At 34.3% G+C, this 144,179-nt stretch overlaps 7 protein-coding genes across 14 annotated transcripts in view; all 7 read right to left on the bottom strand.

The window, feature by feature from the left end:
* Positions 1-1,124: 1,124 nt before the first annotated feature.
* Positions 1,125-8,532, bottom strand: LOC133305070 (TMV resistance protein N-like). Of its 2 annotated transcripts, XM_061505195.1 has the most exons (4): positions 8,421-8,532; positions 7,326-7,846; positions 6,163-6,820; positions 1,125-1,425 (listed from the first exon to the last, which is right to left on the bottom strand). In XM_061505195.1, exons 2-4 carry the CDS (start codon positions 7,826-7,828, stop codon positions 1,312-1,314), a joined length of 1,275 nt encoding a protein of 424 aa, XP_061361179.1. In that variant the 5' UTR covers positions 7,829-7,846; positions 8,421-8,532; the 3' UTR covers positions 1,125-1,311. The 2 variants fall into 2 exon arrangements, with proteins under 2 accessions (XP_061361179.1, XP_061361178.1); XM_061505194.1 differs by lacking the exon at positions 1,125-1,425 and having other exon boundaries at positions 5,938-6,820.
* Positions 8,533-18,085: 9,553 nt separating this feature from the next.
* LOC133305079 (disease resistance protein RPV1-like) lies at positions 18,086-37,336 on the bottom strand. Its single transcript, XM_061505209.1, has 10 exons — positions 37,307-37,336; positions 37,113-37,205; positions 36,137-36,208; positions 28,493-28,974; positions 26,780-27,887; positions 26,360-26,656; positions 26,061-26,232; positions 25,386-25,949; positions 19,312-19,665; positions 18,086-18,213 (listed from the first exon to the last, which is right to left on the bottom strand). The coding sequence occupies exons 1-10, from the start codon at positions 37,334-37,336 to the stop codon at positions 18,086-18,088; spliced, it is 3,300 nt and encodes a 1,099-aa protein (XP_061361193.1).
* A 19,056-nt stretch (positions 37,337-56,392) lies between these two features.
* LOC133305072 (uncharacterized) lies at positions 56,393-60,173 on the bottom strand. 7 transcript variants are annotated; one of them, XM_061505197.1, is made up of 11 exons: positions 60,159-60,173; positions 59,989-60,043; positions 59,855-59,885; positions 59,583-59,742; positions 59,461-59,502; positions 59,174-59,295; positions 58,537-58,582; positions 57,637-57,837; positions 57,438-57,486; positions 57,131-57,185; positions 56,393-56,752 (listed from the first exon to the last, which is right to left on the bottom strand). In XM_061505197.1, coding segments are annotated over exons 6-11 (369 nt in total). In that variant the 5' UTR covers positions 59,176-59,295; positions 59,461-59,502; positions 59,583-59,742; positions 59,855-59,885; positions 59,989-60,043; positions 60,159-60,173; the 3' UTR covers positions 56,393-56,736. The 7 variants fall into 7 exon arrangements, 6 of the variants coding, with proteins under 6 accessions (XP_061361181.1, XP_061361184.1, XP_061361180.1 ...); XM_061505200.1 differs by lacking the exon at positions 60,159-60,173 and having other exon boundaries at positions 59,583-59,683; positions 59,778-59,885; positions 59,989-60,049; XM_061505196.1 differs by lacking the exon at positions 60,159-60,173 and having other exon boundaries at positions 59,174-59,263; positions 59,583-59,885; positions 59,989-60,049.
* Positions 60,174-60,524: 351 nt separating this feature from the next.
* Positions 60,525-84,588, bottom strand: LOC133305078 (putative disease resistance protein At4g11170). The gene is made up of 8 exons (XM_061505208.1): positions 84,352-84,588; positions 76,644-76,718; positions 76,451-76,543; positions 75,923-75,994; positions 64,147-64,652; positions 62,385-63,486; positions 61,984-62,280; positions 60,525-61,866 (listed from the first exon to the last, which is right to left on the bottom strand). Exons 1-8 carry the CDS (start codon positions 84,586-84,588, stop codon positions 60,679-60,681), a joined length of 3,570 nt encoding a protein of 1,189 aa, XP_061361192.1. The 3' UTR covers positions 60,525-60,678.
* An 11,028-nt stretch (positions 84,589-95,616) lies between these two features.
* On the bottom strand, positions 95,617-98,920 carry LOC133305076 (receptor protein kinase-like protein ZAR1). Its single transcript, XM_061505207.1, has 2 exons — positions 97,999-98,920; positions 95,617-96,251 (listed from the first exon to the last, which is right to left on the bottom strand). Exons 1-2 carry the CDS (start codon positions 98,918-98,920, stop codon positions 95,617-95,619), a joined length of 1,557 nt encoding a protein of 518 aa, XP_061361191.1.
* Positions 98,921-98,971: 51 nt separating this feature from the next.
* Positions 98,972-103,209, bottom strand: LOC133305083 (uncharacterized). Its single transcript, XM_061505214.1, has 4 exons — positions 103,052-103,209; positions 102,570-102,753; positions 102,320-102,420; positions 98,972-99,232 (listed from the first exon to the last, which is right to left on the bottom strand). The coding sequence occupies exons 2-4, from the start codon at positions 102,729-102,731 to the stop codon at positions 98,986-98,988; spliced, it is 510 nt and encodes a 169-aa protein (XP_061361198.1). The 5' UTR covers positions 102,732-102,753; positions 103,052-103,209; the 3' UTR covers positions 98,972-98,985.
* Positions 103,210-140,837: 37,628 nt separating this feature from the next.
* The window catches only part of LOC133305084 (protein trichome birefringence-like 35), a 4,515-nt gene continuing 1,173 nt past the window's right edge, over positions 140,838-144,179 (bottom strand). The window contains exons 3-6 of the mRNA XM_061505215.1: positions 143,923-144,094; positions 143,550-143,746; positions 143,306-143,458; positions 140,838-141,331 (exon numbers count right to left, since the gene is read on the bottom strand). Of these exons, the coding sequence (XP_061361199.1) occupies positions 141,001-141,331; positions 143,306-143,458; positions 143,550-143,746; positions 143,923-144,094 (853 nt within the window). The 3' untranslated portion in view covers positions 140,838-141,000. The remainder of the gene's footprint in view (positions 141,332-143,305; positions 143,459-143,549; positions 143,747-143,922; positions 144,095-144,179) is intronic.

Genomic DNA, 144,179 nt, shown 5'->3' with positions numbered 1-144,179 from the left:
GCAATTTCATTGACCGTATTACAAAACCTAGAAGCAATTGCACACTTACACTCTCCCAGATAGCACTGGATTTAGATTTATATTAAGGAAATAAAAAAGTCACCTCTATATGAATATAAATTAATTAAAGCGGTGCATAATAAAGGGAAAAGTTAACACGCCAAACGCTGTCCGGGTTGGAATCATTTCCATGAACCTATTGCCAGAATGCCAAATTGACAACTTGCTGCCTTTAATAGAACAATTCAATTCGATGTTAGATAAGAACATCGACGTTAAAAATTAGCGTAAAAACATAAAAATTTGTTCCAAGTAAAAACTAGTGTTAAAAACTTGTTTTTACACTTTTACTGAAGTGATCCATGTTAAAACGCAAATAAAAACTCTTTCCATTAATGGTAGAAACTTAAGTTTTTACGTAAACCAAAAAATTGAACCTCGTCAACTTTTAACCCTGACCTAGTTTTATTTTTATTTTTAAAAAAAAACCTTATTTCTCATTCTCCTAAATCAAAATGCACAATATCCTCTTTTAGCTATATAAAAACAAAAATAACTTACATATATAACTATAATAAGTAAGTACTTTTAAACTTTTTTTGTGTTTTTGAATTTATATCTTATATATTATATAGTTATGTGACTTGTAACATACCGTCTCAAGTCAATTTGTTAACTTACAATATGGTAATAAAAGTGCAACTTACTTAAATTAATTAGCGAAAAAATTTTATCACAATAGCTTATCACAACTACGTGACTTCAACTTTTCTTTCTTTTATGTTCACATTATGTAAATTGTCATTGTAACATCCTCGTCTCGAGCCGGTTTAATTAACATACATATGATATTAACCAGAAACAACGGAAGACTTAACTTACGAAAATACAAGTTAACTTTTTCTTTTTCTTTAATCCTTTTTCATATGATATATCACATTGCATACTTCATCAAGTTTAATTCTTATTTGACGGAGACGAAAATCGGACAAACGAGAATTTGCAAATCTCACTCTCAAGGTATCCTAATAAACAGTTTATACAATATATGATTTCAGAAATACCAGATATCCATATAGGACCTACCCATCCATGGGCACATGCACAACTTGGCTTCGTGCCACTATCTAACAACATGCATATCCAACATGTAATCATATAACTGAATACTATATCATAATATAAACATGCCTGAATACACAATTGTACATGCATCAAAGTGGAAAACATGTACAAAACATATACATGCCATATACAAAGTAACACATCAGATATCATGATCCACCAAAATAAATGGAATACTAATGCAAATCACAATTCTCCAAAATAATAGAAGTAGACTGCTACCCAAAAATTCGGTCCGCGATGCACTTTATCCACGGGTTGTATCCTTGCCCCATGTAGGCTCACTGGCAATCTGTGCACCTGAAATGATGTCTCCAAACGGGGTGAGATAACAAATCTCAATAAGCTCTAGGTTTATAGAGAATTCTCCATATCCCTAGGCCCACTCCTGCATAAAAGTCAGATACAGAGTATACAAAGCATCATATAACAGATATCATAACTGAACAGAACATATATACATTTATCTTGCTCTAAAGGAATCCAAATGCTCACAGTCGCTAGGCACACCTAGAGAAAGAATCAATAACAAAATAAAATGCTACAATGCCATGTAATTACAAGACATACACTTTATTGATTTACTTTCATTTCTTCACATTTATGCCAATCCTATGCCAATTCACAAGTCAAGACCTTACTTTCATAAAATCATTTATTAGACCATTTTAAGGAGGATTACTTGAACCACAAGCACCCACATGGTTTCATACTCATATAGGGTCTTAAAATGACCCAACCAAGCTTCTAAATATCCTTTACCATCCTTTCTTTAATAATTTCTAACCCCAAAAATCATACAATGGCCGAAACCAATAACAAAGGAAACTAGAGATTTTCATCAATTCATTTCATACCATCAAAGGTTCCTAAATTATTTATGCATTCCCTTTAACAATTTACACACAACTTAGGCATATTTTCCTTCACAAGGTCGAGGCATTCATACAAGGAACCAAGATGCCTTTTGTCATTTCTTAAACCCTTTCACTTCAAAATTATACTAAAGTCATGCATTAGAACCTAAATACATCATCAAAGTAATTTTTAACATAATCAATCCCACTTGTACCATAATGGCCGAAATCCACAAGGAGGATTTCCAAGGGATTTTTCACTTTGTATTATCACTTTTACACTTAAATCTCAACATACACCAACATACCAACCTTCACAATTCATGCAATTAAATTTTTGCACACCAATCCCAATTACCCTAACATGGCCGAAATCTAGGGTAGCAAATACAATGGAATTTTTCCAACATTTCACTTGTTCACATACTGATATCACATTCCCACAACTAAAACAACCATGTTCAAAGGATGTGTTATGTTACGTTTTTAGTTCCAGCTATTAGATTCATTGGATTACGATTACCATTTTATTGCGTTTAATATAAATATTTGGGATATCTTATATTTCTTTGCAAAATTGGTGGTTAATAAGTTTAGCTTCATTTTTTTTTTGTTAAACTATTGAATATTAAATATAATATACACTACATAAATTAAAAATATTATTTAATATTAAAACATGTCTTAATGTGTCGAAATCTAATATTTTTTAGAATTAACGTGTCAGAATGTCATGTCGTGTCATATCGCTGTCTCGTATCGGTATCAATGCTATATGGGTTACCACAATATTCAAACTCATTTACACAAGTCTCCTGATATATACACACTTCTAAAGAATCCAACGTGCAAAAACTCGGCTTTCTAATCAGCCTTGCTTGAGTAATCTTGGCGACAGGGGAAAATGTATCAAAAAAATCAATTCCCTCTTGTTGAGTAAAACCTTGAGCAACTAGCCTTGCTTTATACCTTTCTAAAGAGCCATCAGCCTTAAGTTTGACCTTGTAAATCCATTTACAGCCAATGGGGCGTTTGTCAGGAGGTAAAGAAACCAGTGACCAGGTATGATTAGCCTCCAAAGCATCAATTTCAAGCTGCATTGCCGCACGCCAAGCAGGAACCTTAACAGCCTCAGAAAAGGAAGAAGGCTCAGGATGAAGGGTAACGGAATTTACAAAAGCAGCATAAGAAGGTGATAATCGAGAAGTGTTTAAAACAGCAGCCAAAGGGTAGGTGGCGGTGGAAGTGGAAGTAGAACAAATATAGTCTTTGAGGTAAGAAGGAGGTTTGATAGTACGGGTGGATGTTTGTATAGGTAGGGGATCATGAATAGGTAAAACCAGATCAGAAAATATATCAGTGGATGGAGGAGGTAAGTGTTTAAAAGGAAACTCAGTTTCATGGAACACAATATCTCTGGTTATAAAAATTCGATTGGAGGACATATCAAGCACTTTGTAAGCTTTGTAGCCTGGAGGATATCCAATGAAAACAACTGGAATGGCTCTGGCAGAAAACTTGTGACGATCACGAGGCAGTGTTGAAGCAAAACAAAGACATCCAAAAGTTCGGAGATGAGTATAGGAGGGTGGTTTACCCATTAGAACTTCAAAAGGAGTTTTGTTATTCAGCACGGGAGTAGGCAACCTGTTGATCAAATAACATGCAGTAAGCAAACAATCAGTCCAATAAGCTAGTGGAATATTGGATTGAATTTGTAAAGAACGAGCCACATTAAGCAAATGCTGATGTTTCCTCTCAACAACAGCATTTTGTTGAGGTCGATCCACACAGGAATGCTGATGATGAATACCCTTATCCTTGAAGTAGGAGGTGAAATTAAACTCAGGAGCATTGTCTGACCTCACAACCTTAATAGTGCTATGAAACTGATTAGCAACCATATTACAGAATTCAGGGAATATATGTAACACATCTGATTTGGCATGAAGGAAATAAACCCAAGTATGCCTGCTACAATCATCCACAATGGTTAGGAAAAAACGATATCCATCAGCAGAAAGAATAGAGAAAGGACCCCAAACATCCAAGTGAAGTAAATCAAAAGGTAAAGCAGCAATATTATTATTTGATGTAAAAGGCAAACGCCTCTGTTTTGACATGGGACAAACATGACATAAAGGAGACAAAACTGAAATAGAAGATATGCCTAAAACATTTTGCAATATCTGTAAACGAGATACAGATGGGTGACCAAGACGACTATGCCAAAGTGAAGAAAGAGTAGTTGAAGAAGCCAAAGCAGACGAAGGAAGAGGTGAAGCTTCTAAGACATAGAGATTGCCAAATCGATTAGCAGTCCCAATCGTCTGTCCCGTAGAACGATCCTGCAAAGTGCAAGAAGAATCAGTGAAGGACAAAATAAGAGGAAACGAAGATGTCAAAGTACTGACAGACAACAAATTATATTTAAAATCCGGAACAAAAAGAACGGAAGTTAGAGTGAGGTGAGAAGAAATACGAACAGAGCCAATACGACAAACAGGAATGGAAGTACCATTCGGAAGATTGACAGAAAAATTGTGAATGGGAGAAAAAGAAATAAAAAATCGGAGATCACAACAGATATGGTGAGTAGCGCCTGTGTCAAGGAGCCAAGAAGAAGAAGAAATAGTGGAAATCTCACCAGAAACGTGGGCAACGGATGAGACGGATGCGTGTTGATGAGGATCTGACACAGTGGTGGTGGCAGATGGAGGATGAGACACGGATGATGGAGAATGGAGAAGAGCAAGAAGTTGGGATATTTGGTGTGGGCTGAGAGTGGGAGTTGGACTGATAGGCCCAACAGAAGGCAAAAGCCCATTACCCATCAAAGATGCAGTACAGTTTGGGGCTGAAATGGGTGCTCCATTACCCATCAGAGAGGCAGTAGAATTTGGGGCTGAACTGGGTGCTATAGGATATCGTTTTCCCTTCCATCCAGGTGGGTACCCATGGATGCGAAAGCATTTCTCAATCGTATGACCATTCTGATTGCAGTGTGTGCAAATTGGTCGGCGTTTACCCAAAGCCTGAGAAGCCAGGGTAGCATTGTCAGATGAAGCAGGGACGGCATGGATGAGTGGTGCAGCAGAAGGAAAACCACATTGAATGTTACGTTGACGTTCCTCTTGGATTACCAGAGAAAACACTTTTGCAAGGGAAGGCAAAGGCTCCATCAGAAGGATCTGAGCACGGGTTGAAGAAAAAGAATCATTCAAACCCATCAGAAATTGTAAGGCACGTTCCTGTTCACGAAAAAGAATCCAAGATTTCATTCCTCCACAAGTGCAATTAGGAATCGGTTCAAATTCCTTCAACTCATCCCAGAGGATTTTCAGCCGAGTGTAATAGGAATTAACATCAAGAGGACCTTGAACTAATGTCGAAATTTGAGATTTGAGTTGAAAAACACGTGGACCATTCCCTTGTTGAAACCGATCCTTAAGATCAGTCCAGAGGCTAGCTGCGGAAGGTGAATAAAGAAGACTATCAGCAATCTCTCTGACCACCGAATTGAGCAACCAAGAGGTGACCATACTGTTGCATCGAGTCCAAAAAGAAAAAAGCAAATCATCTGGATCTGGGGAAGGAAGGGTGCCATCGATGAATTGAACCTTGTTTTTGGCAGTGAGGGCCATATACATTGCTCTGCTCCAGGTGTGGTAATTGGTCCCATTGAGAAGATGAGTAACAAGAACCAAGCCGGGATGATCGGCACTATGTAAATAATAAGGACTGGATGTGTCCTCAATGGGAGAGGAAGATGGAGCAGTGGATTTGTTGGCTTGACCCTTAGCCATGGCAACGAAAACTTAGAAGAAAAATGAAGAACACAGAGAGCTCTTGATACCATTTTACAAGAAAAAATCATTCTCCTTTATTCAATCTATCTGAATTACAAAAAGAGGAGAGCTATATACAAAATGCTCTCATAACAGAAAAGCCAAAACTAACGCACCTATTGTGCCAATGCCACTCAGCAATAACAAACTTTCCCATGTATGTATCTATGACAGCTACCATCTATGCATCATAACCATCATGCTATGTACACTAAACAAAACATAATAAACAGAAAAACTAAATGCAAAATATATTTATCTTGATATTTTCCACAAAGAAGATGACCAAAAACTTTAATAACTAATGGAATGCATTTGGCATAATTGACCACCTTCTTTGATTGCTCATAGTACTCCATTTCAAGATGATTTCGTTTGAAGGCATTCAAATTGAAAAGCTTAAGTGCTTCTTCAAAATCCAATGCCCCTACCTCATATATATCATCATCATCAACAACTTCATTCATAAGCACTTGTTTATCTCTAGTTGTAATAATGATTCTACTACCTGTTCCAAACCAATCATGATCTCCAACTAAAACTTCTAGTTGATCTGGATCATTAACATCATCAAGAACAATAAGAACCTTCATGCGACCAAGCCTCAACATAACATAATCGGGCAATTCATTTGTTGTGTTAATTTTCACATCTTCTGCTAAAAGTGTTGAAAAAAGTTTTTCTTTTAAGGAATTGGTTCCACCTGCTCTTGCAGATTCTTGCCTTACATTTGCCAAAAAACAACCTCCTTCATATTCAAAACTTAGTTTGTTAAATACTTCTTGTGCAATGGTTGTCTTTCCAATACCGCCCATACCCCAAATTCCAATAACACGAACGTCTTTTGAATCTTGACATAATAAAGATTCTAAATGTAAAATTGGTTTGTCAATTCCAACAAGTCCTTTTGAATGAACTGCGTGCTGTTTCAACCTCTTCAACTCAAGGTTGATGGTCTTGATGATTTCTTCAAGCAGCTCGGCATCATCTCTATACAACAAAAAGAGAGAAAGAGAAAATACATGAAATTCAATAAAATTACTATTATCTCACTTGGTTGTAAGTTTGTGGAGGGCGATTCACCTATGATCGAACATCCCTTCCCTTTCCCTTCCTGCTTAATGGGAATCCCCTAATAGGGTCAGGTACCAAAAAAAGAAAAAGGGACCTTGTCGGACGTATCTGGAAGTCTTGAAAAAATATATCCTTTGGAAATTGGAATTTATTTAATTGTGCAACTTGGGTCTAATTTAACCTCTGACTTTTGAATGAACCAACAAAGCTTAGCTTGTTCGATCTGAATCCTAGCAAGAACCAGTTGTGGCATTGACTAATATTTGCGGATGTAATAACTAATAAGTGTACATTATGGGGAAAAATTGTAAATAAGGTTTCTTTTTTTAAGTAACCAGCTTTTGATAATATGCATAGTGCTATAAAACAAAATAGTAGCGCATAAATATTTTAACATTTAGAAGGGAAAAAAATAACTTACCGAAAATCCAATGACTTAATTCCTGATAAATTTGCAGATTTGTTCAAAGCATCTCTCCATCTTTGCACCTTTGTCAAATTATACTTTTCTTCATGTTTAGCAAGCGCATTTCCATAACTCTCCTTTTGATGTCGTACATTTGTGGGATCTACATTGTAGAAAACAGGTATTACAGTCTGTCCATACTTCTCTCTGCATTTAACTATTTTCACAAGCTCTTCCAAACACCAATGTGAAGAAGCATAGTCTTTAGAGAATATGATCAACGAACAGAATGAGCCTTCAATTGCCGCAATAAGTGATGATGATATTTCATCTCCCCTCTGAAGCTTATCATCTACAAAGGCATATATTTGCTTCCGACGAAAATCCTTAATCAAATGGCTAAGCAAACCTCGGCGAATGTCCTTGCCCCTAAAGCTAACAAAAACATCATATTTCATTTTAGGAGCGTTGTCTGCCATTAACTTTGCCCCTACACCATACTTTATTCTAGGAGCCATTAACTTTGCCCCTACACCCTTCAATTTCGAAAATAAACAAGAGACAAATGAATACAACATACCAAGAAATAAAATAAAAAAAAAAAAATAAAAAGACAGAGAAATACGACAGATTAAATTTTTGGAATAACCAAGTGACAAATAATATGTTTGTTGGATTGGAACAAGCGCACTCTGTAACTTTCTTTGCCTCTAAAACCTTGAATATCAAAATAAGTGAGCCACAAGGTAAATGGAAAGAAGAAGAAAGAGAAAAAACAAATGAAAAGATCAAAGAACTTCAAAGAATAGAACTTTGTCTACATAACAAGTTCAAATTATCTGTTGACCAAAAAAAAAAAATAGAGAGGAAGGAGGAGGATATCATATGACAATACCAGCTCGTTCTCGATTAGCAAACTTTCAAATTAAGCCTTGATCTTAATCCAGTCTGTTAATCACGATCAATAACTGATAGTATTTAAACAAAAGTAAGCAAGCAATTTCTCTGCTTGATCATTTGCAATTTCATTTTTCTTTTCTTTGTTTTCCGCCTTATCTTTCTGGCCAAAAAAGAATAAATGACGGAGAACGATGTAAAGCAAATACTGACCTCAAAATTTTTGCCGAACAGATGTTTTGGTTGATTAGGTATCAGATTCAAGTCTTGCTCATATAAGTGGGACTGTGGGAGCAGCCTCAAGGTGGACCAGCAGTTCAATAGAAGGAAGGAGCAATTTCATTTGACCTTATACAGTTACAGCCTAAAAGGAGCAATTTCATTTTTTTTTTTAAATTTCAATTTTTAAAAATATAATTTCTACATTCAATTTACAATAAAGTTTAAAAAATTAGAATTTAAAAAAATTCAGTTTATAAAAAATCCTGAACAAACCCTTGGTACCAAAGGGCTTCTTAAAAGTGTATCCTAACGCTCACACTCACACCCTCCCGCATAGCACTAGATTTGTATATAGATTTATATTAAAAAAACATTAACATCACCTCTATATGAATAAAAAAATGATTAAAAGAGTGCATAACCAAGGGAAAAAGTTAATGCCCCAAACACGGTATGGGTTCGAATCAATTGAATGAACCAACTGGCATGCACTTTCATATATACGAAAGAGGGACACCGACGACGAAAGTATCACGTTTAGACAAAAAAATTATTAAACTGCCATGTTAATAGTAAATTTTGTCAAAATGTCATGCGGTATAATTCGTTACACAATGTAGCGAATTATACATACAAGTAATTCGCTATACAGTGTAGCGAAATATGCCACGTCAGAACACACATAACCAAAAATGTCACATGTCAAATTTTGCAAAATTTACTACATAGGGTAGCGAATTTCTCAAAATTTGACATGTGTCATTTTTAGTTCTGACGTGACATAATTCGCTATACTGTGTAGCGAATTACTTGCATACATAATTCGCTACACTGTGTAACGAATTATGCCGCGTGATATTTTAACAAAATTTACTGTTGGTGTACCAGTCTGGTAATTTTTTGTCCAAACATTAACAAAATAATATTTCTGTGTATGAAAGACGGTCTTTGAAAATTAGCAACACGCGGTCTTTGAAAGAAAAAAGTCAATTGGATGTTCGGTAACACTACTAGCATTAATTAATGTTCTTGTAGTTAAGAAACTTCTCACTCTTAGTACATACATTTAACAGGCCTTCAATTTCTCCATTTCTTTGCTAAATTTTAATATCTAGCTTTATTTTGTCTTTGACTAAATCTCCTATGAATTATAAGAGTTGATATTTTTATATCAAAAAAATTCACTATCAACCTATTATCTATTTAATTATTATTGGATCAGAAAAAAATCTTCAACTATTTATGAAAAGAAAAAAATACTGATCTAATAATAATTAAATAAGTAATAGAATGGTACTCTTTTTTTGGTAATAAAAATATTTCCCTCAAATTATAATACTCTGACTATCTAGATTTTTTCAATTTACTCCCTTAAGTTCGTCAAAATTATTATATTTAATATTGATTAATATAATATCCCTAACCTGATTAAATAGTAAATTATATATAGTTAAGTAATTAAGCTTGTATTAGTGGGTTGAATTAGATAAAATATCTAATTAAATAAATTAAGGGCACTTTTAAGATAAAAATACAGTCAGAGAAAATTATGGGATAAAAAATGTGTGAAGGAAAAGTACCCAAAATATAAAAGTAAAGTTAAAAACATTACTAGAAAAATATTTTAGACCAAATGGTTAAGTTTGGTGGTGAATGGAGGTGAATAGATAGACAAGCTTATACCCAGTTAAAATAACTTAACCTATGTTAAGTGTTAAAACCACTAAAACACCTCTCATTTGTTCATCTTCTTCGCTAGAAGGGTGAGGGAAGAGAGATGAAGCCATTGATGTTGAGCCAAAACCCTAGCTCCCTCATTCCTCCACCAAATTGATCTGTTCCAAAGTCTAAAGTGTGTCAAATCTCATCGTCTACAAAACTCATAGCTTGGTTCTTGTTGGGGATCATTGTATAGGGAGATATCTCACCATTCCCATTTCGAAAATTTGATAGATTTGAGTGATTGTGGGTGTTTTGTGTGCTTTAGAGCTTGAAGAATCACTCCCCAAGTATTCTAAGGTGATTTGGGGTAAGTTTCCACCATCCAACTCTTGTTTTCATGAAAATTTGAAGAATATAGGTTATGTGAATAGTGCCACACGAAAATTAATTGGTGTGATGTGTTGGGAGTTGATTTGATCATGTAACCTTTGTAAAAGTGGTTAGGAATGATAAATAAACGGTAAAAATGAGTTTATATTGTCATTTTAGCATGCTTTGATGTTTGAGAAAATTATGCTTGAAATTAAGGATGTTCTTGAATGGTAAGCCATTGTTTGATTGTGATCCTTGTATTGATAGGATTGAGGCAAGAGAACCAAGTGAAGTGACCAACCCTTGTGGTTGTGTTCAATTGAGAAAAGCAAAGCTTTGGGAAAATTTCAAGTGCAAGGTAAACCTTTGGACCTTAGGGTTGATCCCCTTGAATGTTCCACCATACTCCGTTCAGGAGGAATGGTTTATGAGGTGTGATATGTAATGATGATAGAAAATGTATGTTCATGTATTGATTCATGCATTGATAAATGTTATGATTGATTAATGATTATTGATTGAAGTTTGATTGTTTAAGAGTAATTGAGGAATGGTTAATAGAGGTAAAAATAATGAATGAGGTAATGGTTGAGGATTATGATTGATAGTATTATGATGAGGATGATTGGTAGAAACTTCCGTTGGAAACAACTCTATGTGGATCTCCATGTGGTCAGAGCCCAAGAGAAACAGCCCTAGATGGATCTCTCTTGGAGGTTCCTAGATTGAGGTTAGGGACTTCCCTTGGAAACAGTCCTATGTGGATCTCCATGTGGTAAGAGCCTAAGAGAAACAGCCCTTGAGGATCTCTCTTGGAAGCCCCTAGTATGAGTCCCTTGGAAACATCCCTATGCGGATCTCCTTGTGGTGAACACCTAAGAGAAACAGCCCTTTGAGGATCTCTCATGGAAGTCCATGTGAAGTGTATGGATAAGAATGTGTTAAGTTGTTATGATTATGTGTATACCGAAAGTGAACCTTAGGGTGGAGTTATCTCCAAGGACCCCTAGTTTACTGTGATATATTCGTATATCTCACCCCGTGTTGTGAGGCATCATTTCAGGTACTGATAGAGGTTAGGCTGAACGAGGCAAGAAGCATGAGTATATTGTACCTGATATAGGACATTTTGAGATTCCTTGCATATAGAAAACCTTATGTAATGGATATTTTGATGCATTAGTTGTATATGAATGCATGTAGGACTTAAAAGTTGATCATTGATGTTGTTTAGCCATTGTGCACCTATTTTGGGACTTTGATCACTTGTTATTTCTAAGTCTTTGATATGTAATCACTTTGAAGAACAATTATGTAATGGTATATTTGAATATGGATGTAATATGAATCATATTTTTATCTTTTAGATTGTAAAAGGATTGTTTAAGGTAGATGATGGAATGTTGAATCATATTTTATATATCCCTTGGGATTGTATAATGAATTATGAAAATGATGCAACTATGAAGCATTAAATGATGTAAGATTGTCAGTTATGGAGAGTGGGAAGTAATTCCCCAAAGAAAATAGGTGAAAACAAGGGAATGCATGTGTTGCCCAGTTAAAAGTGTTAAAACACTTAAATGAGCGTTAAAACACGCTCACTCTGAAGGAAAAAGGGTAAGTCCCCTATTGGAGAGCGTTACAACGTGCTATAGTGTTATTTCCTTCGGGTTCCGAGCGTTTTAGTGCGCTATGGAGCGTTGAAACGCGTAAAAAAATGCAAAGAATACCTGTGGTGGGCGTTAAAGCGCGCTATAGGACGTTACAACGCGCTATAGTGTTATTTTCTTCAGGTCCCAAGCGTTTTAACGCGCTGTTGAGCGTTGTAACGCGCTACCAGAATGAAAAATGGGTTCGATGAGCGCTTCGTAACACTCTGGAGAGCGTTAAAACGTGCTACCTGAAATCAGCACAGACATAGTTTAGTAAAAACTGAATAACTTGAGTTATGGTGCTCCAAATTGAGCACAGTTTGAACCCATGTGAAGATAACGAAGAGATCTATAACATAGCAGGAGATAAGAACTATAAAAAGAATTACATAATTTCTAGAGTAATAAAAGAAATAAAGATATTGGGTAATGAATTGAATAAAATGAGTTTTAAGCCTTGTTGGTCCAAAAGGGACTACTTGACACGTTGTGATAGCAAAGTATAGTTTAATAAAATAAGAATATGATATTAAGCTTAGTTTTATTTATTCTGCAACTTCATTCGGTTGTAGTCACGAAATTGGTTATTATAAATTCGGTTTTTCCAAATGAAGGATAAACAAATTTACAAAAGAAAAATTTATCCGAGTTTTTAATTGAACCAATGTGATTGTAACTGCGTTTAATATCATAAAACAATGTTAACATTTCCGGGTGTACAACGAGGTGTTACAATTAATTATTAACTTAACACAATTCAGTGACTAAAAAACTCACCTATACCAAATTGTGGTACATTAGTTAGTGCATGTGAGCTGAGTAGGGAATGAAAAGACCTAAGTTTGATTCCCACCAATATCACCTTTGGAAGGGACATAAAATTTTAATCCATGTCCCAAACTCGAAATTAGTCTCATAGCCGACTTAAAAGCTTGTGAGAATATGCAGGAGATCCTACTCACCTTAAAGAAATAATTACGTTAGTATAAAAAAAATCACCTATATGTATTAAAAAAAAAACCTCACCAATAATTAATTATTTGATATATTTATATGAAAATAGTTTTTTTAATATCATGTAAGCTGTATATTTTACAAAATAAAGTTGACTTTTTTTTAGTTACCCATCTTTAATTATTTGTTTGAGCCGAGTTGATATTCTTTGGTATTCTCACAAATTTAGCCTCTTTTAGTTGAATATGACACTAATTCAGAATGCGGGACGACGAGGGATAAAGATATTTAACCCCCTTCCAAATGTGACATATAAGGATCGAATCGAAGCTCTTACCTTTCTATTACTCAACATCCTTACTACCAACTCAGCTACAACTACAATTTGAACTTTATGTTTTACAAAAAAAGAGTTGACTTTTAATAGAAGAATAAAATATAGAATTCGAAAAAATTCATAAAGATATAGTATGTATAAAAATGAATTTGTAAGACAACATACATATATATATATATATAGGAAAATATTTGTCCTTTTAAAAGTTATAATTATGTGTCATTTTAGATCCTAAATATTGATTTTCATCACGATTAGGATTTACTGAGTCAAACTTATTAATTAAAACAAAAAACTAATCGTTGATTGACGGAAATTAACAGTTAGGATCTAAAATGATACAAAATTATATCATTTAAAAGGATAATTTTTTTCATATATATATATATTGCGTTTTTATATACAAACTGTAATTTTTATCCTAATCCCATCATTTCTTCTTTATATATATATATATATATATATATATATATATATATATGTGTATATATATATATATATGTATATATATATATATATAGGAAAAATATTTCTCGAGCAACTTGAGATAAGTTTATCTTCGGCCATCTCAAAACTACGTCGTTTTATTTATTTATTTTCTTATATTAATTGATTCACCTTTGAATGGTTATGATTCCCTTTTTCTCTCTCTTCCTTTATCACCATTGATCCATTTTTGTACAGTTATGATTTAGTAGCCGGAGATAAATTTATCTCAAGCAGCTTGAGAAATGATAACCCCTATATGGGAAAAATATTTCTCAAACAGCTTGAGATAAGTTTATCTTCGGCCATCTCAAAACTACGTCGTGTTATTTATTTATTTTCTTATATTAATTGATTCACCTTTGAATGGTTATGATTCCCTTTTTCTCTCTCTTTCTTTATCACCATTGATCCATTTTTGTACGGTTATGATTTAGTAGCCGGAGATAAATTTATCTCAAGCAGCTTGAGAAATGATAACCCCTATATATATATATATATATATATATATATATATATATATATATATATATATGAGGCAGGATCCTTTGACACCGGTGTCAAATTTAAAGTTTGACACCTCATCTGAGAGCCGTTAGATCAAAAAAGATCAACGACTCTGATTTGCAAGTATGTGACACCATTGATCTTTTTTGATCTAACGACTCTCAGCTGAGGTGTCAAACTTCAAATTTGACACCGGTGTCAAAGGATCCTGCCTCTATATATATATATATATATATATACATGTTGTATATTGAATTAACATGGTTTAAATATTTTTTTTTAAAAATAATAGATTATTTTACTTATTTCTATTTTTCGTACCTTTTCCTATTAGTTTCGAACAAAATTAAAATCCAAATAAAAAAGAGAAATAATAAAGATAAGTGAAATTATGAAATAATGATATCTAGAGTAACCTCTCCAAAGATAACTTAAATAGAAAGCTCAGAACTTACTTAGGAAGACCTAAACGAGTTCCCTTTCGAACTGAAAGCTCAAAATAGCCTTTGTCCCCAACAGGCAAGCTCAATTTTATTGAGAACGAAGAGAGTAATTACTCTCATTTTTGAAGGCTGCTGGAAAAGAACACTCAACTTCTAATATTATATTGGGTTTATGAATGTCATGTCACAGAGAGAGCTTTTGCATCATGCATCATAGACCACACAAGTGAGTGTACATCAACATCATCAACATCACAAAGAGAGCTTTTGCATCATGCGGCATAGACCACACAAGTGGGTGTACTAAAAAAAAATTAATGCACTAGTTTCGATCGATCTAAATTCCAAACATAGAAAAAGACTCCTTAAACATAGAGTTTATCTCTTGGAGCTTTACAATTTGCTTACTTGAAGAACAAGCTACTTATCTTTCTCCCCGAGAGACCAAACGTTCACAGTCCCTAGGCACACCTAGAGAAGGAATTCAACACAAAACTCAATAAAATGATATAATGCCATGTAAATATACAAGACACACACTTTATTGTTTAATTTCTTTTTACTTAATCCTATTAGGCCATGAGTGGGCGGTTCTTTGTTCAACAAATCCCCACAAAATTTCACATATTCACTTAGTCTTAGGATAGTCCCAAAAGGCCTTTAGAACACTCATTACTCCTCTTAGCACCTAAAAGCCTATTTTTCCAATTTAAGGCAGAGTGCCCATTACAAAGGAGATATAAGATTTCTCTTTATCTAGTGCCTAAACCCAAACTTAGCCACTTATATAAATTATTTTACGCATAAAAGTGTTCTCACTTGGCGAAACAGCAACTCCAAACGTATACCTCCTTTGAAAATTACCAAAACTCATTTTAAGGCCATACAAAGGAGCTACCTTATTTTCTTTTTTATTTCATCAAAGCGAAGGCTCATACACCTTAGAATATTATTCCACGCATAAGAGTATGCTCGCTTTGCAAAACAGTAACTCTTAGCACATATCTCATTTGAAAATGGCCATAATCACATATAAGGCCCAAAGAAGGAACTATTCATTTTTCTTTTTATCTAACCCAACCAAAGGTTTAAACATTTAATTATATAGTCCTTAGGTCGTATAAGTACTTATTAGCACAAACAAGCACTCTAAAAACATATTTCCTTTGTAAATGGCTAAGAGGCACATAAAGGAAATCATGTCAATTTCATGATTCCAATACTTTAGTCCATCAAATTCAAACTTATCATACAACCATAATCATCATTAGGTAATTGAAGCCTTTTTACACATTAATTCATCCATTTATGCCTCAAAACATAAGACACCACTAAGCGTCATTCAATTAATCCACTCAATTCACAACTTACATATATATATAAACCTTCACAAAGTGTCCAATTATTTTTTGAACATTAAACCCTAATTTTTCACACCATGGCTGAATCTAGTGGGAGGGATTCAAGGGAATTTTTCAAACTTTAAACACATGTTCATACTTATTTAACACTATAACATCATAAATCATACTAACTCATCATCAATTTCAAATTTCCAACTCCAAAATTTTCTATAACATATGCTCATAATATTCAAAACTTGAATCATGACATTTAAACCATTGGAAAGAGGATCTCTTACCTCAAATCATCTATACAAGGCTTGGAGAACAAAACCCAAGCTTGATTCCACCAAAAATCCACTTCTCTCTCTAGGATGAATAGTGACTGAAATCTTGAGAAGGAGAGAGCTCCTTACACAAGCTTTTTCAACCCAAACAAATGGGTGGAATGGATTCATCACAATTTTTACTTAAACATTCATGTATGACACTTTGTGTTTTGGTTATTGTTTGAGTAAGAAATCAAGAAAAGAAAAATGAAAGCCAAGCTCCTTCCATGGAAAAAGTTTGACCAGCAGAGAGAGAAGATGGAAGACAGGGCTAGGACGAAAAGAAATATAAAGGAGTTTACAGTTTCTAAAGTTAAGTTAGTGTAACTGGATAATAACTTATCTATCTACATACCTCCGTTCAATATCAAACTTTACCCAATGAACTAGAATATTTTTTCAGTCATATTTCTAACTTTACTTTTGCATTCTGGGTAATTTTTCCTACACATATTTTTACCGAAAAATCTCACTGACTGTATTTTTTACCTCAAAAGAAATCCTAATTTATTTAATTAGATCTTTTACTTAATTTAATCCATTTATGCATGATTAAATATTTAATCACATGCCTTTTTCTAATTAAATGGGTTAGAGGTATTATAATATCGATTGTCAATGTTTCCAGAATGGAACATATCTTATTTGATTAACCGTTATGCTACAACTAGATAACGCAATTGATGTTAAAAGTTTTTGAATGTTGGATCTGGATCCTCTCATGTGGAAATTCACATGACTATGTCATGTGAAAAATCATAACCATACAAAGGTGGATCAATGGTAACAAAGGAGGAGAGAGAAAAAATGTTAAAATAGGTAGTTATGAAATCATAACCGTTAATTTACCTTTGTATGGTTGTGATCTTCTTACATGATCATATCATATATATTTTTTTTCAACATGAGAGGATCTATTTCCCCGAATGTTACAGAAGTTAAATTAGGAGTGATACTGTGATAGCCATCACATACACATTTCATGTACTAGTTAAAAGCTCCCCTTAAAATAGCACATAATTTTACATTTGAAATTTTCTTTCTTGTGACTGTGGCAATATTTCAGTTATTCATGTAAAAAGAATTATATATCAATAATACATCAACATCAATGAGACATTTATCCCAAACCAGTTGGCCAATTATATACCACTAATACATCATATAAAAGCATCTACATATTTTGTAAGGTTGCTGAAAAAATAATGTCATTTCCAATCATACAACAGAAACAAGTTCATAGGCTCCTAATCGCACCTTTATGAGCCAACGACAAATATTAAGTTCAGAGCATTTAGCTAAAATACTTTCATGAAAACTATATCTCAAATCCCAGAGAAGTTTATAAAGCTTATATGGCATTGTATTCAATATTTAATTTCAGAAAGATTTTTTACATCTAAGCATAAATATTCTTGCCATTATTTTCTATATCTAACACTATACTTTTCCTTTTCTTTTTGTTGGGTGGGGTTGGGGAAGCCAAGGTAAGGGAGCACTTGTCTTCCTGGCCAACTGTACAACTTATAAGAAAGTATGGCATGAAGAAACATACTAAGAACATGAGGTTATGTTTGGATCATATTCATAAGAATGCCAGAACCAAGGGAAAGAGCCACAGCTTCAGCACTTCCAAGTTTTGCAGCAAGTGCTAAAGAAGTTGATAAAGGAAGGAGCTTCTTGCTTCGGTACATCCCTGCAAAAAATCAATATAATACTAGCACCAGCACAAAACTTTCAAAATGTACATCTAAACAAGTAAAGCTACTAGGCTTTTTTACCCTTATAACCCTTTATTATTAATTAATTACCGATTTGACCTTGATTATAAACTATTTCAAAAATTTAACCCCCTCAAAAAACATAACACCAATCTGCCCCTGTTTGACCGTTGACCACCAAGCCTACCCGGGTACACCCCACTTTACCCCGGTATTATTTGAAAAATTTTATCTACCCGGGTAGGGAGGCGTGTACCCGGGTATTGTTCTTCGCACCTGAGAAATTGCTTGAATTATTTACCCGGGTAGAGAGGGGTGTACCCGGGTAAATCTTCAACCACCCGGTATAATTCGTCATTTACCAGTAAAATGAAAAGCTACATGCTCACACTAAATTTCTGTACCATGAACCCTGTCTTTATTTTCTTTCCGTCTCACTCTCCCCAATAGACCCGGTACCACATTTATATATAGGAGCGCGATTTTGATGTACATAAAAGTAGACCCCATCATAATCGATAAATCCAAATCCATTCTCTAAGCTAAAAGCTCTTCAAATTGGTTAGGCATGCTTATAATACTGATCTATCTCATTAGCTACCAAATGGGTGGTCGAAGATAGCACCACCCGGGTAGGCAACAAAACTTTGTTATGTTTTCAGGGGGTTAAATTTTTGTACATAATCAAGGTCAAATCGGTAATTAATTAATAATAAAGGGTTATAAGGGTCAAAAAGCCAAAGCTACTACCCTATAGACTGACAATACTAACGTAGTAATTTTGAAAATTGACATTATCATCACTTGGAATGGGGACATCTTCTTTGCTAATCACTGCCTGCATGGTGCATACTAGTATCTTTTGAGTAAGCGTTGCGTATCTTTGTTTGTTCAATAACTTAGCAGGTTCGTATAACTTGAATGTTGTAACCAATAGGGTTCGAATTACTTCAAATAATACACTTTAAATCAAAATCTTCGTCTTAAACCACAGGGAGGAAATACACAAGATGATACTAAGCACAACCAAATTCCATTTGTTAAATGAAATTGAGATATTTAATTAGAATCACGCGATTCCATTTGTTGCGTGAAATTGTGATATGCCGAGGCATTTATTAGGCTGACCCCAAGTCCTTTCAACAACACTCTATCTTCATGGCCGTTGGTTGCTATGCTTGCTGTAACCTTGGCTACCAGCCTTGTCTGATTTTTGGCTATGCTATTTAGGTAGAGAGAGCATCGTTGGTCGTACATCACACAGACATGATCCAATTTAATAAAGTCGAAACTACGCAAGTACATTTCAACACTATCCTTTTTACCCCTACCCTCACCATCCCGGATAGTGATCTTAAATTTCATAAGATCAAGAAAAAAGCGCTTGCCAACGATGAAGCAGAAAATGAAGCCTAGCTGAGGGGAATGTGTGTTGGGAATGGTATGGGGGAGCCCAAAACCCATTGCAAGGGATACATCCATGGGCCAAGTGATAAACCACAATAAGTGAGCCGACACCACATTTTAACCCAAAACCTTTAGGCTGTAAGTTTATGGGTCTTTTGCACTTATATGGTCATCACTTGGTCTAGGTCTAGCCAATGTGGTACTTCTTTACAACTCATACTTGAATACTTCCAACATCTTCCCCTCAAGTATGAGACCCAACATCATGCTCCTCCTTAAGGGCAACTTCTGCGGAAGTCTTTTTTCTTTAAGTATTGGAGTCACACTAGCCTTCTGCGGAGGCCTTGAAACATCACCATCTCTAAATACCCGGCCCAGCCAAACCTTTGGCTCTGATACCACTGTTGGGAATGGTATGGGGGAGCCCAAAACCCATTGCAAGGGATACATCCATGGGCCAAGTGATAAACCACAATAAGTGGGCCGACACCACATTTTAACCCAAAACCTTTAGGCTGTAAGTTTATGGGTCTTTTGCACTTATATGGTCATCACTTGGTCTAGGTCTAGCCAATGTGGTACTTCTTTACAACTCATACTTGAATACTTCCAACAATGGTCTTTTAATGTTAGAGTCTATTTGTTTTTTGTCCGTTAGAAAATTCAATGGTCTTTTAAGTTTGATGTAACGGCCATGTGCTGCACTAAAGTTGTTTGATGAGTCTTAACGGTATCATAATGAGTCAGTTTTGGGTAGTATAATGAGTCATTAAGTTAGAGTTTATTTGGGTGTAATGTGTCTCTTAATGTATGTTTTTCAGTTTTAGTTTCTGGTTTATATTAAGTTTGAGTCAGTTTATGAAATTTGTATTCCCTCTTCAAACATTGTGAGTTATATTTCTGCATCTTAATTTTTCTCTATCAGTGGTATCAGAGCCGGATTGGGCTCGAGCTAGCCTAGTGATTGGCTAGGAGACGGGTCGAGTACTTTGCGCTTCGGGTACTCGGTTGAGGGGGAGCATACCAATGGTGGGTTTCACACTTGAGGGGGAGATTGTTGAGATATTCAAGTGTGATGAGTCCCACATTGGTTGATAATGAGCTAAGTGAAGAGTATATAAGTGAAAGGACCCATAAACCTGCAGCCTTAAGGTTTTGGGTTGAGACATGGTGTCGAATCCATTTGCTACGGTTGGTGTAGCCTTAGCTCATTGGTGGTGGCTCCCCGCCACGGGCTTCCCCTGGACCCGCTTGACATTGGAGTTTGAGGGAACGAATTTCCCAACAGTGGTATCAGAGCCAGGTTGAGAGTTAAACACGTGAGGGAATTGAGTTGTGAAAAAAAGAGTAAAGTGAAGAGTCATGGCCACAGATTCTAATTTTGTGCAAGTAGCCATTCCACGTTTCGATGGTCATTATGATCATTGGAGCATGTTGATGGAGAATTTCCTTCGATCCAAGGAATATTGGGATGTAGTTACCAATGGTGTTGTTGAACCAGCACTAGCAGAAGGAGCTCAGTTGACAGCAGCACAACGAGCAGCTCATGAAGCAGTAAAGTTGAAGGATTTGAAGGCGAAGAATTATCTCTTCCAGGCCATTGACCGTTCTATCTTGGAAACCATTCTTTCCAAAGAAACTTCCAAGGATATTTGGGACTCCATGAAAAAGAAGTATCAAGGCTCTGCAAGAGCAAAGAGGCAGCAGCTTCAAGCTTTACGCTCGGAATTCGAAACACTTCGAATGAAGTCGGGAGAATCAATTGCAGATTATTTCTCTCGCGTGATGACCATTGTCAATAAAATGCGAATTCATGGAGGCAGGATAGAAGAAATAACTGTCAGAGAAAAAATTCTTCGATCATTAACAACAAAATTTAACTTTGTTGTTTGTGCTATAGAAGAATCTAAAGATATAGATGATTTGTCACTTGATGAATTGCAGAGTTCATTGGTGGTGCATGAACAGAAGTTCAAACAGGAAGACACAGATGAGCAAGCATTAAAGGCTTCTACCGATACTCGTTCCAACAATTTTCAAGGAAGGGGTAGAGGTAGAGGCAGAGGTAGAGACAAAGGCAGAGGCAGAGGAAGGTCCACTAATTTCAGAGCCAATAATGATCAATTTCAAGGCAGAGGCAGAGGAGGAGCCCCTGATAAATCCAAGGTAGAATGTTTCAGGTGTCATAAATTTGGTCATTATCAATCTGAATGTTATACTAAGCTGCCAAATAGCAAAGAAAAAGAAGAAAGTTCAAACTTTGCAGAAAAGGAGGAAGGTGAAACCTTATTGATGGTTGCTAAAGATGAAAAGCAAATTGAGCCAGATGTTTGGTATGTGGATACTGGCTGTAGCAACCACATGAGTGGTAGTAAGTCTTCTTTCTCTCATCTGAATGAAAATTTTCAATCTACTGTGAGTTTTGGTGATCATTCTACTGTGAAAGTAATGGGAAAAGGTGACATTAAAATAAAAACCAAGAATGGTTTTGTGGAAACAATATCTAATGTATTGTATGTTCCTGATTTGAAAAGTAATTTATTGAGTGCTGGCCAATTACAAGAAAAGGGTTATGTGATCACTATTAAAAATGGTGTTTGTGAAATATATGATTCTGTTAGAGGTGCTATTGCTGTTATTCAGATGAGTTCAAACAGATTGTTTCCATTAAAGATTGAAGGAATCCAATCTAGTTTAATGGCTGAAATGAAAGATCCTTCATGGTTGTGGCATTTTCGCTATGGCCATTTGAGCTTTGGTGGGTTGAAAACGCTCCAACAGAAAAATATGGTGACAAGCCTCCCTCAAATCACAATTCCTCATTCCTTAGTATGTGAAGAATGTGTTGTTAGCAAACAACATCGTTCTGAATTTGCAAAAGGGAACTTATGGAGAGCAAAGGGAATTTTGCAATTGGTGCATTCAGACATTTGTGGTCCAATAAATCCAATTTCTAATGGAGGTAAAAAATATTTAATTACCTTCATTGATGATTTTTCTAGAAAAACGTGGGTTTATTTTTTACAGGAAAAGTCAGAAGCTTTCTCTACATTTAAAAATTTCAAAGCTCGTGTGGAGAATGAGACAGGAAGGATGATTCAGACACTTCGCACAGATCGTGGTGGTGAATATTGCTCAAAAGAATTTGAAGCTTTTTGTGAAGAACATGGCATCCGAAAAGAGCTTACAACTGCGTATACACCACAACAAAATGGTGTATCAGAGAGGAAGAATAGAACCATCCTCAACATGGTTAGAAGCTTGTTGGTAAGAGGAAGAGTTCCAAAGACGTTTTGGCCAGAAGCAGTAAACTGGTGCATTCATGTCTTAAACAGAAGTCCAACCTTTGCAGTTCGAAATATGACGCCAGAAGAGGCTTGGAGTGGGAGAAAACCAAATGTGGATCACTTTAGAATTTTTGGATGCATTGCATATGCTCATGTCCCGGAACAGAAAAGAAAAAAACTTGATGACAAGGCTGAAAAATGTGTCTTTCTAGGTGTAAGTGATACATCTAAAGCATATAAATTATTTAATCCACTGACGAAAAAAATTGTGGTTAGCAGGGATGTTGTTTTTGACGAAGAAAACACTTGGGATTGGAATATGCAGCAGCCTACCGAAGTTCTTTGTGATATTGATTCTGAACAAGAGCAAATTTCAGCATCTAGTATGCCTGAAAATTCGTCCATTGCAACTTCTTCAGCTAGTCAATCCTCACCAACAGTAGTTGGAGTTAACGAAGAAGAAACTCAATCTCTTCGTCGTGTTAGAAGAAGGCCTACTTGGATGTAAGATTATGAGGTAACTGGAATTGAAGATCCAATTACTAACTTTGCTTTGTTTTCAGAATGTGATCCCGTGACTTTTGAGAGTGCTGTCAAAGAAGAAAAATGGCGAAAAGCAATGGATGCTGAAATTGATGCAATTGAGAGGAATGATACTTGGGAGTTAACTGATCTTCCAAATGGACACAAAATCATTGGTGTGAAGTGGGTGTTTAAAACAAAGTTAAAGGAAAATGGTGAAATTGACAAGCACAAAGCACGCTTGGTTGTCAAGGGGTACAAGCAACAATATGGGATTGATTATACAGAAGTTTTTTCTCCTGTTGCGAGACATGATACAATCAGGTTGGTGGTTGCATTGGCTGCACAAAATTCTTGGCCTATTTACCAGCTAGATGTCAAATCAGCATTCTTGCATGGGTACTTAGAGGAACAAATATTTATTGAACAACCCCTTGGTTATGAGAAAGTTGGAAATGAGCATAAAGTTTACAAATTGAAAAAGGCACTTTATGGACTAAAACAAGCCCCTCGAGCTTGGTATAGTCGCATTGAGTCTTATTTTCTTAAGGCTGGTTTTATAAAGTGTCCTTATGAACATACACTCTTTGTTAAGATTGGTGATGAAGGAAAAATGCTTATTGTTTGCTTATATGTAGATGATCTTATATTCACTGGAAATTGTGATGTTATGTTTGAAGAATTTAAAAAGTCTATGATGAATGAGTTTGAAATGACTGATCTTGGTATGATGCATTACTTTCTTGGCATAAGTGTAGCACAATCAAGTGATGGAATTTTTATTTCTCAAAATAAATATGTGGAAGATATTCTAGACAGGTTTCAGATGAAGGATTGTAGTCCTGTGCACACTCCAGTTGAATGTGGCTTGAAGTTACATAAAGATCATGGAGGAAAGAAGGTTGACAGCACCTTCTACAAACAAATTGTGGGAAGTTTGATGTATCTCACTGCAACAAGACCAGACATAATGTATTCTGTGAGTTTAATTAGCAGGTATATGGAAAATCCTACAGAAATACATTTGTTGGCTGCCAAGAGAATCCTTCGCTACTTGCAAGGAACAAGAACTTTCGGGATATTTTACAAGAAGGGTGTAAAATCTGATTTAGTGGGATTTACTGACAGTGATTATGCAGGAGATCAAGATGACAGGAAGAGCACATCAGGTTATGTTTTTATGATTGGTACAGGTGCTATTTCTTGGGCATCGAAGAAGCAACCAATTGTCACTTTGTCAAGCACAGAAGCTGAATTTGTTGCTGCTACAGCTTGTGCATGCCAAGCCATTTGGCTAAGGAGAATTCTTGAAGAACTTCACTTCAAGCAAGAAGGAGCGACTTTAATTTATTGTGACAATAATTCTGCAATTAAATTGTCAAAGAATCCAATTTTACATGGGAGAAGCAAGCATATAGATGTGAAGTATCATTTCTTAAGGGATCTTACAAAGGCTGGTATAATTGATCTTATTTTTTGTAGAAGTGAGGATCAAGTTGCTGATTTGTTTACAAAGCCTCTCAAATATGTTGCGTTTCAAAAGCTCAGGGGATTACTTGGCATATGTTCCATGGAGAAAGTCAAAGGATTTGGAGTAAACTGAATTTTTCAAGAACATCAGTTTAAGGGAGGGAATGTTAGAGTCTATTTGTTTTTTGTCCGTTAGAAAATTCAATGGTCTTTTAAGTTTGATGTAACGGCCATGTGCTGCACTAAAGTTGTTTGATGAGTCTTAACGGTATCATAATGAGTCAGTTTTGGGTAGTATAATGAGTCATTAAGTTAGAGTTTATTTGGGTGTAATGTATCTCTTAATGTATGTTTTTCAGTTTTAGTTTCTGGTTTATATTAAGTTTGAGTCAGTTTATGAAATTTGTATTCCCTCTTCAAACATTGTGAGTTATATTTCTGCATCTTAATTTTTCTCTATCAATGTGGAGAAGAGAGATCAATAATAATATGATCATTTGTGGTCTTATACTCAAACCACTCTGGAACACCACTTCCTGGATACGCGTAGACATATGCTGCTTGACAGGGATCACGGTGATCATTGTAATCGTCATAATTTTCAACATTATCATATTCTGGCGCAGATATATGTTGATATGCTAATTTTATCATGTTGATCTGTGCATTTAATGCAATAGCCACAAGAGAATGTTCATCCAAGTTCCCGCAATTCCAGAACATAACCCGTTTCCTATTTTCCTTGAATTGTTCAGCGGCTGTTGAAGGGAACAATACAGTCCTCAGTGATATGCACCTCCCAGCATCTAGTGTTTCAAGGGATGGGGGAAGCTCTGGTAGAGTCCGAAGCTTCTGGCACTTAAATACGTCTACATATTGCAGTCTTGTAAGATTCTTGATGGATGAAGGCAAGCTCTCAATGGGACTTCCTCGAAGACTTAGGATTTTAAGCTTGCTTTGACGTCCAAAATATGAGGGCAATGCACTCAAGCCCGTGAAACATAAATGCAACTCTATCATATTCTCTGATGTTACTGAGAATTCCTCGAGATTTTTGCAGTAGTCAAGGTTGAGATATTTGAGGGAGCTTAAATGGGTATCATCAGTTGCTAGTCTGATAAGGGAAGGGCAGACACTTATATACAATTTCTCAAGCTTTTCGAGTGAGAAAATAGATGGATGTACGTTGGTCAACTTTGCACACCAAGATATTCTCAGCACTTCAAGATTTGGTGCTTTTGAAAAATCTGGTAGCTCCTTCAAGACTTTACAAGAATGAAGGTGAACTCTTTTTAAATTCATAAGATTCTGTAGCAAAATAAAAAAAATAAAACAATCGAAGTAAGTGCAAAATTAAGAGGGTAATTTGAGCTTGAGTTGTTAGTTTTCTATTCCTTGAATTAAGAGCAAAATTATAACAACAAATCACCTTTACCTGCACTCCATCCCAAAGTTTTTCCACAGAAGTAAGTGCCAAGTAGAATAATACAAGTTTTTCTGCAGAAAATTTCTCTGGCAAGGATTTAAGAGGGTATTTCACCCAAAAAAGATATCTTAGTTCAGTTGGCAAAGATTGAAGCCCTTGAGGAAGATAATTCAAGTAGCGTGAATCATGTATGTCATCAATACGCAGAAAATGTAGTTTGCTCATCTTAGCAAATATGTGAGAGCTTAACTTCAACTGATTAAATGCTGACAAGTCCACCTGTATGCTTCTAATGGCCTCAGTCCCCTTCCATCAATGGAGAATACAAATTTTAAACATCATTAAAAGCCATATTTCTCACAAAAAATTCAAATGTTATCTAAAGATATAATTTTTTTGATTTATATTATATTTGAATTTAGTCTTTACCTTGTCATTCAACAATACTTCATGAATCACATCAGTACCCCTCAAGTGACTGCGACTTCCAGGGTCTTCACTAGATTCTTGGCGAACAATCTCCCAAGCCATTTCTTGTAAAATATCATGCATAGATACAAAATTACTTTTAGAAATAGTTATAAGAGCTTTGTCTTTCAGCCTTTCTAACCCAACAGCCACTGAATTATCACTTTCATGATCTTTCAATATAATTTTTAAATCTTCCACATTCCAATTCAACCCACTGAAGAAGCATGCAAGATCTAAAAATATCTTTTGCTCTTTGTGATCTAGATCATCATAACTCAGTTTCATTACATCATAAACTTTCGTACTTGGCATATTTTTAAGCTTGTCCAGCTGACTTTCCCACGCTTCCTTATCTTTTCCACAAAGAAGATGAGCCAAAACTTTAAGAACTAATGGAATGCCTTTGGCATAATTGACCACCCTCTTTGATAACTCAGAGTACTCCATTTCAAGATGATTTTGTTTGAAGGCACGCAAATTGAAAAGCTTAAGTGCTTCATCAAACATCAATGCTCCTACCTCACATATATCACCATCATCAACTTTGTATGCCGTAAGCACTTGCTTATCTCTAGTTGTTACAATGATTCTACTACCTGTTCTAAACCGATCATGACCTCCAACTAAAATTTCTAGTTGATCTGGATCCTTCACATCATCTAGAACAATAAGAACCTTCATACGACCAATCCTTCTCTCAATACTATTGGACAATTCATTTGGTGTGTTAATTTTCACATCTCCCGCTAATAGTGTAGAAAAGAGCTTTTCCTTTAAAAAAATTATTCCATGTCTTCTTGATTCTTCTCTTACATTTGCCAAAAAACAACAACCTTCATATTCAGAACTTAGTTTGTTAAATGTTTCTTCGGCAATAGTTGTCTTACCAATCCCACCCATACCCCAAATTCCAATAACACGGACACCCTTTGACTGTTGATGTAACAATGATTCTACAAGTGCAATTGGTTTATCAATTCCAATAAGTCCCTTTGAGTCAACCGGGTGCTTACTTAACCTGATCAACACAATATTGACAATATCTTCAATCAACTCAGCATCATCCCTATACAACAAAGAAAGAAGTAAGGGAGAATGTATGAAATTCAATGGCATTAATATTAGCTTAACTACATATTTTTTGTATTTATCATTCTCTTTATAAACATTAAATACATGAGACCTTATTAAAATTTGTGAATATTTTCATGAAGAAATACGCATAATATTTTCACAAAACCTTATAATTTGAAATTTTAAAATGTCAGGTTTCATTATCCACATGGATCAACCTCTTCTCTTTTCCTACCTCCATAGTGAAATCTCTTAATAGAGTTTGGTAAAAAAAAAAGGGGAAGTTAATAGATGTATCTATGAGTTTTAAATGTATCATTTATAAGTAATGTTTGAAAATCGGAATACATTTTAATTGAATTACTTCGGTCTAATTAACCACTAAATTCAATAAACCAACAAAGCATGGCTTGTCCAATCTAAGTACTAGCATGAACATGTTGCTGCATTTACTAATAAATGCAGAAGTAATAACTAAAAAGCCCGCATTCCATAAAAAAACTACACAGAAAATAAAGGTTGTCTTTTGTAACTATATAACAATAAATAGTTACAATATATCGAACATTTATTTTGGAAAAAAAATAAAAAGCTTACCGAAAATGTGATGACTTAATTCCTGATAAATTAGCAGATTCATTTAAAGCACGTCTCCAGATTTGCACCCTAGTAGAATTATACTTTTTTTCATGCTCAGCAAGTGCGTTTTCATAACTCCCCTTTTGATGCCGTACATCCGTGGGTTCTGCCTTGTAGAAAACAGGCACTACAATTTGTCCATACTTCTCTCTGCACTCAACTATTTTCACAAGTTCTTCCAAACACCAATGAGAAGAAGCATAGTCTTTTGAAAATATGATCAACGAAATGAATGAGCCTTCAATTGCTCTAAGAAGTGATGATGATATTTCATCTCCTCTCTCAAGTTTATCATCTACAAAGGCAAATATTTGCTTTCGTTGAAAAGCCTCAATCAAATGGCTAAGAAAACCGTGGCGGATGTCCTTGCCCCTAAAGCTTACAAAAACATCATATTTTTGTTGAGGAGCATTGTCCAACGTTAGCGTTGCCGCTACACCCTTCAATTTGTTAAAAATGAATGACTAAATTTGATTATGCATAAAAAATAAGGTGTTATCACTACAACATAATTGAAATATAGCAACATTTTCCATTAACAAAATGTAAAGAGTGTTATATTAAGGCCACGTTACCAAAAAAGGTTATACCTACAGTTTAATATGTTGCTAGTAACAGTTAAAAAACATTACTAATAACATTCAAAAAGCATTGCTATTTTTTTTTTTTGTAACATTTAAAAATATAGTAATTTTCTTTTTTGCAATATTTAAAAATTGTAACTAGTTTACTTTTTTGTAAGATGTGAAAATAATATTACTAATTTATTTGTGGTGAGGGTTTAAAAATATTACTAATTTAAATATCCAACACAAATTAGATCCATTCCAAAAAATCTTGGAGATGTTAACTCACATCATACTAAAAATAAAAGTAAAAAACTAGTAAAAAGTAAAGAACACACGCTTGTGCCATCATGCTCTGCTAGGGTTTCCTAGTATTATAGGGTTTCTTTGAACGTTCTTGTCATGCAGCCGTCAGCTGTTCGAGAGTTAACGTCGGAGGAGGTGGACAACCTTCAAAGAAGTAATAAAAAATATAAGGGAGATGGATCCTATTCTAATGATCAATCGATGGTTCCTAGAGATGAACAATGGATGGATGGTAAGTCAAGTTTTAAGGAAATTCTTATGAGAAGTAATGGTGAATGGAGATCAGAAAACGATTCTGAAGAGGAGGATGAAGCTGAGATGATAGTGCAAGATGGGGTAGAAGAAGCACGAAATAAGGATCTTTCTCAGGAGGATGTCACTTTGGAGTTTTGAAAAGATGGAACTCTGAATTTCAAGCTATCGGATAGATTCAAAAAGAAAGCTTGGAAGCCATTGAAGAAATCACTGATAGTCAAACTACTGGAGAAAAAACTCTCAATTAATTTCATGAGGAAGAGGTTGGAGAATATGTGGGAAAGAGATGGGAAAATCCATGTAACTGATATTGAGAATGATTTCTTCTTAGTTAGGTTTGAAGAAAAGAAAGATATGGAATTTGTTTTGTCTGCCGGGCCTTGGTTAATTTTTGATCATTATTTGTTTATCAGATCATGGGAGCCAAATTTCCAAGCGTTTAGTTCCCCCATCAGTAAGATCACAGCTTGGGTCAGATTACCTGGTTTTCCTGTGGAATATATAAATACTCCCTTGATGAAAAGTGTAGGGAACTGGTTGGGGAAGTTCATTCAATTAGATGCTGCATCGACTAATCTTGCCAGAGGAAAGTTTGCCAGAATGTGTTGAACTGGATATTAGCCAACCACTCAAGTCTGTTTATTACGTAGAAGGAAGGTATAAGCAGGTAGAGTATGAAGGTCTTCATTTAATTTGTTACAAGTGTGGGAAATATGGGCATAGAACTGATCTTTGTCCCACTACACTAAAGGAACCTGAGTCTGAGACTAAGGGAGATAAGATCATGAATAATATAGTTTTGCATAATAATCCGCAGAATAACAGTAATCCGGAGGAGATTAATCAATCTAGCTTCGGTCCATGGATGGTAGTTTCAAGGAAAAAAAAAGGATATCCTGTGGAAAAGAAAACTGATGGTAGAATACCTAGGAGGAAGGAAGAGAAGAATCTAAAAATGGTTACTGAGGTCAATAATTCCAAGTCTTATGAAGATGATCTTAGTACTGGGAAGCTTAGCACAGATGGTCTCAGTGTGGACAATTTACATAGGGCAGGAGATCAAGGTAAGAGTCCACGTAAAAATAATCAATATGGTGATAATGATAGGGTTAAACTAAGAGAGACAGAAACAGCTTTTAAGCTGGTTTGGGATGGTGTCTTGGATACTAAAACGGAGGCAAAGTCTGCACCTACTGAGGAAATGGGGATTCCAAAGAAGATGCAGCACGTTATCAATGAAAATTTGGGCTCGTTGAATACTGAAAGCAATAAGGGTCCTATTCTGTTGAACACTGATAATGTAGGAAATGAGAGCATGCATGACGGACCTGTTGAGGCTCAGCATTCTCGTATGGATCCTTCTCATGGAGTGATTGTGATTTCTCAAGATCCAAAACCTCCGGATCCTTTTCCTAGCAAGGCAGTTTCAGTTTCCAACAGAAGTAAAGCATCTTCTACTCAAAGAGGAGTAGGGAAGTCCATTTCAAGAAAATTGTCGCAGGTGCAATCTCATTCTGCAAAAATTCAAAAATCTTTATAATGTCTTTGTTATCTTGGAATTGTAGGGGTGCGGCTAAATCTAACTTGGGTCGTACTCTCAAAATGATGGTGGAGAAGCATGCTATATGCATGGTGGTGTTAATGGAAACTAGAACTAGTAGTGAAAATAGTTGGAGATTAATGAAAAAACTTAGTTTTGATCATATTTTAGTTGAGGAAGCGGTGGGTTTCTCTGGTGGAATTTGGGCTATTTGGGATTCAAACCGTGTCAAGGTGCAAAGAGTATCTCAATCATCCCAGTTTCTGCGTATGAAGGTGCTGCTGAATGATTCAAAAGAATTTTTATGTACTGCTGTTTATGCAAGTCCCCGGGAAAAAGAAAGACATGTGATGTGGGATGAGATTTCTAATATTAGTAATTCAATTGATGTTCCTTGGATTATGTTAGGTGATTTTAATGACATCAAAAGTGGGAACGAGAAGAAGGGAGGATCCCAACCAGACAGAGCTAAATGCAGTCGGTTTTCTGATTTTCTCAACAAATGTCATATGGAAGATTTAAACACCTCTGGTCCTGTTTTTACTTGGCAAGGCCCCAAGTGGAATCATTTGGATAGAGTTTATAAAAAGCTTGATAGAGTTTGTGCTAATCAGAGAAGAAGATTGTGTTTTGAGGAGGCTGAAGTCTATGTGCTCCCTAGGATTCTGTCGAATCATAGTCCTTTACTTGTGAATTTATGTTTGAAAATTAATGAGTGGCAGAAGAGGCCTTTTCGCTTTATAGCTTCTTGGTTGGATCATCCAAATTTTGAAGAGCTGATGAAAGAGAAGTGGAATAATAGAGAGGATATTGTTCCGATGATTAGTCAATTTGTCCCTCATCTCCAAAGGTGGAATAAAGAAGTTTTTGGTAACATCAATATGAGAAAGATTAATTTAACTCACAGAATAGCAGATGTTCAAGCTCATATGATTGTTAATGATTCTCCTAGTCTACATGATCTTGAGCGTAAGCCTCAGAGGGAGTTAAATATTACTCTGGACCAAGAAGAATCTCTTTGGTATCAAAAATCACGTCATAACTGGATTGTGGATGGTGATAAGAATACCAAATTTTATCATTTGAAAACGGTGATTCGCAGAAGCTTTAATAAAATCACCAGGTTGCGGAATGATGCTAATCGTTAGCTAGATGATCCCTCTCAGCTAAGGAAGCTTGTTTGTAGCTACTATAAAAATTTGTTTACTGAAGATTTGCCCAACCGTAAATGGTTAACATCTCCAAGCTGATGGACAGATATTCCGACGGAATTTAAGGAAGCAATGACCAAAGTTCCAGGGATGGAGGAAATTTCTAGAATATTACGTGAAATGGGATCCTTTAAGGCCTCGGGTGATGATGGTTTTCCAGCTCTATTTTTTCAACGGCAGTGGCATTTTTTAAACTCTCAAGTTCGTGATGCTATCGATAAAATATGGAGTAATCCGGAACTTGTTGCTGAGATCAATTCCACTCTTCTGGTTTTGATTCCAAAAACAAAGTCTCCTGAGTTTATCTCTCAATTTAGACTGATCTCGTTATGCACTGTTATTTACAAGATATTGTCAAAGATCATTGTTGATAGACTCAAACCGGTTATGGAGCTCATTATCTCTCTGTTCCAGGTTAGTTTTGTTCCGAATAGACAAATTCAAGATAATATTATTATTGTCCAAGAGTTGATTCATTCAATGAGTAAGATGAGAGGTAGAAGAACTTTTATGGCGGTAAAAATTGATTTAATCAAGGCATATGACAAAATTAATTGGAAGTTTTTGCATAGAATCTTGGAGGAAATTTCACTTCCTGAGCATACTATCAATCTCATTATGAGCTGTGTGCAATCTTCTAGAATTAATGTTTTATGGAATGGTAAAGTTGAAGAGTTTGTTCCTTCGAGGAGTATCCGTCAAGGGGATCCCTTATCTCCTTATCTTTTCGTTATGGCTATGGAGAAGCTGACACATATTATAAATACTACTGTTAGTGGAGGCATTTGGAAGCCTATGAGGGTTGGCAAAGGTGGACCACAAATCTCCCATTTAGCTTTTGCGGATGATTTGATGATTTTCATGGACGCCAATGAGGAGCAGCTTGATGTCCTTTTAAAATGCCTTTCTTTATTTGAGGAAATATCAGGCGAAAAGCTGAGTGTTGAAAAAACTAGTGTTTTCTTCTCAAGAAATACGACGGAGGATATGCGCCAACGAATTGTTCAGAAAAGTGGATTTAAATATGTGAAGAATGTGGGCAGATACCTTGGGTCTATGATGCAACATGGAAGGGTCTCAAAAAATCTGTACTCAGGAGTTGTTGAGAAAATTAGAGTAAAACTCAATGCTTGGAATCAAAAAAGTTTGTCGCAAGCTGGTCGAATTACTTTGGCTCAATCAGTTATGTCCGTTGTTCCTTATTTTCAGATGCAAAGTTGCAAGCTTCCCTCATCAATTTGCTTGGAGATTGAGAAAATTCAAAGAGGCTTTATTTGGGGTGATAGGGAGGATCATAGAAAACATCACTTGATTAGCTGGAACACTATTACTCTTCCTAAGATGTGTGGCGGTCTTGGATTTAAGAAGTTGGAAATTATGAATGATTCATTTCTTGCCAAATTAGTTTGGAACTATTTGAATAAATCTAACCATCTCTTGTCTCAGGTACTCCAAGCCAAGTATGGTGCAAGTAGAAATCGTGGTAGCCCTTTGTAGTGCGTGGTGGTGATTCTAATCTTTGGAGAAATATCTACAGAATTTGGAACATCATGGAGGATTGACTCGTTTGGGAAGTTGGGGATGGCAAGAGCATTAGTTTCTGGCATGATAGATGGTTATTTCAATCATCTAGTGTTCTAGATCATGCCACGAGGAGGATCTCCAGTATGGATAGAAATGTAAAGGTAGCTGATATGGTTATTCATGATGGTGATTGGGATTATGCTAACCTGTCCGAGTTACTTCCGGTTGATATCGTAGAATCTTTTCGAAGTGTCCTTCCTCCTTGTGATTCAGGTGAACCGGATAAACAAGTTTGGAATCTTAATGGTGCTAATATTGTTTCGGTGAAAGCAATTTATGATATGTTAACCAGCCAAGATAGAAGTGAGGTTGATGATAGTTTTATTTGGTCTTCATTATGGAAGTGGAAGGGTCCTCCAAAGATCAAAATTCTGATGTGGAAAATTTTGCATGGAAGACTTCTTACTAAATGCAGAATTATGGAATGGGGTAATAGTGATGATGTGTGTTCTGTGTGTAAAGTGGATAAGGAGTCTGTTCTACATGCTCTTAGGGATTGTAAAGAAGTTAAACCCTTGTGGTCTTCTTTTGTTCCTAGTTCCCAGCATGATGAGTTCTTCTCTGGCAATCTGGAGCAGTGGTTGTTACTAAACTTTTCAAATCAGAATTATAGTAGGTTTCGAAAGAATTGGCTATCTTTATTTTTCATTTCGTGTTGGAGAATTTGGCTTTGGAGAAATTATGTTACTCATGGGGCCAATGCAATTCCACTCACTGCTAAAGTTCATCTGATTCAGCACCTTCTTAAAGATGTGTTAGATTCTTTTAATCAAACGAGGAATAATTTTGATGATAGGAGAACCATGGTTTTTAATATTGCTTGGCAATTTCCTATTTCGGAGTTTATTAAGGTGAATACGAATGGTGCGGCGCGTGGCAATCCTGGTCCTGCTGCTTGTGGGGGAGTTATTCGTGATACTCAAGGAAGATGGTTGGGTGGTTTTGCTTTCAAATTAGGCACCTGTTCTTCTTTTAAGGCTGAATTGTGGGGAGTTTTGCGAGGTCTTGAGATGGCATGGAATGTTGGTTTCCGCAAGGTTGTGATTGAAAGTGACTCATCTAGTGTGGTCACTGTGCTCACCAGGCGTGGTGTAGCAGTCCGTGAAAATCAGTTGATTTCTCGCATACGGACATGGTTGGGAAAAAGTTGGTCTGTTATTGTCAGCATACTTTAAGGGAAGCAAATTCTTGTGCAGATTGGTTAGCATATTTTATTATTGACCATGGTAATTATGAAGATCGGTTGGTGTGGGGGGATCGCCCTCCTGGTATAATTCCGCTTCTTAATGCAGATATGGCTGGTGTGGGAAGACCTCGTGTCTTAGTTTGTAATTGGTAGTTTTATTCTGTTTTTCCTTTCTTTGTTTGTCTTGGGGGCTTAGTCCTCCTTTTCTTTACCAAAAAAATAAATAAATAAATAAAAGAAAAAAGCCTCTACAAGTTCATTATGAAATTTCAAGTCAATATATTATTAACATGGAATTCAAGAGAGAGAGAGAGAGAGAACAAATTTAAAATGTATATTTCTAGTTCTTCAGGAAAATAAAATAAAATTTAGAAGGTATGAAGCAGGTGCATGATCAAAAAGCATGGACATGATGGTGATCACAGAGAAGAACAATTGTATAATTTGCCAATACAGGATACGTAAAGGTTCATAGAAACTAAAAGAATCCTAAAATAAGAGTGGTAGCCATTAGCTGTAATTTATAATTGGGGTTAAAGGTGTCCCCTTCACAAAACTTTCCTGTTCTATTTACCCATTTAGGTACTTTTGTGAGTACAGCTTTTAAACATGACAAGTCCAGGTTCTCTTAAGTCAGTTTCATACAAAATCGAATGTAATAACATCTCTACTAAATTGCAATATATATACCCATCAGGAACAAAGAAATAAAACATTAGAGAGAATAGGAAAAAAGTAAACCCATAAATTCTTCCATGTATGGCACCTTGATAGCAGACAAATGTATCTCACGATTACTCCAAGCTAAATTCTTCCATCCATTCACAAAAACATCATAATGAAAGAACATCACAAAAAAATTATTTGAAGGGAACTACCATCAGCAATATGAGTCAGCGTAAATTATATAAGCTTTAGATTAAAGTTAAATTGTACAAGTGAAGCAACAATCACCTTTTTGACAATTTCTTTCTTCTTAACTCCTGCTGCAATAGACAACAACTTCAACGGGTTCTTTGGAACTCTCTGAAGCAAACAAATTGTAAAAATAGCATTAAAAAGAATTATAGAAGAAAAGTAAAGAACATAATGAAAGCTGATAAAGTGGATGTCAGTCATCAACCTATAAAATTAGCAGAATTTTAACTAAAATATATCTAGATTTTAAGTTGATTTGTTTCAAAAAGTACTAAGTTCCTTTTATTTCATTGTGCTACTAATGCTCTTGTAAACAAAAAGATTTTCTAAGAGCAAGATATATATATTATAAGGCGCTTAACAAACTATTCTAACTAATGTTACAAGTTATTGTTACCCTCCAGTCTGATCTGTATGTTCTGTCAATTTGTAGCATCCAATTAACAAAATAAATATAATGTTTACATTTTACAAGTCATCTTTTCTTCCAGCGAGGTAATCATTGTGGGAACTCCCACTCCCCCAGAACAGGAACATGCATTGAAAATACATAAAAGAAAATAATTAAGTATAGTGTTCATTGTTAAAAGTAACATTCTTGACGATGGGCAAGAGCCAACAAGTGGACATAAAAACATATGAACTTCCAACTTGCCATCCTTTACTCAATGTAAACTAAGATTGAATTTGAAAAGAAAAAATCGAGAGCCAAACTTATTTTAATAAGCTTGTTCTGACAGGTCCCGTGCCAATTCTTATAATATTAGTATATACAAATAGAAGTCAATATATAAAATTGAAATATTAATTATACACATCAGTTTCCTGGATCAAGATCAAACTCAAACAAACAAACTCTAAGTAGAAACAAAATTTTGCACCAGACAAGATTATACAGTTGATTAATTAGCAACATTTTACTACGTGAGGCTTAAGACTAACATCACAAGAGTCTTAACTGACTGTCTACAATATAAATGAATGACTAGAACTTGGCACCCATTTCACATACATTATTTATGTATAAGGGCCGCATTTCCAAATTAGATGTTCTAGCAACAATTCCTTGAGGCAATACCTCCCTTCTAGAACGCCAGCATTGTCTCTAGGGAAATGGAAATAGGAACAAGATTAGAGGTAATTTTAAGCAGTTACAATTTATATTAGTCATATAAAAAGGGCCTTTTTACCCCCAAAAAGACTAACCTTGCATGGATCCAATTTTGTCTCTGGCATTGTACAAATTGGTCCTGATCTTGCTAATCTCAGCATGTATGATGGCTAAAAATATTTTCAAGTAATCAAAGCTCAAATTTCAAACTAACTGTTTCGTAAAGTATTATAGAATAAAATATAAGATGAATTAAAATTCAACACATAATTAAGGTAAAAACTATCAAAGCCTAAAATAAAACTGAGAACCATTTGTTCAAGCAAAAACATATGCAATTGACAGCAATCAAAATTATGTGGGAGGGGAAGGGGAATTGTTTAAATCCAATTCTTGACCTAGAATTCCAAACCAACATATATGTCAATATCAAAATATAATTTCTATCAGGTAATTCTTTAGCATTAGACAACAGTTTCTGCAGAAAACCAAAGGCGTGAATGGCATACGATCTTAGGAAGGAGATGAAAAGAAACTTATTATTTTTTCTTGCTTTACAACTCTTAAAACACCTAATTATATAGATAGAGCTTCTAGGAAAGTTCAAGAGTTGCAACATACTTTGAATCATAAAATAAAAGACATAGTGCCTTTATGGAATAAAAACATGCATAATGATTCTTGAAATATCAGAACTAGTTTCTAACACAATTTTGAAATAAGCAAGAGAAGACAAAGAAATACAACATATTTTATTGGAGAAGATCCATAAGAAAAATATGCGATTGGATTTGAAAAAGTGAGGTCTGGATATTTCTTTGTCTCTACTCCCTTGAATATCAAAATAAGGGAGCCCCAGTGCATAATGTTCCCTGACTTACGAGGGTTGATTGTACACAGTCTACTCTTACATTTTTCTGCAAAAAGACTGTTTTCCAGGTTCAAACCCATGATCTTCCGATCACATGAAACAACCTTACCGTTACTTCCAGGTTCGCCCTCATCAAAATAAGGAGCCACAAGAAAAAAAAAAACAGAGAGAAAAGAAGTGAAAAGATCAAATAACTTAAAGAAAAGAACTTCATATCTACAGGTCCAATTAGTGATTAGCCAAAAGGAGAGGAAGGAGGGGAATATCATATGAAAATATCAGTTCCTTTTGGATTAGCAAGCTTTCAAATTAAGCCTTCATCTTGATTCAATCTGTTAATCACGACCTATAATTAATAGTCTTTATACGCAAGCAAGCAATTTCTTCTTCTTTTCTTAGTTTGTTTTCCACATTATATTTGGCCAGAAATGAGTGAATGATGGAGATCACTGTAAAGCAAATACTGACCTCAAACTTTTTACAGAATTGGTGCTTTGGCTGATTAGTGACCAGATACAACACTTGCTCGTATCAGTTGAAGCAAAATACAAGTGGACAAGCAGCTTAATAGAAGGAAGAAGTGTTGAGATGTTCAAGTGTGATGAGTCCCACATTGGTTGGTAATGAGCTAAGTGAAGAGTATATAAGTGAAAGGACCCATGAATCCAATGCCTTAAGGTTTTGGGTTGAGACATGGTGTCGGATCCACTTGCTACGGTTGGTGTAGCCTTAGCTCATTGGTGGTGGCCCCCGCCACGGGCTTTCCCTGGACCCGCTTGACATTGGAGTTTGAGGGAACGAATTTCCCAACAGTGGTATCAGAGCCGGATTGGGCTCGAGCTAGCCTAGTGATTGGCTAGGAGGCGGGTCGAGTACTTTGCGCTTTGGGTACTCAGTTGAGGGGGAGCATACCAATGGTGGGTTTCACACTTGAGGGGGAGATTGTTGAGATGTTCAAGTGTGATGAGGTCCCACATTGGTTGGTAATGAGCTAAGTGAAGAGTATATAAGTGAAAGGACCCATGAACCCAATGCCTTAAGGTTTTGGGTTGAGACATGGTGTCGGATCCACTTGCTACGGTTGGTGTAGCCTTAGCTCATTGGTGGTGGCCCCCGCCACGGGCTTTCCCTGGACCCGCTTGACATTGGAGTTTGAGGGAACGAATTTCCCAACAAGAAGCAATTTCATTTGACCTTACAGATACAGCCTAGCTCAGAGTTTTCTTTCGTTTAGTTCTTGCTTGTAAAGAACCTTGGGATACACCACCCCAAAAGCTAGCTCAAAGGATGAGAGTGCCCAAGGCCTTATAAACTCCACATTAGTTGCTCTTCAACCAATAATGTGGGACTATATATCTCAACATTGCTTTTGTTTTTGTTTTTTTTTTTATCTCCTTTGTACTAAAAAAAAAAAAAAGTGTGTCCTCAAGCTCACCCTCTCCCACACAGCATGGGATATGTATATAGTAATATAGATTTCTATTAAAAGATATTACAACACAACTATATAAATAAAAAATAATAATTAAAGGAATGCATAACCAAGGGAGAAGTTAACGCATATCGGTAGGAACTAGGGGTGCTAAACGAGCCAGGGGCCTTTGGCTCGGCTCGTGAAGGCCTGAGCTTACATGTCTAAAATTGATTGTTGGACCCAGGCTTGGACTTGTATAAAAGCTCGTTTAATAAAAAGGCCTCAGGCTCCAATTCAAAAGCTCGGCCCTAGAGCCTCTCAGGCTTGCCTAATATATTTTTTTTTTATTTTTTATACTACTTGTGATAGCACTCTCTCTTCTCAATTCATTTCATCCTATTTTATTAATTAAACAGACTTTTTGAATGATTTTATTTTATATTATGCTATTTGGATATACATTAAATTTATGAATATTTATGAAATTACTAGTGTTGTTGATTGTAGATTTTGTTTGGGTAAATTTTTGTTGTCTTATTTTTTTTAAACAGGCTAAACCAGGTTTTTATTTTTTGTAAATGAGTCAGGTCATAGGCTGATATTATATTCGTAACAGGTAACAGGCTAAGACCAGTCTGACACATTTGAACACAGGCTCAGTCCGTTAAAACCAAAGTTCGGCTCGGTTCGTTAACACCTAGTAGGAACCATGTCAACGAACCATGTGATATGCACTTTCCTGCCATGAAAGACGGACCTTGCACATTGGCAACACGCGGTCTTTGAAAGATCAATTCAATTGGGTGTCAGGTAACACTAAAATCATTAATTAATGTTCTCCTAGTTAAGATACTTCTCATAACTTACATTTCACTGGCCCTTTCTTTCTCCATTTCTTTGCTAGATTATTCGATTATCTGGCTTGGACCAATTTTGCTTTATTTTGTCTGACTATTAGGGATCCTATTAGGGGCGTTTGACTATGTAATAAGAGATATAATATAACCCATCCCTTAATAGCCTGAGCTGTTGCATATAAAAATGAAAAAAAATTATGAAAAAAGAAAAATATTGACTTGACATGGTTTAAATGACTTTAAAAAAATAAAAGAACTAAGAGCTTACCCAGGAAGACCCAAACTCTCGAACAGAAAGCTCAAAAGTCAAAACAGCTTTCAGCCCACACAGGCAAGCTCAATTTTACTTCAACCATGGTATGATACATGCAAGGACACTGATGACTCAGAAACGACATCAGCGCTGGAAATGATTGCAATTTCGGAGAGGGAAATCGGTTCAAGTTCAAAAGGAGAGCGAATAAGAGCTATATGCCACGTTTTTTTCTGATCGGGGAGAAAAAAACAACGAAGACAATAAAGAGCGGTGAAATAAAAAATCTGATTATGAAAAGGGAGAAGCATTATAAGTTGTGTCTTCAAATTTGAAATAAAAGAAACAGATACATCATAGAAAAAAAGAGAGGACTAAAAAAATTAAATAAAAGTATCTCTTTATAAGAATAAAATGATATAAGATATGTAATTAAAAGGATAAATATTTTTCTTTTATGAAAATATATGAAGTTAGGAATAGCGAATCGTCCTTAGTCAATTTTTTTAAATTCCTAAATTTTTTTATTTTTTTTGGAGTTACCCAACCCTAATTATATCTTTGAGACGAGTTGGCTCCCTCCGGTATCCCCACGAGCTTCGACTCTTTGAGCCGGTTATGGGACTAATCCGGAGTGCGGAGGAACAGTGATGGCTAAAGGTTCAGCTCTCTCCCCAAGAATGCATTCAGCGGGAATTCCTAAATTTTTTAATCTGATCCTTCTATTAAAAAAATTGACATAATCATATAAAAAATCATAATCATATAAAGGTAAATTAATAATAAAAAAATAAAGAGAAACAATATTAAATATATAATTAAAAAATTATAATCGTTGATTCACTTATATATAATTGTAATTTTTTCACATTACCATATCATTTTTTGTTTCACATGATAAAATACATTTCTATTTTATTTACTCCTCTTGAGCACTGCTGCATCATAATCTTAAGAAGAAATTAAGAGTAAATATTACTTGAGATTCTAATTAAAAAAAATATGCATAATATCTATCTCATAAAACTAAAGTAAACAAGAAAAAATAAAAAAAATATGAATATACATGGAGAAAAATATTTCTCGTGTGTGACGTCAGATAAAATTATTTTTAATAATTCAAAATGACTTTAATTTAAAGTTTACGGGGGAAAATACAGGTATTTTAGTAAGAAAAAAAAAATTGTATCAATAATTTTATTAAAATGCGTTGGTTTTTTTTTTTTTAAACCCAAAATGACATTCATTTAAAATTACAATAGATTACTTTATCTTCAGTTGTTTGAGAAGCCTTAGTCTCTTTCCTTATAAGGTTGGGAAAAATTTATAAACTCCGATTTGGTTTACTCTTTTATTATCTACATCCTTATATTTTTTTTCTCATCAATTACATTCTATGCTTTTCTTTATCTAAGTTTATCTTTAACACGTTTGTAATTAAATTAATTTATCTATTTTATTCTTATTTTATATTTAGAGTTTTATTTATCAAAAATAAAATCTGACCCTAAAAATAAAATTGTGAAAAAGTCTATTTGATTATCACTAGAAAAATTAACGCATAACAGATGGAAGAACAATAGTTGTTGAAAGTGGGGTCTCAAAAAATTTCACAGCAATTTATAGCTGGATGTGACAAAATAAAAGAAATCACATGAACTATATATATATATGAGCATTGGCTTATCACTATGCAAATTAAGGACTTTTTATATTTCTCCTCTTATTTATACAATTCAATATTAATATTATATTTTAAGAAACGATTTATATACACCATATTTTTTATATGATTTGTTATACTTTTTATATTCAAAAATAAAAAAACTGTTGAAATAAATAAAACTGTGGTATAAAATTATAAGAAAATAAAAATAAATGTCGTGTAAATAATATTGTTGTGATAGAATAAAATGGTAGCTGGGGATTGGTTTAGGAATAATAAAAGAAATATCTCCTTGTTTAAATTTAAGTGATTACATTCAGAATTTAGAAAGTTAACCTTTTTTGTGATTTTTTTAGGAATCTGTCCATTTTGTGAAACTTTTAAAAAAGACATGACACATGATTATTCTTCATTTCGCTATAATGAACCCAAACTTTGCTTATTTAATGCTGGTGCTGAAGATTTTTATATCTAATTAATTAATAAGTAAAATAGGGATAAAATGAGTAAATTAGTTCAATTACTAATGGTGTTACGTGAAACCTTTGAAAGGGACATAACACATAATTATTCTTCATTTCTTTATAATGAACCTAACCTTCGTTTATTTAGTGCTAGTGCCTAAATTTTTTATATCAGATTAATTAACAAGTAAAATAGGGAGTAAAATGAATAAGTTAGTTCAATTACTAATAGTATTAAGGCATTTTTGGAGTGATGTATAAGACCTAATAGTATAAGCTTATGCTATACTTTATGACATTTTATGTGATTATCGTATAGTATAAGCTTATACAATAAAATCCATTAACACATCAAAATGATGTATAAATTAATCAAGCATCAGGCCTAATGGGGTGTGATTAGACCTGATAAGGGGTTGATTTATCAACATCACTTACCAGTGCAATTTTCAAGAATTAATATATTATTTTAATATTAATATATTAAAATCAAATAAATTTCAATATATTAATTATAATAAACCTCACTAGTGATTGTGAATTTAATATTGAAGAATAATTAGAAGTAAAAGAAATAAAGTCATCTTTGGTGAAAAAGGAGTTAAAATAGCAGTTAAGGGGTAAAAATGCGGGTAAACAAAGTTACCTAAAAAGTGAAAGTAAAGTTAGAAATATGACTAGAAAAATATTCTAGTCCATTGGGTAAAGTTTGATAATGAATGGAGGTGTGTAGATAGATAAATGGTTACCCAATTAAAATAACTTAACATATTTAACCGTGAGCTTCCTAATTTCTTTTTCCTCCTCCCGTGCGTCTCTGTCTCCATTTCTTCCATGGAAAGCTTAGGTTTCCTTTTCTTTTTCTTTGATTTCTCATCACACAATCATCCAAATGTAAAAGTCCATTACACGAAATTGATAGGAAATCATCCAATTAATCTGTTCCACCCCTTATTTTAGGCTGAAAATGCTTGTGTAAAAATTTCTCCTCTTCCCCTTGTGCGAGTTACTATTCATCAAGTGTGGAAATTGGAGTTTTTGATGGAGCCTTGCTTGGGTTTAGTTCTCTAGGCTTGGTATAAGGGATTAAGGTGAGAAATCTTTATTTCCATGGTTTGATTTTTATGATTTAAGTTTTGAATATTATGAGCATGTGTTATGGGAGATTTTTGAGTTAGAAATTTGAGATTGATGATGAGTTAGTATGGTTTATGATGTTATAGTGTGAAATAAATATGAATATGTGTTGAAAGTTGGAAAAAGTCTCTTGCACCTCCTCCCACTATGTTCAAGCCATAGTGTAAAAATTAGGGTTTAATGTTCAAAAAATAATTGAACACTTTGTGAAGGTTTATATGTATGATAAGCTTGAATTTGATGGACTAAAACATTGAAATCATGAAATTGACATGATTTCCTTTATGTGCCTCTTAGCCATTTACAAATGAAGTATATTTCTAGAGTGCTTGTTTGTGCTAATGAGTACTTATACGGCCTAAGGACTATATAATTAGATGTTTAAACATTTGGTTGGGATAGATAAAAAGAAAAATGAGTAAGTTCCTTCTTTAGGCCTTATATGTGATTATAGCCATTTTCAAAGGAGATATGTGCTAGGAGTTACTGTTTTGCAAAGCGAGCATATTTTTATGTGTGAAATAATATTCTAAGATGTATGAACCTTCGCGTTGGTGAAATAAAAAAGAAAATAAGGTAGCTCCTTTGTATGGCTTTAAAATGAGTTTTGGCCATTTTCAAAGGAGGTATACGTTTGGATTTACTGCTTCACCAAGTGAGAGCACTTTTGTGCATAAAATAAATTATATAGGTGGCTAAGTTTGGGTTTAGGCACTAAACAAAGAGAAATCTTATAGCTCCTTTGTAATGGGCACTTAATCTTAAATTGGGAAAAATAAGCTTTTAGGTGCTAAAAGGAGTAATGAGTGTTCTAAAGGCCTTTTGGGACTATCCTAAGACTAAGTAAATATGTGGAATTTTGTGGGGATTTGTTGAACAAAGAACCACTCACTCATGACTTAATATGATTAAGTAAAAAGAAAATAAACAATAAAGTGCGTGTCTTGTATATTTACATGGCATTATATCATTTTATTGAGTTTTGCGTTGAATTCCTTCTCTAGGTGTGCCTAGGGACTGTGAACGTTCGAATTCTCGTGGAGCAAGATAAGTAGATTGTTCTTCAAGTAAACAAATTGTAAAGCTCCAAGAGGTAAGCTCTATGTTTATGGGGTTCGCTCCTACTTTGTGTTCTGTCATAGTGTACGGACTGTGGTCAGGTTGTATGATATGTATTAGATATATGATATAGATGCATTCATATAAAGCTATATGATGATGTGATATGATATGTTTTGATGTGTTTAATTTGATATGTTTTGATGTGTTTAATTCGATATGTTTTGATGTGTTTACTTTGATGTCTTTTCATGTGTTTACTTTGATATGTTTCGATATGATTTCTGTAATGATTTATGGACATTGATTTGTTTATGCACTGATGTCCGCTTGGGGTCCTCCCTTAGGACTGACTGTGTATATATCTGTTATATGTTGAGTTCCGCTTGGGGTCCTCCCTTGGGAACATGTGCACTGATTTTAGCTTGGGGTCATCCCTTGGGATTGATTGTGTACACTCTGTTATGTGATGATCTTTGGCCATTGATCCTATATGCACTAATGTCTGCTTGGGGTCATCCCTCAGGACTGATAGTGTACATCTCTGATATGTTTTTGGTTCCGCTTGGGGTCCTCTTTTGGGAACATATACGTTGATTTCTGCTTGCGGTCATCCCTTGGGAATAACTACGTACATCTCTGATATGATATGCTTTGTTCTGATGTGATTATTGTGATGATTTTTGTATATGATATTTGTTACATGCATTGATTTCCGCTTGGGGTCATCCCTTGGGAATGACTGCGTACGTCTTTAATAAGATTTTTGTATATGCTTTGTTTAATTATGATATTTGATTATATGATATGTTATACGAGATATGTTCAGTATAGTATGATATATGATGTTTTGTATATTATGTATCTGACTGTCATGCAGGAAGTGAGCCCAGGGTATGGAAAGTTCTCTATAAACCTGGAGCTTACTAGAGATTCGTCTCTAACACCGTTTGGGAATATGATTTCAGAAACACAGTTAATTGAAGAGCCCTCATGGGACAAGGACACTACCCGTGGCTAGAGGTACTAGTATGAGAATATGGAGTTCTGGGTAGCCGGAGGCTACTATTTATTATAGATGTTATTTTTGGAGAACATGTACTGATGTATAGTGTTCTATTCATTTGGTGATCATGATGTCTGATCTTTTATTTTGTATATGGCATGCATATGTTTTGTACATGTCTTTCAGTTGGATGCATGTACATTTAAGTATTTAGGCATGTTGATATGATGATGTAGTATTCAGTTTATGTGTTGGATTGCATGCTGTTAGACATAGTGGCACGGAGCCAAGTTATGCATGCGCCCATGGATGGGTATATGATCCTATATGGATATCTGGTATGTCTGAAAGTATATACTGTATAAATTGTCTATCAGGGTACCTTGAGAGTGGGATTTGTAAATCCCCAGTTGTCCGATTTACAGAGGTTACTCTGTTCGATTTTCGTCTCCGTCAAATAAGAATTAAATTAGAAGAAGTATGTTATCAAAAAAAAAAAAAATTAGAAGAAGTATGCAATGTGATATGTCATGTGAAAAAGGATTAAAGAAAAAGAAAAAGTTAGCTCTTATTTTCATAAGTTAAGTCTTCCGCTGTTTCTGTTTGTATCATATGTATGTTAATTGAACCGGCTCGAGACAGGGATGTTTCGTTAATTTTTAAAGTATTGGTGATTTTTATTTTTATAAAAATTAATATAATTTTTGGACACTGATCAATAGATTTTTACAACTCTATCCCTTACGTGTTTGAACCTCAACCTGGTTTTGATACCACTTATAGAAGATAAGACTCTAAAGCTGCATGTTTAAGATACTGTAAGGGGAATGCTTTTTATTTCTTCAATACACTAAGCCTATTAATAGGCAACACAAAAAGTAAAAGTAGCAATGAAAAGACTCGTTACAAAGCTAATCAAAAGTTTCATAACACCACTAATTAAACTACTCATAACATCAGTCATTATATCCTTAATAAATATCATAACAATTTAACTTCATAGCTCACATAATAAAATCAAGAGACAACTGACTCTTCAATATTATAACTGACATAAGAAACTAAAAAAATTCTTCAACGCATTTATCCCAAACAATTGAGATCGGCCAATTATATACCACTAATACATCATATAAAATATCTATAGTATTATGTGCTATTTAGTAAGGTTGCTCATAAAATAATTTCATTTCCAATCATACAACAGAAACAAGTTCATAGACTCCAATCACATCTTTATTAGGGGTGTTCAAAATATCCAAAAGAATCAAATCAATTCATAACCAAACTATTTCACATTTTAAAAACTGGTTATTTTTAAAAGCAGGTTTCATATGAAACTGCATTTTATTTTATAAACTGGTTATTTATCAAACCATAAAAATAATTGGTTATCCATGGTTATCCGTAACCAAACTGCTTTACAATTGAAAAACAAATAGTTTACCCAAAAAAAGGAAAAAATAAGTATTATCTTTTATCATGCCTATTATATTAGTCAATTGACTTAAACTTCCAAACAATAAACTAACAGCTCAAGTAGAAAACATTTATTTTAAAAAAAAAGTACACATAAATCGAAAGGTCGGATCCTAAGAAAGCACTTCTTATGTAACGTAACAACCTTTTTTCCCAAAAAAAAAAAAAACATAAAAACCTCCGGGTAAATTGAAAACTTGACAAGGCGAAGACTTTGAATTAATAAAGATGAAGTTAAAAAATTATAATAGAAAGGGCAACGAAATTAATCAATTGGCTTAATGTCTTTCATATGTTGAAGATGATGAAACAGCTTTAAAAGGACAACTCATAAGGATTTACTTATTTGTTCTTTAATTGTAGCGCAGTTTGGTTATGGAAAAACAATTATTTTTATGGTTTGATAAATAACCAATTTATAAAATAAAATACAGTTTCATATGAAATCGGTTTTTAAAAATAATCGGTTTTTACAATTGTTATATGTATTTCATAAACATAGATGTTTTTCTCTCTATTTACCTATTGGGCTATTCCAAATATCAGTTGTATGTTTCTTATCATTATTTACCTATTGGGCCAAGTGAAGTGGTTAAGGCCCATTTTTAGCAACACAAGCAAAACGCTTTCGTTTTGCTTTGTGAAGGCTAATGGTTTACTTAACCCTTCAATTGAGCTCTCTTTGATACAGAACATGTGATATTTTGTTTTAGCTACCATCTTAAGAACTCTCTCAAAAAAGGCTGTTCGTTAGGGTTTGTGTGAGTGCATATCATTCTGTAAATAGTGAGTGATATACTGAGAATCAGTCAATGGTGCTTTGGAGAAACTTGTTCAGCTCAACAAGACGGTTCTATTGATCGGTATACTTTTCGGATTAGTGCTCAAAGAGTTGGAAGTTCAATCTTGTGAGGAAAATCGGTGAAGCTGATGTTGATCAGCTTGTAGATCGTGTGAAAGGAACGACGATTCCTTTGCTGGCTCAAAGATTGGGAAGTTCACTCTAACTTTACGGTTCTGATTCATAGATCTTGATGTTTTGTAACAAGATTGTATTTCTTGTTGATCTGTTTACCTGTTATAGTTTCTTCATATGCTTTAATTCTTGTATACCTGAAATTGTATACAGTAAACTCTAATTCTGAATCTTGATTTGAATAAAGAGTAATATCAGAGGGCGTTTAACCCTCTTTAGGCCCCAGGACGTAGGAAACTCACTAATACTGAGTTTCTGAACCTGTAAAATGCTTGTGTCCTCTCTCTTTATGTGCTCTTTAATTTTTCTTGATATGTTCTGCATGTTATTGTTTGTGAAAAGTCTTCCCAAAATTACAACAATTGGTATCAGGAGCTTAGGTTCCATTTCTCTTTCTGTTCTTTTCTTTTGTCTGACATTCCTTTCCCCCCTCTACCATTCGGTTTGCTTGCTTGGCTGTGGAGGTTCAGCAAGAGGGCATCTCTAAGCTGGAGGTGGAGAAATTTGATGGGAGAAGTGATTTTAATATGTGGAAAATTAAGACGAAAGCTGTTTTGGTCCAGCAAAAATGTGAGGATGCAATTGGAGCTGAAAAGGACCTGCCTGAAAACTTGACACCAAAAGAAAGGAAAGACCTGCTATCTTTAGCCCATAGTCTTATAGTTGTTAATATCTCTGATAGTGTACTGCGTAGGGTTAGCAAGATCACTGACCCTCATGAGCTCTGGGTGAAGTTAGAGAGTCTGTATCAAACCAAGTCAGCCCCAAACTGAATGTTCTTGAAGTAAATATTTTTTTCTTTCAAGATGGACCCTAGTAAGTGTCTAGAGGACAACCTAGATGAGTTTAATAGGTTAACTCTACAACTTGAGAATGCAAGGGTTGTTGTCTCTGATGAGGATCAAATTCTGATCCTCTTGAATTCTCTTTCTGACTCCTACAGAGGGGTTAAAGATGCTATAAAATACAGTAAGGGAGATATGACTCTTGATGAAATTACTAAGGCCTTGAGGGCTAGAGAAGTTGAAATAATTTCTCACAAAAAGCCCACTGCTGAAGGCCTCTATGTTAAAGGGAATGGAAATAAAAGGGAAAGTCAAACAATAAAAGGAAAGGGAACAACAATAGTGTTCCCCAAGGTAATCAAAGTGTCCAGGGAAACCAAGATAAAAGTAAGGGTCAACCACAAGCCGAAGTTGTGTGATGGCACTATCATAAAGAGGGCCACCTGAAAAGGAATTGCCCTGAAAACCCAAGGAGTGTCCCCAAACAGCAAAGTAAAACTGACTATGCAAATATACTCATTGAGTTTGACAGTGTTGAGGAACTTGTTCTGTCTGATAAAACTTTTGAAACTGAATGGATGATGGATTCTGGGTGTACATACCAAATGACACCCAGAAAAGAATGGCTTAGTGGGCTGGAGTTTCAAAGGGTTGGCAAAATCTTAATGGGAAATGACCAAGTGTGTGAGATAAAAGGTGTGGGGTCTGTTATGTTCAAGATGGGTGATGAGAGCTGTAAAATTCTAAAGGAAGTTAGATTTGTTCCCACATTAAGGAGAAACCTGATCTCCTTAGGGATGCTTGACTCTAGTGGCCTTGAGTTTAGAAGTAAACAAGGGTCACTTGACATTGTCAAGGGATCACAAGTCCTTATGAGAGGAAAGCTTGTGAATGGCCTCTATATTTTAGAAGGCCAAGTTGTCACACAAAAAGCTTGTGTGGCAGCTGCTGACACTGATGAATCCATTCTCTGGCATAAGAGACTTGGACACGTCAACAATTAGGGACTGTCTGAGCTGTATAAGCAAGGTATTATTAGCTCAAAAGGGGCAACTAGTGTGGAATTATGTGAAAATTGTGTTTTGGGAAAAACTCACAAACTCTCCTTTTTTGCTGCTAGTAATACCTCTAAGGCAGTGTTGGAGTATGTCCATTCAGACCTGTGGGGGTCTCCAAATGTCCCCAGTTCTTTATCTGGATGTCACTATTTTATTTCAATAGTTGGCTCGTATTCCAGAAGGGTCTGGACTTATTTTCTAAAACATAAAGATCAAGCTTTTGCTAGTTTTAAGGATTGGAAAATCCTAGTTGAAAACAAAACTGAAAAAAAGGTTAAAGTTCTTAGGACTGACAATGGATTAGAGTTTTGCAACAATCAGTTTGCTGATTTTTGCAAGGAGCATGGGATCCAAAGACATAGGACCTGTGCTGAATGGGGTGGCTGAGAGGAAGAATAGGACAATTTTAAATAAGGTAAGGTGCATGCTTACTGAATCTGGTCTTAGCAAGGTATTTTGGGCAGAGGCTGTTTCTACAGCCACCTATGTTATAAATAGGTGTCTTTCCTCCACCATAGACTTTAAGACCCCAATGGAACTTTGGTCAAATAAGCCACCCAATTTAAGTCACCTAAAACCTTTCAGGTGTCTTGCCTATATGCATATTAGGCAAGATAAATTGAGTCCTAGAGCCTTAAAGTCTGTCTTTATAGGTTATCCCCTTGTGTAAAAGGCTACAAGCTTTGGCTTATAGCTGAAAAGAAGTGTGTGGTCAGTAGGGATGTTATTTTCAAAGAAAATACTTTCTACAAGGATATTATGAGTAATCCCAGCTCTTCCCAACCACCTGGAACTCTTCAGTTTGAGGTGGAGCAATCTGCCATACCTGGGCAGCATGCTGATGGTGAAGAACTGAGGGAACAACCAGCTATTCTTGATCAACCAGAGCTTGAAACTGATCCCCTTGATGAAGGAGGACAGGTTGAAGAGGGAAATGGTGGTCTTGATGACTACTTGCTGTCACGAGACAGAGTTAGGAGGAATATTAGACCTCCAAGCAGGTTTGCACACGCTGATGTGGTTGCATATGCCTTACAAGCTGGGGATGTGCTTGAGTTGGATGTGCTTGAGTTGGATGAACCTGCTACATTTAAAGAGGCTATGAGGCTGGAATCCAAGAATAGTTGGGTGAAAGCTATGGATGAGGAAATGGACTCTTTAAAGAGAAATAATACCTGGGTTTTGGTGGAGAGACCAAAGAAAAAGAGAGTAATTGGCTGTAAATGGATTTTTAAAAGAAAACCAGAGATACCAAGAGTGGAACCAGCAAAGTTTAAGGCTCGGGTAGTGGCTAAAGGGTACTCCCAGGTTGAAGGAATTGACTACAATGAGATTTTCTCACCTGTGGTCAAACATGTATTAATAAGGTTGATGTTGTCTGCTGTTGCTATCTATGATTTAGAGCTGGAGCAGCTTCATGTCAAGACTGCCTTCCTCCGTGGCAATCTTGATGAGCAAATCTATATGGAACAGCCTAAAGGCTTTGTAAAGAGGGGGACAGAAAACATGGTGTGCCTGCTGAAGAGATCATTATATAGTCTCAAAAAGGCCCCCAGACAATGGTATAAACGTTTTGCTGATTTTGTTTTATCAAAAGGTTTTGCTAGAAGTAGTTTTGATCATTGTGTTTATTTTAAAAATTTGCATGATGACTGTTATATTTATCTGTTGATATATGTGGATGATATGTTGATTGCATCTAAAATTTAAGTGAAATAAATTCTGTTAAGAATATGCTGAAAAAGGAATTTGAAATAAAATTCCTTGGACCAGCCAAGAGAATTCTTGGCATGGAAATTACAAGGACAAGGGAAGATAGACATCTGTCACTATCCCAGTCTGAGTATGTCAAAAAGGTTCTAAGAATCTTTGAGATGCATCTGTCCAAGCCTGTTAGCACTCCATTAGGTGCTCAATTTAGGCTCAAATCTGTTTCTGGAGAATCATTTCCTGAAGAAACACAATATATGTCATATGTTCCGTATTCTAATGTCGTTGGCTGTCTAATGTATGCTATGATTGGCACAAGGCCAGACATAGCATATGGAGTTAGCATGATAAGCAGGTTTATGAGTAAACCTTGCAAAGAGCACTGTAGTGCAGTTAAATGGTTGCTTAGATACTTAAATGGATCTATCAATTGCTGTTTAAATTTTTCTGCATTTGATTCTAATGATTTTAATATTGTTGGATATTGTGACTCTGATTATGCTGCTGATCTTGATAAACGTAGATCACTAACTGTTTTGTGTTTACTGTGGGAGGTAATGTGGTGAGCTGGAAATGTAATCTTCAGCACATAGTAGCATTATCAACAACAGAGCTGAATATGTGGCATTGACTGAAGCTGTCAAGGAAGCCATATGGTTAAAAGGTATAGTAGGTGAGTTGGGTTAGGTAAGAACCCACCAAAGGTAAATTATGACTCACAAAGTGCTATCCATCTTTCAAAAAATTCTACATTCATGAAAGAAAAAAACATATAGATGTTAGGCTTCATTTTATTAGGGAAATAATAGCTAGTGAACAAGTAATTGTTGAAAAAATTTCTGGCATTATTAACCCTGCTGATATTTTTACAAAATCTGTACCTGTTGGCAAACTTAGAGATGCTCTAGGTTTGCTAAAAATTGAACCACCATGATCATGCATTGCATATGGGCCTATGGGTTAAATGCCTACACCAAATCTGGATTGCTCTTATTCTGTTGTATGTTTAGAAATAGGTGAAGTTTTGTTATATGTATTTCATAAACATAGATGTTTTTCTCTCTATTTACCTATTGGGCTATTCCAATTATCAGCTGTATGTTTCTTATCATTATTTACCTATTGGGCCAAGTGAAGTGGCTGAGGCCCATTTTTAGCAACACAAGCAAAACGCTTTCGTTTTGCTTTGTGAAGGCTAATGGTTTACTTAACCCTTCAGCTGAGCTCTCTTTGATACAGAACACGTGATATTTTGTTTTAGCTACCATCTTAAGAACTCTCTCGAAAAAGGCTGTACGTTAGGGTTTGTGTGAGTGCATATCATTCTGTAAATAGTGAGTGATATATTGAGAATCAGTCAATGGTGCTTTGGAGAAACTTGTTCAGCTCAACAAGACGGTTCTATTGATTGGTGTACTTTTCGGATTACTGCTCAAAGAGTTGGAAGTTCAATCTTGTGAGGAAGATCGGTGAAGCTGATGTTGATCAACTTGTAGATCGTGTGAAAGGAACGACGATTCCTTTGCTGGCTCAAAGATTGGGAAGTTCACTCTAACTTTACGGTTCTAATTCATAGATCTTGATGTTTTGTATCAAGATTGTATTTCTTGTTGATCTGTTTACCTGTTATAGTTTCTTCATATGCTTTAATTCTTGTATACCTGAAATTGTATACTGTAAACTATGCTTCTGAATCTTGATTTGAATAAAGAGTAATATCAGAGGGCGTTTAACCCTCTTTAGGCCCTAGGACGTAGGAAACTCACTAATACTGAGTTTCTGAACCTGTAAAATACTTGTGTCTTCTCTCTTTATGTGCTCTTTAATTTTTCTTGCTATGTTCTGCATGTTATTGTTTGTTGAAAGTCTTCCCAAAATTACAACAAATATGTGGAGCAATTTGGTTATAGATTGGTTTGATTCTTTTGGACATTTTGAACACCCCTACCCATACCTTCCTCCGTCGGTTCAAATGAAACTCTTAGTAACATAAATCTTGAGAGAACGAAGAACAATTTTTTTATAATTTAAAATAATTAAACTGTTCTTCTATCAATCACTCTCAAAACAACGTGAAACAATTTCTATAAGAATCATTTCGTCCGGAGAGTTCCAAAACAATGAAGATTCTTGCAAGAAAAAATTGGCCAACTACCTATAACCGAGAGAAACAAACGACTTATAAAAATAGCACAATTCATCAAAAACTGATTTAGTATTTGTTATAAAACCGGTTTTGAACTTGATAATCGATTTATAGTTCGCAACCGGTTTTGATTTAAAACTGGTTTTAAATTAAAATCGGTTATGAACCATAAATCAGTTTAGGAACCAGTTTCAAACCAGTTTAGAAAATTAAAAACCGGTTTAAAAAAAACCGGTTCAGTTTGAAAACCAAACCGTTTAAAATAGGTTCGGTTCGATTTTTCTTAAAACCGATTATGAATCGCTCCATGCACATCCCTAATCTTTATGAGCCAACGATAAATATTAAATTCAGAGCATTTAGCTAAAATACTTTTATAAAAACTATGTCTCAAATCCCAGAGAAGTTGTATATAGCATATATGGCATTATATTCTATATTTATTTTCAGAAAGAATTTTTACATCTAAGCGTAAATATTCTTGCCATTATTTTCTATATCTAGCACTTTATTTTTTCTTTTCTTTTTGTTGGGAGGGGTTGGGGAAGCCAAGGTAACAGAGCACTTGTCTTCCTGGCCAACTGTACAACTTTTAAGAAAGTATTACCTGAAGAAACATATTAAGAACATGGGGTTATGTTTGGATCAATATTCACCCATTATATTCATAAGAATGCCAGAATCAAGGGAAAGAAAGGGTGGGAGTGCCCAAGGCCTTATAAACTCCATATTAGTTGCTCATACAACCAATGTGGGACTATATATCTCAACACGCCCCCTCACACGAGAGTCCACTGGGCTTGAAGGGTGGACAATGCACAGACCCACCTACCCGTGGGAACAAAGAAATTCCACTTGAAAGAAAGTGGGGGGCGGCAAGGATCGAACCCGGGACACGAGGCTCTGATACCATGTTAAGAACCTTGAGATAAATGTCAAGCGGGTCTAGGGGGAAGCCCGTGGTAGGGGCCACCACCAATAAGCTAAGGCTACACTAACCGTAGCAAGTGGATCCGATACCATGTCTCAACCCAAAACCTTAAGGCATTGAGTTCATGGGTCCTTCCACTTATATACTCTTCACTTAGCTCATTACCAATCAATGTGGGACTCATCACACTTAAATATCTCAGCAATCTCCCCGTCAAGTGTGAAACCCACCATTGGTATGCTCGCCTCAACCGAGTACCCCAAGTGCAAAGTACTCGACCCGCCTCCTAGCCAATCACCAGGCTAGCTCAAGCCCAATCCAGCTCTGATACCAATGTCAGGCGGGTCCGGGGGAAAACCCGTGGCGGGGGCCACCGCCAATGAGTTAAGGCTACACCAACCGTAGCAAGTGGATCTAATACCATGTCTCCACCCAAAACCTCAAAGCATTGAGTTCATGGGTCCTTCTGGTATCAGAATCAAGGGAAAGAGCTACAACTTCAGCAATTCCAAGTGTTGCAGCAAGTGTTAAAGTAGTTGATAAAGGAAGGAGCTTCTTGCTTTGGTACATCCATGCAAAAAATTAATGTAATACTAGCTCCAGCACAAAACTTTCAAAATGTACATCTAAACAACTAAAGCTACTACCTATAGACTGACAATACTAACTGCGGTAATTTTGAAAATTACCATTATCATCATCACTTGGACTGGGGTATGCTAATCAGTACCTGTATAGTGCATACTATTATCTTTCGCGGTAGTTTTGAGTATTCTAGCATATTAGTATCTTTTGAGTAATCGTTGCTTATCGTTGTTTGTTCAAATTCAAGTTTTTTGTGGGGTCATATTTGCAAATTGTGGAAGTCTTTGACCCCCACAAAAGACATTAGTGGCATCCCCAACCCAACAACCTCCAGTATTACATGCGCTACAACTCATTTTGTGGGGTCTTTATGTATAATGCCACAATTTGTTGGAATATTTTCTGGAAATTTCAAACCCCCCACAAATGTTGTACTTTCTGAAAGTTTCAGACCTCCACAAATATATTTGACTTTCTGTCACTCATAGACCCCCATAACATTTATCACTTCCTAGAGGGTATAAACCTCCTTAATTTGTTTATTATTTTGACAGATTTAATCTCCACAATTTATCACTTTCTATTTCTCATATTTTGTAATGGCTTTAGACTGTCAATATCCAAGAGTTTAAAGGTTTATATATTATAATTTGGGAATTGGGCCCATCACTTAATTTGAGTAAAATAAGAAAAGAAGAAAGGAAAGGCCTAAAAATGACAGAGCATAACTAAGTAACAAGATAAGCTTAGCTAACTAAAATTATGCACGTGCGCAAAGCGCTGGAATGATACTTGTGTAATTCTTATTAATCCAAATTTCGTTCGACAACTATTCTCAAAACTTAAAAGAAAACATTATTTGGCAAAACCTAAAAGCACATTATCCTTCTGCCAATGCAGAAAAGGGGTGAAAAAAAAGAATAGAATAAAAACAAAGAAAACCAAGAGACTATTCCCTCCAAAATTAATAGCCAGCAACCCCACGAAAATCATGTTGGAATCCCATAAAAAGATTACATGCCCCCTTGATCAGGTTCGACACATCATCCTCTTTGGGAAGGGCAGGGATTGCTCCTTTTTTGGTAGTTATAATTGCTCCGCATGCATTTGCAAACTTGAGTACTTCTCTTAACCCTGGTTCATCCTGCAATCAATGAGTGGAAATAAAACAATCATCAATTATAAATTTTATAAGGATATTTATAACTAACCATTTTAATTTTTGCCAAGACATTTAGATAAGAGTAGAAAAAATCACAAACAAATCATAAAAGTTTGTCTGTGGGAGCAGATAAATTATCAAGTAGTCCAAATTTTTTTTTGTCCAAACCTAAGTTTGTTATGGCCTCATGTCAAACTAAAACCACATCTGCGTCTTATAGCACCATTTGGCATCAATTATAGAGGAGTTATTTATGATTAACAGCAAATCTATCGAGTATAGTTAAGAATTCATATAACAGTCAAATAAATGCTAATGAAACAATGCCTAGGAAGCAGAACATAAAACTGTTACACGTACTTTCCAAGAACTGTCAACGGCAGGGGGAATACGTTTGTATCACTTTGAGGACCACCTAAAAGCCAAAAAGAACAATTAGTAAAATCTTTAGCAATAGTATGCATAGAACTTGTTTCACAAGATTGCAGCGGCACATTGATGGAATCTCAGACTTGGCAGAAAAGTCAAATACCACCATTTGGCCTCCCTACTCACCAAAACAGAAACTACTGTCTCTCTAACATACACACGGGCATAAAACATATGAATATCTTCAATCTTTCAACAATAACAGCAAAAACTTTTGTATTCATGATGTCAATGGTACCTGATATCGAATCAATTGCTAACAAGTCAAAATCTGAAACGACCCCAACCTGCAGCAGCAAAAAATAAAATAAAATAAATAAATAATCCAATGGAATAAAAAATTAAAGCAATAAACCCAAAATGTAAAAACACACACACACATAGCATTAGAATTACATAATAAAGCAAAAGAAATGTGAAGGGAATTAAACACTTACCAGAGCCTCCAGAGCTGCAACCAAAAAGATGCAGGGTGCACATATTTGACCAATTTTATGAGCTGCCTTTTCCAAGAAGTAAAAACAATCTATATTTGTTACCTCGACTTTGGTCCGAAGTTCCAATATGCATTCACACACATGACAATTTGCTCTTTGGGGTGAGTTATTAGCCTTGTCCATTCTCACAAATGCAAATACCTGAAAGAAAATGAATCCAACTCAGAGAGGATGATTTAAGTGAAGTTAGACATTAAATATGTACTTGTCTAGCTAGACAGATAGGAACACAGGTTGAGGAATAAGATGGAAAAGAAACCAGAGACAGATAGGAACCTAATGAGTAAAAGAGTACCATAGAGTCTAAATTAAATCAGAAGACCTCCCCAACCAGGATCATCCTTTTTGTCAATGGGTGCTATTTGGTTGTACCTCCAGTGATAATAATTGAATTGCTGACAATAACTCATGCACACACTTATATGGGAGTTTGGTTTTGGCATAGGAGGAAAAACTTTCCATTTAATTTCTTTATCCATCATATAAGCATCTTCATTGACCACCTTATTGGTTCTACCTCCTCTTTTTTATGAAGAGAATGAATCTTTTTATCGAAGGATCATAAAAAAATGGGTTGAAACGTAAGAAAATATGGCTACAAGTCACCACAAGGCTTCACAAGAAAAGATAATATTGAGAATGCAATATATTTTGAGTCTCAACATATTAGGCATTAAGAAATGGGTGTAATTGTGCAAAAGATTATTTGCAGCATAATAATAAATTCTATTCCCCATGTCATATCTTTAAAAATCAACTATCAAATTATGATATGTAACAGTAAAGCATTCTTGCGTGAACACTTGAATATAGGAGAACCTAGTTTGGCCATAAAATCACCCTCTTGTCCACCAATAACAAAAAGTCGATCATTGACATGCAAGCCCTGCACCAAATAAGGTATAGTAAGAAGAAAGCCAACCATCTTTCTTCAAAAAGACAATGAATATGGCACCACTTTTCAAGTATTCCTTCAAAAGCTTTTTAGGTTTTAGAGACACAGGTTTGGCTTTCTTGAAACATGGATTTCTAATAAAAACAAGGAGATCATACTATCCATCAGGGGTTTATATATATGTTTATTGGGTTTAAGCCCAATTGTTTATTGTAGTGAATTACGGTATAGGGTCAATTAACCTACACCATGATGGGTGGAACTAGATTCTCTTTTCACTCTTGACACTCTTAACTGTATATTCTTCCCATCAAGATCTCAGTTATAGAGAGGAACAAGGAGAGGAAAATTATTGATTAAAGTTTCATAAAAATTGAAGAAAATACCCAAAATCAAGTCACGTTCACAAGCAAAAACAACACATAGGGTTATAATTCCAAGAAACTATTTTATTAAATACCCAAAAAAATACCCAAAATCTGTAAAGAGAACATATTTACAGATTGTTAAATAGACTCAAACCAAATACCAAGAAACAAGTAAGCTTATAATTCCACTAAACTATAGGCTGGCTTCACTCACATTCCCTATTGTCTTCTGAACAGTGGCAATTCGTTGGAATGCCCTCTCAGATTCCAAAGTTCAGACTCGGAGCTTCAGATCACCTTGCTCCTGTGGAAAAATGTAGTGTAGCGAGCTGTGATCTAGAATACCAAAAATCCAAAACAAACAAATGATACAAATCAAATAAAAAACTCAAATTATATCAATGAAAATCCAATTACTTAGTTTACTCAATACGAACAATAACTGTAGACAAAAATATAAGGTGTTACACAATATCATGAAAAATATGAAACCAGGAACACCTTGAATATAAAAATCATCAGCACCAAGAAAGCTTGTTCTCCCTGCCACCAAATAAGAAACAAATAAAAAAATATATAAAAATCATTTTTCAAGTGTTTGCTTAAGATAAAGGAAATAATACCTGTATTTGCGATTCGTTTATCGTATACGTCACCGACCTCGGCGACAATAGCACCGCCTCCCTGTACGCCTTCAAGGCTCCGTCAATGGCGGTGCCCCTAACTGGATGCGAAATTCATGCGATGCGAAATGAATTCCCCAATTGGAATTGAAAACGAAATCTAAATCAAACAATTAAAGAGTTGAAAGCCCAAACTTAATCACGATTGGTAAAAAAACCACAAATGGCGGAGAAGAGAATCGAGAGAAAGAGAGATAACGAGGCATGGTCACCATTTTGGCAAACGAAACACAGATCCAAACCCTAGTAAGAAAAGAGAAATGAAGAAATTAGAACCTAACAGTAAAAAAGAGATGAAGAAATCAAAATTAAAAAAGGCTAGTGTGTTATGAGTAGAGTACGATACCGAGAATTTGAGAATAAAGAAAGAGGGCTAAGAATTGGGATCTGCATCCTCTGATCTGAAAAATCACGTCATCATATAATGTGAAAAATTATAATTATATAAAGATAGATTAACGGTAATAAAGAAGAAGAGAGAAAATATATTAAAATAAGTAGTTACAAAATTATAACCGTTGATTTATCTTTATATGATTGTGATCTTCTCACGTGATCATGTCATGTTTTTTTTTACTTGAGAGAATCTATTTCCAAAAATTGGATAAAAGAAAGAGCTAGAGAAAAGGTGTTCTGGCATCTGGAGATGTACTCATTTTTTATTGCATAATAAAATTTAGTATTTAAAAAAAAAATTAGAGTATATTAATTGACGATAACACACGACCATGAAGGTTTGTTAAATGGAGATAAAGCAATATAAAGTAGAAAAGCAATAATAAATTATGGAGGTCGAAAGCCTCCCAAAAATTATATTATCTAACGGAGGTTTTTTTAACCTACACTGAATAACCTTCGCTAATCACTTATTTTTTTGTAGTGATATAACTTGAATGTTGTAACCTATTGGGTTCGAATTACTTCAAATAATAAACTTTATTCTAAATCAAAATTCTCGTCTTAAACCACAGGAAGGAAATACACAAGATGATACTAATCACAACCCAATTCCATTTGTTAAATGAAATTGAGATATTTAATTAGAATCACGCAATTCCATTTGTTGCTTGAAATTGTGATATGCCGAGGTGTTAATTAGGCTGACCCCGAGTCCTTTCAACAACACTCTATCTTCATGGTCGTTGGTTGCAATGCTTACTGTAACCTTGACTTTCAACCTTGTCTGATTTTTGGCTAAGCTGTTTAGGTAGAGAGAACATCCTTTGTCGTACCTCACACAGACATGATCCAATAACATTGAGTCGTCAGTATCCAAGTACATTTCGACACTATCCTTTTTACCTTCACCCTCACCATCCTGGATAGTGATTTTAAATTTCACACGATCACGAAAAAATTGCTTGCCAATGATGAAGCAGAAAATGAAGCCCAGCTGAAGGGAATGTGGAGGAGAGAGATCAATAATAATATGATCATTTATGGTCTTATACTCAAACCACTCTGGAACACTGCTTCCCGGATATGTGTAGGCATATATTGCTTGATAAGAATCATGGTGCTCATTGTAATCATCATAATTTTCAACATGTTGATATGCTAATTTCATCATATTGATCTGCGCATTCAATGCAATAGCCACAAGAGAATTTTCATCCAATTTCAAGCAATTCCAGAACGTAACCCATTTCTTATTTTCCTTAAATTGTTCAGCGGCTGTTGAAGGGAACAATACAGTCATCAGTGATGTGCACCATCCAGCATCTAGATTTTCAAGAGATGGGGGAAGCTCTGGTAGAGTCCGAAGGTTCCTGCACTTACCTACATCTACATATCGCAGTCTTGTAAGATTCTTGATGGATGAAGGCAAGCTCTCAATGCAACTTCCTCGTAGGCGTAGGATTTCAAGCTTGCTTTGAGGTCCAAAAGATGAGCATTGCAATGCACTCAAACCCGTGAATCTTAAATCCAGTTCTATCATATTCTCTGCTGTTAGTGAGAATTCCTTGAGACTTGTGCAGCCTTCGAGGTTGAGATATTTGAGGGAGCTTAAATGGGTATCAGTTTCAAGTCTTATAAGGGAAAGGCAGGAACTTAGATCCAATGTCTCAAGCTTGTCGAGCGAGAAAATAGATGGATGCATGCTGGTCAACTGAACACACGAAAAGATAATCAGTACTTCAAGATTTGAGGCTTTTGAAAAGTCTGGCAGCTCCTTCAAGTCTCCACACGAAATAAGTTGAACACATTTTAAATTCGTAAGATTCTGTAACAAAATAAAAAATAAATAAAACAATCGAATACATCACTTATGAGCTTGAGTTGTTAGTTTTCTATTCCTTGAATTAAGAGCAAAATAATAACTACAACAAATCACCTTTACCTGATCTTCATCCCAAAGTTTTTCCACAGAACTATGTGACAAGTACAATAGAACAAGTTTTTCAGCAGAAAATTTCTCTGGCAAGGATTTCAGAGGGTAATTCATCCAATTAAGATATCTTAGTTCAGTTGGCAAAGACTGAAGCCCTTCAGGGAGATAATTCAAGTAGTCTGAAGTAACTATGCCATCAATTTGCAGAAAATGTAGTTTGCTCATCTTAGCAAATATGTGAGGGTTTAACTTCAACGGCTTAAATGCAAACAAGTTCACCTGTATGCTTCTAATGGCCTCAGTCCCCTTCAATCAATGAAGAATACAAATTTTAAACATCATTAAAAGTCATATTTCTCACAAAAAATTCAAATGTTATCTAAAGACATTATATTTGATTTAGGCTTTACCTTGTCATTCAACAATACTTCATGAACATCAGCATCCCTCAAGTGACTGCGGCCTCCAGGGTCTTCACTAGATTCTTGGCGAACAATCTCCCAAGCCATTTCTTGTAACTTTTCATGCATAGATACAACATTATTTTCAGAAATAGTTATAAGAGCCTTGTCTTCCAGCCTTTTTAAACCAACAGCCACTGAATTATCACTTTCATGATCTTTCAACATATCTTTTATAACATACACTTTCAACCCACAGAGGAAGCATGCAAGATCTAAAAATATCTTTTTCTCTTTGTGATCTAGATCATTATAACTCAGTATCATTACATCATAAACTTCCTTAATTGGCATATTTTTAAGTTTGTGCAGCTGACTTTCCCACACTTCTTTATCTTTTCCACAAAGAAGACGACCCAAAACTTTAAGAACTAATGGAATGCCTTTGGCATAATTGACCGCCCCCTTTGATAGCGTAGAGTACTCCATTTCAAGATGATTTTGTTTGAAGGCATGCAAATTGAAAAGCACAAGTGCTTCACTATTACTCAATGCCCCAACCTGGTATATATCATCAACTTTGTTAGCTAACACCTGCTTATCTCTAGTTGTTACAATGATTCTACTACCAGTTCCAAACCAATCATGATCTCCAACTAAAACTTCTAGTTGATTTGGATCATTTACATCATCAAGAACAATAAGAACCTTCATACTATCAAGCCTCCTTATAACATATTCGGACAATCCATTTGGTGTGTTAATTTCCACATCATCATCTCGTAAAAGTTTAGAAAACAATTTTTCTTTCAAAGACATTATCCCAGGTCTTCTTGATTCTTCCGTTACGCTTGCCAAAAAACGACAACGATGATATTCAGACCTTAGCTTGTTAAATACTTCTTGTGCAATGGTAGTCTTACCAATACCGCCCATACCCCAAATTCCAATAATACGCACATCTTTTGACTCTTGATGTAACAATGACTCTAAATGTTCCATTGGATTGCATATTCCTACGAGTCCTTTTGAGTGAATTGGGTTCTTATCCAACTTCTTCAACTCAAGATTGACGGTTTTGATAATTTCTTTTACCAGCTCTGCATCAGTCCTATACAAAAGAGAGAGAGAGAGTGAGGAAGAATGTATGAAATTCAATGGCATTAATATTAGCTTAACTACAAATTTTTGTATTTATCTCTCTCTTTGTAAACATTAAATACATGAGAACTTATTAAAATTTGTGAATATATATATTTTCATGAAGAAATAGACATAATATTTTCACAAAACCTTATAATTTGAAATTTTAAAATATCAGGCTTCGTTATCCACAATGGAACATCCTCTTCTCTTTTCCTACCTCCATCGTGAAATCACTTAAAAGAGTTTGGTAAAGGAAAATAATAATAATAATAATAAATAGAGGTTAATAAATGTATCTACAAGTTTTAAATGTGTCATTTACAAATAACATTTGGAAATCGGAATACATTTTAATTGAATGACTTTGGTCTAATTAACAACTAAATTCAATAAACCAACAAATTAAGTATGGCTTGTCCAACCTAACTACTGGCATGAACATGTGCCGCATTTACTAATAGATGCAGAAGTAATAACTAAAAAGCGCGCATTCCATAAAAAACTAAACAGAAAATAAAGGTTATCTTTTTGCTATTTATGGAACTAGTTTGCATATTGCTATATAACAATAAATAGTTACAATATAGTGAACATTTATTGTGGGAAAAGAAATTAAAAAGCTTACCGAAATTTTGATGACGTAATTCCTGATAAATTAGCAGATTCGGTTAACGCATGTCTCCAGTTTTGCACCCTAGTAGAATTATACTTTTTCCACCAAAAAAAAGGGAAATTATACTTTTTTTCATGTTCAGCAAGTGTCTTTCCATAACTCCCCGTTTGATGTCGTACATCCGTGGGTTCTACATTGTAGAAAACAGGCACTACAATCTGTCCATATTTTTCTCCGCGCTCAACTATTTCCACAAGTTCGTCCAAACACCAACTAGAAGAAGCATAGTCTTTTGAGAATATGATCAACGAAATGAATGAGTCTTTAATTGCTCCAACAAGTGATGGCCATACTTTATATCCTCGCTCAAGTTTATCATCTACAAAGGCATTTATTGGCTCTTTTTGAAAAGCCACAATCAAATGGCCAAGAAAACCGGGGCGGATGTCCTTGCCCCTAAAGTTTACAAAAACATCATATCGAGGAGCACTGTCTGACGTTAGATTTGCCGCTACACCCTTCAATTTGTTAAAAATGAATGAATAAATTTGATTATGAATTATGATCACTACAACATACTTGAAATATAGCAACATTTTCCATTAATAAAATGTAAAGAGTGTTATATTAAGGCCACCTTACCAAATAGGTTATACCTACAGTTTGACATGTTACTAGTAGCCTAGTAACAGTTAAAAAATATGTTACTAATAACATTCAAAAAGGTATTGCTAATTACTTTTTTTTTTTTTTGTAACATATAAAAATATAGTAATTTTCTTTTTTGCAATATTTAAAAATTGTATCTAGTCTACTTTTTTGTAACATGTGAAAATAATATTACTAATTTATTTTTTGGTGAGGGTTAAAAAATATTAATAATTTAAATATCCAACACAAACTAGATCCATTCCAAAAACTCTTGGAGATGTTAACTCAAATCATACTAAAAATAAAAGAAAAAAGAAAAGAATCCTCTAAAAGTTCATTGTGAAATTTCAAGTCAATATATTATTAACAAGGAATTCAAGAGAGAGAGAACAAATTTAAAATGTAAATTTCTAATTCTTCTGAAAAAAAAAATTAGAAGGTATGATCAAAAAGCATGGACATGATGGTGATCACAGAGAAGAACAATTGTATAATTGGAGTTAAAGGTGTCCCCTGCACAAAACTTTCCTGTTCTATTTACCCATTTAGGTACCTTTGTGACTTGTGAGTACAGCTTTTAAACATGACAAGTCCAGTATAATAGTCTTAGCCTAATTAATTAGTAAATTATATGTAATTAAAGAATTAAGCAAGTATTAGTGAGTAAAATTAAGTATAGAACTTAATTAAGTGAATTGGGGTCACTTTTGAGGTAAAAAGGGTACTATGTGAAAATTAAGGGGTACAAATAGATGTAGGCAAAAGTACCCAAAATATAAAAATAAAAGCAGAAATATTCTTAGAATAACATTCCAGACTTTTGGGTAAAGTTTGGTAATTAATGGAGTTGAATAGATAGATGAATCAATACCCACTCGATCTCACTTAACTAATGTTAAGTGACCATATAAAAAAAAAAAAAAAAAGAACCCAAACCCCTCCCCATTCCTGTCGAGCCCAGAAAGAAGAAAGAGAGAAAGGAAGAGAAAGAGAAGGAGAGAAGGAGGAGAGGAGAAAGAGGGGAAAAACCCTATAGGTTGCAAACCTTGACCAAAATCATCCATTCCAAAGCTTAAATCACTCTAAATCCTCCCCTCTTCTTGAATCCAACCTAGGTTTGTTGTGGGGAGCCTTGTGTTGTGAGATTTTCTCTCTAAAAAATCCGCCCCTTTGTAGGTTGAAGGGTTGTGGGGAGCATTTGGCTCCATGGAAGCTTGAGGAGCAACTTTGCCTTGTTGTGTGATCCATTGGTGGTAAGTTTCCACTCTCTTTCACATAATCCTTTGATATTTTCATGAGTTAGGGTTTTGAGGAATAGTGTTTTGTAGGTTGTATGTGTTGGAGATTGATTTAAGCTTAGGTCCTTTGTAAATGTGGTTACTAATGAGAGATAAACGGTAGGAATGAGATTAGATAACCATTTAGTTATTGTCCATGTATTAGAAAAATTATGTTAAGTGTTGATTTTCTAGTATTGTAATACATGGTTTGGTTGGTTGTTGATTATGCCTTTGTGATGTTAGGATTGAGGCATTGGGACCAACATTGAGTGACCAACTGTTGGAGCAAGCTATGGAGCTTGATTAGCTCTTTGGAATAGGTAAGTTCATATCTCGTTGTAGTATGAATTGGATAGCTTGGTTGATGATTATGTGATAATCTTGAATGCAATATGTTGATTGCATTACATGTTGTGTAGGTGGTTGTTTATAAAAGTGAGAATTGTAATTGGTGAAGAACAAAGGTTGAACGGAAGCTTTAAGGTAAGCCTTCGGACCTTGGGTGTAATTCCCTTGATTGTTCCACCAAGCCCTGATTGGGTAGTGGTTGTGATAGTGTATATAAATGCAATGAAATAGTTTAATGCTTTGTTGTACGTATGTGTATGCTTTGGTGTGGCATAGGATGGTGTTTCCCTATGTTGGTATGTTGCATGACGATGCGTAAATCATACTTGGTAGTTTAGCTGGCCAGTAGGACTATTTGCATCTGAGTATCCTTAGGACAGCTTGAGAGCTCGAGAGATTTCTCCTGGAGATGTTGTTTACACACTGCATGGATATGTATTTATTGCATTATTATAGTTATTGCTATTACAATGTGATTGAACTATGGGGTGGAGAGATGCTCCAAGGACCCCTGATTTACTGTGATATATTCGTATATCTCACCCCGTGTTGTGAGGACCCCCTTTCAGGAAAAGATGCTGCAGGGGCCTCCGGTGACAAGTGGCCATATTTGGATTAGTAGATGCATGAAGATGTTGCATTCTTTTGGATTATACATGACATGTAGTAGTACCATGTATAGGATTTGCATTTGAAAGCCAATTGCTATATGTATGTCATCTTCTATTTTGATGGACTTAGCCTATGCTCACCTCTTTTGGTACCTCTTTTGTTGATGAAAGTCAAGGGGTTGATCATAGAGTTTTGTAACTAAGTCCCATGAATTGTAATTAAGCCATGTGGAAAGGTTGTAATTAATGGAGATACATGTATGATAAAATGGTATGCATGTTTCTCTTGTGTTTGAGTACTTTGAAAGACTAGAATTCATGTATTAAAAGAATCATATGATGGTCAATTAGGTGAAAGGAGGCCTTTAAGTGGAAAATCCAAGTAGAAGTAAAGATATCCCGTCTTATTGTCCAATTTTCGTATTTTATATGATAGATTTGGACCCTTTTGTCTTAATGGAAGTTGTAGATATTTCTCTTAGTTTTCCATAGAGACCAAGATTGGGTAATTTAGATGAGTACAACTCAAGTTATGGGTAGAATACCACAGGAGGTCAGATTGTCTTGTTTTGGGTGCTTGCTCCAGAATTGCCACGCTCTAAGCGTCAACCTTTCTGTTTGTCCACGCTATGGGCGTGGGGGTCCTGGGAATTTTGCACTCTTTTCTTAGAAAATGCGTAACTTAGACTACGGTGCTCCGATTTGAGCGCGGTTTGAACCCACGCGTAACTAATGAAAAATCCTATAATATGTTGAACAAATGGAGACCATAAGAGTATAATAGGAATTTCTTAAATAAATAAAGGGTGGACGCGTTTAGATTCTAAAAGCAATAAAAGTGAGACCTACAGTAATAATTCCACATGTAGTTAAGTTACATTCACCTTATGGGAATTGTTTTAAGTACGGAATTGATTTAATCAAAAGCGTTTATAAATAAAAAGGAAAAAATTTATCCGGATTTTAATTCAATTTGATGTTTGTAACTGCGTTTAATGCCGTACGTAATGATAACAAACCGGTTTTAGAACAGGGTGTTACATCGAGGTTCTCTTAATGTCAGTTGTTGGGTTTGCTCTTTTACTAAAGCCCAAATGGGTTATTAGTATGAGAAGAGCCCAAGGAACCTAGAGCCCAATGAGCTAGGGTTTCTTGGAACCCATATAAATAGTACCTCTTAAGTCATCAGCCTCCAAGGTCTTTTTTGTGAGAAAGAGGCAAGCTCTGAATCTAATCAGTGCCCACACACTTCCCCTTCCTCCTCGAGAGATAGTTTGGAAGATCTGCCACAGTCCAGCTTCAAGGAGGTTGTTCGTGCTGCGGCGCTGAGGTGAGTTGTTCGTGAAGAGTACACGAGACCTGCGCACCGAGAGGTAATTGTGAAACAAGGATGATTCGGTAAGCATACCAATGTACTAGGTCCTAAACCGCTTCCGCATAAATCTAAGTTTTCCTACAATTGGCATCAGAGCCTTGGCTGTATATTGGTATGTGAATCTAGTTTCACTATTCATGTAATTAGTTTTGCTTCTTGAAATGTGGCACCTAGGGTTCTAGGATTATGGTATGAATCTAGCATGTGTATTTTATAATTCATTTTCATAAAAGTTTAAATTTTAATCGGTAAAAATGCTTTAATCCATGGTTAGGGTCTCTCGTGTATTTCTCGATTTGTAACAAGGAGGCTAATCCCATATGATTAGGTTTCCTCCTTGCTGTTTTTATTTATTTTCGAAATTTCTGTGTATTTTTCCAATATTTTGTAAAAGTTCAAGATCGAGAAACCGCGAGTAAGATGCGCAGTCAGTACTGTCGAAGAATTTTCGAGGTCTTCCCGATCTCGGAATCAGGAGATCTATATATGGTTGGAAAGAGGACGGAAAGACGAACGCAACGGTGGGTGGATCACCACCATCGGAGACTCCACGCTTCACCACGCGCCTCCACAAGGGGCTGAGAGTGGCCGCCACTCTCCAGAAAATAATGGGAGAGTGAGGGAGCGTCCGGCCACCTTTTTGGGTGGTTCCGGCGGCGGTGCACTCGTCTCTACGTGGCGGTCCTTCCCCTGGAGTTTCAGCCTGATTTGACTTCGGGTGACGGCGCGGCAGACCTGACGGCTAGGGTTCCTCTTTCGCGTCCTAGGGTTTCTCGCCAAAGGATTGGGTCTTTGGGCTTTTGGGCCCATGAAACCCTAAAGGGGCTTGAGACAGATACTATGGGCTAGGCGAAAGTCGAATTCCAAAGTTGTATTATTTAATTTTATTTTATTTTATTTTCTTTAAAATAGGAAGGTCATGGATTAAAGTAATTATGATTTATGATTTAATGCTTTTATTGATTGGTATAAATTATATGATTGATAAGATGCTTTATTGCGATAACATGCCATATAGAATAGGTGGTGCCATATTGTTGCATAACTTGTATGATTGCATGAGCATAATAGCTATTATGTCTTCAGCGACTAGTATGATAGTTATTATGGGATTATTTTGATTTTAAATCATCCTAAGAAATTAATTAATAATTATTATGATTTTTATTAAAAATCTAGATTAATAATTGAATTAATTAATTTTGGATAATTAACATCAAGACAAATAATCGTTATGGAAATTATTTTGATTTCAAATTATCCTCATAAATGATAATTATTATGATTGTTGCAATCTAGATTAATAATTAAGTCAGCTATTTGGATGATTTAAATCTAGAAAAATAATTAGAGAAAATTTCCTAAGAGAGTTCTTTTATTTTGCGAGTAATTTGTGGGTTTTTCTGAAATGGTCATGGAATAACACACGCTGCATACAACATTCATGTATCATGATTGTTTGGAGCACACGCTGACGTAATGTGACCGGATTTCAGGACCTTAATGCTTTCAAAATTATGTTAAGCTTAGTGCACGTTTATCGGCGCTCTTACTTATATAGTTTTTGAAATCGAACAAAGGATACTCTCAATTAAATAATTCTTGGAAATTAGAAAATGTTGCTTATGTTGAATGGAAGGAGATTTAAATTAAGAGATTAATTTAACCTTCAAGCGCATTATAGGACCATTAATAAAATAATCATGTGAAGTCCCATCGAATAAGCATGATTGGATTTTATTAGATTGGACTTAAATATCTATGGGAGGAGATTTAAATTAAGAAATTAATTTAACCTCCAGGCGCATTGTGGGCCTATCAATAAAATAATCATGTGAGGCCCCAACGGATAAGCATGATTGGATTTTATTGGGCCTTAATAATTTCAAAATTTTAATAAAGTATTGTACGGCCCATCGTCGATAATACTAAGTTATTAAAGATAATTTTGAAATTAAACAATGAATTCGACTGACCTTATGAAAATTCTCAAACAAAAATGTTGAATGGGTGAAGGTTTTAAAATTTAATTAATTTTAAAACCTGCGGGCTCCATTTGTGGGTTTATTAGTGAAATGATTATCGCTGAAGCCCCATCGGATAAGGATAATCAGATTTCACTAGATTAAATCTTAATAATTTCAAAATTTTAGTAAAGTATTGTACGGCCCATCGTCGGCAATGCTTAGACACTAAGGATAATTTTGAAATTAAACAATGGTTAATTACATTCAACTTTGGTAAAATTGTTAACCCTCCCATCGAGGCTCTGGCAATGGCACTGAAGGCCCAAATAACAATTTTGATTTTTACAAGTGACTTGCCCATCGTAAGCCTTGTAAAGATAAACTGAAGGATTGTTAACAATAAACAAGAGTAGTTATGAGAATCTACTTGCACTTCGTTTGTTTATTGCATTATTTGTTTGTAATTGTGTGCTTTATATGTTTTTCAGAAAATATCTTAGAAATGATTTTGAGTCGAAAACCTCTAGATGGTACCAACTATGAATAAGTGAAAAGCAAATTTTTTGATATTGTTCTAAAACATGGAAGCTAAAACTTGTTCTGACAATGCGAGGGCCATAGCATCTGCAGAGGATGCGTCTTAGGAAACTAAGATGCATTTCTCAGATTGGGAAATGGCAGATATGGTAGTTCGCTGCTATGTTCTTGTCAGTCTTTCCAAATACTTGCAGAAGCAAGTCTACATGATTAAGAGTGGAGTAGAAATGCTTCAGACTCTTAATGACATGTTTGCTGCGTCTAGCAGTTCTGCTAGACAGAATGCAGTCGGTGCAGGCTTTGCAAAGAGTCTTGTTAAATCCAAAGGGAAACCCAAGGGTGGTAACAAGAACAAAATAACTTGGTTATCAGTTGTCAAACCAGTTGCTATGAAGAAGCCGCAAGGCAAGTTCTTCAAGTGCAGAGTGAAGGGACACTGAAAGAAAAATTGCCCAGAGGTGATGAAAAGAACCAGACATGGGTATATTGAGGCCTGATCAGTGAATGAATCATTGATTCAGGAATCACTGATTATGTTTGTTACTCTTTGTAGTAGTTCAAACATGGCATACATGTCAGCAATGGACATAGATATTTTAAGCTTGAAAATGGGAACTTGTGTCTGCATTTGCAGTAAGACAAGTTATTTATAAGCTATGGTTTTGGGTGACTGTTTATTTGTTCCAGATTTCAAGAGGAATTCAATTTTTGTTAGTTGTTTTGGTTAAAACATGGGTTGACAATGCAATTGATTCCTCAGTTACATTTCGAAGTTCATCTTCGTCTTGTTTGTTCTGGTACATAGTTTAAATAGTCTTTATTACCTATGTCCTATACCCTTTTTAAATTTGTTATGTTGAATGGAAAGGATGATGAACAAGAACTTTCACTGAAGAAATAGAAGTTTCAAATGAAACATAACTTTGGCCTTTGTGATTGAGTCATATTATCTCAAGTAGGAAACATGTTTTAGTTAAAAGAGGGACTGAAAGTTCAAGAATCTTTTAACTAACAGCTACATGTTAGTCCTATTTGGAAGGTAAAATGGCCAAGCAATCCTACAAGGGCCAAAAAGGTTTGCGCAACTATTCAACTGGAACTGGTACATACTAATGTATGTGGACCAATTAGTGTTCAGACCAGAAGAGGTGATGAGTACTTCATTATATGAATGTTTACTCTGGATTTGGACAGATGAACCAAGTGCGCCATAAGTCTAAAGCTTTTGGAAATTCCAAGAGGTTTAGTCTGAGGCAGAAAAGCATGTAGGTGTTCAAATCAAAAACATTTTGGTCTGACTAAAGTGTTGGCTACCTGTCTGGTAAGTTCAGGTCTTACCTGATTTAAGAGGGGATAGTTTTTGTAACTGTCAACTCTAAGAATGCATTAGTTGAATGAAGTTGCAGTATGCAAAAATCAAACATTTCTAGACTTGGTGAAGATCATGTTCAGTTATTCATCTTTGTCAATGTTGTTCAAGGGAGATGCCTAAGAGAAGGAAATGTACCTTCTTAACGTGATTCTGTCAAAGTTTGTTGTAAAGACACCTAAAGAATTATGGAAAGGGTGCAAGCCCAGATCAAACCATATTCAGATTTAGGGTGCTACGGCACACGTCCTACAACAGCAGTCAAATAAGATGGAATCTTGTATGGAGAAGTGCATATCTTTTGGCTACCCTAAGAGAACTAGAGATGATTTCTTATTTAGTCTTAAGGACAAGATAATCTAAGTGAGCACTCACATGATTTTCTTAAAGGAGGACTAGATAAGAAATTATAAGCTCTTAAGTTAGGTTATTCTTGATGAGATTTATCTCAGATCAAGAATTTCCAGAATCTCTAGAAGCTTCATCCACTGTTCCCTTGATTGTTCAAGAGGGGATAGATATATCTCTAAGTGAACAAACAAGAGAACCATGATTGGAAATTCAACATGATAATATATAAGTGAAACTAGTAGAAATATTAGTATCACATGTAAATGAACAATATCAAGGATAAGCGGATCCTCAAGAAATTGAAGATCCATCATTTGACCCACTCTTTGTTTTACCTATAAATACACAAGGTCTAGTGCAATACATTCGTAGTGGGAGAGAACCTTGTTAAGTCTCAAGTTGTTTCTTGTTGAGTGATATTGATCCTACTAGTTACGATAATGCACTAGAAGATGTTGTTGATCAAGTGTTGCTCAAGCTATGAACAATGAGATGAAATACTTGTATTTCAACTCTGTTTGGTCCTAGTAAAGACACCAAGAGGGGTAAAACCCACAAGGTGCATGTGGACATAAAAGGCAAAGAGAGGATGGACAGAAAGGTGAAAACCTTCAAAGCTAGCTTGGAGGCAATTTTTGCCAGACGCCATGCTTGAGTCTATCCAGATTCTCTTAGTTGCTATAAGTCTCAATTATGAGATTTCATTTTGGGAGTTGGATGTCAGGATATCTACATACAACAATCAAAAGGGTTTATAGCAAATGGGTATAAACACATGGTATGCAAGTTGTGAAAGTCTATTTCATAGACTTAAACAAGCATCCAGGTCTTGGAACATCAGTTTTGATCAGGTTATCAAAATTTTGATTTTGAGAGAACCTTGATGAATGATGTGTATTTGTATGTAAAGGATCCAACGGAAGACAGTAGTTTTTCTAGTACTTTATGTAGATGATATGCTCCTTATTAGAAACAATGTGGAGGTAATATCAAGCATAAAGAGTTGGCTAAGTTAGTGTTTTGGTATGAAAGCACTGGGGAAGCCAATTATATTCTTGGTATAAAACTCTTATGAGACCGGAAGAATAAGTTGTTGGCATCACCTCAGGCTACTTACATTGACAAAACCCAAAATTCAACATGAGAATTCTAAGAAAAGAATTATAATTCTCAGATGTGGAATTTATCTTTCTAAGGAGTGACCAAAGACTTCTAAGAAGGATGAATGCATGAGCAAGATATCTTATGCTTTGGCAAAGGTAGACTCACGCATATCATGTTGGGCGTTAAACCAGACATCTGTCACGCAGTGGGAGTAGTGAGATAGTACCATTTTGAACCTAGAGGAATACTAGATTATTGTTAAGCATGTACTCAAGTATCTTTGGAGAACGAGAGATTATATGCTGGTATATTCTAGTGGGAGTCTTGAAAAGCTGAGTTTTTAAATATTCAGTTATTTCAAGTCGATATTGACTCAAGAAAATTAACCTCGAGCTATGAGTTTTTCACTAAACTCAGATAGCATTAGAGGTGGATCTTGCAGACCCAGTTACTAAGAGTTTGCCTGAACTTGTGTTCGAGAGGCATGTTACTTCTTTGGGTCTTAAGAGGATCCCAGACTTGCATTAAGCAAGTGGGAGTTATTGGTTTCATTGTGCTCTTGGAGTAAGACTATGAAACAATAAAATAATTTTCTGAATTTCATAAATAAGGTTTTATTTATTTATTTTGCGCACTATTTACAAACATAAAGGTCCAGATCAAATTGTGGAGTATATGATCATATGGATACGTTCATGGAGGACATGATCATAGGTTCTCACAATTGATGAATGGATTCACAGCTGTTAAATAAAGTTGGGCACTTTATTTAGGCTGCAATATTTTATGAAATAGTTTTGTCCGAATCATTGGAAAATATTGGTGTGAATTAACATTCACATTGAAAGGATCAAGGAGAGATTTGATTAAGGTTGTTTTTCTGTCATAAGGTATCAAATCTCCAGTTAACTATAGTTATGTGATTGCTCTTAATCCTGAGTTTATTATAAATAGGTAATCAAATAGTTTTCATTCTTTGATTTACCAACGGGTGAGGTTCGATCTATTGACGGCCAATAACTCGGTATTTTGGGAGTGAGATTATTTGATTATCGGTATTTATGAGATAAACAACATGGAATTTGTAGGATATGTCCCCTTGATATGTTTCGGTACTTGGATATTAAAGACACTGGCCAGTGCATGTAATCCATTAAAGAAACTATCATAGTCAAGGGAATAAATAATTGATTGAGTTACAGAAAACTTGTCAATCAATTATAGACATTCTACAAAGGGGCGATGCATATTCATGTTATAAGTGTTGTTAATCTTGGAGTTCAAGTTCGGGCTTTTAGTGGAGTAGCACCGAATTAGATAATCATTCGTTGATTATCAGGAGTCTTGATTAATAACAGATGGTAGATCCCCAAGCTAGCTTGAGACAAGGGATGGGGTATTTTTCGGATAGATGATGACTTATGGGTTACATGATCTTGGGTTTTACGACTCAAGTTTGTATCCAAAAGAGCAAGTGGGAGATTGTTGGGTTTGCTCTTTTACTAAAGCCCAAATGGGTTATTAGTATGAGAAGAGCCCAAGGAACCTAGAGCCCAATGAGCTAGGGTTTCTTGGAACCCATATAAATAGTACCTCTTAAGTCATCAGCCTCCAAGGTCTTTTTTGTGAGAAAGAGGCAAGCTCTGAATCTAATCAGTGCCCACACACTTCCCCTTCCTCCTCGAGAGATAGTTTGGAAGATCTGCCACAGTCCAGCTTCAAGGAGGTTGTTCGTGCTGCGGCGCTGAGGTGAGCTGTTCGTGAAGAGTACACGAGACCTGCGCACCGAGAGGTAATTGTGAAACAAGGATGATTCGGTAAGCATACCAATGTACTAGGTCCTAAACCGCTTCCGCATAAATCTAAGTTTTCCTACAAGTTTCATACAAAATAAAATGTAATAACATCTCTACTAAATTGCAATATATATTCATCAAGAACAAAGAAATAACTTATTAGAGAGGATAGGAAAAAAGTAAACCCATAAATTCTTCCTTGTATGACACCCTGATAGCAGACGAATGTATCTCACGATTACTCCGAGCTAAATTCTTCCATCCATCCACAAAACCATCATAATTAAAGAACATCACAACAAAATTACTTGAAGGGAATACTACCATCAGCAATATGAGCAGCATACATAATATGAGCTTTAGATTAAAGTGAAATTGTACAAGTGAAGCAACAATCACCTTTTTGACAAATGCTTTTTTCTTAACTCCTGCTGCAATAGACAACAAGTTCAATGGGTTCTTTGAAATTCTCTGAAGCAAAACGAATTGTAGAAATATCATTAAAAAGAATTAGAGAAGAAAAGTAAAGTACAGAATGAAAGCAGATAAAGTAGATGTCAGTCATCAACCTATAAAATTAGCAGAATTTTAACTAAAATATATCTAGATTTTAAGTTGATTTGTTTCATAAAGTACTAAGTTCCTTTGATTTCATTGTGCTACTTAATTATGCTCTTGTAAATAAAAAGATTTTCTAAGAGCAAGATATATATATTTTGCAAATAGAAGTCAATATATAAAGTTGAAATACTATTTCTACATATCAGTTTCCTGGATCAAGATCAAACTCCAACAAACAAACTCTATGTAGAAACAAAATTTTTTGCAAGGGGACAAGATTAATATACAGTTGATTAGCAACATTTTATTACGTGAAGCTTAAGACTAACATCATAAGAGTCTTAACTGAGTTTCCATTTCACATACATTACTCATATATAAGGGCCGCATTTCCAAGTTAGATGTTGTAGCAACAATTCCTTGAGGCAATGCCTCCCTTCTAGAACGCCAGCATTGTCTCTAGGGAAATGGAAATAGGAACAAAATTAGAGGTAATTCTAAGCAGTTACAATTTATATAAGTCATATAAAAGGGCCATTTTACGCCCAAAAAGACAAACCTTGCATGGATCAAATCTTGTGTCTGGCATTGTATAAATTGGTCCCGATCGTGCTACTCTCAGCATGTATGATGCCTAAAAATAATTTCAAGCAATCAAAGCTCAAATTTAAAACTAACTGTTTCGTAAAGTATTACAGAAAATATATGAGATGAATTAAAATTCAACACATAAATAAGGTAAAAACTATCAAAGCCTAAAATAAAACTGAAAACCTTTTGTTCAAAAAGATATGCAACTGACAGCAATCAAAATTATGTAGGAGGGGAAGGGGAATTGTTTAAATCCAGTTCTTTACCTAGAATTCCAAGCCAACATATATGTTAATAACTCAATATCTAATATAATTTCTATCAAGTAATTCTTTTTTTCCTTTTTCTTTTTTGATACAAGGTAATTCTTTAGTATTATACAATAATTTCTGCAGAAAACCGAAGGTGTGACAAGCATACGATCTTAGGAAGGAGATGAAAAGAAACTTCTCATTAATTTTTTTGTCTTACTTTACAATTCTTATAACACCTAATTATATAGAACTTCTGGGAAATTTCAAGAGTTGTTTCATACTTTGAACCATAAAATACATAGTGCCTTTATGGAATAAAAACGTGCATAATGATTCTTGAAATTTCAGAATTGGTTTCTAACAGAATTTGGAAATAAGCAAGAGACAAAGAAATACAACATATTTTATTGGAGAAGCTCCATAATTAAGAAGAATATGATTGGATTCGAAAAAGTGAGCACTGGATTTTTTTTTGGGTCTCTAGTCCCTTGAATATCAAAATAAGGGAGCCCTCGATCCATAAGATTCTTCAACTTGCAAGGGTCAGTTTTAATTGCACACAACCTTACTCTTGTATCTTTTGTAAAGAGACTATTTTTCAGACTCACACCTAGTGACTTTCCGATCACACGGGGCAACATTACTTACTCTAAGACTCACCTTCACCAATATAAGGAAGCCACAAGAAAAAGAAAAAGAAGAAATAAAAAAGATCAAATAACTTGAAGAAAAGAACTTTATATCTTTAAACAAGTTCAAATTAGCGGTTAGCCAAAAGGAGAGGAAGGAGGAGGATATCATATGACAATATCAGTTCCTTTTGAATTAGCAAGCTTTCAAATTAAGCCTTAATCTTGATTCAATCTGTTAATAACGACCTATAATTAATAGTCTTTATACACAAGCAAGCAAGCAATTTCTCAGCTTGATCTTTTGCAATTTCATTCTTCGATAATTTCTTTGTTTTTCACCTTATCATTATTAACCAAAAATGAATAAATGATGGAGATCACTGTAAAGCAAATACTGACCTCAAACATTTTATCGAATTGGTGCTTTGGCTGATTAGGGATCACATACAACACTTGCTCCTATAAGTTGGAGCAAAACCCAACTGGACCAGCAGTTTTATAGAAGGAAGAAGCAATTTCATTTGACCTTACTCACACCCTCACACATAGCATTGGATATGTATATAGATTTCTATTAAAATATATTAGAACACGCCACTCTTATAATCAAATCTTAACCGTTAATTTTCGTTAATCTGATGGTTATAATTTGTTAGATCACACTTATTAATTAATTATTAATTCTTAATAAATTATAACTATCAGATTAGAAAAAATCAACAGTCAAGATTTAGTTATAAGAGTTTGTAAACAAAGAAAATTTATAAATATAACATTTCTTAAATTATATATATAAATATGGAAAAACATTTCTGCCTTTGTGGCAGAAGTTTTTATCTAACACATCTATATACTACTGATAGTATATAGTATAATTTTTTGACAAACTCATTTTTTATGGGACCTACTCCTTTTTTGTGAGAGTAGTAATTTTGTCTCAATTGTAGAAAATTTGGACCCATATAAATATGGGATAATCGTTTGTCATGTAACATGACACCATTTGTGTCATATTACATACACAAAAATACCGTGGGCCCCATTGTATAGAAAAAAAAAAGCAAAACAAAAGTTAAAGTGAATAGTATCACGCTATATTGAGTCAGTAGGAAAGTGAACAATTTTCCCATTACATAACACTTGTATTTCTCTATAAATAAATAACAAAATTTAAAGGAATGCATAACCAAGGGAGAAGTTAACGCGCCAAACTATATATAGGTTAGAATCATGTGAAAGAACCACGTCACATGAAAGACGAACTTGGCACATTGGCACATTGGCAAATGGCAACACGCTATCTTTGAAAGAACAAATCATTTGGGGGTTAGGTAACACTAAAATCATTAATTAATGTTCTCGTAGTTAAGAAACTTCTCAGAACTTAACATTTCACTTGGCCCTTTATTTCTCCATTTCTTTGCTAGATTCGAATATCCGGCTTGGACCAATTTTGATTTATTTTGTCTGACTATGTATCCAATTATTAGGAGTGTTTGACTACCTCATTTTTTCAATTCGTTACCTATTTAATGTTGATTGATCATTAACTTAACACCATTACGTGACTTAAAAAAAAAACTCATCTATTATTATATATTTGATGTATTTATGTTAAAATTGTTTTTAAAAATCTTCTAAGCTTTATGCTTTACAAAATAAAATTGAATTTGAATAGAAGAATACAATAGAGTCCTATACAGATATATTAGAAAAAATTCCATCACTTAGAATTGTTAAATTGCGAATTTCATCCTTACCGCCCACTTCCTAATAAGGTAAAATAAAAAAAAATGGATAATATAACAATCAAATGGTAGTAGCTCAGTTCTCACATGGGAGTTGAGCAAGTGGGGGTAAGAGCATGTGTTCGATCCTCTCCAGTATCACCTTTGGGAGGAATTTAAAGCTTTAACCCTAGAACCGCCCCGAATCAGATTAGTCGCGAAATGATGAACCGGTAGAATATTTCTAAAAAAGAAAAGATACATAATATAACTCATCGGAGCTTGAGCTGTTCAGTATAAAAAAAAAAGTATTGATTTGACAAGGTTTAAATGACTTTAAAAAAATAAAATAAAAAACTCAGAGCTTACCCAGGAAAACCCAAACTCTCAAACAGAAAGCTCAAAAGTCAAAATAGCATTTAGCCCAGACAGGCAAGCTCAATTTTACTTCAACCATGGTATGATACACGCAAGGACACTGTGTTGAAAAAATTGGATCAACAGAAGCGACTTTGGACCTAATATTTGTATGCTTATGAATCATCAATGTCTCGCAACCACAAAAATCATACATCTCAAAGCGTAGATCTGCGAGAAACCTCCCATATGTAGGTGTGGTATTCCTTCTTGCCTCTGTTGCCATAGAATCTCCTCTGCACGAACTTCCCTCCTCAACGCCACAGCACAAACATACTTCCTCAGTGTCACAGTACGATCTGATCTCCTTGTCCAAGATTACTTCTAGGTAATCTTGAAGATTATCTTCAAGGGAGAGGGGGAAGTGTGTAGGCACTATTACTTTTTCAGATTTGATCTTACCTCACCAAAAGCAACTTGGAGGTTGATGACCAAATATATATATATATATATATATATATATATATATATATATATATATATATAAGTACCAAGAAATTCTAGTCCTAAGCTTCTTAGACTTTAGACTTCTTGGGCTCTACTGATACATTGAGCCCAATTGGGCTTTGCTAAAAGAGCATAAACCCAACATTATCCTACATGCTCGAGTACAAACTTGAGCCCAAAGCCCAAGACCATATAACTCACTAGTCATCGTCAACTGAAATTACCTCATCCCTTATCTCAAGCTAGCCTGGGGATCTACCATCTATTATTAATTTAGGCTCCTGATAATCGATAAATGATTATCTAATCCAGTGTTACTCCACTAAAAATTCGAACTGGAACTCCAAGATTAATAATATTTATAACACAAATATGTGTCGTCCCTTTGTATAATGTCGATAACTGACTGATAAGCTTTTTGATACTTAATCAATTATTTATTCTCTTAACTGTGATAGTTTCTCTAATGGATTACATGTATTGGCCAATATCTTCAATATCCAAATATAGAACCATATCAAGGGAACATTTCCTACAAATTTCATATTGTTTATCTCAAAAATACTAATAATCAAATAGTCTAACTTCCAAAATACTGAGTCATTGGTCGTCAATAGATCGGACATCACCCGTTGGTAAATAAAATAATGAAAACTATTTAATTATCTATTTATAATAACTCAAGATTCAGAGCAATCACATAACTATAGTTAACTAAATATTTGATACCTTATGACAGAAAAATAACCTTAATCAAATCTCTCCTTAATCCTTTTAATGAGAATATTAATTCACATCAATATTTTACAATGATTCGAACAAGTCCACTTTATAAAATATTACAGCTTAAATATAGTGCCCAACTTTATTTAACAACTATGAACCTATTCATCAATTGTGAGAACCTATGATAATGTCCTCCATGAACGTATCCAAATGACCATATACTTCACAATTGATCCGGACCTTAATGTTTGTAAATTGTGTGCATAAGATAATGAACAATACATCATTTGTAAAACTCAGAAAAAAGATTACATTGTTTCATTGTCTTACTCCAAAAGCATAATGAACACATTATCTCTCACTCACCTAGTGCAAGTCTGGGATCCTCCTAAGACCCAAAAAAGTAAACCTCTCAAATACAAGTTCAAGCAACCTCTTGGTAACAAAGTCTGCCAAATTCACCTCTAATGTTATCTTGGTTTAGTGTAAACCTCACAACTCGAGGTTAATTTTCTTGAGTCAATATCCACTTGGAAAGCTGAGTTTGTGTAATCTAAGGTTTTCAAGACTCCCTCTAGAATATACCAGCATATAATTTCTCGTTCTCTGAAGATACTTGAGTACATGCTTAACAACAATATAGTGTTCTTGTAGGATCAGATTGATATTGTCTCACTACTCCCACTGTGTGGAAGATGTCTAGTTTGATGCATAATATGGAATACATTAGACTACATATTGCCAAAGCATAAGATATATCACTCATGTATTCTTCCTTCTAAGGAGTCTTTAGAGGTTACTCCTTATGAAGATGAATTCCACGTCTGAAGGATATAATTCCCCTCTAAGAATTCCCTATGTTCAATTTTGGCAGAGTTTTGTCAATGTAAGTAGCCTAAGATGATGCCAGCAACTTATTCTTCCAGTATCGTAAAAGTTTTATACCGAGAATATAATTGCCTTCCCAGATCTTCCATATCAAAATGCTTACTTAGCCAACTCTTTATGCCTAACAATACATCCCATGTTATTTCCAATAAAGAGCATATCATCTACATAAAGTACAAGAAAAGCTATTGCCTCCCTTTGGATCCTTTTACACACATACACACATCGTTCATTAAGATTTTCTCAAAATTAAAATTTTTGATAACCTGATCAAACCTGATGTTCCATGACCTAGATGTTTGCTTAAGTCCACAAAATGAACTTTCACAACTTATATACTGTGTGTTCCTACTCTTTGCCTATAAACCCTTTTTGGTTGTTCCATGTAGATATCATCTTCTAAATTTTCATTGAGAAAAGTTATTCTGACATCCATCTTCTAAATTTTCATTGAGAAAAGTTATTCTGACATCCATCTACCAAATCTCAATTAAATCTCATAATTGATACTTGTAGCAGCAACTAAGAAAATCTGGATAGACTTAAGCATGGGGTTTGGCAAAAGATTTTTGCATAAGGAACACCCTTTATTGGGTATGATCTTTTGCCTCCAATCTAGCTTTGAAGGTTTTCACCTACTCATCTATTCTTTCTTTTCCTTGTATGTCCACATACACCTATTAGGTATTACCCTTCTTGGTGCCTTTAGCAGAGACAGAACAGAGTTGAAATAAAAGTATTCCACCTCATGGTTCATAGATTTAAGCCACACTTGATTAACAACATCTTCTATTGTATTATCGTAACTAGTTGGATTGTTATCACCCAACAAAAGATAACTTGAGGGTTGACAAGGTTCTTTCCCACAACAGACATATCGCACTAGACATTGTGTATTTACTAATAGATCCAAGTTTAGGTCAGGTAGTGGTTCTCCAATTTGTTGAGGATCCAATATAATGTGTTAACAACTCCTTGATATTATTCTTCTACATTTGATACTAATATTTCTATTAGTTTTACCTGTATATTATCAAGTTGAATTTTCAAATACGGTTCCTGTATTTGTTTACCAAAAGGTATATTTTTCCCTCTTTGATCAACCAAAGGAACATAGGATGAAACTTCTAGAGATTCTAGAAATTCTTTAACTGAGATAAGTCTCATCAAGAATAACCTTAATTATGCATAGGCATATAATTTTCCGCACAGTCCACCTTTAAGAATGTCACGTGAGTTCTCACTAAGAGCTTTTATCCTTTGGATTATAGAAGATCCGACCCTGGGTTCTCTTAGGGTAGCCAATAAGCATGCACACTTCAATACAAAATTTTATCTTATTTGACTTCTGTTTAAGACGTATGTCGGAGCACCCTAAATCTGAATATAGTTTGAACTGGGCTTGCACCCTTTCCATAATTCTATAGGTGTCTTTATATTAAATTTTGATGGAACCAAGTTAAGAAGGTTCATTGCCTTCTCCTAAGCATCTCCCCAAACAATATTGGCAAAGATGAATAACTGAACATGGACTTCTCCATGTCATCAATTAAGGCATTTCTATGGTTGACAGTTATGAAACTATCCACTCTTGAATCAGGTAAGACCTAAATTTTCCAAACAAATACTCACCACCTCAGATAGACCGAAGTGTTTTGATTTATATATCTAGATTTTTTTCTGCCTCGAACCTAAAACTCTTGGATTTTTTCAAAAGCTTCAAGGTTATGGCACACTAGGTTCACATATCTAAATCCAAAGTAATAATTGATATAATGCAGAACTCATAACCTCTTTTGGCTTGAACACTTATCGATCTACTTACATCAGTATCTACAAATTATAATTGAGCAGTTGTGCAAATTCCTTTGTCCTTGAAAAATTGATTGGTCATTTTACCTTTCAAACATGACTCACATGTAGGTTTTAGTTCAAAGTCTATGTAACTTTGAGTCCCTCTTTTAACTAAACCATGTTTTCTATTAGACCCAATGAGACCCAATCGCAAGGGTGAAATATATGCTTCATTTGAAACTTTTCTTTCTTTCATTAATAAGGTTATTGTTCATCATCCAACATTATTAATTTGATTGGTTATAGGACACATGTAATAAACACCATTTAAACAATGCACCGAAACAAACAAAATGAGGATGAACTTCAAAATGAAAATGAGGAATTAAATTGCATTGTCAAACCACGTTTTAACCAAACAACTAACAATAAGTAAATTCTTCTTGAAGTCCTGAACAAAAAAACAGTTATCCAAAATTAAAGTCCTTCAATTTATCAATAACTTATCCTACTGCTCCTATAGACACAAGCTCATCATCTTCAAGTTTAAAATTTCTTTGTACACTGCTGACAAGCACGTTATGTTTGAACCACTACAAAGAGTAGCAAACACAAGCAATGGTTCATGAATCATTGATTCATCCACTAAACAAAGCCTTAATTTACTCATGCTTGGTTCTTTTCATAATCTCTGGGTAATTTTTCTTTCAGTGTCACTTTAGTCTACACTTGAAGCACTTCTCTTTTAGCTTCTTCATTGCAACTGGTTTGACAACTTATAACCCTATCACTATGTTCTTGTTACCACCCTTGGATTTCCTATTAACAAAACTCTCAGCAAAACCTGTTGCACTTAGTACATTCTGTTCAGCGGAACTGCTGGACATAGCATATAGGTCATCAAGAGTCTGAAGCATCTCTGCTCTACTCTCAACCATGTTTACTTGCTCCAACAAGTGTTTAGGAAGACTATTAAGAATATAGCAGTGAACTACAATATTTTCCTTATCCCAATTTGAGTGTTGCATCTTTATTGTCTCATACACATCCTTTGTAGTTTACTGTGGCTTTAGGATTGTCAGGACAAATTTGAGCTTTTCATGTTTTAGAACAACATCAAGGTTCATCTTTCATTGTTCATTGTTGGTATCATCCAGAGGTTTTTGACTCAAAATCGTTTCTAAATGATTGGAGGAAGACATTTTCTGAAGATCATAAAAGCACACAATTACAAACAAGTAATACATAAATAGGCCAAGTACAAGTAGATTCTCTTAACTACTATTGTTTATTGTTAACAATCTTTTAGTTTCCCGCACAAGGCTTACATTGGGCAAGTCATTTGTGATAAAATAAAATTGTTATTTAGGTCTTCAGTACAAATTATCATAGCCTCGATGGGAGGTTTAATAATTTTACCAAAGTTGAATACGTTTAACCATTGTTTAATTTCAAAATTATCCTTTGTAGTCATGCATTGTCAACGTTGAGCCGTATAACACTTTACTAAAACTTTGAAATTATTAAGGTTTAATCTAGTGAAATCTGATTATGCTTATTCGTTGGAGTTTCAGCCATAACCATTTCACTAATAAACTCACAAATGGAGCTTGTAGGTTCAACATTAATTAATTAATTCAAAACCTTCACACATAAAATATTATTTAATGAGAATTTTCATATGTTTTATCAAATCTAAAATTCACTGTTTAATTTCAAAAATTACATTGAATAACTTAGTATTGTCGAGCTATAGGTCTTAAAATACTTTATTAAAATTTAAAATTATTTTTGCCCAATAAAATTTAATCATGTTTATTCGGTGGTGTTTCATATGATTATTTTATTAATAAGCCCACAATACGCCTGGAGGTTAAATTAATTTCTTAATTTGAATCTCCTCCCATTATTATTTAGGCTCAATCTAATAAAATTCAATCATGTTTATCCCGTGGGGTTCAAATGATTATTTTATTAATATGCCCATAAAAAACCTAGAGGTTAAATTAATTTCTTACTTTAAATCTTTTCTTATTCAACATAACTAATTTTCCAATTTCCTAGAATTGTGCATTCAAGCATAACCTTTGTTTGATTTGAAAATTGTCTAAGTAAGCAGTAGCCAATGAACGTGCATCACATGACTTATCAATATTTTGAAATTATTAAGGTCCATCCTAAAATCCAGTCATAATAGGTCACGTGTGTGACACACGATCATGATATGTAACCTGTATGACACATGACTGTGATATGTGTATCTTTAGACATAACAATTTTAAAGGATCCATAATTTAGTCACAAAATTTCTTAAACAACTCTCTTAGGAAATATTCTCAATTCTTTATCTTGATTTGAATGATTCAAAATAATTGACTTAATTATTAATCTAAATTTTAGGAATAATAATAATTGTTATTTGTTAGGATAATTCGAAATCAAAATAATTGTCATATATGTACACATTTTGAAAATTAAAATTAATGTCAAAATGAATATTAATCTAGCCTATAAAACGTAACAACCGTTACCCATATATTTCGGAATGTAAATGAATTACCATAGTAAGTATTAATCTAGTCATTCAAAAATAACAGTCATCATGCTCATGTAATTAATAATTTATGCAACAATATGACACCACTTATTTTATATGATATGTTATCATATGAAGCATGTTATCAAATCATATAATTAATCCATTCGTAAAAGTAAAGCAATTTTAAAATAAATTTTAGCTCATGGTTTCCTAGAGAAAAATAAAATAAATAAATTTACAAGCCGATATTTTATGGCCAAAATATTATCTGACTTGTACTCTTATTTTCCTCCTTCTTTCTAGGTCCAAAAGGTTCTGGTCCAAGCCTTTTTCGGAAACCATGGGCTTACAGGCCCAAAATACCAAAAAACTAGCAAGAAACTATAGCCCTTTTCTTGGAAACCCTAGTTGTCACATGCACTGTGGCATCACATAAAGTTGTCTTAGCACGACAACATGGGGGCAAGACCATCATGAAGATAAGGACACACCGCCGCAAGAGCCATCCTTACACGCCGAATTTGTATCGACTCGTGAAGCCTATACGCGCATGTGGGTGCGTGGAACACCTTCTGGGGAAGCTCCTATTGCCATCTCCACCGTCCTTTTATCCTCTTTCGTGCCATGTATTTGGTCTCTTCAATCGGCCACGGATAGATCATAAACACGTCAAAAAGGCTTCAGGTGTCCTACTTTTGGCTTCTTTTCATAACAATTTTACAAAATATTAAAAAATATACAAAAATTGAAATAAAATTCAAGGAGGAAACCTAATCATAAAGGATTAGCCCCGTTGTTACAATCGCAAAAGAATACATAGAAATATCTACCATGGACTAAAGCAAAAATCAAAATAAAAGTATCGATTTTTATGTAAATAATTATAAAAGATACACATACAAATCATATGACCAACAATTATAGAATCCTAGGTGCCATATTTTATGAAGAAAACTAATTACATGAATAATGAGACTAAATTCACATACAAATGCACAACCAAGGCTCTGATACTAATTGTTGAAAAAATGGGATCAGAGAAAGCGATTTGGGGCCTAATACATTTATGTGCTTACGAATCACCATTGTCTTGCAACCACAAAGATCATATCTCTTGAAGCGTAGATCCACAAGAAACCTCCCTTGTGCAGGTGAGGTGTTCCTTCTCTCCTCTCCTGCTATGGAATCTCCTCGATCTGCACGAACTTGCCTCCTCAAAGTCACAACATGAATAGACTTCCTCAGTGTCACAATACAATTTAATATCCTTGTCCAATATCGCTTCTGTGTAATCTTCCAAACTATCCTCAAGGGAAGAAGGGGAAGTGTATAGGAACTCTTAGTTTTTTAGATCTGATCTTATCTCAGCAACAGTAGCTTGAGGCACTCTTAGTGAGGATATATATATATATATATATATATATATATATATATATATATATATATATAGGGATTTGAATCCATCATGCGACAGGAAAATAAGAGAGTTTTCTATAGATACAACATATATGGGGTACCAAGAAATCTTAGCCCTAAGCTATTTGGGCTCTAGACTTCTTAGACTCTTCTCATACTGAGCTCAATTGGACTTTGGTAAAAGAGCGTAAATCCAACACACTGATGACTAAAATAATGAGAATCCAACTTTTAATCTACTTAAGTGTCAAGCTTTACAGTAATATAGAATGTGATAAAGAATAAGTGAAAAATTATAAGTAACAAGAAGGAGTTTACATGATTTCCAGAATAAAACGTACAAAACAAGGGCAACAAAGCACGGAGGAATTTGGCGAGGGGACAATATAGTTCTAAGTTCTATTTCCAACAACTCCGTATTTATTTGCAAAATGAATTGAAAAATAAAAAATAGAAATAAATATTTTTTTTTCAAATATGCTATTAATCATGTTTGGAAAAATTGTTTTCTTCCTCATGACTCCATTAACTTTGTATAAGCAAGAAACATTCAACCCACACTTCATTAGAATTTAGCTCCACCTATGGTTAAACCCAAAAGCTTCCAAAATTCTTTGCAGGAAACCTCATTCCAAGTTATCATACCTTTTGGTCATATTCAATTTTATAGCCATTCCATAATCTAAGCCTCTTAGGGTGTGCATGACAACCATTCTGTTCTCTGGCATTGTTTCTGAAAAGAAACAATTCTTTTCTATTTCTTTGCTTTGGAACAGTTTCTGAGAAAAAAATGTGTTTGATAACATGTTTTATTTTTATTCTAAAAATGAGAATTGTGTTTGATAACACAACAAATAATAGAATAAAAAATCATTCCTACTAAGCATAAAAAAATTTCGGATCATCACTTTCCTTTTCATATGATGTGGTGGTGGCGGCGGCAGCGGTAATGGTGGCGATGGTGATGGTTGTAGTAGTGGCGTCGTGGTCGTGGTGGTGGTTGTGGAGGTGATGGTATGGTGGCGGCAGCAGTGGCAATGGTGATGGCATGGTAGCGACGGTGGTGGTGGTGACGGTAGTGGCTACGGTGATGGTGGCGGTAGTGGTAGTGATTATAATAACCTTCACTAGTAGTTGTAGATTTAATATTGAAGAATAATTAGAAGTAAAAGAAATAAAGTTACCTTAGGTTAAAAAAGAATTAAAATGACAGTTAAGGGATAAAAATACGGGTAAATAAAGTTATCCAAAAAGTGAAAGTAAAAATAAAATCGTGACTAGAAAAATATTCTAGTCTATGGGGTAAAGTTTGGTAATGATTGGAGGTAAGTAGATAGATGAGTTTATACCCGCTGGTATAGTGAATTGATTTAAGTGACTAAGGAGTCACTATTCCTTATTTTTCCTCGCGTTTTCTTCCACGGCTGCGACAAAGAAGAAATGGAAGATAGAAAATTTTGATGGAAAATCTTCCTCAATTCATAACTTGAGCTAGAGACCTCCAAATCACTTCGTTCCAAAGCCAAACTTGTGAGAAATTTCGAGAGGAATCCATTGGCACCAGTATTTCTGGGTGGGGTTCACTGTAGAGAGAGATCTTCTCCCCCAAAGATTTCTAATTTCATGGAAAAGATGGATTTTGATGGAGCTTGAGGCGATGGGAGCTTAGAAACTCATCTCTCATTTGTTCTAGAGTGCATTGTGATAAGAAATTCCCTTCATTTTCATGTTTTTTATGAAGATTGAATTTAGGTTTTCGTTTTGAAAATTTGGTTTGATTGAGCATGTTAGAGCTTGATTCAGGTTTAGCTCATGTTGAGAAAAGTGTTTAGATGAGAATTTTAACAGTGAAAATGTTTTTGGAAAATGAAAGATACCTTATTTTTGAATAGTGTCATATACGTGAATAGTGACGTATACATGAATTGTATTGCAAAGATGGACAGTACCGTATATATATGAATTAATGAATCTTGGATTAGAGGTGTGTGATAAGCTTGAATTTGATGGACTAAAGCATTGGAATCATGAAGTTGGCATGATTTTCTTTATGTGATTCTTAGCCATTTTCAAAGGAAGTATGTGCTATGAGTTACTATTTTACAAAGCGAGCATACTTTTATGCGTAGAACAATATTCTAAGGTGTATGAACCTTCGCTTTGGTGAAATAAAAAAGAAAATAAGGTAGCTCCTTTGTATGGCCTTAAAATGAGTTTTGGCCATTTTCAAAGGAGGTATATGTTCGAAGATATTGTTTCACAAAGTGAGAACACTTATATGCGTAAAATATTTTATATAGGTGGGTAAGCTTGGGTTTAGGCACTAGACAAAGAGAAATCTTATAGCCTCTTTGTAATGGGCATTCTGCCTTAAATTGGGAAAAATAAGCTTTTAGGTGCTAAGAGGATTAATGAGTGTTCTAAAGGCCTTTTGGGACTATCCTAAGACTAAGTGAATATGTGGAATTTTGTGGGGATTTGTTGAACAAAGAACCACCCACTCATGACTTAATATGATTAAGTAAAAAGAAAATAAACAATAAAGTGTGTGTCTTGTATATTTACATGGCATTATATCATTTTATTGAGTTTTGTGTTGAATTCCTTCTCTAGGTGTGCCTAGGGACTGTGAACGTTTGGATTCTCGTGGAGCAAGATAAGTAGCTTGTTCTTCAAGTAAGCAAATTGTGAAGCTCCAAGAGGTAAGCTCTATGTTTATGGGGTTCGCTCCTACTTTGTGTTCCGCCATAGTGTACGGACTGTGGTCAGGTTGTATAATATGTATGAGATATATGATATAGATGCATTCATATAGAGCTATATGATGATGTGATATGATATGTTTTGATGTGTTTTCTTTGATATGATTTAATGTGTTTACTTTGATATGTTTTGATGTTATTCCTGTAATGATATCTGGCTATTGATTTGTTTATGCACTGATGTCCGTTTGGGGTCTTCCCTTGGGACTAACTGTGTATATATCTATTATATGTTGAGTTCCGCTTGGGGTCCTTCCTTGGGAACATGTGCACTGGTTTCCGCTTGGGGCCTCTCTTGGGATTGATTGCGTACACCTCTGTTATGTGATGATCTTTGGCCATTGATCCTATGTGCACTGATGTCTGCTTGGGGTCATCCCTCGGGACTGATTGTGTATGTATCTGATATGCTTTGGTTCTGCTTGGGGTCCTCCCTTGGGAACATGTACATTCATTTCTGCTTGGGGTCATCCCTTGGGAATGACTACGTACATCTCTGATATGATATGCTTTATTCTGATGTGATTATTATAATATTTTTTGTAAAGGATATTTGTTACGTGCATTGATTTCCGCTTGTGGTCATCCCTTGGGAATGATTGCGTACATCTCTGAGATAACATGCTTTGTTCTGATATGAGTATTGTGATGATTTTTGTAAATCATATTTGTTACGTGCGTTGATTTTTGCTTGGGGTCATCCCTTGGAATGACTGCGTGCATCTTTGATAAGATATGTGTATATGTTTGTTCAGCTATGATATTTACTTATATGATGTTTTATATATTATGTATCTGACTGTCATGCAGGAAGTGAGCCCAGGGTATGGAGAGTTTTCCATAAACCTAGAGCTTACTAGAGATTCGTCTCTAACCCCGTTTGGGGATATGATTTCAGGAACACAATTAATTGAAGAGCCTTCACGGGACAAGGACACTACCCGTGGCTAGAGGTACTAGTATGAGGATATGAAGTTCTGGGTGGTCGGAGGCTACTATTTATTATAGATGTTATTTTTGGAGAATATGTATTGTTGCATAGTGTTCTATTCATTTTGGGATCATGATGTTTGATCCATTATACAGTATATGTTTTGTATATGTTTTGTACATGTGTTCATATTTGATGCATGTACATTTGTGTATTTAGATATGTGGATGTGCTGAAATATGTATACTGGTAGACATAGTGGCACGGAGCCAGTTATGCATGCACCCATGAATGGGTATATAGTCCTATATAGATATCTGGTATTTCTGAAATCATATATGGTATAAACTATTTATCAGGAACCTTGAGAGTGAGATTTGCAAATCCCCAGTTGTCCGATTTATAGAGGTTACTCTGTCCGATTTTTGTCTCCGTCCAATAAGAATTAAATTAGAAGAAGTATGCAATGTGATATGTCATGTGAATTAAGATTAACGAAAAAGAAAAAAAAAAGTTAGCTCGTATTTTCGTAAGTTAAGTCTTCTATTGTTTCTGTTTGTATCATATGTATGTAAATTGAACCGGCTCGAGACGGGGATGTTATAGTAATAATGGTGGTGTCGGTGATGGTGGCAGTGACGTAGAGGTGGTGGTGGTGGTGATAGCAGTGGCCGCAACGATGGAGGTGATAATGATGGCATAGTGGTGGTGGCAGTAGTGGTGGTGATGGTGATGACATGGTGGTGGCGGTGACGATGGTGTAGTGATGGTAACAGTGGCATAGTGGCGGTGGCGACGGTTATAGTGGTGGTGGTGACGGCAGTGGCTGCGACAATGGTGATGATGATGACATGGGGGTGGCGGTGGTGGTGGTAATGATGGTGGTGGCAGCGACGATGGTTGTGGTGGTGGTGGTGGCGATCGTAGTGGCTGCGACGATGATGATGTTGATGACATGGTGACAGCGGTGGCAATGGTGTAGTGGTGGCGGCATGGTGGTGGTGGCAGTGGCTACGATGATGATGGTGGTGGTTGGTGATGGTGGTAGTGATAATGGTGATAGTAGTGGTGATGGTGGTTGTGACGTAGAGGTGGCGGTGGTGATAGCAGTGGTCGTAGCGATGGTGATGATAATGGTGGCGATGGTGGTGGTGACAGTAGTGGTGGTGATGGTGATGACATGGCGATGGCGATGGCGATGGCGATGGTGTAGTGGTGGTAACGGTGGCATAGCGACGGCGACGATGGCGGTAGTGGTGATGGCAGTGGCTGCGACAATGGTGATGATGATGACATGGTGGTGGCAGCGATGGTAATGGTGGTGGTGGTGAGCAGTGGCTGCGACGATAGTAATGGTGATGACATGGTGGCGGCAGCGGCGATGGCGGTAATAGTGGTGGCGTCGTGGTGGTGTTGGCAGTGACTACGATGATGGTGGTGGTGGTTGGTGATGGTGGTAGTGATAATGGTGATGACAGTGGTGGTGGTGGTGGAAATGATTATGGTGGTAACATGGAGGTGGTGGTGGTACGACGATGATGACGGTGGTGACGTGGAGGTGGTGGTGGTACGACGATGATGGCAGTGGTGGTGGTGATGGTAGTGGTGAAGAGTAATTGAGAGAGATAAGTGTTTCTCATTTTGTGCCCGAAAACAAAAAAATAAACCGATTTTACCACACGAGTTTTCTATCCATTTCTGTTCCCGAGAGCAGAAATTAAAAAAAAAATTGATTCCGGAAATATTGTCATGTGCACCCTTAATCTATTATTTTGATCATAATAAAAAAAACGCCTACTCATTGTCAGGCTCAGACAATCAGTGCTTGGACTAAGCTACCTAAACCCGCAACCAAATGCCGAAGCCAGTGTTATTAAAACCGGCCCGGACCGGCCGGTTTGACCCGGAAACCGGTCAAGGAACCAAGCCGAGTAGCACATCCGATCGGTCGTGCAAATAAACCATTGTGAACCGGTTAACTCGGCCGGGTTTTAGAAAAACCAGTGATCCGAACCATTATTAAAACCCGTCCATCTTATAAGGAGACACTACCGAACATAAGTTATCACGTGTCTGTGTCCGAAGGGTTATAAAGCGCTAGCTTTTTCACGTTTTGGTCGATGTGGGAGTTCAAACGCTGAATACATCTTCTGAGACAAACCACCAAGAAAAACTGCAACTTTCCACCTTCCTTTTCTGGTATGGAATTTGTGAAAATTATCAGCGTATTGTATTCAATTTGGCAATGGCTTTTCAGAATCTTGTCCTTGCCATTCATCATCAAGCGCCGACACAAGTTGGAGGAGAGGTTGGATTTGAGTTGGGTGTGGTTTTGCTTTGAAATTTGGGGCTGAGACTTTCATTTCTGGTTGTTGATTGATGGTTGTGCAGTGGCGGTGTGGAAATGTGAGTTGTTGGAAAGGAAATCCAGACTAACACATGTTGGAGGGGGAATTTGTCTTCTGTTTTGGTTATGGATTGTTGATTGTGGGTCGCCATTGCAGAAAGCTCTTCTCCAACCGGTGCCCATAATTTTCAGAGACCCAATGCAAAACGTGAGAATAGTTTGGAGAGATGAGAAGGATGGAGGCGGGGTCGCTGTCGAGGAAAGAGACGATGTCGCCATCGTCACCGTTGAGGAAGGAAGGAGGCGGTGCTCTTCTCCAACCGGTGTCGTGTTAATGAACATGGAGGGCCCTTTAGAAAAAGGGTTAATTTTTTCCTTATCCTGTTTTATTCCCCTCTTAACCCAAGGCACCCTTGGATTTAGATATTACACGGTGACTAGCATAAAAGAAGCTAATAGGATAATTGTTCATCAAATAATAGATAAGAACTTGATACAATAGTCTATCTTATCCTATTCTTCTTATTAGGTGTATCAAACGGATCCTACAATTTAATATAAATTATAGATTTATATATATTTACCGGGTCATGCAATTGATCCAGTAACTCACTGGTTGAACCAATGACTCAGTGACCCAGTACCTTGACCGGGTCAAAGACCGGGGCCGAATTTAATAACATTGGCCGAAGCAAAAGATCCATCTAATAGTATCAAAAGATCCCCTCCGATATCATTTTTGAGAGGGATTTAAATCCTTAATCCTGGACCCACCCCGATCAAGATTGTCTCCTGTAGAAGATACCTATAATTTATCCCCAAAAAAAAGTTCATTCGACATTTTTTTAAAAAAAAAGTGAAAATATAATTTTTTAAATTTTTATAGAAATATATAAAATAAAAAAAAATAATTTAAAAATTGGAATATAATAGCTATAGAGTTTATATATTAAATTTTAGTTTTTAAAATAACACTGATATCTTTAAATTTAAAAAATATACATATAAATGGTTAGAAATATGAACTGCTATTATATTTGATTACTATATAGTATACACATAATCGCCAAAGTACACATTTTTCACAAGCACACTTTCTCTATAAAAAAAGTAATTTCTAAGAATATAGATATTAATTTTTTATTTCTTCAATTAATCATTGTTTGATAAGTTATTCTTAATTAGACCACAGCAGTTCTTGGCAAAATAATAATAATTTCAATCTTTTATGAAGAAAAAAAAACCCAAAAACTATAAAAAGGTGAAAGAGAAAGAGGGAAGGGGGGGGGGGGGGTTCTTATTATGTCATGTTGTAATCTGACCCTTGTGCTGTTTCTCGATTTTATGTCATATTCTAATTTTAAAAAATGTATTTTTTCTGTATTTTATTCCAAATTTCAAAAATTGCATTTTTCTTTTTGTCAATTGTGATTCTTTTCGCTCATAATATTACGAGTCATGACTCTTGATTATGGAACTAGGCTTGTGGCACAATATCTTTTCTATGACTAACTAATGTCAAGCATATTATATGTACACAGATTTCTGTTCATGTGGCATCCAAGTATTATAATATATATAAATAGGGTTCTTTACTCCTCATCTCCATCTATCCTCAACCAAAACAATTCCCTTTCCCAAACCGGAAACGGCTAAAAGGATCAATCATACATGCACAATATGACAATGGTACTGAATTAATATGTTAACTCAAATAATAATGCAAGGCATTGTGATATTGCAAAAGGATTTTGGAGGAAATGAGAACAGAACAAATTTTAAATAATATGTAGCTACTTTCCTGATGTTTCTCCAAAAAGAATAAAATGAGAAAGGGATGAAGTAAGACCGTGATAGTTACAGCTCTCCAAAAATGGCTTGGTCTCCGAACAAAAGTTATAGGGGTTAATCCAAGATGGAAATAAATGATTTGCAGCAACATATCGATGCCCTGAATGAAATCTTCTGAGTGCTACCATAAGCATGCATCATGAGATTGAAGTGTATCTTTCGTTGTGTGTATCAGGGTAATTCCTGTCATAGATAGCACACATTGGAATATTATGTTCCAATCCTTTCAAGATTTTCAGAGACAGTTTTCATTTTAGGCCGGATTTCAGGGTCTCCTTCAGTGCATGCTAGTGCAACATGAAACACAGCAAGTACCTCTTTCTTAACACGCACTTCTTGAAGCAGTGATGGATCGACCATTTCAGATAATGGACTTTCTTGTTCAAACCCTTTTCTTACCCACCTTACTAAGTCAGGGACTTCCATAGAAGTTGATGTGGTGGGAGATGAATCTGGTGACTTCCCAGTTAGCAATTCAAGCAAAACAACACCAAATGAATACACGTCCCATTTCTGGGTGGGTCTGCACCCAGGGACAGAAGCCTCAGGGGCTTTGTAATTGTTGGTTCTCTCTCTTTGTGATGACTTCATGTAAGGAAGAGCTCCACCCATTAAGCCACCTGTGGAGGGGTTGTTACCGGTGATGCTGATCAGCCTGTTAAGACCAAAATCAGAAATGTAGGGCTGGAAGTCGTTGTCAAGTAGGATATTGGAGGGTTTGATGTCACCATGGACGAATTTTCTTGGACTGCATTCATGAAGATAACCCAAGCCCCTGGCTGTTCCTTTGGCGATTCTCAATCTGGTGGACCATGAAAGGTTCTGAAATGGTTGGCCACTTCTCCCTGTTCATAGTCAAAGAGGATTAAGTAAAGCATTAGCTGAAAGTTTTTACTAGTAGGATTATAACATCTAGTCCAGAATGCAGATGCACATGATGAGTTATTTTTTAGTGCAACTGCAGATTTATGCTGCCTTTAATATTTTCTTCTAATAATAACAGTGAGACATAGGTGCAGTGGAAGCAAGGAAAGAGTACAAAAACAATTCTGGTAGGGCCCTGGTTAAATGAAGAGGTTACCTGAATGAAAAGCACAAAAGTGGCACTAACATGCCCCTTCTTTTCGGCCTACAAACACAAGATAATTTAAAGGAGCTAGTTTTAAAACATCCGGTTACGGTGTGTAAACTGAAATTGCTAGGTATAAAAGGACACCAAGTACTCGAAAGTGTTTGCAAAGAAGGAAAACAAAGATTAAAAAGTCAAACGACATTGCACTTGAGAAGAAAAATGGCTTGGAAGAGTGAAACTGTAACTTTTATGTGCAAGTTTTATCTTGTTAGTGATCGAAGCTCTAGAAGACTAGAAGTGGTCCCCCACAAGAGAGTGTGTCTTGCCACTTCATCTCCCAGGCACATGCTGAACCACCAGCGTTTTCTTTCGTTCTAGCAAGTGGCATGTCTCCCAACGTCATCAGTGACAGAACACAGAACCACCAGATCAAATTTCCCTCTTTATTTCTATGCAAGGAAACCTCATATATTTGTACAATATCTTTTCTCTATAATTGATATAAGTTTCTTCTCACTTTTTGTTACGATCTAATTTCAAAGTACGAGACTTGAGTCCTATATGGGAAACATAAAGGTCTGATGAGGAATTTATATAGCCTTTGAGTTCTCCTAGCTTACGAGCTAGTTTTTGGGACGAGGTTCTCCGTATCATTTTCTTTTGGTAATTATAAGAAGAACATTGGAACAAGCACAAATATTCTACCTGGGATAGTGAAAATGCCTTCTTATATCATGAGAAATAAATAAGCATTTATATTCAAGGATTGATATTTTTGTGCACTTATTTTGCTTCTAAATTTGTATTCTAAAATTAGAACATAGAAATGTAAAACCCACAAGAAAAGTAAGGTTTTTTTTCCTCCTCGCGTAAGGTTTTTCAAAAGAGATTATCTTTGTTGCTACAAATCCTTTTTAAAAATTATATACAAACTGCAAAACATAAAATTACCCATATATGCCATCAGACGAAATGCAGAAGGTACCATGGGACTGGACAAAGTCAATTCACGGATCACAATAGATTGTGTGTATATACTATATACAAATGTAAGCCATTTCAAAAAAAAAAAAAACAAAAAAAAAAAACTGACATAGAATTCGTCTTATTTAAAAAGTCACAGAATACGAGCTCAGGCATACTCCAAGTCACTAAATAAATATTCCTATTTAGGCAAAGGAATAAAAACTAATTTGTATGTCACATGTGTAATTGAGTCCAAAATTACTATATAAGTGTTTGATGCTTCTATTTATTAATTCATGTATGAACGATTAGTCATTTTCAACTCGTCCATGGCATGTATCAAGTTCAAAACATCCACCTATTATTAATTCATTCTTATTCTTTTACGCTTATTAATATTGCATATCAATACCATTAGTAGTCAGCAGTAGCATTTACACCCTTGGCCCGTATTCCGTTTGATTAGGTGGCCATGTCTTTCCACTTCTGATTCAATGCAACACAACACAACAACTGAAAGCAATAAAAAAAAAGTGAAATTTGAAAGAACTAACCTCTAAGGGCATTGGCCAAATTGCCATTGGAGATGAAATCACTGATGATAAGCTTCTCATCATGAGCCCAATAATAAGCTCTTAACCTCACAATGTTAGGGTGCTTAACCTTCCCAATGGCATGCACCTCTGCAGCAAACTCCTTGTACCTATGTTCTCCACCCTCCCCTAATCTCCTAACAGCCACAGGCACCCCATTTGCAAGCACCACCTTATACACAATCCCCAACCCACTCTTCCCCAACACATATGCAGAAGACCTTAAAAGCTCATCAAGCTCAAAACTCAAACCTTTATCAATGTTCACCAATTCCCCTTCACCTTTCCCTTCCCCATCTACCTCTACCTCATACTCATCATCCTCATTCTTCAACCCATTGATACATGGGAACGCACTCGCACACGCACACACATTTTCTTTCTCATCATCATTCCCACCAAACTTGCTCTTCCCAGTGCAGCTACACGCATTTGAATCATCCTTCTTCTTCCAATAAACATACACAATAACAAGCCCAACTAAAGCAACCCCAGCTGCATCACCCGCTGAGATTAAAATTATCAAACCGGGACTCAGACCTTTCGAACCGGGTAACTTACCCGGTTCGCGGGAGGATGAACCGGGACCAACCCGGTCTGAACCGGTGCATTGTTTTCGAAGAGGAAACCCGCAAAGGTTCGGGTTACCGAGGAATGCTGTTGGACCCTGGTTTGAAAACGACCCCGTTTGGGGAATCTCGCCGGTTAGGTTGTTGTTCCGGAGGTCGAAGCTCACCATCGCCGGTAATTTCCCCAGAGACTTCGGAATTCTGCCGGAAAAGTGATTGAACGAGAGGTTAAGCGTGCCGGAGAGTGACACGAGGTCGCCGGTGTCCTCTGGGATTGAACCTTCGAATTCGTTATCGGAGAGGTCGAGCTGCATGAGATTCTTTAATTCCGGCCACACGCCTGTCGGAACCTCGCCGGAGAATTTGTTCCCGGCGAGGATCAGTTTCTGGAGCTGCTTGCAGTTCTTGAGGTCGTCGGGGATGTGGCCGGAGAAGGAGTTGTCGGAGAGGTCGAGGTTTTGGAGGCGGGGGATGTTGCAGACGGAGGGGGGCAAGGGGCCGGAGAGGTTGTTGCGGTGGAGGAAGATGCTGTGGAGTGCGGTGGCGTTGAAGAGCTGGACGGGGAGGACGCCGGAGAAGTCGTTGTCGTGGAGGTTGAGGCGGCGGAGGTAACGGAGAGTGCCGAGCTCCGACGGAATGTAGCCGCGGAGAGATTTTCCGGCGAGTGCAATCCCGACGACGCGGGGCTCAGTGACACCGGAGATGTTGGCGCAGGAGATTCCCGACCAGCCGCATGGGGTGGGGTCTCCGTCGTTCCAGTCGGAGAATGCGGCAGCGCCGGCAGGTTGGTCGACGGCGGATTTTAGAGTGAGAAGGGCGAGGCCGTCGGAGGAGAGAGAAAGTGCGAAGCCGAAGAAAAACTGAAAGAAAAAAAGAAGAAAGGGACAAAGTGTCATTGAGGATTTTTTGTTTAATTCTTTTTAACGGAACGACACCGTTTTGGGGAAGATGAAGAGGAACTGATTCTGTTACTGTGCAGTTGCAGTGTGGTGGTAGTGTTATGAGATAATGGGGTATAGAAAAAATGGTGATGGGGGGTTTTCGGTTGGAACAGAGAGTGAGTGAGGGGAAGTAAAAATAGGTTGTTGAATTTATGAGAGACATGGTTTGGTTGGTTTGTTTTTAATTTGGTGGGGTCCATTTCCCGCCAAAAATACTGAGATACTTGCCAGTTGCCAACCCAAAGAGTGAAAGAGACAATGAGTGAAGTGTAATGTAAGACAAAAAGTAAAACAAAAGAGAATGCTTCATCTTTACTTGTTTGCACACTTAAAGCCTCAAATTATATCATTAGATTTATTTATTTTATTCAATGGTGGCAATTAAATTTTAACTTATGACATGCAAATTATACAAATTTCTCTCCACCAAACCAATTCTAATGATTGGAGAAATTAAAAGATGCAATATCTTCACAAAAAAAATGGCTCATTATAATTTCAGAGAATGATGATGTGAACCTTGAAGTAAATTATTTAATTTCATTTTGGAATTTGGGGGGAAAAATACAAGGTAGAGCATACAAAAAATAGTTAGAAACAACCAAATTCAGTGATGCTACAAAGCCTAAACTTAAAGAAACATTTTGGTAGAGCATACGAAAATAAGATTTGAATATTTGAGCGCCCTAGACTAGTATAAATTCAAGGACATTATATTATATTTTCGGTTACCATGGGCCTTATCGCCACTACATTTTGCACTACGGCACTAAAGACTAATAGTGAGTGACTAGTGCTATCCCTTTCTACAACCAACCACCACTTTCTCACTCATAATTGCAAGGTAATACCATCATCAACACTTCTTCTATACCTTACTTCTCACAGCAATTACGGTCAATTGTTTCTTTCCGTATTATGTAATGCAGATGGACCCATTCTCTTCTGCAATTTTATGCAATCGTTGAGCAGAACAATAAACTACAATTACGTCTCCATCAAGCAAATCAAACTTAGAAGCTAACAAAGCCACATGAACTATTACATATTAACACAACTTGTTTTCAGTATTTCTGGTGCAAATAATTTCAGTAATGATTTCTATCAGCGAAAGATAAAAAGAACTTTAGATATGCCCATGATATCTTCCCTCGTGTTTCAAAATAAGACACCTTAAATCCTTCCCGACGAATAATTACATACAACTCCAAGAGACAAAATGAATTAACAGTTCTTTGCTTTGTACTCAAGGGATATAATTGATTGGTGCCAAATGAATCCAACTGTTACATTAAATAAATAAAAAGAAGATGAATTCTAACCAATGTTTTAAAAATAATTACCACACCAGCCGATCAAACAGGTGTGATTCAAATCCAATTACTTCTTATTAAATTGTCAAGTACGACCCTAATAGAACCATTAACTTTAGCCACATGAATCCATCGAACAATGACCCAACGGTTCGATCATCTGTTCAATTTTTGAAACATTAATTCCAACTGCACCCAAAACAAACAAACAAAAAAAGTAACCCTGCTTGCTGTAACACTTGAGGAGCCATTCTATAGTGGAATAGGAAAACCACCTCTAAGTTTGTATATGGCAATATTTTTTTTATCAAACTCAAATTGAAGAGATCCAGAGAGAAAGATAGGGGTAGAGGAAGTCTCCTTATTATTGCCATATTATGAAAATAACCAAGCTTACCTGAAGAGTAAGACATTACTGTCTTCAGGATGTTAACGTGCCATGCATTCAGCATCTGTATCAACAGTTCACTAAGGTTAGTATTCATCATTATTCAAAACTCTATTACCCACCTCAGTTTGCATCTTCCAAATTGTGCCTTCATTGCTTTAGGATCTCTTGCCTACACCCCATTATTAATTCTATCCATGATGGTTTCCAAGCTTTAAACCTTCAATGCCATGTTATCAATCTCTCATCCTACTAGAGTCCTCAATTATTATTTACAGGGGCCTTTTCTTCTGCATTATTTCTCAGTCCAGAGAGAGAGTTGAGGCTTTTCCCTTTTAATGAGAACTGGAGGTAAATATAATACAGATAATGCATTTAAAGATGTTATTACTAAGGAAATGAGAAATCTGCCAAAAAAAAAATATGTAACATAATCATAAGAATAATTGCCCCCTTTTTATCATGCTACATTGCAATCCATTTGCACAGATGACAATAAGGATCATACAACATGGCAACCTCAAAATCTAATAAGACTTCTAGTGAAATTGCAGCACACTGATTTTAACCCATCTAAATATTGTCAACCTAGAACACACCACATTGAAATTTCTCCTGCCATAAAAATTTAGAAATAAACGATCTCAGAATGGAGAATAAAGGAGGGTTCAAATTTCTTCTGAGATGATAACAGCAGCAGAGGTTCAAGTTTCATTATATTCGCTATTTTACCGACACAACAAAATGGGCAAATTCAAGTTGCAAAAGCATGAAAACTTACAACTAGAATTTACTAGAAACATACAGTTTCGAATTCTACACTGTCAATAAATGCATTAGACTACAGTGCACAAGCTGCAACATAAGTTCAATTTCTTGACATAGCTGTCTTTAAATGTGTGACTTGAATATGGTTGCAAACTATCAACTCATTCCACTAAACTTTATTTCCAGTTTCATTTCCATACCAACAGCTAAAACTTGTGTAGACCTTGCACCCAAGATACTCCGTAATACCTTCAGCCAATTTAAGAAGCAGATGCTTCAGAGCTGGAGCTCACATTCTGAGACACGGGCGTGGAGGGTGGAACATATATTCGCGCTTTCTTGAGAACTTCAGCAACCATCCAATGTTTACGCTTGCTCAAAGGCCTAGAAGGATCCAACCGAACCTAAAAACGACAATGGAAAAAAGCAATTGCTTATTGAATTTTCTTGCAAAACCAAGATTAGAACCAATCAAGTGACAAGAACGATACACAAAAGAATTGAATTTGACAAATGAATCAACCAATAAGATGGGTAAGTTCATGTTACTAACTCTGTCACCAATGTTACAAACATTGTGCTCATCGTGAGCCATGAATTTAGAGGTGCGCTTGACATATCGGTTGCACAATTTGTGGAAGAATAATCTATCCACTGCCACCACCACTGACTTCTGCATCTTATTGGAAACCACCATTCCTACCACTTGCTTCATCTTCACTCCGAACCCAAAATCCCTAAATCAGATTCACATGTTCAACGTCATAGTAACAAATAAAATCATTAATGTCATAAAATAAATAATAAAGATTATCCAATAAAACTATGATATCTAGAAGCCCTTGTATCTTTCTTTTTCCCAAATTCCACATAAATATTGCACTCACCTACATCATTTATTTTAATTAGCAAGCTTTCACATGTTACAGATGACTGACACATTTTCACAGACATTCTACAGGCATCGTAGTAAACTACATTGAATTCCACTAAAAACCTTAAATAAAACGAAAGAAACCAAGAAGGAAATCAAACCTTAGAAAATCACCCGAAGGATGCTTCAATTTTCTTCGCAGTATCTAGCCGTAAAAGCGAGCCGATGCCGGTGTGGCGTGGCGCTTCAATTCAATGAGAAGAGTGAATGAAAGTCTGGACCTTAAACCCTATCGCACTCTTTTTCAGTGATTTTGTTTTTATTTTTTGTTATTTTTTCAAAGGGGTTTTTCACATATTCGATAAATTCTTATTAACGGGCAGTACGGCACTTCTCTTCTCTTTACAAAAGAAATAATATTTTCATTATGAAATATTTATTTTCTTAGGGAAATGATATTGTGACAATCAAGTTGTGTTTCTACCAAGTGACTACCAATCAATCTCACTGTTAGATCGATTATGTTGATTCAACGGTTATATTTATTTTCACCTTTGTATGGTTATGATTTCTCATATTTAATGCTAAAAGCTGGGATCAACATAACCACTGCATTAAATATGAGAAATCATAACCATACAAAGGTGAAAATAAATATAAAGTATTAAATTTGAAAAATTATGACCATACAAAGATAGAAATAAATATAACCGTTGGATCAACATAATCGATCTAACGGTGAGATTGATTGGTAGTCACTTGGTAGTAACACAACTTGGTTGTCACAATATCCTTCCCCATTTTCTTATCATAAATATTTTCATAAAAATAATTATACTTTTATTATAAATGTTATGGGAAAAATATTTATGTTTTTATTATAAAAAAAATTTCTCGTCACACTCATATAAAAGTAAATAAATTTTATTATAAAAAAAAAATATTAATAAAATTCACTTACTTTTATATGACTGACAATAAAAAAAATTATGCAAAAAAGATAAAAATATTAAATCCAAAAATTATATAGACAACTTTTTTTTAGTACATCAATGGGGCAGAGTCCAAAACAAAAGAGTTTTATTACAACAACAAAAGGAGTTTTTTTGTCAGTACAACAACTTAGTCACTTCTCTTCCCTTACAATTTTACCCGTAAAAGAGTTTTTGTAGGGATAAAAATTGTATATGTATGTGAAATATTAAAAAAAAAAAAAAAAAAAGTTTGCCTAATGAAAAACTGATGTGCATGTTAAATGTTAAATGAAGAAGATTTGTAATATCTCTGATTCTATTTGTTCTCTACTCAAGAAGAGAAAAAAGTTAGCCGAGCATTAATTAAGAAAGTGAGTCCATTTGTTTAAATCAAGTTCAACTTATTATTCTTATATATTCTTTTATCTTAATGAGTTAGGTTCACGCCTTATATTTAATAATTTTCCATTTAATTTTTTTAATTAAAAATTCATTAAGCATAAAAAAAAAACTTTAAAAAAAAATATAGATATATATGCACAGTAAAATAAATAAAAAAAACATAAAATAATTAAGAAATTAACCAATTGACAACTCGCAACCTATGTTATAAAAGTAAGGTACCTTCAACGAGTTAACAAATTATTAACTCCATAACAAGTACCAAGAGGGATTTGATTAAACATAGATTATGACTGCATGTGTAAGCCTAAGGGCACCACTCCGATGAAGTATGGGTGTCAAGAATGGGGAAATATTTAATATGCTTCAGGATCATCCAATGATTTGGTGCTCTTTCTCATGACATTAATTTTTTCTTTTCTTTTTTATCCTTACTGTTTTTCTTCTTTTCAATTTTATCCTTCCACTTATATTAAGGAACCACCTAAAAAATGGTGGTCCCGGATCACAATAAATTCTCTTCAAGAATGGGCAAGCTGCTTTAGATCATTCTATTTTTAGCTTGTGTTGAATTGGGCATAAGGTATTTTGGGTCAATATTTTATCAGGTAGTTCTTTTCTCCTCTCTTTTTTAGGAGACAGCCTAGTTCAATTTAATGTAAGCTAATGTATTCATTTAAAAAAAATTATATTAAAAAATTTGCATTAATAAAATTTAAGAAATTTGAAAAACTTGGTTTTGGGATGATAATAAACAAATTACGGAACTAGCCCATTCACTAATTGGGCCTCAATTCTTGGAATAAAATAAGTTTTTAAGTAGCAGGATATAAGGTAAAGGAAAAATAAGGTTATGTTTGATTTTGCAGAACAGTTTTTTAATTTTAAAAAATTAAAAAAATTATTTGGTAAGAGTATTTTGTAAATTCAGTTTTAAAATTTTTTTAGTTCTTAAAACTAAAAGCAAAACAATTTATTTTCAAAAGTTATTTTTTGTTATTTTTTGTTTTGGAGGTGGTATTTTTGTAAATATGAGAATTCATTAATGGTATTTTGGTAAATAAATTTATTTTCAACTTTAAATTACTTTACCTCGATGTATACACAAAGATCATGATAACCAGGATCGATTTCCCAAGAATCCAGAAAACCTTCAGGGCCCGTATGGTACGTGGATATATAATTTTTGGGTTTTATAAGAGTTATGTTGTAGGAAAAGTGATTGTGTAATGTTATAGAGATTCGTTTTGCGTGACTTAATTTTTTATTTATTTTTTTGTTTTAAAAAGTGTGGGCCCCACAAAATGTTGTGAGTGTAAAAAAGTTTGTTGTGTTATGTTAAAGGATAAAACGAAAACCCATAATTTTTCCCTAGGAAAGTTATACTGCCATTCTTTCTTTACCATGTTTGGTACACAGACATGTAAAATAATGATTGACAAAAACATTTCCCAGTATTTGATATAACACATAAGAATCCGGATGGAGAATGCAATCGAAAATATGGAATTTGAGGAATCCAGCTTTGTTGGATTATGGAATGTGAAATTTCAAACAAATCTGCCCTTCATCATATCGCGCCCTAGGTTTCGTCCATTGTTGAAACATAATCCATTTGTTAGACATGAAGCCATAGTTTATCATGTGATACACAAAAGGGATTTGCCTGAAACTTGGCTACCAGATTTGGTCCTAGACGTTCGCCGGTGTGTTTGACGACGGATTGGAGTAGTCTTCCTCGGGTCCCATCACTAGTACGAGCTGAAGGTTCATTTTCCTTCCACTATTTGTCTTCTCTTCACTTATTCTCTTTGTTTCACAATAATATTCACTAGCAAAATTGATTATCCCTACCTTTTCTTTTTCAAAACAAGAAGACGTCATAGCGTACGTCTAAAATCACGGTGCGTCTGTTATTTTTCTCTCTAGTTCCCCCCCCCCCCCAATTTATTGGTTGGATAAGTAATATGTTCTGAAATTTTGTTTTTTTTTGTTTTTTTGTTTTTTATGCCGACAGAACTATGTTTGTGTCACTTTAGAGAAATGTCTGTGTGTCAATTTTCTTTCTTTTTCTCTGGATGGTGATTGTATGTTTTGATTATATGTTTAAACCCCAAGCATGGCTCGGTGTTTGAGATTAATGTTAGGTGTGGCAGCTGCAAACTCTTGACCAGTTACATCATGAGGCAATATGTTATGGTGTGGCAAATGCATTAAGTTAGACCATAAGCTATCATAAAAACGGTTTACTGTAAATTATGTTGAGTTTTGAGGCTAAGTGGTATGCAGGTTGACACACCATGTAAAGAAAAAACAAAAAGTGAGTAAAAAGAAAATGGAAGAGTGCTACTTTTGATTATAAGTTGAAGGCATGTAGTAAACACATGAAATTCTGATAATGTTTTGATTAATATTCTTTTTTTGTGGTCGGTTTCTAGTCCATAGAACTCCCACAAATCTCATCAGTTTCCAACCTAACACACTTATCCGATGTCATATTTATCTAAAAAATCAAATTTTATTAACAATATTTTTTCATCCTAGGCCAGTTCTGTTCATAATACATACACACTTTTATACACCACCTGTGTATTCTCATTTCCGTTATTTCAATATCCATTTAGAAAGTTTCTTGTTGGTTGTTGAGGCAGGGAATGAGAAGTTCAAATAACTACTTGAGATTTCATTGACATGTTTTATTTTTGGTTTGAATTATCTTCTCACATATGAGAAGCTTTCTTTTCATTTCTATTGCTTCCTCAGCGATCAGAGGGACATTAGTTTTTTGATATCTAATTTTCTTTCTTCACTCTCTCTGTTATTGTTTTTCATGCATGATGATGATTTTTTGTATAGGCACTGAGTGTTAATCTTGTGTTGTTTGGACTTGTTTAATGATTTTAAATGCATGTTATTGTCTGTCTTTCTTGCTATTTAGGTCTTATGGGGTTCATTATGTTTGCATTTAGAGTTGTTTGTTGCATGTAATAATGCTACATATTGAGGAAACATCTGGGATTTTTAATGCTAACTTCTGAAAGAAATGGATGAAAATGTTGCTTCTTTTTCTCTATGTTGAATGATGATATTATTTTCTTGTGTGATTTAGCCTCAGACAATCAAGATTAACCAACCAGACCAAGCTTCCAGTGGGGGTCAAGCTGCTCAAAAGTCGGCTTGCTGTGGCTCATGAACAGAATCACACCTACAGTAAGAGGGTGCAGATTCAACATTTGCCCTCATCTGGGTGCTAAAGTTATTTTGATGACATTAGAAGTGGGTGCATGTATTTGTCCCTACACTTCCCAACTGCAAAGGTTATGTTTTGAAGATACTATTTCGAATTTTTTTTTCTCACCTTGTGTTTGGATGTCCGCGTGATTAGTTCATTTTCTCCCCCACTCTCCTCTTTCATTTGTACTTTGACTAATTAAAAACATCTCACTTGACTAGATACAAATAGATCATAAGAAAAACTTTTATCTCTTGGAAATAGTATCTCAAAAGTTCTTATTTTGATGGTTGGCTTAGGAATCTAGACAACCATAAGTTATGGTGGGGAAAAGAAAAAATCCAGTGCTATTTCCCAGGAAAGGTCGTATGCCATGCTTACTAAAATGGCACTTAGCTTTTAGGATTATTTGGGTGTGATGTTGATTTGAGAAGCTTGATCTTCAACAGAGACGTTTCCCTCTATCCCATACCTAATGATTGCATGTGTTTGATCTTTCAATAACAAAGTGAATAACTGAATATAGTTCAAATATTCATAATGGCCTCATATTTGCAAATAATTGAATTACATTATGAGGAGTAACCATCTAAGCTATAGTACAAGTGATGTTGAGAACTTTTTGTTGACAAGTGGTCTTCTGTGTTTACTACTCTTGATTCTTTTCCCTTGTTGTACTGCAGGAACATTTGTTTCTGAACTACTTCATTTACATTTATCATAGGTAAATGAAATTTACTTTATTACAACAACCGATCAATTCATACTAACACTTCAAATCATTTAGTTTTTTTTATATAACCTATTTGTCTCATACTGTGTTACAGGTAAATTATAAGTTATTGGTCATTCTTTGAACCTTGCAGCAGTACGTAATTTTTTTTTTTGGAAGATTACTATGACTAATATCTGCTACAGGGTATGACATCATAAAGGATTGTGCAATAGTTAGATGTTGCCTGGCCCCATAATGTATTGAAGTCATTTTGTTAGTGTTGACACTCAAATTTACACACCAGGCTTGTAAGACATAACACAATGTGTATTGTTGTATGATATTGGTTTAGGATCATAATTTCATTCCCTACCAATTGTCTTCTTTCAGTCCCGAACAGGTCATAAAATACACAAGCATTGGTTTAACATGTATTGAATGGGCAAAGATGAAATATACACGTTTTATTCTTTTTCCTAAGGACCTATTTACGAAATATGTTAGTCATATGATAACATATTGATATTTTATTGTTGGTCATGTTAAGAATTTACAATCTTACGCTTTTTATTATACTGGAAGGAAAGAACCAAACATCAGGAGAAAGTGGAAGGATTTTTTTAACTCACAAAATAAAGGAACAGTACGACATGTATACATATGCATAACGCAAAAAGATTTCAAACTACATATAAGTGTACGTTTTATTTGTAATATAAATATGTCCCTTCCACCAATCTTATTCATGTCTGACCATTTGACATTTTTATTATATTTATGTATTTGGTGCATCAACTTGTCCAGATCTAATTCTTAAACAAAACAATACCAATAACGGAAATAAAATTTAACTTATGAATGAAATAAAAGTATATAGAGAGACCGTAAATGTGAGCTGCTTTGTTATATCAAGACCATCAATCTGTTGGGTATCTATACGGCACAAAATGTCTGTACACTTTTAGTTGCTCTGTTAATACAAAAAATGATATTAAGTAAATAAACCATTACAAGAACAAAAATGAAGTATCGAATTGAATCATAACTCTCTAATCACGATCTGTACTTTGTCATGTTCTCATTTATTCCTTAACAATCTCCAAAGTTGGAATTGGACTGTATGGATATGGTTGTGTCATTTCATTAAATAATATTGGTGTCCTACCCAAGATCCACCAATTCTTCCTTTGTTTCTTTTTTCTTTGCCTCTGGCTTATTTTCATACTGTAGGTCTGTGTTTCTTTTCATCTTGCGGTGGATTGATTATGAGCTGTAGGACTGGCCCCTGTGCATTAAGATAAGCAAAGCATTAAGCAAGGTTCATGGTGGAAAGACAATATATCTCCTCTTTTTTATTTATATTTCTGGTCCAAAGAGTGCATTTTCCACATCTTGTATATACCCTTACTTGCTCTAGTGTATGTTGAGCCAGATGAGTGGTTGCAATCATCACTTCTGCAGCAAAAGAACCCAGTTCTATACTTAGTTCCAACTTATCAATACTACACTGAATATATAAAAGACAATTAGATACAAAAGGTTGTGTTTGACATGGAATAATAAGGTTATCAAGGTTAGAAAAAGCATAGTTGTACCAAATATTTTGCTTCCACCATAAGACTCCAGACCACTTCTCTACAAGCACATATTATGGTTTATTTGGAAGATGCATTCATTGAATCCTTCAAAAGCATCTCAGTATCCATGCACAGTTGATAATGTAGAAAGATGCTAGTAACATCCAAATTGTCAAAAAGATGCAATAGACAAGTGAAAATATACAGTCTTTTTCTAGAGATATGTATAAGCATGGTTTGTCAGGGGTCGTAACAATGTGCCTGTGTAAGTTATAACCACAAGAATCTTTATTAAAATTCCATCAAGCAAATATGGGAGTAATATGCATACTTGTCAGAGCATGCTCTCTCCCTCCAAGACCATCACCACAATCACTCTCAGGCCATCTCTTCATGCTTTCAACATAAGGTGGCCTTATTGAGTACCACTGGAACACATGGTATGGATGGAATTGGGTAGAACATGGAACACTATATAAAGGTGTAACACTAGTTGCTTCACCTGGTCTTAGCTTTGAAGGTAATCAACTACTTTTGATTGGTTCACATGGAAAAGTATACCTGAGATACATGGACAACAATACAAGAAAGTGGAAGGATTGTGGTTTCCCTTCTATGGGAAATAAAATGGTTGATGCACATAGACAAGGAGGATTCAACGAGGAGAAAGAAACTGGGATTGATGAAGATTCTGTGACTGGCTTGAAAAAAGACCAAGAGAACTTTAAATGTGACCCAAAGGTATATACTAGTCTACATTGCTGGTTGATTATAAATGACATATGGTTGTATTTTGAAATATAAAATAATGACATAGAATTGATTTTGGATCTTATACAACACAGGTGGCTTCTACAAGACCAATTCAATTTTCTAAATGTTCTCTTATATTTGAGCTCAGAGATAGCAGGGTAAGAACCTTTGTTCCCTAAGATTTGCAATTATCTGAAGGAAAATGATATTATAACCACATAATCTGTTCCATAAAAAATAACAAGCAATCATTATTTAGAAGAAAAACTTCAAGTGTAGTTGTGGTCATGTAAATCTACTAAATATCAAATATTAATCTTCTACTTAATCTCAAGTGAGCTTAATTTTAATCAAGTTTTTTGACTGAATCCTTTTATTGTCCAATGCTATAAACATTCAGGTACATGCATTTTAAATTAACACTTGTCAATCTTCTTTAAATTCTACAGCTAGTTTGAAAACTTCATACAATATAATTGGACTCCTAGAATTTCACCTCTTCTTAAATTGCCTTTTTCTAATTCAAACTCTACCAAAAGAAAAGATATACTGAAAAGGTATTGTGAACTTATCACAGTTGGAAGAAATACAACTTGTAGAGGAGAAAAAATGGGTTAAGTGACAGATCATTGGCACTCCTGCCAGTTCATGCTTACAAAATTATTGGATTACAATATCATCATCATAAGATTGTCTACAATCTTTAGATCAGCCAAAAGCACTTCATATACAAACAGACAATGACATTATACTGCTAACAATGAAGAAAGAAAAATCCAAGATAGCTACTGTAGGCAGAACTACTTACCTCCTCCAGAAGCTGAAATAGGTAGTGTTCAAGTAAATGACCATATTTTATGTAAGCACTTACACCAAAGCATAATGAAGTCCAACTTTAAGGAAGTCTAGAGCATAATTAGCTAGAAATATGGCAAATAAAATGCAAATAATGTAAAAGACAAATTTTACGTGTTTGAGGGTGTAAACCATATATCTTACTTCTGCATAAAATTATTTTTTCAAAAGCAAGTATGATTACTCTCTTGACCATATATCATTCACTCGGTGAAACATACATGTTTCAAAAAATTCTACAATTATTTTAATGTAGAAAAATGAAATTAGTAATCTCAAAATTACTATAAACAGGGGATATTTATGTAGGGTTACCACAAAGACAAATTCCAACTGTGGAATATCTAAAAGCAAGAAAAATACCAAGTTGTCAAGTTGAGGTTTGGAGCGTTGTTCGTCGTTCACAATACTGGCTGCAAAACGACAATCGTTGAGGTTTGGAGTTGGTGGGTTTCGATAGCAACCACGAAGAAGGAGTCCAAGAAGGTGTGGATAGCGGATAGAGAGGCCTGGCAGGCGCGTTTGGCGGTGTGTACGATCTATCTGGAAGCCCTGACCGTGGATAAAGGAAAAGAGGTGAAGAAATTGTTCGGATAAAAAGAAACGGGTCTACATAGAGGGAGACAAATGTTGTCCTAAAATGAACGTTTTTTTTATGTCAGAGAAGATATTCAAGATTCAAAATTAAAGGGTATATTTGTCATTTTACTTCATAATCCCATCAATATTTTATCACCAACCAAATATAGTATCAGTAAATTAACCCAACTTCACCAATAAAATTTTGGTCTACCAAACACTTTTTTGTAACTTACGTGGGCAAAAATATTTTCCACCATATTCCTAGAAATCTTTTTTCCCAGTAAAAAAAAAATATCTCCTGTACCAAATGCCCCCTCAAAGGAACCCGGACAGATGCAAAACTATATTTTCACCCCGGCAGCCCGGACACCCAAACTGTTTGGCTAAGGGGCAACTGTTATGAAGTCATATATGAGGCATATCTATTGATAAGCCCAACAAAAGGCAATCCAAATATAAATCGGATATAATTAAGAAAAAATATACATCAAGGATATCAATCCTAATACGACTGCATAATATATGGGCTTGAGCTGTTATCAGAAGCACTGAAGGTTCAGAATTCAATACCCACAGATAAACTCTATAAATAAGGGGTAAAGCATATAAATATGTTACGCTCTCTTTTACTATTATGTTGTCACTGTGCACACATATCCCTTTGACAAAGCTATTTATTGTTCTTCTGTGTACAATGTTCTGCTTGACTGAAGGGCATCTAACTCATATATACCTTAGAGAGGGCATCTAGATCCAAAAACAACAAACTAGTTCATTGGGTTAGAATATCTGTCTCTAAGATAGAACAGAAAGAAAAAAAGAAAATGTTGTGGAGATGAAAAAAAAGTAAAAGACTACCAAAATAGAATAACTTTACTTAAAATGATACAAACACTTTTTTCATATATATATATTTTTTTTGTAGATCACTTTTTCCATATTTTAAAGGGTAAATAAAGTGGACGATGGATGGTTATTGGAAGAGACTTGGTGGCAAATTCGAACTTTAAATGACAAGAATGACGCTATGAAAAAGGGAAAATACTTAATTACTTCGAGAGTAATATTGTTAAGGATTCAGAACTAATCTAAAAATTTAGTAGAAAATATACTATATCCAATTTGACGACATGTATTTATGTTTTATATAAAATATTATATTTTTAGTGAACTAGCATAATATTTTCATAATATGTAAGAAATTCTCAAAAAAGAAAGAGGAAATTGTATTGACGTTGAATATGCTATGCTAATTAAGTGTATGGTATTCGAAGCATAATTAAGTATATAAGTTGAGAGTGATACACTGACAGATGTTCATACCTAAAAAAAGAAGCAAAACCCTTATGTAGACATGCGTAAATTGAAGGGACTAAGTTGGGCCATAACCCAACAAAATTGGTGGAATACAAATGGGTTATACTTTACGCGCGCGCGGTTGATATTTGTTGAATTATATTTACCATTATTTTAGATTTATTATTTTTATTATTTATTTAATTATCATTAGATTAATTTAAAATTAATGATTAAAAAAGAGAAAAAAAAAACTGTCGTTTATTTTAAATTAATCAAACCATAACCAAATAAATAATAAATGGTGGTAAGCCTAAAATGATGATAACCCTATTAATTGTTAAATTGCTTCATTATTCTCAATCCTAGAGGAGTTGCTTAACGTTGGTACTCTCGCAGTTAAAGAAAAAATAGAGTAAATTAAGTAAACAAAACATGTAAAATATTGTGTATTTGGTTTAAATTTAAACCTACCCAAGCGAGTTGAAACTTGAAAGTACCTTTTAATTAGGCTTTCACTGTTTTGGATAACAGTTTCAAAAAAAGAAATTTATTTGTGTTTTTTTAAATTTATAATTGATATATTTTTATTAATAATTACAATAATCACACATTATTTTATTTTATGTAATATTTTCAAGACTTTACAAAGAAAATAGTAAAAATCAATTGTTTTGAAACAAAATAAGAACAAGCCCATATATTGTTTGCATGTCTTATCGCCAGTTCAATATGAAAAATGGGTCAAATTGAAATCAAAACTTTAGAAACGACAAAAATAAAATCAAATTATTTGAATAATATTATGTCATAAAAGTTTGACATATGACATTATTAACTAGGCATTCAGTATTTTATTTATAACATTATATAAATTGTTATGGGAGTAACATTACTCTTTTTAAGATTTCAATGACAAGAAATCGAATCAAAAGTATGTGTTGCCATTGTTCCCCTTGAGAACATTGTTCAAATTTGATTTCTACATGATTCCCAAATAAAACACGTGCAATGTCGCGGAGTGTGAAAAAAAAATTAAATCAGCCTAATTGAATTTTGAATCGATCCAAACCGAGTTAAAATTAAATATTGGATTGATTTAAAAACTGAATTATTTTTTAATTCGGTTTTTTTTTTTTGGAATATATTTTTTAATTCGGTTTGGTTCTATTATGGACTCATATAAGGGGGCTCATTGATTGATAGGCCCAATAAAGGGCAATCTAAGATTTAAATCGAGCATAATTATGAAAAGATATCCATCAAGAATATCAATCCTAACATCATGGCATGACAGATGGACTTGGGCCCTTATCAGAGGCCTACTACCCACATGGTAAAACCTAAAGGTATGGTACGCTCTCTCTTTTACTGTTATGTTGTCATTCTGTGCATACACACCCATTTGACAAAGCCTTCATTATCTTACCGTGCACAGTGATCTGCTGGACTCAAGGATATCTCTTTCATAGATATCTTGGAGAGGGCACTAGATCCAAGATCAATGTATTAGACCATTGGGCTAGACATCTCTGTCTCCAAGACAGAACAAGTTCAAAATAAAAATGATTAGTCTCATAATCAGTTCAAAGAGCTAAAGATTGTGGTCTTGTGGGAATATTCAGATGGCCGACTTGCATTAAAAAAATAATTAGGGTTGGTATATAAACACAAAATAAATAAAAATCAAATCAAATCAAACCATACACATTTAAAAAAATTAAAAACTTAAATTGATTGAAACAAATCAAACCACATCATAAATTTTCAAATCGATTTAAGAACCAAATTATTTTCTTTGAACCGGTTAAAAAACTGAATTATTTTTAAGACCGATTCGTTTTGTTCTGATCAAATTGCTTTTCTGATTCGGTTCAATTTTCTACCGAACCGAATTATGCGCATCGGCAATGGACAAAAATCACATATCTCCTTCTCTGCGAATTGGAAGTAGGAACAACATTTTTTCATTATACACAAAACGGTCTATGTATTCATGAACTGCAAGCCAAAATGAAAGGCCCTTGATCACTGTTGCACTATCATTTTAATATGTCATGTCTCTGGCAGTGTGGCACAATGAGCGAATCTTGTTTTTGCTTTTTATTTAAAATGTATTTTTGAGCAGGCGATTTAATCTCAACTTTCATAAAAATGACCTTTTAGCTGTAGAATTTGTTACTACAGCTGCATACATAAGCACTGCTTCATTTTGTTGAAGCTTGGCAATATTGTGCTTCCAATAAGTAGGATATAAAGAGTGAATCCCTAAGTATAAATATATTAGCGATCCGTAATTTATAAATTCAATTATAGTGAAGAGAAAAGCTGAGATTTCAAAGAAGTGAAGCACACTTAACAACACATAGCCATGTAACTTTGCAATAATATCATGCTTATAAATATATAAATTCTAATATTCACATTGGAAAATAGACCAAATCAATATAATCATGTGCAAACAAGTAATGTATTGCAACTTCTATTTTAGCACTGAGAGTAACTAAAAACAATTTTTAAAATCAAACACGAGAGCATATTAGCAAACGCACGAGGTGGAGTATTACTTATGGCTCAAAATTAGCAATATGATAATGTACTGATCCAACTCAATTTCGCCCTCGATAATGTTTTTATAACCTTCATTATTTTTTATAATGTTTTTATTTTCTAATCTTATTTGGACATCTCATTGATGACATATTGTCTGGAGCATCCATCAAGAAACATGCTGATAATTAAGCCCGTGAAGCCATTTGAACCGAAACAATTCTTGTAATGTTCTGAGTTATGTCAAATATTAATTTTTTTTCATATCAACATAATCATTTTAATTTAAAATTTGTTATTTTTTACACAAATTATGGAATGTTTGACCAGTCAGGCAATGCTAAAGAATATGCAAATTAGGATATAGATAAAAAAAAAAACAACCCACGTGTAATTTTTAATGGGAGACACACAAAGAAAGGATAAGTGAGGGGCACAAAGAGGGACAAGTGATATCACTCCCTAGACAAAAACTATCTCAATTTAAATGAGAAACTATATACATCACAAGACTAAGGAGTGGAACCAGACAGATAGAATTGCACAAACCTTAGCTTCAACGTTAGGCAATCCAAATCATGGGAATTTGAACTGAGAACGTAACGTACACGAAGTTGGGAATAGTCAACATCTTTAGTCTATCATCCCACGTGAGAGTGCCTAAGCTTGGTTTAATTATATTATATCGTTTTTTTCATCTTTTTTGTGTGTATACTACTCCTCCTATCCTTGCGCTATTTGAGGATCGTGCTGAGTTCTATCAAAAGTGAAGGGTCACACAAAGAATGGAAAATAAGTACTAGTCTTAATTCAAAACTATCCTTTCCTTTAAGAGCTCTTGGTTATTTTTTTTAACAAATCAAATGAACCATTTTTCAACCTCAACACAAAAAGGTTACGGTTATGAACTGTCTCTCAAAGTTTAACGATTGATCGTTGGATATCTACTTTACTTTAATAGCGAAGCATTTACTTTTGATTGGGAACGAGTGAAGGAAATTTTTTACCCAAACATAGTGTCATGATCTAAGCATCGTGATTATAAGCTAGCTAGAAAAGAATTCAAGGTTTACAAAGAGAATCATATATTTGATTACTTACTTGAACGTAGTAGCATGGTGTTAAATAACAGATCAAAATTAGATAAGTCAATTATTTCAAATAATATTCTTTAAAAAGGGGGAAACTTTGAGGTAAGTAAAAGAGAAAGAAAGTGGCAATAAACTTGATAATAATCTCCAAGGCTTGACACAAGCTTCAACTTTGTTTCCACCAAGGCACTCTTTGATTTCTCCAAGAAAAAAGAAAACAAAGAAAACAAGATGTTAGTCATTAAAATTGCCATAACAAACAAAAATGAAAGAAGCAAAAATGACAAAAAGTAGTAATAAAAGAACCTTGCATAGTGCATGATGATGAGGACCAACAATTGTGTTTTGCATCTTCCAAGAGCTCAGATTCAACCAAATAGCCAAAAACGAAAGAGAGAAGCTTCCATAGTGATTAATAGGGTGGAGCAAGAGAGTATGAAAAACCCATGAAACTCAGGATGGATAGCGCAAGAGAAGATCAAAATGCAATTAAACCCCACAAAAAAGGAGGAAGAGAAAGACCATCCATGGCGCTATCCCTCCTGAGCTTTACAGATTCTTCCACACTAAAAAACAAAGAGAAGAAAAGCAGTATAAGATGCAGCTAATAATCCCTTTTAAAAAACAAAAGAAGCTAGCTTGCTAGCTAGCTACCATTATGTAACATTAAATGCTTCTGATACATGGTGGGGAGGGACGTAGCAGAGGTATTTATAGAAGCAGAGAAGGGGACGTGGGAAAATTCAGAAAAAAAAAAAAAATTAATTAAAAAAAAATAAAAAAACTTCACCATCTTTTATGGAGCCATGTAAAAAGGTTCACTATTAAATAATAAATAGTTTTAACTAGTACCAATTTGACATTTTTTTTTATCATATGGTTGCTTGCGTAAATGGGTGGGTCTTAGTTTTTCCAATTTCACTATTTATCTTGCTTTTGTCCTTTGAATGCCCTTGCCGACTACGATAGAGTCCATACTTTCCTTTCTATTGAAAAATACGTACGGTTTTGAAACTTTGAATTAAATTATAATTATGAACTCTTTGCAACTCCCAAATCATTTCATTATGAGGAATCGATTGTATATCAATTTTGGGTAAAGAAGATGGTTTCTATCAATTCTTCGCCTTCTTCATGTCATTAGCTTGTCCCCTCTTTTTCATGAATGAAATCTTATCATCACTACTTACTAAAATAAAGAATAAAAAGATATTATCATTACATTTTTTTTCTAACTACTTTGCTTTTGAGATATGTAATTAAATTATTGTCCCCACTTTTTCTTCTTCTTCTTTTTGTAAATAAAGGGGGCTAAAGCCCCTATTGTCCCCTTTTTCTTCTTTTCAGTACATGGATAAAACGTTCCTTTTTCCAAACGTGCATTTCTCAATTGCATAATTTAGGTTGGGAGATTATTTTAACCATCTTGGTTTCACAAATCAAATAACATGTGGTGAAAATTACACTAGATCTCCTAATCCCGTGCTGAAAACTATATATTGGGCTAATTAATTTATCAACTTTGTTATTTGATTCTGGGGCCATATATATACACGCACTTATTGTTTCTTAATCTCTAAGTTAAACAATATGAAAATTGTGCTATATATAATGAAAAAAATATAGAAACAAAAACAAGGTGGAAGTCCCTTAATTTTACAGATTAAAAATTAAATAGAATATTATATTTATCTAAAGGGGAATGTTATATTTACAAATTTTTTATTTACAAACTACACTATGTCAGACTGTTCATACTTTAATCAAGAGTGTATGACTGGTCAGACTTAGTGTAATTTGTAAAAAAATATTTGTAAACGGATCATTCCTCTAAAATTCAAAGAACAAAGTCCAATTCATATTTTTATATTTTCTTGTGCTTGATTTTATTTTTTGGTAAACTCTTGTGCGTAATATTTAATAGCATGATACTAAGTTTTACAAAAAATAATATTTTTTTCTCTACTTAAGCCTTAAAATCTTTCTTAAAGACTTATAATACATAAGGGGACGTTTGGTTGAAGATAAATTTTAAGAATACTAGAGAAATATAATTACTAGGTATCCATAGGGAAAGTTGAATAGATGGAGAAGTTAAAAAAAAGTAGTTTGGTTTGACAAAATTTTACCAGAAAAATATATGACAAAAAATGTGTCAACAGTGCTTTACCCGAGTTTTCTCAAAAAACCACCTTCAAATCGGGTTTCTAAACAGTGCAAATTACTATCTTTCTCAAAAAAAACCAGGCATTCCACATAGATGGGTTTTGGTCAAAACCTGTTGAACCAAATATAGTCAAGTGGAAATCCACATGAAAGTTGCCTGCGTTTCTTCAACAAAACCCCCAACCAAACACCACTAAAAGTCTTCAAATAAATTAAGAAACTTAAAAATTTTAACTTTAAAACATTTAATTTTTTTTTTGTATAAAACATTGCTATATTAATACTTAGTAAAAAAATTATAAATTAACATAATATTCTAAAAGCAGAAGTCCTTATCTTCATAATTAAATAAAATTTTCAAAAAATTTAAAGACAACTACTTATTATATAAATTACTCCAATATAAGTTAAAAATAATCTAGGTTGTAGGCCATAATAGACTATTTAGCCCATTCCAGTTCCTGTAATGTTAACCATTGCTCCATCAAACTCACAATTTTACATAATAAAAATACAAGTGATATCTCTTAAACTAATTCATGTAAATTGAGGCTGGGATTAATATTTATTTCATTATTATATTGCAAATGATTGATTAAGTTTTATTTTTATTTATTGATATCGTGTAACATATTTCAATGATAAAGGAAGAGTACCACTAGATTCTTTAGCTCCCATGATTACTTTTTTTTTTTTTTTTGTAAATTACTCCCATGATTACTTTGAGGACCACTTTTTACTACTAATCTTCGGTTTAATGATTAAGAATGTATCTAATAATATTTCTAATGAGTTAAACTTGCACTATGTAAAGCATTAACGCGAGTTTAACGGAAAACAAATATATCAAAATCGAAGCCTAACTTTAATTTCCAAAATAATCAGACATTGTTGAGATATGTTCCCCTTCAACTACATATCCTGGAGTCCAAGTACTCAACCTGCCTCCTAGCCAATATTCAGGCTAGTTCGAGCTCAACCCGGTTCTAATATCACTGTAAAGAATCAATTCAACCCAAAAATTTAATCTGTTGAGTGAGACTATATTAATGATTTTATATATTTCAACGGACATGCTTCTCACTAATTCGAATTTTCTATCATTGTCTCCTTAATTACTCCGTGCAAGAACTGTAGTTAATTGTCTCCACGATAGGCCCCGTTTGGCAAGGATAAAAGAGGCGGTTGAAAAGAAATGGGAAAAGAGTTGACGAGTATTTCCATCCCCTGTTCGGTATTAGCTTATCGATGGAGAGGAAAAATGTTGAAAAGGAAAGTGTTTATATGCGGTCCACTGTTTTTTGATATCTACCTTGGTCTATTTGGTATTATGAAGGAAAAAACTACTCTTATGTTACAGGTGATAAGTTTCTCTCCTACACACTTTTCGATAATTGTGCCACCTTTTTTTTTTAATTTTCAAGTGGTGGAGCCCACAAGTTTGTCTCTATGACATGATATAACTTATTTCCTTTAACATGAGATTAATAAAACCCTATTATGAAAGAAAAATGAGATTCAGGAATATCTAATCGAAAGTTAATATTTGTTTTTTGGATCAGTACGCTCGCGGGAGCATGTGGAAGAGACACCACAAGGTTAATAGATCAATGCACAATAACAATGACGTATAGCGCAAGGCATGTTGTATGTGTATAGTTCTGAGATGTTTAATTGTTTATTTATAGAAGAGTTGATTTACCTATAAATGTGAAGTCTTAGTACATTGGAGTCAGATTGTTTGGGGATATGATAAGTAGTCTTATCAGTTATCCGTTAGGCATAATATAAAGAATCATATCTCTTATCTCTTTAACTTGTCACTTATATTTAGTTATTGTTTCTAGAAACTATGAACTATATGAAGGGTCGAAAATAAAATGTGAGTTAATTATTTATTTATTTCTTAAATATATTTCATCGTTTCATCATTTTGTGACTAATTCAATTCTGAGCGGGTCCACTATTAAAGCCTTAAACTCTTCCTAAATGTGATACTGAAAAGAATTGACTACATGCTTTCATCCCACCTGCTCAGCTCTTATGCACCAACTGAGCTACCATCATTTGATGAATGTGAATTAATTATTACTTACACATCCTCGGTCTTTATTTTGAATTTCATGCCTCTTTAGTTATTTGTTTGGTTATTTGAAGACTAACAAGTGCTGAGTTTGGGAAGGTTTGATAACCTATTGGTTTATTTATTAAAATTGAGTAAAAAGCTTCCAAAGTTGTCCCAATCGAGTCAAATAGAGTAAAGTTAAAAATCTAGGAAGCATCATTTTGAATCATGCATTTTTTTCTCTTTGATTTTATGATTTTTGTGTAGTTTTAAGCTAGGTTTAAGGATTTCGTGCTTTGCGTGATGAAACACAATTATGAGAGAACGATCAAACATTGGAGATTCAATGAAGGAATATTGCTTTTGGACAGCACGCAATCAAGCGGATCCTCTTGCTCCCGATCGTGCACGCAGTTACTTGCAGAATCAAAGTCATATTTCTCGCACGAAGTAATAGGTCAAGTGAAAAAAATATGGAATCTTATATTTTCTTTAGATCATTGACCCTTCTAGAATTTTTTATGTATAAATAAAGGAGTTTTAAGTTAAACAAAGAGAAAGAGGTTACGAAGAAAATATAGCAAGGGTTTTCACCCCTTTTATTCTTCATGGGGTGTTTCTTTTCTTCTATATATGTTATTTTCATTTTTGATATGTTGTTTTAAGCTTGTATTGGTTAGGGATTGATCAACCCTTTTTGACTTTTTTATGAATTGACTCAATTTAATATTTCATGTTGATCTTTCTATTGAATATATTTTGTTCTTTTCTTAATGCTTTTAATTTTTTGTTGGGTTATTCATGAATGATTGTAGTATTTTATTTTAAATACCACCAAATAGGAGGATCAATTGGTTTGAGATTGTTTCAATTTAGGGAAAAACTACTCTCCAGCTATAGGAGTGTAGTGTGTTTTCTTACAAGAGACATTAATTTTTTTTGTTTTTTGTCTTTGTTTTTTTTATTTTATAATTATGTGGGTCCCACTATATGATTGTCAGAGTGATTGATGTAGATTAGTAAACCCCTTCAATTTAACCATTAATTTTGAGTTCAAGCTTTAGATAAGTAGTTGTGTTAAAAATTTACTAAAACAAAAAAATCTTTATCGCCCTTGTGATTCTTCCTAACTCAGTCGGATTAGTCCTGGGTATATATGTTAAATTGCCCTTGACATCACTTCAATCCGTTTAGGGTGTTTGCTAGTAGACTATTTGGATCAATGTTATTAAAATCGGCCCAGTCATTGACCCGGTCGAGGTACCGGGTCACTAGGTCACTGGTTCAATCGCATGACCCGGTAATTATATGCAATTTTATAATTTATATTAAAAAATTATAAACATACTCAAATATCTAAAATAATAATAAATATTTCAAATATTTTAATACAAAAAATAATAAATCACATATTATTATCAAATAAAAAATCAAACAAAAATATAATGATCGTGATACGAGGCTTTAGGTTCCGAAAACGACATCTCTAACTATAAATTAATTCAAAATTTTATGCATAGTACATAATTGAGATAATATTAGTGTTGTAGGTACATAACTTATATAAGTCAATAAGCAAAAAAATATTCAAATATGGCTATTATGATTTTTTTTTTGAAAAAAATAAAATTTGGATTTTTTTTTTGGACCGGTCCGGGTCACCGGTTTTTATAAAAATCGACTGAGTCGGACCGGGTCACACCGGTTCTGATGCATGGCCAGTCCGTTGCTTCAACCGGATCGGTTATATGATCGATTTACCGATTCCTGAGTCGATCCGGCCGAGTCAATCCGGGTTTAATAAGTATGATTTGGATATATGCTGAGCATATGACATGTATGCCCTTATTGTACTCTTGAACTTATATTAGAATAAAAGCTCAAATTAGACTTAACTAATGTGAGAAAAATGCAAAGAAAAACTAAGGTTCTCTTTTCTCCTTTATAGATATCTTTAGCCTCCATAGCCTCAAAGACACAGATTTTTTATGGTCATCAAGAGAGCCAAAGAGAAAAACAAAAGTTCCCACACACTAGTCCCACTATCTTGAGAAGGTTCATACAACCAAGAGGACTTATATACAGCGGAGGATAAAAACTTAAAGGAGGAGCCTCTTGCCCATCTTTAGCTCATAAAAAGGTACGCCTTATGTGTTTATTATGGACAATGAGGATTCAGCCGCACATTTAATTTACATGTGATCCTTACGTTTTTGTTGCATTGATATCGTAGACTATATTAGGTCCAAACTCTTATTTTAAATTCTACCCCAACTTGAATATTAGTATTATTTGAATACTATTTGAATTGAATGAATAATCAATGAATAAATAAATAAATAAATACAATATAAATTTTTTACTTTATATTATAAATTCATTTTGGTACAACCTAGAATTTGAGAATATTTTAGTTTTACCATTTGATTTGAGCACAATTTTTATACCATGATACCAAATTACACTTGTAATATTTTTTATTATTTGCTCGTCGAGTTACAAAGTCATCCAAATTATAGTTTTATGTTTTTGGGAAAAAGATTTGTTCTTTAAAGGATACAAGTTGTGTCATTTTAGTTTTTAACATTATGTAGTTCAGCTGACGTGGAGAAAGAATTTTTTTTTTCAAATTATAATTATATACTATCCGTAATACATAATGTTAAAAAATAAAATAACACAAGTCTGATCCATTTTCTATGTGGGAGAAGTTAGACTTTAAATTATTTATTGTAAACTTTGTTTGAAAATCCTATAAGCTATTAATATAGAATTGCTTTATTATTTTTACAAGTTGATTTAGTTATAAATTTTGAAAAATCTAAAATATAATATTTTGATTTATTAATTGGTACATGCATCATTGTGATAATTAGGTTGTCTAATTGATGTTTAGATCGATTTAGCTTTTGTGCTAATCATGACTCAAAAATAGATCACTCTAATCAGTTTTTACACCAAATTGTGATGTCATAGGGGTGGCAATTTGGGTTGACTCGCCTCGACCCGCCCCGCCACCAATCCGCCAAAAACGGAGCAGGGCGGGTTGATCCGTCAAAAAATATGGGTTGAAAAAATGAACTCACCCCGTTTTATGGTGGGTTGGCGGGTCAACTCACCAACCCGCCAATTCAAAAAAATTAAGTAAAATTCAAAAATAAATTATATTTTATGAAATTTTTAATGTTATTTTATTTTATTTCACACTTCTCTATATATTTTTAGTTTCGATCTTAAATGTATACTAATATTTGTCAAACATTCTTTAGGAACTTATACATAGATAACATTTGTAATAAATAAAATTGTTATTCTTTATTTTTTTTAGGAAGTACTAAGATAAAAAAATGGATATCACAAAAATTTAAGGACTAATAAAAATACTACCTAATTGTAAAAAAAAAAAAAAAAAAATTTATAACCCGACGGGTTGAACCCGTTTTGATCCACTTCTAGGCGGGGCGGGTTGAGGTGAATTGGTGGGTTGAAAACCTCAACCCAACCCGCTCTGTTTTGGCGGGTTGACAAGTTGACCCGCCGAACTCAATCCATATTGTCACTTCTATGTGATGATATGTCACTACATTAAAATCAAAAATAGCAAAAAATTAAGAAAATGTTATTTCAAGTAAAATGTTGCGACGAAGTACTGTGAAATCTATGTAGTATGCGTTTGATTTTGATTATTTTTACTTTAAATAGGGTTTTAATAAAGTATTCCTTTAAATATTTTGATTATAATTATTTTGACAATAAACAAAATTAATTAAGGAAAAATATTTTCTCATGTTGCATGAAAATTCAATTCTCATGCTGTGATCCTTCGATTTGCGTGTAAAATTTTCTTTTTTTTTTCTTTTTCTAATAAATGTGGAGCCCACAATAGTTGAGTTACACCAACAGAATTGAATTTTTATGCAACGTGAGAAAATTAAACCCCGTTAATTAAATACGCACCTATACCTTTAATCTATAAACTCTTGATATAATAAGAATTATTTAGGAAAGTCCTTCCAAAATCTAATTCTCTCAATTACTTAAGAATATTAAATAATTTTCAAATTCCTGAATATGAAATGTTTCTAATTTTTTTATTTTAAATAATTCAGAAAATATTAAAAAAATTATGAAATATGACATTGTTAAAACTTCTCACTGATTCAGAGGGTCGCCTCGGAAATGTGGAGCGTGACTTTTGTTCTTAGCATTTGTAGGCTTCCTGCAGTACATGTTCTGATGTTTGAGACTAGACTTCACGTTGCCCGAGTCACATTCTTCAACATTTCTCTTGAAAACGACCCTTCCTACAATATTTCTACGTATACACGTTGTATAATTTGGTGTATAAAACGCCAAAAAATATACATGTCCAACAAAGTATTAATACGAAGGGTATTCTCGTCCAATCACAATAAACATGCCACCATAGCTGAATTTATGACACCACCTTTGTGGTGGTGTTAGGTGACTCGCTTTATAAAGGCCGCATAGTGATAGCTAGTGAGTTCCTGTCCTTCCGATTAAAGTGGGGGAGGGTCAATCCAACGGTGCCCAAAACCGCTAATGCTTCTTAAGGTTTTACCGTCATGGACTAGTTGCTAATTTTGGATTATGAAAGCTTAACTAGAATGGCATTTGTTGACTTTGCAATTGAGGTAGCTGAAATGATATCCATCGATAGGATTTGCTTGATTCTCCACTTACCGTTTTTGTCCAATGACTTAATTTATTCAAACTTATATTGACTTCTTCCGAATAGTTATTATATATATATCATATTAATTAAGATTTACTCAACTGATAAAAATAATAAATATTAACAATAAGGTCTTAATTTTGTTTTTTTTAATAAACTTTCATTCATAAATTATTTGTAAGTATTAATATATATATATAACCTTTTAATATATAAGACTTGTTATATATTTTCACTTTTTAGCTTAATTTTAATTTTTTTGTTAACATTAAACTTTTTTAGTATATAGCCGCATTGTAAGGCATATGTGTCTCTTACAGTAGCGGAGCCACGTTGGTGCTTACAGGTGTCTTGGCACTGACTAATTTAGCCACGATTCTTTAGTTACGTTTGAAACGTAGCAAATCATGTTTTAAGTTTTTTGAAAACTAGCCACGTTTTGGTCGTAGTTATATAATTGTGGCACCAGCTGAATTTTTTGGCACTGACTTAAATGTCTTGCCGGCTTCGCCACTGTTCTCCTATCCAACCTTTCGGTCTTTCGCTTCATTTCCATTCCTCCAAAGCAATAGAGTTTGAGTCGGTATAAAACGAATTTGACAAGTTTATATATGAGTGATATATAAATTTTAAATGACGTGATCATATTATAAAATGTGTCTATTTTTATTATAAGTATTAAATAAGTGGATCATATTATTATTTATAAATACTTGTAAAAAAAAGGTATTGGTATAAAATTTACACGTGATTAAATTATATAAAGTATATACACGAAAGAATTCATTTTGGGATTTTGATATTACATGAAGTATTTTGGGCACATGCAGTTATGATAGGCTGAGGGAACTTTGCATGTGGCTGCAGACATCCGAAAGAAATGTTTCACCTTCCCTTTCTCACCTTCCCTTTCTCAAATGGACAAAATTGAAAGAATCCATTCTCCCTTTCCTCTGTCTTCTCATCAATGCAAAGAATCATTTTAAATCTTCCGAAATAATTCTTTTTATAATAATCTTATTAACTAAGGAAAAATATTTTTTTAATATTTTCTAAATATTATATATCTACTTTCACTTAATATTTTTATTATTGAGTATTAGAAGGATTATTAGAGGGCATAATGAAACTCTTAAATTTGATTCTATATAAGTGATTTTGTAACAAAAATATATTTGTCATGAAATAATCTATGTTATTTAAATATTGTCAGTGGACAATTAGGTTTCTATTAACTCCAGTGACGTGCGTCGGACTCATTACCCGCACCACCATGTCCCATCCATGTAACGATTGCCATCTCATCAACTACACCACGACCGTAATTGATAACAAAAAAAAAATGTAACTTTTCAAAAAAGGTTACTTTACATATTTGATTTTGATTTACATAGTGTTGTATTTACAAATTTTTAATTTATAAATTATACTATGTAGTATAAGTAATATATATTATTTGAGCATATATTACCTGCAGTATATAATATCATTTGTAAGAGTTATAAATAAAAAATTTATAAATATAATTTGTTTTGATTTTATTATAATAAACAACTATTTACAATAAATCACATTTTTTAGAAGTAATGTTAATATAAATTTGAGTTTACAATAAATCATGTACATCTTAATTTATTTGTTGATTATGACTTATATTTCATATTTAAGTGAGGACTCTTATTCGCGTAACGTAGAAAAAGCCAATGAGAGTTCCATTATTGTTCTGGGACTCGAGTTTATTTATTTTATTTCCGTTTTAATAGTTTAGAATTTGTCTCAAGAATAGTTATTGTTGTTTTGATTTTTTAAGTTTATTTATATTCGCCTTATAAATGTAGTGTTTTTTAGTAAGTATGGCAATGAGAATATAATATATATTGTTGAACGTAACTCACAGTAGGTGAAATAGGATAAATCTGTGTCTATGCTTTTCTTCTCGTTCTCTTTTTTTGACTTGCAATTGTGTGTGTGATTATTCTATGCCAATAATATCCACCATTCAAAATATAATTTAAAATTATAAATATGTACACATTATTGAATATGTTTGTGTATATGGTCTTTATGTATAATATTCACTATGCACACTTGAATCTTTAATTTATTAACACTTTTTTTTAGTTATCTTGCCAAAAAAATAAAAACACTTTTTTTAGTTGTTCTAATATAGACTATAGTTTACCGTAAACTTTGTATATCATGGTATATATTCATCATTCAAAAATATCAATCAATCACAGATTAAGAATATTTAATTTTGGCCATGACTAGGTACATGTTCGAATTAATTAGTGTATTTAGAAAAAAGTTATAATCAAAATGATATGGATAGATTTTTTTTTCTAATAAATTAAGATGTAAAAATTAAGTAAAATCAAATTAGTTATGACGTTACCTTTTTGTACTGGTGCCAGTGGTGCATGATCACTTGCACTAATTTCACTGTCCTTCACAAAAACCATGTGTACTTTAATTGGAGCTTCTTGCAAAATTTTGTGTACATCACATATATTAAATTAAGTACTTTTTTTTTTCAAAAGGAGAAAAATTTTCAATGTGATGGAATTTTTTTTTTCTTAAAATGATGAAAATTTTATTAAATATGAGAAAACTGTAATACCAAAGTTTTACTCGAGTTTCTCATAAATTAAAACCATGAAAATACAAATACTGAGGATTACACAAAAGAAAAAGGATAGGATAGGAGTACGGAAGAGACAAAATCCAATACTTACTTTTCTAGATTTTGACATTGTGCCTTTTAATTAGTTAAAATTATCACTTCGTCTTCATACCAAAATATTTAACCCATTTGCCCATATTTCACCGTTGACCCAGTTACTTACTCGAGTATATGGACTTATACTCGAGTATTCTACGTAAAAAATGCTATACTCAAGAACACTAGTGGACTATCTCGGTATTATTCATATTCTGGGCATTTCTTTGAATTATTTACTCCAGTATCTAGGGGAATATTCGAGTGTATGTCGCAAGTTGGGTTTTTTTTAAAAAAAAACCCCATTTCATACTTTCCCTCACTCACATACCAGGGTATCACGCGAATAGGGGAGAAATTCATTCGTGCAATCACCCAAACCAGCTTCTACAATCGATCGGTAGTACTTCTACCACCATCATCCCGTCATTATTCATCTGATTGTCCTTCGTGTAAGATATGTATTTCGGTTTAGGGTCTTTCGATGAACCCTAACCTAATTTTTTTTTCAATCGGTAGTATACCATGTTCTGCTTTCTTGTTCATTAGTGATTTGCATCTCTAATTATTCTATTATATTTCAAATTTATATGTCTGCTTCACTTTTCTCATTGAGATTCAAAGAGATAGTTTTTCAATTAACATTTTTTTTAGAGCTCGTTGTACTTTATGTTTTTCATCTCTTGTTCCGTTTGCATTATGCTTTTTAATATATTTTTTGTTCTATTTTCTTCTTAGTTTGAATTGTTTGTTGAAATTTTGAAATAAATTTTTTGAAATATATTGATTATATGTTGTTCACATCTTGTGGTTTTTGTTTTTTCTTCTGATTGGTAATGATTTTGGGCGTTTGTGTTCAGATTTGTCTGCATTTGCTTCTTTTATACCTGGTTTCTATTGGCTATTGTTTTGTGTTTCTATGTATGGGCATTGGTTGCTTTTGGAGAAAGTGAGAAACCTGGTGTTGCAATCTTACACATGATAAGGTCAACATTGGCTAATAGTGAGAGATGTCCTATTGAAGATCTTCTGTCTTAAAATTAATTCGGGTTTGATTTTCTCACATATGATTTGGCAGGGAGCACGTCACTAATTGAAGAGCAACTGATGTAATCTAAGCCATTAATCAATCAAAGGACGTGTTCAGCTTAAAAAGGACATTTCAACTATAAATACTGAAGTAAAGCTACATTCATGGTCTTATCTTTTCATTTATTCTTCTCTTTTGGCCTTCTTAGGGGGGCATATCGTCCTCCCCTAGAATTTACTTCTACTCAGGTTTTTCTTCTATTTTTATGTTTTTATTTTCTCTTTGTAATTAGGTTTTCAGTATGCTCCTTAGTATGATAGAAATATTTTTTTAGGCAAAGGTGAAGTAGAATTACCCCTCGTTGTCTTAGGTTGATCTTATCATGTAAATTTGTCTTCCATTACTGAATATATGTTGTTCCTTGGTTGAATAGTTCTGATGGTGTGAAACCCCTTGTTTCTGAAAGTCATCCTAGGCCAAACCCCTAGTTGATGAAACCCCCCTTAAGGTAGTGTGGAATATCAATGGATGATCTTAGGATAGTCGAACTCAGAGAGACGATTAATATCCCGAAATAAGGACGCCTCTTGTAGTTTGATGTGAAGGCCTTACTTCAGGTTACCTCAGGTAGTGGTGAGAAAGGAATTTGTCCCTCCAATCCTTACAGGATATTGGGACTTATTTCATTTTTGGGAGCAAATGGAGTTTTAGGAATGACAAAAGGCTGAAAATACCAACCAGAGCCTAAGTTATTTTATTTCTTTATTTTTATTACCTATTTGATGACTTTAAGGATTTTTCAACCACATTTCTCTTTAGCTCTTTGTTTTTGTTACTCTTATCACTATTACTGATTTCCAACTGTTGTTTTTGATTTCTTTTACTTTTTGTTCACTGCTCTCAACTTTTCTCATCTTTTACAATTTCCTTCAAGGCAGGGTTAAATAAAACTTAAGGGAGAAACTCAACTCTTAGTCATTTACATTCTTTGACTCTATTCAATCAGCTAGTGACAAGTGCTTTCTGGCTAACCTTGGTTTAAGAATAATTTGGTTCCTTGAAGCGAATTGTTCTTTACTTTCTGTGTGCTCTTAATTTATCTTTTCTTATTTACAATTCTTTTAACACAACTTTTACACCTGTTCCTTAAGGACGATAGTCTAGAGCTCACATGAAATCTTATATTATTTGATGCGTACACTTGCGTAGTTTGGATAGATTTGCTCTTAAGCGATTACTTGCTCCATGAAAATGCAAGTGTTTCTCAGTACTTTTGCTCCCACATTTCCATAAGCACATCTCGGCCCAACAACATGCTTTTAATAATTCTCTACTATTTCATCAAGCTTCAATATGTGCTTGATAAACTGCTGCAACCACCAAGTTTCCAGGCACTTGGTAACCTTACAACCTCCACCAAATCTGTAGGTATTTGGGAAACTTCACAAATCTTTCCAAAATTTCCTAGGTGAGATAGGCTACCTCTCAATCATTAAGGGTCTCATCACCCTTTAATTCAAGAATACAATGAGGAATGAGTTTGGAATTCAATATACACTCTCAAAGTATAGATAATATAAATTGAAGCAATATAAATATATGATTTCTCACAAATAGATGAGTTTAAAGACTTTAAATGATCAAGAATGAGTTATGCTAGAGTAGAAGAAATATAATCTATCGAGAAAGGCACAAATAATGATTTAATATTGTTAATGTAACACCTTGTTTGCAGCCGGTGTATTATCATCTATATGGTACTAGGCGCATCATATTTAATTAAATAAACGTCAAAGCTCAACTTATGGAATCATAAGTTGTCTTATGCTAAAACGTGGATAAATTTTTTCTTTACTTGCTATATGATTTAGATGTCTTGGGATTTCCGGAAAGGTATCACTTTAACTAGTTGGTTAAGTATAGCCTGAGTTATGAAACCCGCAAGGTAACTACTTTTATCGTATTTCTGAAAATAAAGCATCAACTTTAAATCTAAACTGAGACTTATATACTTACCCAGTAATTCTAATCTTTTACTATATTATAGATCTTTAAGTTGGCTTCGCATAGGTCCAAACTGCACTCGATTTGGAGCTCTTTAGTTGGAGTTATGAAATTTTTACCAAAAAGTGCTGAAATCAACAGTAGGCTAGCGTTGGTAGAGCCAACCCAGCACTGGGAGAGCCACCTTTGGCGCCAAGGGCACCACAGGCTGAATCACTACTGTTTGGTGGCACCTGAAGCCCTACCACGATGCTTGGAGCGCCAACCTTGGCGCCAAAAGTGCCACCATGGTGTTAGGGGCGCCACGAAATATGGGACTAAACATACTTCTGTTTTCTATAACTTGAGTTATATTTATCTGATTGATACAATCTTGGTCTCGTTGGAATGATAAGAGAAAGATATACAACTTCCTTGAAGAACAAGATATCCAAATATATCATATAGGATATGAAAAATGGACCATAAGACTGATGTATTCTAAGATTTGAATTAATTCCCAATCAAATTACTTCTGTTTGGTGGCACCTGAAGCCCTACCACGATGCTTGGAGCGCCAACCTTGGCGCCAAAAGTGCCACCATGGTGTTAGGGGCGCCACAAAATATGGGACTAAACATACTTCTGTTTTCTATAACTTGAGTTATATTTATCCGATTGATACAATCTTGGTCTCGTTGGAATGATAAGAGAAAGATATACAACTTCCTTGAAGAACAAGATATCCAAATCTATCATATAGGATATGAAAAATGGACCATAAGACTGATGTATTCTAAGATTTGAATTAATTCCCAATCAAATTACTTCTTTTCACCTAATTGACATTTAACAATATTACCATACTTGATTCTTTCCATTTCAAGGCTATCATTCAATGATCCATACATGGATCTTTCTAATATCGTAATCATACATTTCATATATCAAATGGAATCTCAACATTGTTTCGTCCATGAGCCAAAACATGTACCAAGGGATAATCCAATTCATTATATAATCCATTTGTAAACAACTTAGGCATTTTGTTCTAATACATGCATCCTTCGGATTCATGTTATTAATTACCAACATACATGGCATAATTCAACATCAGCTAGCAATTCATTGCTTGGCCATTTTAAACATGTCACATCTCGAAATAAATACAAACATGATGATTACATGATTACATCAATTAACAAAAGAGATGTAAAAACATAAGTGGTATAAACCTATGCATATGTCTCTAACAAATGTATATAGGATATCCAAAATGACATAGACACTCCCTATGCTCTCCATGCTATCATCATGTCATATATATATATATATATAAAAGATAGTCTAAAGTCTCATGTCATGCAACATCTCTACTTTGACCTCTTGCCACAAGATGCACTAACAACATCAGTCTTTGTACCTGAAACATGTCCCCATATAGGGTGGGAAAAATATCTCAGTAAACTAGGGGCCCTTAGAGGATTCCTCCACCCCTTAGTTCATTTCAGGTGTAAAATAAATAAACAAAGATAATATATCATATATATGTATATATATATATATATATATATATATATATATATATATATATATATATATATATCCATGCAATGTATATCAATCTCAATCAAGACATCCTTCCGGTCAACACACCATCATTGGAATGCTCATGCAACAATCAATTATACTGGCCAGAGAACCTATAATGTATGTATTATGCAAGGAAACACGGTCTTATGCCTCACATAGCTCGTCTTGTGTGTCACACACAGTATACACATACACATATCAATGTATTATGTTACAAATTCAGTGCAATTACAAACACCATATATAAACCACAACTCCCTCGGAGTTTGGTGGAACAGACAAGGGATTAACCCTAAGGATCGAAAGATTACCTCAGTAGCTTCCTTTTCAAGTTTCCCTTGTAATCCAAGTGTGCAACACACAATCCACAAGATCAACACCACTAGATAACACTAGTATCACCTATCCAAAGGCATGTATGATCAACAATACCTTTCATAGAAGATATATCAAGCTAACAACCATCATTATACAAAGAACATAAGGTTGTAAACTTACCTCAAATTCTTGAATTTAGTCAAGAATCAGGACTTTGTTCCATAGGTTGGCCCAAATTCTTGGTTTTCCACTTGAACACCAATGGAATCAAACTACTAAATCCACCAAGCATAGACTTCCATAAAACTCCATACATATAACTTGCAATGCAAGAAATCAAAAAAATTTCCTATGTTAAAATTTCGAAAATGAACAAGGTGTTCCAAATGGCTATTTTAACACTTTTCCACCGTTTATTTATCCTCCTCATTATACTTTTCAACATGACTTACATCTATAAACATGCTCAAGTACTCACAACATACCACATTTTTCTCAAAAATCTAGGCATTATTAACATCGTAAAACTTAAGAGACAAGGTGGGTTCTTACCATGAAATCACTTGGAATAATCCAAGGAATGCTTCCCAATCTTCAAAGCAAGCAAACACCTCTCCTAGCTCCAAGACACCAAAAGAAGCGCCAATTTTATGATGAAGTTTCTCTTAGAATAAAGCCTTTCCATAGTATATAATTAGTATGTTTTGCTTTAGATAACCAATTTTCATGACCACACTTAGGTGTTTCCAAGCCTATAACTCAAAGTAGTTTTTCTTGACGTACAACAATGGTGGGGCGGTCATGAAGAGAGGAGCCAACGAAAAAGATGAAGAAGACTTAACAAATATCTTGTTTTATGCTGTATTCAACATAGTAAAAGTCATAGTAACAATTATATTAATTCCCTCTACATCCCTTCATCAATTTTAATTCTAATTAATAATTTAAATAACATAACATTAATTTTAACATTCATCAAAGTGATTAAAAAGTTTCTCAATCATTCATCTTCAAGTTTTAGGTAAATTTCGCATAATTGCATTTTTACGCCAAAACTTTCTCTATTTGTACTTTTGCCCAAAGTGATTTTATTTCATAAAATTAGACTTCTCATCTAATTAAACTATTTTTTTTCATTATTAAAATCTTATTAATCTCCCAAATTCATAATTTACAAGTTAGAGTTATTATATCTATGATAGTTTAAAGTCATTGGGGATGAGTATTTATACGTTTCTAAGAAAATATAGTTGTTTGTAACCATTTTCTGGAAAGGGCTTATTCGGATATATATCGAAGAATATCCGGATATATCACCCCCATATATGCTTATCCTAATATATGATAGGATCGTATCTTGATATGTGTATACGAATATATGACGGGGTTGTATCTCGATATGCGTATCCGAATGTCATTTTATCTTTTTGGATATATAATGACACAGGCTTGTACTACATAACAAACGCATTCCTTTCAATTCAAAAAGATTTCTAACATTGTAGACATATGTAATTGACCCTTAGAAATATGTCTACAAGTTCAAAACATGTTAAACCACTTTCCATATATTTTTGAAAGATTTATTCAAGGATTTCAAGCACTTTGAAAATATACCATTAGAAAAACACTTTGAACTCATGTAATGCAATTCAACATATACCCTTATAATTAGATCCAAGTCCTAAAACTATAATCAAATAGGGACATGAACTTGGCTTTATGCATTAATATTTGGATCTTGAATCTTCTTTTGAACTTGATGCTTGACTTGTTGAATTTAACAATGCATTGATACCTTATTGAATTAATATATACACTCTTTTATCATGGCTTATGACATTTAGCCTCTCTTGAAGGTTGTTCATGGTTTGTTACCTTTGATCTTATTTTTTTCTTGTTTCTCTTGATTCTTTTCTCTTTTCAACATTCATTCGCATTGTTGCCACTTTGTTCTTTGTTATCTCATTATTTTTCTTGTGTGGCTCCATTATGCATCTTCAATCTTCACATGTGATTTATGTTTTTGCTCTTGATCAAGACTTTTCTCTTTTTGTTGTTGCTTCTTTGTTATCATCAAAACATATTTTATATCTACATTAAGAACATATCAATTACTACCAAAAAATGTTACTCTATTTTTTTAATACTAATACTCTCCCTTGTATTAAAAGAAAAGAAATGGCGAAAACTCTCATTGAATTTATAAGCCAAAACTATATCAATCTTGAATGTCACAATTTTCATGAAATTGTTTTATGTTTATCATCGGATACGTTTGAGAGAAAAGAGAAAATTGAAAGAAATATAATGAAAAGAAAAGTGGAATTTTCTGAACAAGAGAGTTTATTATACACTTAACAATATGTATCTTATATATTAGCAAAAACACAACTAATCATTTAATCAGTCATAATCATTTAACTAATTATTAACTAATTAAGTAATCACCAACTAATAATCAACCTAAGCACATGTTGTAATATACACAAAAGTCAATATGGACTTACAGATTTATAGGCTTTGTTCTAGCTTCCATGTTTATAAGCGATGAAGACGATGAAAACAAATGATTGTTGATTAAGTGATTTGAAGAGCTTCAAAGTTACACGTAAGAGTGCGATTTGTCTCTTTGAGAACAATTTCACTTTCAGGTTTTCTACTGAAAAAATAGAACAAAATTCAATGTATTGAACATGATATTGATATTTGATACCTATACAAAGATGTATATCAACAAATTGTAGCGTCACATTCAAATAATCTAACATACAAAATGCAAATTCCCACAAAGCTCCCCATGTCACTAATAATGGTATTAGAAGCAAATTTGGTTGGGCCGGGTAAAGATTATATAAGTAAAAATATTTTAAGTTAAGATGTAACGTGAAATCCATTTATTATGATAAATGCTTAACACATCAATGAAACGATGATATCCTGCCATGAGCTTCACTGGTTGCATAATATAATCAAAGAGAAAAAGAAACTAAATAATGATTTACTATTTTACTGGGTGATTTTTTATTTTATTTTTTATATTTAATAAAGAGAAAAGTATTTGTTCTTTTAAAGGATATAACTTTGTTTTATTTTCGATCCTAACCGTTGATATCCATCAATCAATGATTATAATTTATTGCGAATTACTAATTAATTAATAAGTTTGAGCCAATAAATTATAACTATTGATTAATGAAAATGAACAGTTAGAATCTAAAATGATACAAAATTATATCCTTTAAAAGGATAAATATTTTTTCCTTTAATAAAACGCTCAAACAAAAAGAAATTTTACCCCCTTCCCTTTTTTTTCTTTATTTGAACTAAACATTTTCCTAAAGGTATGTTTGGGACCTTGGATTTTAGAGGAAAAGGAAAATAAAGATATTTTTTGAAGTAAATATTAACAATGATATATTATCAGGAACACTTCAACCGTCGCTTGTTTATTTTTTATAGTATTATATAACGCTCTTAATTCAAAAATAAAAAACTTTACTTTCTCTTATTTTTGTTCTTCAAAACCTTCCATCCAAACATATCATAAAGGAAAAGCAACAGTTTATTGTATGAAATATTTTTATTTTAATGACTTTATAGAGATATGTAAATAAAATGATAATCAATAGAAAGTAAATGATTAAATTAAGGCAAAATCATTTTTCATGTTGCTGTAAAGGAAAATATTTTACAGTAACCAATTGCAACTATATTTAAAACATGGGATAAGATATTGTGACAACCAAATAATGTTACTACCAATGTTACTATCATATCTTAACTGTTGATTTCCGCCAATCAACGGTTATCATTTTTCAAATCAAACTCATTAATTAATTATTAATTCGCAATAAATGATAACCGTTGATTGACGGAAATCAACGGTTAAGATGTAGTAGTATCATTATTTGGTTGTCACAATATCCTATCAAACATAATTTTAAAAAAAATAACTTTAATATTACCACGATATCTTATTGTATATCTTATCAGTAAGATATAGTTATAATAATCTATGAAAATCTATTTGCGGAGTATTGCATCTCATCATATAAATGTAGAATCGTATATTGCAGACATGGCCCAAATGGTGATGTGTGGTATCTTCTGATTTCTATGCTCCAAATTCTATTCTGTAGCAAACACATAACACTGTACGCAGAAGGAAAAGTCATCATCAAAATGATAAAGTCAAAGCAAGGATCTAATATCTGTCACCTTATCCGTATAAATGGGATCATCACTATCAGCATGAGAATCATAGTAAGGGAATAGGGCCCCACATATCTTTAGTGGGAGTATTTTAATGCGATATTGTCTTGATCTGAGTAATGCAACCAACGCGAGATCCGGATCAAGCACCCTGCAACCCCACCCGTCACAATTTTTAATTTGACTATCCCTCACTCCCAAGTCATGAATTTCCAAGTAAAATCACTTGTCAAGACACCATTTCCTTAACCATTGACCACTTTTGTGTCCTCTTTTCCTATCAAATTGCAAATAAGTTTCCAGATTAGTAAAATGTTTATCATTAAGATTTTGAAAATTTTTGTTTTAGATTGTTTTCTACAAAATAGGAAACAATAACTCTTTAATTAGAAAAAAAGACTTAGGGTAGGATATATAGAATATAGTATCGTAAATATCTATAGTCCAGTCTATTATGAAGAAAATGGAACAGTTAGGCTAATAATATTACTTATGCTAATTGCAAATTGTTGTTACTCCGTATAAATAGATTAGATTAGATTTTGGTCTAAATAAATTACTCTTATGTAGAATATTTTGAGTATAATCTAACCTATTAATTTAACGTAAGCTAAATTATATGTCTGACATAGTATATAACTAAAAAATAAAAAATTTAGTCTCGCCTATTAACCTATCAAAGCTTCTAGGTTTAAATATTTAGAAAAATAATAATAATTAAAATAATATTATTTAAATAATTATTTTATTTTATTTAAAATAAATAATATGATATAGCAAATTTAAAAAAAAAATATGTCTATGGCCTATTTGTTAAATAATTGTTTTTTAGATTTGTATTTGTTCTATTTTACTAAACTTATTAGACTAAGTTTATTGTGATGTAGTTTAAACTCCAAGCTTGTGATAGATTATATGATTTATTTACACTCCTAATTATTCTCAAAATAGCTCATTCAGAGGAAAGACAACGATAGAAAAAGAAATAAATATTGTTTTTAATAAAATTATAATTATGCTAATAATAATATCCTTTTTCTACATAGTTTTTTTTTTTTTTTTTTATATTGGTTCCTAAATTATAGCACTTTTGTTTGTTCTTCAACGCTGTTGTGCTGTTTCTTTTTTTCTTTTTACTCATTATCTTCTTCTCGAGGTTTGTTTGTAGCTCCAACGTTTTATTATAGTGGGTGCCACAACTTTTGTCCTTGCTGATCGTTCTGTCTGTTCAGGTTGCGTATGATATTTTCTTAAAGACAAGTTTGAAAGTTTTCACAAACCTACTCCTAAATTGATCTCCTACAATGGACCTTGGCATTTTACTGAGCATGAGTTCATACACGGAGAAAAAGCGCAAGGAATGAGAAAATGAACAGAGATAATTAGAGCGAACGAAATAAAATTATTCTAAAAAAGTAAACTGTGATGGAATTTATTCGTTTTTTGTTATGGAGTAGATCTCTATCTCGACAACACATTCAATAGAAGGTTAAGAGGTATATCTTCTGGATGCTTCGCCTTCCATTTTTATCAAAAAAAAAAAAAAAGTATATCTTAACGAGGATGGATATTTTCACTATCAAATTTTTTTACTATTAACTTATTACCTATCTAATCATTTTTGGATTAGTATTTATTCTCCATAAACTTTTCAGCATTCTCTCTCTTTGATCCAATGGTGATTAGATATGTAGTAAATTGATAGTAGAAAAATTTGATAATAAGAATATGTTTCTATGTTAACAGCATAATTACTAGAGGATGAAGGAATAATAAGATTCCTATCCCAAGAGTTATATCAACTAGCTAATGACTTAGAGATATTCAAGCCTCATATCCAAAAGGTAAATATTATAAATAAAGGTTAAAAACTTCATATACATATTTTGAAACCTATTTTACTTTTGGCATAATTGTGTATACACAACGTCATAAATATCCGTGAATGTATTGATCCTATATATAATTAAACTCTTTAAGTGTATATTCACAATCCACCCGAATTGAATATTTAAAAAAAAAAAAGAAATTATCATGTCATCTTTTTTAAATTATTTGTCAATCTACCTCTGTTTTACTAAAATTAAACCGTTTACTCTAATTACTCGAATAAATTATTTTTTCGAGTAAATAAGAAGATTTATTCGAGAAAATTTCATCAGTTTCTTCCTTGGCCATAAACTCAAGGGTTGCGCTGCAATTAGAGTTCCATCTATACAAGATAACTAATGAAGCATTTCTAACCAAAAAGACCACCGAAATACGAAAAAGAATACCGTGAATCTGACTAAATATTCTTATTTCTCTCCCGTCGCTCCCCAAAAGAGATTACAGAGTGAATAATATAAACATCAACAAAAGTAGGTAAACAGGGTAGACTGATATATAATTTTAAAAATGAAATAAATTAATATATAACATAAAAAAGAGGACAATTTGATTATTTTATATTTAAAAAATGGACTAAATGGTTAATCAACCTTGAGTTTTGCATTTGTTTCGGGCGTGCATAATTAGTACCAAGTACCAACAATGTGTTCAATATATTAGAAATATGTTTTAAATAAATAAAAGATAACGATTTTAAATAAAATAAATAAATTCAAGAATAAATATAAATTTTTTTATTAGAAAGCTTCATAAAAAAAAATTTATTCAAAAAAATTTGGGTACATCAAATTACACTAACACACATGATTCTACCATTGATGTTTTCATTGTTTTGGATTAAAGAAAGACATAATTAAAAAATTAATATGAGTATTCCAAAAAAGACAAATACATATTAAAAATGACCCTATAAGGAGTTTCTACCATCTTTTTTTATTCATTTAAAAAAAAATCTTTTATCATAACAGCTTCTATAAAAATATGTTTTATAGAGTTTCTCCTTTTTAGATGGAAAGCTGAAGAAAAAACTCGTCAAACTGACACTAGGACCGTGCTGAAAGTTCCCGGAACCTGATCTTGTGAGACAAGACAAAGCATGCATGCATTGTATAACTTCTGCATAGTTACCCAAACACCAAAGAAAATCATATGAAAATCACTTCATATGAATATGCAAAAAGAGATGAAACACCTCCCTTTTTTTTCTTCTCTTTTCTATATGAAGTTATGTTTTAACATGGCACATGAGCATTAAGATCTCTTAATTTTCAGCAGATTCCATTCACTTGTCAAAAGCAGTCCACCCTTGTGTCCGAACAACTAATAGCAGCAGTTTTTTGCTACTCTCCAAAATGCAGTGGTTGGTTACCATATCTGATAAAGAAAATTGAAAAAATTGTGATGGCTTTTACAAAAAATGGAACAGTAACTCATTCCACACATCAGGTACCCCTGGCAAGCACCAATGTATGCAATCAGAGTAAGATGGAGGATTTGACAATTGTTCAGGTCGAAGGGGCTCCCAGAATTTGCGAAAAATGGATGGATGGCCGTCTTTTCTGTACTCTGACAGTTGAGTAATGTTGATGACAGAAACTTTTGAACTTAAACTGCTTAGGATGTTCTCCACAATGCTCATAGTAGGCAAATCAGAACCACTTCCCCAATAGCCCTCAAAATCAATGGGGTCCTTCTCCCCATAACAGTTTCCCTCACTTTCTGGTTTCCACTCTCTGCTCCTGAATGAGAATAGTGTTCAATTCAGTGAGAAAATATAGATAGAGCATGGGAAATTTTGATTCCCTAAATTGATGTTAAGATGCATAGAGCAGCTATGACAATCATGATATGAGAATGTCATTTGGATGAGAAACTTTTGGGAACTTTATAACACTTTTTTTTTTAATACAATGGTAACATTGAAGTATAAACCCACGACCTAATGCAAAACTACTCAAACCCCTCACCACTAGACCAGTACCAGTGACTTTATAACACTTCTTTTTATTCAACTCTATTACTGCATCACTCGCCAACAAGTTTTTGTGTCACATGTGTTGGGAAAACTCGGTTCCCTCAAGCTCAGCTCAGGGGCCTTTGTGCGGAAGTCAATCAACAAGATCCTGATCTTGGATCTCGGCAATACCTCAACCTGAACTTCACCAGGTCAGGCAGCGCAGCGGAAAAATCAAAACGTAAACACAGGAGAGAGAGAAGAAGAACACAACCAGATTTAACGTGGGAAAACCTTCTTGAATTAAGAAGTAAAACCCCACGGGACCTAGTCCAGATTAAAAATCCACTATGAAAATAATGGTTACAACGAATCAAATACACCAATGTGGTGGTTAACTCAACCTCTCCAGCAATGGTAATAATCAAACTACCCTAGAGATGTTTCACTCAAACTCTCTCTAGAGATCTCTCAAATGCAAAGCATAAAGCTTTACTCAAACAATCAAATAATTCTCTCAAATTTGTTCTCTCAAATCTGACCTAGCCTCCACCCACAACTAATGAGTATATATAGAGGAGGTGAAAATTAGGGTTAGGGTTTTTAGGAAACCCCTCAAATGGGCTTGGACTTAGTATTGAAGGAGGAAGCCCAACAACATGCATTATACCTCTCATGTATTCGCATTGGTATGCAGATTGTTATAATTGGTATTGCCACTTCATATTGTATTATATTAAATAAACAACTTCAGTAAAAGTCTAATTATTTTTTTTGGGGTATGTAATGTTGGAGGCCCCATATTGGGAACTAACAAGGGGAAAGAGGAATGTTGAACCTGTTTCATACCAGCAGGGGGGAGGGGGCACTTAGTGCACACACCATGATCACTAGGCCAATGGCCCAAGTGGCGTCTAAAACTCCTTTTGCCCCGCCTCATCAATAATTAGGTGCCCTTCATACAGTAAAGGCAGGTTCCACTTCTAAGAGGGAGCTAATATAAATTCTCTTTGGGTGGATTAAAGTTAAATGTTTAACCCCCAAGGTTGAAAGTTCGATCCTTAGAGAAGCATCCTTGGGGAGACATTTGATCTTCACCATACCCAGGTTGAAATTGCGAAAGCAATGTTCATATCTCCAAAAACAAGTCAAATGTTTAAGGGGAAGGTAGACTATCCCATTCCAGAGCTAGGACATAAGGCAGGCAGGCCTCTGAAAGGGCTTACAGTACTCTTTAATATCATTTACTAAGGGAAATTGCTGACAACAGGAATCAAACCAATGCTTTTGCCAAGTTCTTTGATTCTTACCAATTGAACTAACCCAGTGCTAATATACTTTAACACACCATAATGCATACTACATGAGTCAAAAGAGAAATTTCAAAAGGAAATCTAAATACAAACCAGAAATAGTAAGATTTTTTTTTTATTGCCAATTTTGACAGAAGTGCATGTTGGGGGAGCAGGAGCCAGGGAATTAAAACTCTACTTAGAACATACAATAACATGGACTCTGCATTAGATTATCCAAATGAAAAGAAACATATAAGATGAACCATAATCATTAACTTAATTCTCCCACAAGTTCTAAGAATGCACAACAAACAATGATCTAGACCAGCCATAAAAAAAAAAATCTTTCCCCCTTAGCTAACATGTCATTTCAATAAAAAATTAGCATAATGTCCAAGAATGCATACTAGCACAAATATTTCATTCTAACAGAGGACCATACAAAATATAGATTTGGTGCTCACCAGAGATGCGTTGGGGACATGGTCACAAAAAAGACACGCTTCTTGAGGGGATCAACTTTAGAAGATACCCAATCTGCCCAGGCTTCCATGGCCAACTCCATGGCTTCTTGCCCTTCTAATTCTTCACAAGCTCCATTTTCTTCAGCAGTCCATCTGCAAAAGTACAAATTTCAAGATCCAATCAGAATAGAGTAGACAAATTTCCCTTAAAAATCCATTTGTATATAGAAGAACTGACACATACAATAGCTTCACTGGGCCTTGTCTCCACCACAAGTATGTGTTAAAAACTAGTATATCAGCATGCTTCCACTTTGCTGCATGCTTAAGAACTGAATCAGGACGAATTATCCGTTCATCTAATCTGTGATTTACAGGATCATCAGAATTAGATTCAACAAGTAGAGGAGCCCAGAGGAATTCCACAGTTGCATTGTACTCCTGAAAATTGAAACAAAAAAAGCAGTATGCAGGTAATGAGACCTCCAGACATAAACCCCATAAACCTAATATCTTAGTATTGAGAAATACAGTGGAATAATAGAAGAAGGCATATATGGTATAGGAAACTACATTCAAAAAACATCATATAGAAGTTTCCAGCATAGGGTTCTTACCTCTGCTCTGAAAATGGTAAGATGGGCATTTGGTGACATTGATCTCTTATCAGCTGGAATTACTGATTGCAACAAGCATACCATAGATATCCATTGCCCTCTGTTTAGTGAATCTCCAACAAACATTAGCCTTTTACCTCTCAACTTCTCCCACATTTCTTTCACATTCCACCTGTTTTAGACAAGAAACCAGTGAAACCTAGCAAAAAGAACCTACTCAATCACAAAAATAATTACCATTTCTACAACCCATTTCT

The sequence above is a fragment of the Gastrolobium bilobum genome, unplaced genomic scaffold (assembly GCF_033153095.1).
Source record: "Gastrolobium bilobum isolate Gb01-03AN ecotype WA unplaced genomic scaffold, APGP_CSIRO_Gbil_v1 utg34677, whole genome shotgun sequence".
NCBI classification, from domain to species: Eukaryota; Viridiplantae; Streptophyta; class Magnoliopsida; order Fabales; family Fabaceae; genus Gastrolobium; species Gastrolobium bilobum.
Note: the sequence above shows the minus strand (reverse complement) of the source record. Positions and strands in the feature narration are given on the sequence as shown.

Coding starts and splice junctions, on each gene's coding strand:
- LOC133305072 (XM_061505197.1), bottom strand. Junction 57,838..58,536: donor TGTTATTGGTGGACAAGAGG/GTGATTTTATGG, acceptor ATTTTCTTTCAG/GTATTTGCATTTGTGAGAAT. Junction 57,487..57,636: donor TTGCAGCTCTGGAGGCTCTG/GTAAGTGTTTAA, acceptor TTGCTGCTGCAG/GTTGGGGTCGTTTCAGATTT.
- LOC133305083 (XM_061505214.1), bottom strand. CDS start 102,731: ATGAAGCAAGTGGTAGGAATGGTGGTTTCCAATAAGATGCAGAAGTCA. Junction 102,421..102,569: donor TTTGTAACATTGGTGACAGA/GTTAGTAACATG, acceptor TGTCGTTTTTAG/GTTCGGTTGGATCCTTCTAG. Junction 99,233..102,319: donor GTTCCACCCTCCACGCCCGT/GTCTCAGAATGT, acceptor ATTCCGTCGGAG/CTCGGCACTCTCCGTTACCT.
- LOC133305076 (XM_061505207.1), bottom strand. CDS start 98,920: ATGCAGCTCGACCTCTCCGATAACGAATTCGAAGGTTCAATCCCAGAG. Junction 96,252..97,998: donor TTTGGCCAATGCCCTTAGAG/GTTAGTTCTTTC, acceptor GACTATGAACAG/GGAGAAGTGGCCAACCATTT.
- LOC133305079 (XM_061505209.1), bottom strand. CDS start 37,336: ATGCCAGAGACAAAATTGGATCCATGCAAG. Junction 36,209..37,112: donor GGCCCTTATACATAAATAAT/GTATGTGAAATG, acceptor TGTTTGCTTCAG/AGAGTTCCAAAGAACCCGTT. Junction 26,657..26,779: donor AAGTATTGTTGAATGACAAG/GTAAAGACTAAA, acceptor CATTGATGGAAG/GGGACTGAGGCCATTAGAAG.
- LOC133305078 (XM_061505208.1), bottom strand. CDS start 84,588: ATGCAACACTCAAATTGGGATAAGGAAAATATTGTAGTTCACTGCTAT. Junction 64,653..75,922: donor AAAAAGCATTTGTCAAAAAG/GTGATTGTTGCT, acceptor AACAAATTGAAG/GGTGTAGCGGCAAATCTAAC. Junction 62,281..62,384: donor AAGTATTGTTGAATGACAAG/GTAAAGCCTAAA, acceptor CATTGATTGAAG/GGGACTGAGGCCATTAGAAG.
- LOC133305070 (XM_061505194.1), bottom strand. CDS start 7,828: ATGGCTCCTAGAATAAAGTATGGTGTAGGGGCAAAGTTAATGGCAGAC. Junction 6,821..7,325: donor ATTAAGTCATTGGATTTTCG/GTAAGTTATTTT, acceptor TTTGTTGTATAG/AGATGATGCCGAGCTGCTTG.